Below are 144,179 nucleotides of genomic sequence, written 5' to 3' on the forward strand. Positions count from 1 at the left end.
CCGGATCTTTCTGGATAATCCAATTCTTCCTGAGGCACTTCAACAGATGCACAGGATCGACAACGTAGAAGAGGGCGAGTGTTTTCCGCTGGATGGAGATAAACAATGCTCACTTCAGATGTAGCAGCAACGAAGGACATCATCTTGCGGTTCAGAGCATTGTTGTCAGTTATTACAGCGATAAGTTTGTCATATATTTTCTCAACACTTAGGATTAGGGGTTTGCAATGCTCGTGTACGTTCTTTCGGCGTGGCATTGTTTTCAATGATGTCCAGGAAAAGTGAAGTGACAAACTGCAATACTTTGGTCTTCCTCGAGTCTTAATTCCGTCACTCCAGGTATATCACACAAGCGTTTCTCGTTCTCCTCTAGTAGCGAGGGCAAACTGGAGGCATCGCGTACTTGACCTGTCAGGCCACTGCCCAAAGGAAGCAATAAAAGCTTCACTCCATTCCCTAAACCGGAAAGCGACCGATCTGAGAGAGCTATGAAGCCGCATTTCACCCTAGTTGAAGGGTGGTCCTCAATGAAAAAAACCTAACACATTGCTCATTTACAGATATCTTCCAAAATTTTGTGTTGCAAATCACGGACAGCCCAGCGTTCAACTCCTCATACGACGAAACAACTAAGAAAATTCCTGGCTCCTATGCGACAAAATTGCAGTGCCTTCCCTCGAATGTGCTCTAGCTGTGAAATTCTCCGGTGTAATTGCCCGTAACCATCCTTTCTGCTGCACTTCGTCCCTCGGGAAGCAATAAACACGCTTTTTGGGGTCATTGTCAACGTTTTCGCGGTAGCCGGGAAGACAGCACTGGCTCATGTGTTACGAAGTTGGCCTCGTTGCGACACAGCCGGTGTTTGGCGTTGCATTCGAAGCACCTTTTCCATTTCAAGGCTTCTACACGTACGCACGCCACAAAGCGAACAGGACAGACTGACTCGGGCGAGTAATGAAATACTGCGCGAACAGTATATTGAAAGACAACGGCAGCGGCTGGCCGCTCATGGAAAGATTGAGTTCCCGCCAGAAGTCGACCACACGAGCAACCAGCGGAAATAAACAGCGACAACAAAGGGAGCCGTGTGTCGGTGCCAGCTCGAGCCAGTCGAGCGTCGGAACCATAGCGTGACGTAGCGCGTGTGGAAAGGATATGCTAGAGAGGCCTGAAGAAAATTGAGAGGATGTTGGCTGACCTTTCGTTGTCAGGAAAATTTGGCTGGGCGGTACAAGGTGTCGGGGTCGTGCACTGCAGCCCTAGCTATAAATAAATTTTTCTTGCTTTCCTGGTGTCTCCTTTATTCGCGGTTTTTTGGCGTTGGCGATTTTTTCTTGCGCCTTAAGCTGGAACTAGTTCCTGAACTACTTATAATAATATAATTTTTATATAATTATATCTTAGATGTAATTTTTATTTATTGTACTAAATTTTGTTACTAATGTAAGTACTCCTGAAAATAATATGACACATGAAAATATTACGTGAAAATGCGGTTTTTCTGCGCCTGGTGCCGTTGTTAAGGTATTCTTACAACCTGCAGATCATGCGAATAGAAGCCCAGCTCACACATACGGGCGGGGTTTTTTTTCAGTGTGAAATACTCTGAGCTTTCTATTTTTACTTGTCGAAGCATCATTAGGAAGGTTAAATAGGGAAAATTTAATTACACTTGCCCATTTTTTCTGAAAACGTTTTGTTGGGCAGGAAGAGGTTAAGAGGACATGCGAAAAAATTTGCCTCAATAGGGATATTCTTTGCGTGAGAGATCTGGACAGTGGAACAAAAAATCACGTTCAGCCGACAAACCCGCTAGTACAGTATTGAAGGTCACTTGGTGGCAGCCGCCCTTGGACAGTTAGCATCTAGAACTTTTGGGTTGCAGCTAAGCCGCTATTGGCCACTCGGATAATGCTCACTGCCCTCCGGCTTGATGGACAAGTGAGCGACAGTAAGGAGGCAAGGCCTCGTCGGCGCTATGTGCTCCGCAGCACCATAGAGTTCCACAGAGATCATCAGTAATCAGTTCATGTGTACATAAAATATCAGTGAACAGACAATTGCACGAAAGTGCTATTCCTGTAGTTTAAGGGCAGGGCGACTACCAGATGAGAGAACTGAAATGCATACATAGTTCGAACATAAGGATAATTTACAGTGTCGGTCAATTGATTACAGACATTTCAAAGACGATAGTCTTTCTTGGGCTACTTCAACCCAGAAATTTTGTTCTGTCTGTATGTCTGTCTCTCTGTCTGTCCGTTTCTCTGTCTGTAACTCGATTCAGCCACCCGGCCAAAGTAAAATTGGTATTGCGCAATAGTCTTATATACTCACTGCCAAATGTAAACATCTAAGCCCGGTTTAAATGTTCATACTCGTCAACTTTGTTGATCAAGAACAAGACATTACGCAAATATAAGACAGGAAATTAGTACACAAGGGATATTTACAGTGTTCCTTTATTAAAAATTCATGGATGCTTGGTTTTTCGATAGCAAATGATATTCTACATCTACTGCAGAAAACCGCCGCCTACTGGCGGCATATGAAAAATCACGCGGCAAAAGCAACGAAAGGTTCCACCAGCTAGATACCACGTTCTGCTTGGAACGCACGTGGAGCACGGCCACGCGGTTCTATAAACCTTGTAGTCAGCCGCCTCGATTCACACGCGTCTCCGCCGTACTGCAGCGCTGGAATTGAGGAACCCGGCCTGTAGCAAAGGAACGCGGTAAATTCAAATCGCCTTGCGCAAACCTTTAGTGTGTTTACTTTGGGATGAGCGCGACGGTACAGGAACAGCATGAGAGGTGAGCGGGAAAGCAAAGGGGGGTATTTCCTTGCCATAAGTCTACAAAGACTATCGACTTTTGACGACATTTTCAACGAAAGGAGCAGATACGCGGCCAATTGTTGTATCACTCCGTTACCCCGCTGTTTTTCAGCCAAAATATTACGCCATTCATTTAAAGCCCCGAACTTTAAAAAGTCAGGCATCGAGTGGCGTGGCTAAGACCGCACCAGTCGATAATTATACACACGACTAACCATAGGCTGGGAAGCCGGAGCTTCGACTTGGGATTTAGGTGCAATGAACTTTGTACACGTCCAATTGCAACAAAGCATGCTCACCGCAATGTTTATTTAATCATTTCCTGTCGGTAACGGCAATTTCTCACTCTGAATTGCGGTCATAAGCTTTTCAGAAACCACGTGGATATGTCACTGCAATAACGAATCCATATTTGGCGCTTTGCAGCTGCAAAGCAAGAACAATTGTGCAACATGATTTTGATGTAGGTGACTTGGCTTGGCTTTTGATGTAGCAACCTTAGCTTCAATTTGCGGAAGTTCGCAAAAAATTGAAGATGGCCTTTTTTAATTGTCTTTCAAAATATACCAATATGCGTTACCTTGCGGCAGTACACAGCTTTTTCATATTGAAGTGTCTTGAACACATAAAATTGGCACTAAGGTTGAACCAGGACGGAAGGATAACGCTAAAAAATTAAACTACCTAGCTATTTATTTTAGATTGCGACAAATAAAGCCCCACATCTGGTCAATTTTCAGAACGTTTTCTAATTTTAGTGTTTTTATTCAAAACGATTCATTCTACAAGCCAAACAGGAATGTGCTAAATGGTTTGAGAGTATTGAAAACATTTGTATAAAAAGAACTAAGACGATAGCTGCACTTGTTTTTGTTTTACAGCGGTAAAAGTTGCCATTTTTCCGCGAGCCGCTCAATGCGCCAGTGTCCTGAGCCGGCTTTGGGAATTTTCTTCACAAAGGAAAATTTTTTTTTCACAAAATGACTTCACATATGTTTTCCCTTGTGCACATGTAAATTTTTCGTCAAAATTGAAGACGTCGACCAGACATGCCTGTCCGATTTCTCGTGAAAGCACCCTAAGTACTGTCCTGTGCGTAGGGAGAAAACGGATATCTGCTACAGCCTGTATTCAATAGACAGGCATGCATGCAGGCAACCATGTGAGTGCGCCGTCACTGGTTACGTCGGGCGCCGTGGGATGGCGCTACTTTTCCGTGCTAAGCGCATAATATTGGTTGGACATTCCAAGCTCTAGCCTGCCGAACGCAAAGTAATGCCTCGACTCCAATGTGACTGCGATAATAACAACTCTGTTGACACCACCGTCGAGAATCGGGTTGAAACGGAGCAGGTGACGCACGCTGCAGTGTTAGATTTTTTTCGGCTTGCGGCCGCAGTGTTAGAATTCGCGCCATGTCCGTGGCGCTTCGGCCATGTCCGTGGCCATTTCAGTGTTGCCAAACGAAGAAATCGACAGCTAAACTTTTCAACGAATACCGGCTATACTTTTCATAAATCAAGTACAGAAGCTCTGGCTGGTTCCGAAGTATTATTGACATGATTTCACTCGCATGGAAGATTGCTGCCGGAGAAACAAGCGTTAACTTCCTAATTTCTCAAATTCGGCAGAAATAGGCACAGCTCATAATATTTCTTTACGCCGCACGCCTGAATCTCCCTAATCATTACCCGCTACTTTTGTTTTTCGAAATCGCGAGTTAGAATATTGACTTTTTTTTAATTAGGTTGAGCGTTTACCAGGATGTGCACCTGTTTAAGGCTTTGAATCCACAAGTGAACTTTGACTCAATTCTTAGTAGCAAGCCAGTGCTACGGCAGCCAGCGCGTACCATGGCTTCCCGGACTAAAGGAGGCCCCCTACCGGACAGGCGTTTATTAATATAAAGTTTATTATAAAGTTTTATAGTAAAGTCTATTCACCCACTCACTACAAGTAACAGGCATCTAAGCAACGCCAATCCCTTGATTTTGCCGGTCTCGCCTGGGTAATACACCACCCTCTCCTGCGTGTCACCGCAACGGCGCCGAATGACGGTTTTGCTGTACTGCTCCGGGAAGTCCAGAAAGGTGACCTCGAAAAAAAAATAAGAGTTGGATCCGTTTTTACAGGCGCATGTGCTTTTGCCGTTGCCGTTTGCTTTGGCCTAGTCTTTTGGCTGATGCCCATCGACCACCTCCCAGCCATAACTAGGATATGAAAAACTAAGAAAAATCATTAAATCATATGCTCTCTAAAAACCCACATCCCTCTTACTGCCCCCTCCTGGCAGGTGTTTGCGCAGGGCTGGTGTGAAAGTTCTGGACAGCCGAGACGACCAGGGATGCGCTCGATTCCTCGACACCGAGTTGACGGTCGACAAGCTCCCGTTTCGGCACGCCCTGTCTCCCAATGTGGTGAGGACGTTTTCGCTGCAAGGAAAGGGCGACGCCCATGCCTTGACCTGGATGGCGGGCCTTAAAATAAAGCGTCTTAACATATGAAAAATATTTTCGGCCCATTCTTGTCATGGTCTCCAGACCTATATGTTGGTTGTGTTAGTTTTGAAAAAGAGAGAGAGAGAGAATAAACTTTATTTCGAGGAATATCAGTGATTATGCATCACGATGCCGGTGGTTAGATCGCGTTGGTGGCTGTCGGCGTGAACTGATCAGCGACCTCGGCAGCCGTCGCGACCAAGGGGGCCTATACGTCCGGGTCCTAGCTGCGCAGCGCGGCCTCCCACTGTTCCGCGGAGGGTATTTCTGGAAAGGGTATTTTTCTGGCAAGACCGGATGATGTGGGATAGTGTGGCATGACCGCCACATCAGCAGCAGGCCGAAGTAGGGCACAGAGTTGGGTGGATGTGTGTCAGGACGGCGGGATTTGGAAAGGTGCCTGTCTGAAGAAGTCGCCACGTGTGAGCCTTGGAATAGTCTGAAGTTTTGTCCGCCGGGGGATAGGTCAAGCGGGAGAGCCGGTAGTGCATAGTCATGTCGTGAAAATAGATCAGGCGATGCCGCGCAGATCGAGCCCCGTGGTAGGGATAGAGGCTGTGCCCACCCCGGTCGTGAGTCCTCGGGCGTGTTCGTGGGCCACTTCGTTCCCTTCTAGGCCCGAATTCGCGGGCGTTCAGGTCGGAATAACTGGTTGTTTTAGGGGTCGGGCAGAGTTTCCTGTCAAATTTTTGATTGCCGGCTCTGAGATGCGTCCGGTGGAAAAATTTTTAATTCCGGCTTCAGAATCGTAAATGATCGTGCTGGGAGTGGGGTCGAGTATTAGAGCTAGGGCTATGACCACCTCTTCCGCCGTCTCTGGGCGGGTAGACCAAACGGTGGCCGAATTGAGTAGTTCCTTGCCGTTGTTCATGGCTACAGCCGTGTATGCGTCGTGGAATCTGTATTCTGCCACGTCAACATACACAGCTCGGGGATTGTTGCCGTACATCTTGTGCAGTGCTTCCGCTCGCTTTCGTCTCCTTGTGACGTGGTGCTCAGCGTGCATATTGCGGGGCATATACCGGCCTACATCAGTCAATTCGACAGCGTTTCTATCCCCAACGACTTCATTACTGTCCTCCCAAGCAAAAGCGGAGCGGAAAGACTTTATATTCTAAACGTCTATAGCGCCCCTAAATCTAAGACAGACCGATTCAACCATTCCCGCTCACGAGGAAGGAGGTGGGCCCACACGCACTGCTCATGGTTAGAGATCTTAATGCTCCTCACATGGCCTGAGCATACCCAACCTGTGAGCCAAAGGTACGAGACCTCTGGGAACGAATACAGGCACAATATTTTACGCTAGAGAATGACATTCACACCCCTACAGGAATATAAAATAGCGCACAACGCGACACCACCCCGGATCTCACTCTCTCACTGCACAAAAACAGGGTAACATGGGGAGTCACCAAAGAAACAGTAGGAAGCAACTACCTCATATTCCAAATAGTGACTATACCCAAACACAAAATCAGTCAAACCCTCAGAAAAAAACTATAACTGAGTGGGATGAGTTCAGAGCGATCCGAGAATGCAACGGAGACCATGCGGATGAGTGCGCAAGCCCGGAATACATTGGGTACATAAACGAATGGCCAAAACAGCTACTTGCAGTCATTTAAGTAGTCACCAAGGACCTAGGTCCCCACATCCCTTCTATATCGTACACTCCTGTCTCAATCACCTTTGGGGGGCGTACAAGAAATCCACAAACGATAGCGCAGAAATAAGAGCAATCGCAAATTGCGGCCAACACTGTCCCGACTGCAGACGGAGATTGATGCGTACGCGGTCACTCTCTCGCACACCCAATGGGACCAGATCTGCGACCAGATGCAAGGAAACTTTGAAACGCAGAAGACGTGGCAGATAATTAGACACCTCTTCGGTCCTGATCAGAACAAGACCGAACAGAGGAACCGCATAACCATAATCATCCACAAACTCAGGCTCTCAAGACGAACTCATAGCAGAAATCAGAGACCTGTACCTCCCGATAGGACCCAAGATCGAACTACCCCGGTACATGGTCACCCTAACAGCGAGATGGACAGGGACATAACTGAAACCGAGGTCCGATTGGTGATTCGCAAACTTGGATCCAATTCGGCCCGAGGTCCTTTCGAACCGGGCGCTTCGAAACTTGGAGCATTTCTCAGTCATCACAATCGCTGCTTTTTTCAACACATGGTGGAGAACGGGGCGAACTCCGGAATCGTGGAAGCATGCCAAGGTTATTATAATCCCCAAGCCATACAAACCACTCCCAATCGAACACCTCCACCCCATTTCCCTCACGTCGTGCTTAGCAAAACTCATGGAACACGTAATTCTAGCCTGGCTCACACCCCACATGAACGACATGGAACAATTCCCCCACACAATGATTGGCTTCAGACCTGGTCTCTCAACTCAAAATGTACTCATACAGCTATCAGAACAAATTATCAGACCATCCATCGGCCTAGACACATCGGTGGTACTGGCCCTGGACCTGACAAAAGTATCTGACAACGTATCGCACGAGACCATAATTTAGGGTCTGGGATCGGTCAGTCCAGGTGCGAGAACCTACAATTACAATAGGGACTTTTTTGTCAAACCGGACAGTCGCCATACATCTAGACAGCCTTGTCTCAGATACATTCCCGCTAGGCCCTCGGGGCACTCGGCAAGGCGCCGTACTGTCACCATTACTCTTTAACGTTGCAATCATTGACATCCCAAAGAAATTAGCACGGATCCCGCACCTCTACCACAGCCTCTACGCAGACGATATCACCCTCTGGAGGAACCGGAGGAGTGACGGGCACATTGAAGAAACACGACAGAGTCATCGAAGTGGTGGTGGAGGAGGCCAGGAGAACGGGTTTGGCCTGCTCTCCGGCCAAGTCTGAGCTACTTGTTATTCCCCCGAACGAGAATAAACGGCTTCACTCCAGATCAAACTCCATATTGAAGGTAGAGAGATCCCGGAGGTCCCGGCCGTCAAAGTCCTAGGGCTGCACATACAATCCACTAGACTAAATCACAAATTTCTCCAAACAATAGAACGGCACATATACCAAACCATTGGTCTGCTCAAGAGGGTCACCTATAGAAACTCAGGCTTGACCGAGCAGAACAGGGTTCGCCTAATCCAAGCCTTCGTCGTGAGCAGAATACTTTACTCTATTCCATACCTTAAACTAACAGCTGCTAAAACCAATAAAATTGATGTACTCATCAGACGCGCCAACAAGGCAGCACTACGTCTTCTCCGCGGCACGTCCACTGCCAAAGTGGGAGGGTTAGGCCTTCACAGCACGGCCAGCGAACTACTTGAAGCCCACCTAGTGAGCCTATACTAACGCCTCGCTCACACACCCACAGGGAGACACATACTCAGCAAACTAGGAATACAATATCATACACTATATCAGGACGCGGAAACAGTTCCCCCCAGTGTTCACTCTCATATTGTAGCCAAACCGCTTCCCCGCAACATGCACCCCACGTACTACTCCGAGCGCAGGAAACAACGAGCCCGCGCCCTGCACAAGAAGTATAAAAATGATCCGCAAGTCATGTACATCGATGCAGCAGAGTACAGACACAAGGAGCCTTTCGCGCAATCGCCGTTCAAAATCACCACAACACCAGCATTCTCGATTCTATAACAGTCTGGACGCCCATTCCAGAACCAGCGGAAGAGGCAGCAATAGCGCTCGCCTTTCGCTCACCCCCACACCCGCAACAATCATTAAAGATTCTAAAACTTCTCTCCAAAATTTTGCCACTGGACACATATCCTCAACGGCGCTGAAAATTTTACTCAGGAACCAACCGCAATCCCCAGTACAACTGATCTGGACCCCTGCGCATTCTGGGCTCGAGGGAAACAAGGTGGCCCATGACCTAGCCCGAGGATTTACTATCCGGGCTCGGCCGAAATCGTATCCTCACCACGGAGCCCGGTCTCCGCGAGACAGTCTGATCGGTTTTCATGATATTACAACCTACTACCTCCCCTCCCGCCAGATCCATCTTCGGGTAGACAAATCCCTGAAATAAGAGCAAAGCCACGTCTGGCGCCAACTCCAGACGGAAATCTTTCCCGATCCGGCCACCATGACCCATCTCCACCCCAGCCTCTATGGCGCCTATGCCAACACGGCCCACATCATGTGGGCATGCTCTCAGGACAATTTTCCCGAAATCCCCTCCGAGGAGATGTGGGAAGCCTCGCTTCGCAGCCCCGACCAGGACCTACAGGTCCACCTGGTAAAGGGGGCGGAAGGGGTCGCCAGAAGGCACCAGCCATGGAGGAAAAAAAAGCTTAGGAGAGGCCCCCAGCTATCCCCGCGCATTGGCAAAAGTGTGGAGGAAGTCACGTGTTTTCGGCGGCCATTGGAAGTCGCGTTAGCAACGGCGTCCTAGCAACGGCCCGCGCGCCGTCCGCCAGTCATGGAGGAAAGGCAGCGCCTGCCTTGTCGTCCGATTGCGAAGATTGCTGCTTCGCTTTGCTGCGCTGTGGTCTTGCGGAACTCAAAAAGGATGCTTCGAGTTGCGACAGCTGCGCCGATGTGAATATGTCATTCAATTTCTACTTGCTAGTGCACCTTGTACCGCGTCAAGCTTTTTCTCCCGTCGCGATCACGACGCGCCTATTGAAGTGCAGATATCGTGAACGCGCCGTCCCGTCGTACGCGCGGACACCCTTCAGGTAGATTTTGGGGAAGTGATACACGGTGTGCAGTACGTAGGCGACTCGCAACCGAACGGTTCGCAACTCAATTTTTTGGTTATCGCCGCTGCATGTAGTTTGCTAGGCCGGCAATGCGCGGCAGTGCCTTTGCAATTGTTACAAGGTAGATTCCCAGTTGATATAATTCCACCGTCCTATTACCTTAGTAGGTGCCCGTCTGTTGACTGGAAGAGTGCTGGATCTGGAATCTGGATCTTTTTGTGGCCTCGCTCTGGATTTAGCTTTTCAACGCTTCAGACTGCGAGGTTAGTGTATGAACGTTTTCAACTGATATCAACTTGAATTTATTGACACTGAGGCAAATTGAAACTTGGCGAAAAAAAGTTTATTGACGCCACCCACCCTCTCCTTTTTTTCTCAATAAAACGTTTTGCCTCCTCCTCCTCCTCCTCCTCCTCTTCCTTCGCAAAACATTCTATCGAAGGCACGCGAACAACGGTAAAAACATTCCACAATTTTTTAGCTTGAAATCTGCATGAAGTGCTGCTTACCTATATATATAGAATGGCCGTTTAATTGACTAGTCATCTCTGGGATTGCCAGTGAAACTGCAACGCAAACTTGGGCACTTTCCAGTCCGGTAGACGCACGGCGTTCGCCCACTGTTTGCGGCGTTCTCCATCGCTTGGGAACCTATAAACGGCGGCGATTGCACACAAAGGATGAATGCACACCAATGTACAGCAATACTAGTCAGCGGAATGATGCACTAACCGATGGAAAGTGACGCCCAATTCCTTGGGTACCGATCGCGACTTGCAGCCTGGCACCGAGCATTGCGGCATTGTTAGAGCGAGCCGCTTCGCAAAACTGCTGCGGCCACACTGAAGGCCGTGTAACGGTGTAACCGCGCGTTTCGGTTCACGGTCACGCGCTGCAAAACAGCCTTCTACCTGCCTATCAGCTGATTTCCGCCGGCTCGCCGCTGGCAGATGCAGACGACAAGAGAGGCGATACATGACGGAGGAGGCGGAGAAGGTGCACCGAGAGAGAGGGAAAAAGAGTCCGCCATTCGAATTACAAAAATGGCGTTTCCGACTGCGCTGGGTGTGGCGTCAGGGCCTCTCCTAAGCTTTTTTTTCCTCCATGGCCCCAGCGAACGACCATTACGGAACCACCCACCTAAGTCGAAGGCACCAGCCTACGGCCACCACGCCACCACCGACCTGCCACCACCATTCAGACTTCAATTCTACTCGAGACACTTTCTCAAATTAAAGTCTATCTCTCTCTCTCATAACGCGGAGCCATCAGGTTCGATTGTTACCACGGAAAGGGTTTTTCTACTTGAACTACTTCACGTTTCATCACTACCATCATCACCATGTGCCCTGTGGTAAAACCATGGAGGAAAGAAAAGGTTTTCTTTCCTCCATGGGTAAAACCCATTGTGTAAAGTTTACTTTCCTGCACTGCGTTTTGTTGTTACGATCTACGGTGAAAGGGTGGCATCAAAAGCTTCGGTTTAAAAACAATCATTCGGAAACATTGCACACATCGGTATCTTCCTTTGCCAGGGTGTATGCTTAACCACGCAGGTAACCTTTTCTCAGCCCTCGCCAATTCAAAACCGCCGTAGTGCAAAATAAAACATTTTGGGCGACGTCTATGGGGTCATTGTCGGTGACAGGCCTTCCATTCATTTGTACTCTAAAGGTCCGTTCACACATGCGACGAAAGCGACGCGATTTCTGCCTCGGCGACAAAAATTGGCCGAAACCAAACGACGAAAGAGACCGCAGGGTACTAAGGCGAACGAAATCGCGTCCCTTCTATTGCTCCAGTCGCAAGTGTGAACGCGCCTTGAAGCGATCCTATAGGCAAGGAGCGCGATCATTTTTTTTTTCTTGGGGCACCTGACGGGCTGTGCCTTGTTATTAGGGTTCCCGTGGGTTAAAGTAGCTGAGAAGTCCTGATCCAGTCCCTCGCAGGTTTAGACGAATGGCAGGGGTGACATGAAATCGTGTGACAAGCAGCCCACCTATGTTTGCTGCATTAAAATATCAACTATGGCATCTTTTGTTTTTAAAGGCTGGCAGGGCATCACGTTCTCATATACCGATACGTACCAACACCTGCATATTTCATTGATTGATTTATGGGGAGTTTAACGCGCCGACGCTATACGGGCGATGAGACGCGCCGTAGTGGATGGCCCCAGATTAATTCTGACCACATAGGGATATTTCAGTTGCGCGTAAAATATCGAACATACGGGCGTTTTCGCTCTTCGCCTCCGTAAGAAAAGCGTCCGCCGGGACCGGGAATCGAACGCGCGTCCTTGGGCTCAGCAGCACAACGTCATAGTGACTGAGCCACCATTGTGGGTATACGTGCACATTTGGGTTCGTGCGATTTCCCTTTATTTATCAAGCGGATGATTTTCTCTTTCCCCGCTTTCCCAATGCATTTTCTATTTCATAACTGCCATTTGTATTTGCAGGCTTATGCCTTCATGGAAGATTGCGGAGGCTGAAATATGATGAATGCTGGGTGCGAAAACCAATACGGCGAACATTACGGTTTACGTCACGATTTCCAGACTGTCTAAACTATTCATTTGCAGCCTACAACGCCGCACCTCACACCTATGCTTCTGCGTTTGTACAAGAGCGGGGAACCCACCTGAAACCGACGCTGCTTTCGTTTTTGCGTTCGACCTTGGGAACATAATTTGAAAGTGTGTTTTGGAGCGATGTGACGGAAGTGTAAGGACGCCCTCCAAAGAGGGCGAGGACGAAGCAAAGATAACCAAGACGAAAGCCAATTCTACCACACAGATAAGGAATGAATCCGCAAGGCCCAATATTAAAATGTTTTCTGATTTTTTTCTTCATATTTTGTTTTCGTCATAGTGAGTCCCAACGCAGGCGAGAATGGCACCAATGTTGATGATGCCACCGCCAACTTTAATTTAATTCGCACGGAAGCACTGCGCGTTAAGTTGACTCATTTAGCCTGAATTGGCCGAGGGAACAGGATGGATTTCTTGCTAGTTGGCACTTGAAGATCACACCGAAAATATTTCCTAAGTTGTAGCTTCCTTCCCGTTCTACAATGCTTTGCTGCGTTGAAGTGTTCTTCCAGCGTGAGCGGACCTGGCATGGAGCGGTTAACCCCGCCACACTCCGCACGACAAATGCAGACTACCAAGCGATTATAAAGCGCCTGGTGTCAACTTTTCTCCGACTTGAATGCAGCTTTCATAGCAGTACTGTAATGTAAGATGCTTGTGCTCCGGTTTCTACCATGACGTTAACTAATTTCAAAACCGCAAAGTTGCGAAGAACGTTGTTATGTGACTGGACGGTTTGACGCGGTCACACAAACCAACGCCAACATCAATTTCTGGCAGCCTGCCTGCAGTCTGAGCAAGCCTAACGTATGCGTAACAAAATTTGTACCAACAAAAAATAAAAATTTTCGGGTTTTAACGCGCCGGAGCTACTCAGGACGTGCGTCGTGCTAAGGGGACACGGATTCATTTTCACCACCCGGAGATTTTTAACCCGCGCCAAAATCTGGACACACGGGCGTTTTTAATGAATTTTTCTCCACAACTGATCTGCCCACCAAGATTACTCGGGACACCTAATACTCTTTCTGGTGCTATGACATTTGTCAAGAGATATCGCACGCTAGGACAGTGCGTTCTCCCCTGTAGCTGCGATTGGTATCCGTAATGTAAGATGCTTGCGCTGCCGTTTCTAGGATGATGTTAACTAATTTCAAAACCGCAAAGTTGCGAAGAACGTTGTTATGTAACTGGGCGGTTTGACTCGGTTGCACAAACGAACGCCAACATCGATTTCTCGCAGCTTATTTGCCGTGGCTCTCTTGGCAGCACACATTGCTGATTGTTCTGGCGTTTTGCTCTACAATGCAGTCCGAGAAGTGCGTGAGCACCACGTTCGTATCAGTGCAAACGCGCGGCTGGCTGAACGGGACACTCTACGAGTACCTGACGCACGTGCTCACTCCTTACGGTCTACGAGGAAGGCTGAACGTGACTGACGCCCACGTGCCGTGGAACGCGTCCGCAATGCCGGTTTGGTACCCTTCTGATGAAACAAAGCCTTCCACAACGACGACGACGACAACGGCAACGATGAGCAGCAGGGCTTCTGGAAATTCTTCGGGGCCATTCACGAACACTTGAAAGCCAACTACACAAACAACGGTTAGCAGAACGATGGGGCGTCCCACGGCAGCATTGAGCGAGACAATGACGTGAGGCCTCTGCAGCGCAAAGAGGACGTTGAGGGATTCCAGGGGATTTATACCGGGCAATTCAACGCTTAATTCTATCTGCATGCACCACACCATTCCTCAGAGTGTTTTAAAATAGGATGTACTCTTGGTACAGAACTGTAAGCAATGGCGTGCCTTTTTCTCGCTCGTTTCTTGGTTACTTTCGTTAAAGTTTCCAGCCTAATTTTGTAAGCGCTTGTCCCTTCTGATGGCATCATTTGTTACTATGAAGATGTTTTCATGCGTAAAGTGTGCTGAGCTTTCAAATTTAATCGGTAAGGAAGGACTAAACCTCCCAAACATAGAAACAGCGCCACTCACTATGCATGGCGTTCATCGAAAGGTGGTGCTGCCGTGCAAGAAAGTGCGCAGACGGTACCTGAAGGGTTGGCAGCATAAACGCATCTAATCTATGTAAGTGGCACTCAAAATTTGGCTCTAAAAATCGTTCGATAAATTTTGGAGAACTCGCATATTTATATCACAGATATTTGCCAGCATGGCTAATACTCAGTGCGTATTCCAGCAATTTTGAAGGCCAACTAACGGTTTTCACGTTGGAAATAAAATATTGAAACCGGAGTACGACAGGGGCCCCTTTTTCTACAGGATGGACGGGAAATGCGAGCGGGGCGCCTGTTTGCAATGTCAATGACAGTTCGCTTTGTGAGTGTTCTCCGAACTTATGTAATGAAAGCAGTAAAGATGTATGTTCAATATTATTGCTGTTCGTGGTAATCACGCTCATTTTTTAAATATCAATGTTAATTCATGTTACAGCATTACCAGCAGTTGCTTATGGACTTGATAAATTCGGGCAGGTGAGTACACCAAACAAGAAAATAATGGAGTTACACAAAGCAAGCTTATTGTTACCATGATCGGCAAACATTGTATAAATCCAACGTAAAATTTTGTATTGCTAAATTTTCTGCAGGATTCTCATTCAGGGGTCACTTCAAATTCACTTAGATGTTTTAAAAGCACAACTCTTTTGAAGAACTTACTACAAGTGTGAGTGACTATTTTCAGCACTAGCTACACAATGGTGTATATGAGTGAGCCCAGGTGGACGCAAGCTTTTTTGAAGGGCTATGAGTGGGGTATGCCGTGGGCGATGCCTGGTGAAGATACGTTCTTAAGCTATATATAGGCAGTTTTAACGTTTTTTAGTCCCACTACCGTTGCACTACGCTAGACTTACACATGAAATTTTTTTTCAATGAGGCTGTATATGGCTAGGGTTTGTGCTGTTTTGTTCACCGTCTGTGAAACGGCGCAGGCATAGGAGCCCCACTTATGCTTGCTGCTGCCTCCTTAGAGAGTACCTGGAGGGACATTTTGCCCGGTGTTTTTGCGACGCACTATGAATGGCTTCCTGAGCGACATTTTGTCCCGTGACTCCCACATTTTAGTACGTGCTTACCACGGGTCGCCATGAAACATGCACGCGCAACCAGGTTTTATGCACTCATGAAGATTTCATCATGATATGATGTTTTCATGCGACCTGACTGCTGTACTCCGTGGTCGAGAGGTATGATATGGTGTGTTAGACAGTAAGATGCCTACCGCGCTGTAGGGAAGCAAACAGGCCCAAGTTTGTCCGCTGGAATGAGCACTTTCGCGCGGGGAACGCTGGGTAAATTCGCCGCGCCATCTACAGTGTGCTCCGCGAGTGAAACCATCTGCCCCGCCTTCCCCCCCACCGCTGCCTCCGCCGCGTCGGTAGTTTGTCAGGCGGATAAAGCTGGCCCTGAAAAGTGTCTAAACACAAATGCCGCAATGATGCCACGCTGTTGTTGCCAGATGAGTATTTGAAGATACCGTTAACAATTTTTCTGCAGATAGGCAAAAATTCAGGCCCCTAAACTAAACGTAGGACTACATGTACTACCCAAGCAGCATTGGCCGATAGCCAATCATTGGACGCCCCTTGGCTTCCCTTTGGCTTCCGATAGCTTGGCCAGACGCCGGCCTGTACGCAAAAGCCATTCGTGGACAACGAGCGCTATACGACCGGCCTTGAGGACACGCATTGGCCGGTGCGCAAAAAAATCACACTGGACAGCCGATAGCTTGGCCAGACGCCGGCCTGTACGCAAAAGCCATTCGTGGACAACGAGCGCTGTACGACCGGCCTTGAGGACACGCATTGGCCGGTGCGCAAAAAATCACACTGGACAGCGCGCTCATTCAGACGTAATTTTTGATCTTAAAATTTTATGAAGAGTAGTAGCCTATATGTGACGCAGGTATTTATGAGTGCCTTTACGCACGTCTTGGCATGTTCTTGTTAGTTGAATGACCACTCAAGTTCACTCAAAATATTACTGAAGTTTGCGTGTTTTTGAATTTGTTTCCACGCGCAGCGCACAACAAAAAAAGTAGTTCCAAATCATTTTCAAGCTTGTGTCAAGTAGCACATTTAAATAAAAAAGTATTGGCAGGTGTAAATGCCGACAGCCTTGCCTGTTGTTGCATATTGTTGCATGAAGTCTTACTGTAACGCACTCGTGTGCGTTATTTTGCGTGTGTACATGCGCACCCGGCGCGCAAGCAGCACCACTCGAGGGCAGCACTGCGGTCGTTGCCCGCGGCGGTTAGAGCGCGGTGAACAGGCCAAAACGCAGAAAAAAGTAGTTACCTAAAGAGCCACAGCAGCGTGCCACGAAACAAAGCGTACTTAAACTAAAGTGCAGCTTATTCAAAACAGCGTGAGAGAGAGTGTTAAACGTTCAGTAGGAATTGGTCATTTGTGTGTCCTAACGCAACGGTGAACGTCGAACTACTTCAGCGTTGTGCCTTTGGGCGTTCTTTGAACCCGCGGCGGGGCGGTGGACGGGCGCGTTGGCGTTGCGCCGACGGCTCCGTCTCTTTTGTGGCATTGTAACTGCGGTAGTACTCCTGTACGTGTCTGTGAGGTGCGTTTTGGTGTCGGTGGCTGTGTGAAGTATACCTGACTGGTGTAATAACATCGTTTGCCTGCTACGGCCGCCGCTGAAAACGTAAGTCACCATTTCATTTTTTCGCGGTGCGGTAGTGCTCGCGCTCGTTCCCGCCAAAACTTCAGCTGTCGTTTATAACTGGCGCTCACGAGTGCTGCTTAGTGTTGTTGGTTCTTGCGAAGAAAGAAGTGGTCACATACATGTGCTTCCAATTGTGTGACGCCAGTTCTAGCTATCCTTTTTCGGCTTTGTGTTTTCCGAACAAGCAGCCGTGAAGGGTATTGTCGAGCGACAAAGTAATTACACTACCGCTGGGCTTCTCCGTCGGTTCCGTTCGCGTCTGAATTCCGCGTCTGACGGGGCAGAAGTGAGCGAAGGCACAACAAAATTTCACGGAACCGCTGGCGTGTCGCTTTGTCTATTGGACTTTTTATATTACTTTGCGCTACTGCAATAAGAGTGAAGCCCATTTTCGGTGAAATTCCGGACTGTTTTCTCAAGAACGAGCGAAGTAACTGCTACCGTAAAACGCAGTATATTGAGAAATGAATAGTGCAGTACGTTTTATGTTTCATAGCGAGTGTTAACAAGCTAGAACTTTAGGCTGAATATTTTCACACGGATATGTGGTAAGGCTTGTATAGGTGCTGTATTTAGTAAGCAGCGTGAATTTAGCATTATAGTGAACTATTTTTTTTACTTATTACAGGCGCTACGACGCACAGGTGTTTCCCGTGGACAAGTGGCGGATGCAGCAGTGACAAGCTTTCCAAGCTGGGCTATTCTACAATAGTGCTGTTCAAAAACATATTGTGGTCTTGGCAGGTCGGCGAATTACCGGGAATGAGGGTCCTGTTTTCATTTACCTGAATGCTTGTTTTGTAGGCATCTCAAGCAGTTAAACGAATGATAATCGGTTCGCGCTTCATGAGCAGCGCTTTTTAAAAATGTTTCTCGACTTGTTTGTGTTTGCTTTCATGTTTGTGTTCGTATTCTTGCCACTGTTAAGCGAGGTTTCTCGTATATTTGATGTGCATAATAAAAAAGCTACACAGAGAGACCCGGTGTGTTGTGTTGCTCCATTTTTTTTTGGCAAGTCAAGTATGTATAATTGCTTCGCAAAGTTCATGCAGTTTGCTTATTGTGCCTCGCGGTCCCATTTCTGTTTTGTACATGCCATTGTACAGGAAATTATTTAACGAGTGCGCATTAAATAAATAATGCGCACCCGTTTACTGGCATGTATAAAGCAGAAATCGGGCCGCGAGGCAACTCGTAAAATAGGCATTGGTCATAAGGACTGGCCACAAAGCCAAAAATGTGCATGAAAATAGCGTGGGGTCCACCCACTGGCATTATCATGGCAAGGTACTTTGCCAAGCGTTGTCCAATATTGGCCTTCCAGGGCTTGGCCAATTGTTGGCTTGTCACCTTTCCCAAACACCAGCCAATATTGGCGGCTGAGGTATTGCCAAGCTCGGACACATTGGCCACTGATGTTTTGCCATGCTTGGGCTTGGCAATTTCTGCTGCTTGGGTACGTATTGTATGGTTTTAAAAGTTTTTTCAATGTACACACGCTTGATGAACAAAAATAAATGAATATTAAGCGAAAACAAATGGGGGCTGAGACGCGAAATTCAGTTCTGGTATTTTGTGAGGAGCGTCAGTCCCGTGCAAGTAATTTATAAAGCTTCACACTAGCTCACCACGGTGTCGTCTAATGTGTCAATGGACCTTTTTCCAGTACCGGTCCCTCTAGCGGCCGCCATGGCGAACTAAAAATGGCAGTAAGGCACACCCCCAAGAAAGTTTGGCTTTCGGAGAACTCGTGCACAAAATATCCTGGTCCGGCTGCCCCTCCCGCACTGACCCGTCACCCGTACCTTTCACATGAATGTCAGGGTAGCAGGCGAACGTTCTCGTGAATAATCTGCTGTGTTCAAAGCGCCCCCCCCTTTTTTTTCATTTTTGTAACCCCCTCACTGGCAGCCATGTGCTGGCAGCGTGGTCAGTCTCAAGCGCCTATGCCCCTTTTCTTAGAAAGCCATTATTGTATGCACGTACGAACCCACCACGAGAGTCTAAAGAGAAAAAAAAAGAAAACGTGCAGATTACAGCCGCTCCCTAGGCAGAAAACCGAGGGGCGCGCTTTTGTTTATTTTGCCCGAGGCGCCTGCCAAGAATGGCGGACCGGCAGCCCGCGCATGCGCAGATAGCTACTGGAAAAAGGTCCATTCGACACGGGGAAACTATCTCATATACCCCCGTGCTGTAGCCCGCACACTGCCGACGATAAGAATGAAGCCAATACCACCTATCTTAAAGGATACCATTCCCTACATGCCTGGGAGTAGCTGCTGCCGATTGGAAGTCGCCGTCAGCAGGTCATGTCATGTTACGTGAGACATTGCTGGGCAGATCGGCTCCCTTTGAGTGTACATGATTCGTAAATTAAAAACAAACAAGCGTCCGAAAGATTTTACGATGTCTAGCCTAAAACTAGGTTCTTGTTTACCTGTGCTGTTATAAACCCACTAAACGCTGTTTTATTTGAGTGAGAAATGAAACAAGCGCCAAAGCATGGTAATAATGATATTAATTTTATTTGCACAATAAGATTGTTTTTTTAGAGGAGGACAAGGCGAAGCAGAAAGGTACTAGTTTTTAATTCCTGCATGCTCCTTCGATCACTGAACACGCAACCCAAATTTTTTAAAGATTAGATACAGTGCATCCGTATGTACTCCTAATGAGGATTTATTGCATGACACAATACCGATGCTTGATAGATCAGCGAAGTTACAGCGTAGAAGTAATATGGAGAAACTCTATGCCTAAGCCGACGTCAAAGCCAGGGGGCGCCACTCAAACATCTCACCGCCAATAGCAACGTTTCTAGATCTAGTAACGTTGGCCAATAGGGCAGCAGTACAGTGTAGCAGCGCAACAGAGAAATAAACGGGGAAAGAGATCGGGCAAGACTGCATGTAATTTGAACTCGTAAACAAAAAAAAAAAAAAAAAGGGAGGGGGGGGCAAAGGGGGTGGCTTGCCCTTACGATCTGTTTTCAATAAAATTGAGTCCACATTTAGCGACTGCACTGACATTAAAAACTCAGGTAAACCTCATTTTTCGCCCTTGCGGGAAGAAGCTCCTGGGAACACGCTACTGTATCATAGCAGAATAACCCCGAAGAGATGCGGGTTCTGTTCTGAAACTTCAACAAAAAACCCAAGAGAACAATCGTTCCGGCCAAAAGAGAACCCTAAACGCCTCTTGGAAATTCTGCAGTGGCGTTATGACTCCTCATAGACACCAAACTCGACCCTTTGGGGACTTTTGCATGCGCGCAGCAGACAAACGCCTTTCAGGGGACGTAAGCTTGAAGAAGGACGAAGCATCGACATTGCCATCAAAACAACCTAAGAACTTAGCGCCCTCACTGTGAACGGTGGCTTGTTTTGGTGTGATAGGGCTGGCACAACTGTATACAGTAGGCTATATGGCCTGGGCTTCCCACAATCCTCTTCGATTTGTTGCCCTGCGCACGCCGACTCAACGTGCAGCTTTGCATTCCTGCATCACTGTGCTACTCTGCAGTCGCGTTACCGTGGTTCGGAATGACAGATAAAATATTTTGCCTGCGGCATATTTATGATAAAGAAGGATATGCCTGGGGCCTTTGCCGTCGCTTGTCAGCGGCGCCTGGTCGACGTGTTGGACTGAGAGGTGCGTACTTCCAGTATCTACGAAAATGGCGGAAATTGTCGTGCTGTGTCTCGCGAGAAGGAAAAGTCTCCTCACAGGCGCATTGAAAGAAAACGAAAGCAAGGCCCCAAGGATATTTTTCGGGTGATGCTGGACAGACTCACCGGTTATCTTGGGCGTAAACGGGGCGCAGGGCTGTCTTTATCGCACGGAAAAATACATGCAGAATTTCGTTGCTACAAAGGAGGGAGGGTGGGAGGCGATAGAGACATTTAAATTTCTAAAGGCCGCCGCTGCTTACGTGTGATAACTAGATAAAGTTCAAAAACATGTTGGAATGAGCAATTTCAATAACAGCACAGAAAGGTAGCTGACACACGTGTCTTTTTTTTTTTTTTTTTTTGAAATCTCGTAGGGTTCAGCGGTCTCCCGTGTGAGTTGGTTTTTACTTTTGTGAATTACGGAACATCGGCGAATGTCGGGGCAGCAACCAAAATCTCAACAATGCATGCCGAGGTGCCCGATATCTGCCTTTTCTGTCATGTTCTGTTGTTTTTCGAAGAATCCAGAGCCGACGGTGGTGGCTACGCATGTCTACCACACACTGCGGGGTTCAATATTCGTTTAATGTTCCGCACGCATCCCAACAGGCAGTAAAGGATGAATAGACTGCTGTTCAGTAATTTCTGGCTTCACAGCACTGGTTGTCTCGGTCGTGTCACGCAGCGTTTCTTTCGGCATGTGGCTTTTGAACGCTTTGCTCTGGGAAGGACAAAGAAAAAAAAAAGTTATGAGCCATTCTACTCTATGAAGGTGGATGACCTGCGAAGCTCACCAGAGAAGTAAGCACACCAAAAAAAGGGGCAGAATTTAAATGGAAGATATGAGCAAATTTTATTCTCGTGGGCGTTGTCGGTGGTCGTTCCGAAGAAACACACACACGCCTTAACTTCAACCCTACTGACTTGTAATGGTGGAGTGAATAATTAGCAAGGATGTTTGTTGACCTAGTGAATAGATGTGTTACACAGGGGTGCTTCCTTGTTCATTCTGCTTTGTGTTAAAACGTTTCATTGCTACAGAGAACAGGGAAAAAGTGTGTGTGATTTCTCTGTCGTGGTGATGTCAGTGGGTGAATGCTTGTACGCATCACCTTAAGCCTTGTCACTAAGCTGAATGCAATGTCGTTTTTAAATTTTAGGCCTCAAAACACAATATTTAGCACTGCAAGAAGATGGGGCAATTGTTTCCGGTATTTTTGTTTTTTTCTTTCCACCCAGTTTCCACTTTTTATTGCATGAGCGATGGGGTGTGTTGGCCAACTTTTCGCCGCACTGCTTTAATTTCTGTCCCTATTTAGCAAGAGGGAGCGGTAGAGGAGCAGAGAACGACAGAGTACAGTTGGTGGGGGGTGAGCTTCGGAATGCCGGCCACAGAGACGAATAGAAGCGTAAAGTGGGGGCTGCTGCTGCCTCAAGGGGTCTGGAGACTCGTGCGACTGTTTGTGTGCTTTTAAAATCAAGTATGCAGCCAACACTGCCGCTAAAGCTAGCAAACGTGACCATTGGAGCAGTCGAAGGGCTAAGCACAATGGGCACAAAGTGCAAGGGAAGGGAGAAAGGCATCGTGTATAGAGTACAAGGGAAGGGAGACAGACATCGTGTACAGACTACGAGGGAAATAAAATAGACATCGTGTATAGAGTACGAGGGAAGGGAGAAAGACCATGTACAGAGTACAAGGGAAGCTAGGAAGACATTGTGTATAGAGTACGAGGGAAGCGAGAAAGACATCGTGCACATACTACGAGGGAAGGGAGAACGACATTGTTTGCAGAGTACGAGGGAAGGGAGGAAGACATCGTGTGCAGAGTACGAGGGAAGGAAGGACGACATCGTGTTGCAGACTTTTGAAGCTGGAGCAAGGGGCTTACATTGTGTGAGCCTCAAGTTTACGAGTGAGAGACTGGATGCCCTGGCATTGTTAAAGATCGACCAATTAATAATTTTTGTTTCTTCTGTTCTTTCAATTGTAATTTCGTTCGTCGTATTGTGAATAAAACAGTTAAGGGCGGCTTTGTTCATTGTGCATTGATAAGATTGTGCCAAACTGTCATTAAATGCTAATTATGGTGCCGTGAAGCTGCAACGGGTCAATGCCTCATTGATACTCGCCAATAGCAGAAGCACTTGATGGAACCCTGGACTGAGCTCCTCGAACTCCTATTCGCGGCCGCGTCAGGCTTTTAATCCATTATTTGATTTTTTAGTGGAAGCAGAATAAACTATGAGGTTGTCTAGTGGCATGAGAAGCCCAAGTGTTGAAGTCACCCGTCAAAGTGCAATCATGGGCAAACTGTGTAGAACATTTAATTGAAAGACTCTGAATGGGCCAACCGCGGGCAACTATGCTCAAGAAATTTGATACAAGCTGCGGGATTCACGCAGCTGTAGCTTTTCTGAAAAGTTGAGAGCTTTTTGGGATTGTAGGGTGTCAGCCGTTTGTGTCCAGCCCATCATTTTTATCCTTTTTTGAGGTAGGAAGTACCAGCTTGGAACATACTGAAGCTATACTATGACCTTGTTTGTGTCACGTCGTCGGTGCTCCTTTGCCGACTGCCGATGTAATGAGGTGTCTTGAAGCTGGTCCCATTGAACTTCGTTTGAGCTCACTATTAAATCGAAAAATGCCACTAGGTAGTATTAGCTGAAGTGGAGTAGTTCCAGCCTTTCCCTGAGAGTAAATGGACACTGCACGCTCAAAATATTCACTACGTGTTTTCATGGCATCTGAATAAGAGGTGCATCCTGTGAACCAGGTGTCCTTTTCAAATTTCGTCTGAAGACGTCGCAGAGATAGCCTGCCCTTGGACAAGGGTGAGAGGGCTCTGGGATCAACAGAAGAGCCCGCCAGGACTTGGGACAGCACCGACGTACCATGGCTGTTTTCTGCCCTTCCTCAAGTTTGAGTATGGTGAACACGATGCGGAAGCACGGCAATTGTGCCTATTGCGCTCTAATTTTACAAGTGTGCACCAACTTTTCCAGCAATGTGTGTTTTCCTGTAGACCCTGTTGTCACAAAATGCGGTTGCTTATTTATCCAGTAACCAAAATTGCTACAACTGGGGTAGATTAAGGATGATTTAAGGCGGCGCAAAAAGGTTGAAAGGAACTGAGAAAAGCACAGGCTGCTCGGAAGTATTCAGTTCCAAAGGCAGGACGTAGAAATCCTTCGTCTAATTCTTCCACAGTCTCTCTCTCTTTTCGCCGTCTGCATACATAGGTCAGGCACAGGGTGCAACTGCTGCTACTCCAGGACAACGTCCAAGTAATACCCATGTCAAACGTGCCTATTTAGGTGCACTTACGGCGAGTGCACCCAGGCTCCACGAATTACACTCCAGCTGTGTGCTGCTAAACGACAAAACAAAGTGCCGTTGGCCTAGATTTCAGTGGCGACATCCGGTGTAAAAATTGCGCAAAATTACTTAAAATGTCCCCTCTTGATCTCGCGAGAAACAACGGAAACAAATCGTTGTTTTCATTGTTTAAAATCTAAATTGGCGCCTTGCACAAGTGCACAGAAAGCAGAGTTGGGACGGCAACTGAACAGTGGCGCTGATATCTCCACTGTCATTCACTGCGCAGTGAATAGAAGCAGCATTATCGTTGGGGGGAAATTGTCGGAAAGTGTGCTATATGACTGAAAAGGCTGAAGCAGGAACACAATCACAGGGCCACGAGAAACCACCTATGGGAACGCCGCAGAGAACGGCCGCCATGGAACAAAACACCACCAGGTGGTGCTGGCACGTCGTTGAGAGGAGTTGTTTTTCGTCGCGGCTCGTTTTTTTTTTTTTTTTTGTATATCAACAATATGTCTGTATGAATAGCTCTTAACATTACTAATCGGCATCTAAACGCTCATGATTTTAAAATATTATTCCCGATTTTCAGACTTCTGCTCACACGATTACTCGCTTGGCGAGCTGGCTTCGGTACAGTGTGTTTGGGGAACACACTCAGCTTAAAGTGCGTTCCTTGTAAAGAGTCATTCGCGTTTGCCAATTAGCTGCTCCCGAATGACATTTTAGCTGAAGTCCACTTAAATAGCCATGTTTCACAAGGGTATAAGAGTTGGTAACGGCAGTCGAGCCACGCCGCCATTCTTTGCCTCTACAGTGTCCTCATGTTCTCCCCCTCCTCCCCCCCCCCCCCCCCCCTTCGTGGCAGGGGGGGGGGGGTGTACTCAATCAAGCAGCATGTCTTCCCCTTTCTGTCTGTGCCAGTGGAAACGTGTGCATCTCTGGGATTCTCTCCTGTCCCACTTCGAAAAAAGACCAGGAGAAAAAATGTGGCTCTGTCGCCAACTCCGTGCACTGCACAGCAGCTGTACGTCCCTTCTCACATTTATAGCTTGGCCCCATGAAAGCTGCCCCCGGGCTTTCTTGCTGCAGACTGAACGTTATGATCACTAACAAGGCAGGGAAAGCTGAGTTGGAAGGCAGGAGCCTGTGAATGCTCATCGTGAATGGTCATCATCAGCCTATCTACGCCCACTGCAGGCGAAGGCCTCTCCCATGGATCTCCAATTATGCCAGTCCCATGCTAACTGCGACCAATTTGTTCCCCCAAACTTCTTGATCTCATCTGCCCATATAATTTTCTGTTGCCCCCTGTCACGCTTGCCCTTCTCTAGGGATCCACTCTGTTATCCTTAGTGACCAACTGCACTCAAAATTTTGACCTCTTGAGAACCCTATTTTCGTACAGTCTGCTTAAAAAGAAAGCAACATGCAAAATACAATGTCTGAAATACGTGCGTGGACGCCGCAAGCGGCCAGCAAAAATCGGCGATTTTGAAACTGAAACCGAGGAGAGTGCGGCCATCGTAGTGGCGTTGCAGTCCAGTGAGCAGCCGGACGGTCACCAGCTCGGGAGAAAGTTTGCGTGCGAGCTCTACGCACGCACGGGGCAGCAAATGGTTGAAGCGTGCGCAGCAGAGCTCAAGCGGTTCTCCAGCTGCGTGGCTGGCCAGAGGAAGAAGCCCCCGTCGGCTGGAACATCACAGGCGTGCGTGATGGCTGTTTACGGGATCCGCCAGCAGGTGCAGCGTGGTCTCCAGCGGGGATTTTTTAAACGATTCTGACGGACAAGTGAGGCCTTTCGCAGGGCCACCACTCGTGTCCCAGCTGATTTGGGGGTATTTACTACGCATTAACTCTTTCGTTACGGCGGAAATACGGCCGATTTTGAGTGCTTCCACAAAACTATTTTTTTCTCTTGAGCTAGTGGACACATTTAGCATTTCTATGCATACAATTGTAGCTTATAGATTGCTTTTACAAGCACATACCAACATTTTTGTGAAAGGTACAATTACTTAGAGTTTATTAGTCAAATAATCAGAAAAAATGCACAAAAAAGTATACTCGTAACGTATATAGGCGATTGTAATGAGCCTAAAAATTATTTTAGGTATTTTAAGACATACAAATTGTTGCTACATTTCTTGGCTATGATTCAACATATATATCAACGCTGTACACCAAGTTTTGTATTTTTGTGGGCCCCTCCAACTACCGGAACTGACGGCTGTGCCACTCCTCGAAGCCACTCGAGTGTAAGTCGGTCATGCATCCAAGCACACTTTTTTGTGTTCTGACACAAAATCCTCACTTGAGTGGTAAAAAAACTAGAAAAAAAAAAATCCAGGGAAGTGTCGCGCATCGCTCCGTAGTGGTAATCTGACACGAGTGCCAGGCTATCATGAAGGTAATAACGCGATATGACGCGGCGCATTTGGCAAAATATCCCTACCGTACGTTGTCCAGAACCTACACATCAATATAAAGCCGCAGTCAGATAGGAAGCCCGTTTTGTTTATAAATACAGTGGGACGCTGTTTTCACACAACTCGCCACTACTGCGGGTTCAAATTTCACTCTTGGCGTGGCCTCTGAACGCGAAATATCAACAAAACATGGTGAAAATGAAAAATGAGTTGTCAATAAATACGCCAGGTGGCGTTAGTTGTCCACCAGGCGCCGATTTTAGCTTTCGCGGGACGTTTGAAATCATCGGACACCGGCGTCCGATGGCCTACTGAAAGAGTTAAAAATAAATTTGGTCAAGGTGAAATTTGAGTAAAGTTGGCCTTTAATGACCAACGGTTATTTTGCCTTCGCATTACATGCCGTGCCCACGTCCATTTCTTCTTAACATCTGCTAACATTTTGTCTGATAATATTTCTTGTGCTAATAATTAACTTCTGCTAATACCCACTCCGCTCTCTTGTCCCTTAATGTTACACCTGTCAGTTTCCGTTCCGTTGCTCGCTGGGTCTCCTCAGTTTAAGTTGAACCCTCTTAGTGAGGCTCCCAGTTTCTGCCCCGTAGGTGAGCACCGGTAAGATGCAGCTGTCATACACTTTCTTCTTCAGGGACAATGGTAGGCTGCCATTCATTATCTGAGCAAGCCTGCCGAATGCACTCCACCCCATTGCTATCCTTCTAATTATCTCTGCCTCTGGGGAATGCTAGTGGTAGCTGAAAGCGCAGTGCCTAAGAAATACTTTGGGGGGCGGGAAGGAGGGTGTTCAACTCCCCCCTCTCCTGGGTATTCCGGTACACAGCTTAAAGGAACCAGGAAGACAAAATGCAACTTTGTCTCCTTTGAAATAACTAGCTTTCGGTGCACCACGCAGCTCCATTCCGGCCAGAAAATACATTTTTAACCGGAAAAACGCTGATGTATTACGGGCAGGAGTGACGTAATATGGGCCGACACTAAAAACAATTATCAGCATGTTAAGTGCACCTTACAATTCAAGTGATATGATGAGACAGAACTAGACACCCCACTGCAATTTGCCGGTGATGTTTCTTGGCGGTGGGTGCTAATTGCATGCTCAAGATGCTGTGACATTATAAAGGAATCTCCAAGAAGTGGCTGAGGAATCGCCACAGCTTCACGTTTTCTTTAGTATCTTTATTATTTGTGAAAAGCTGTGTTATCGAGACAACTCAGTCTTTTCAGTGAACCAAACATACTTTCTCTTCATGGCCCCCTTAAGGGGGCCATGCAGACAGAGCATGAGTTTCGTTCATTTGAAAGGTTGCCTCATTAGAATCATACTGAACCACTTCCAATGCACACTTTGCTCAAATAAGCCATATAATTAGGAAAAAGGGAATGGCCACGCGACCCACTAGCTCGTTTCCCGCACTAAAGCGTATGACGTCATGTGCCCAGCCGTGCGATTGGCGGGCACCGGCAAAAGAAAACAGAAATTAGGCAGGGCTTATAAGCTTGCCGAATGAGCTATTTGTGCTTACATGTAATGCATATTTATTTTCTAGCAGCAAGAGAAGTGATGTAAACAGCGCAAGTTATGAAAGTATACTAAACATAGAAAAACCAGTGGGTACTGCTGTTGGTACCGCACGTGCTGTTTGTTGTAACTGCGTAGCTGTACTGCGCTTTGAGGTTTGTCTCACACAGCACTGGCCAATTGGCTTAAGCGGTATTTCCTTACGTGACCCTGTTAGTCGAGCATACCCCATGTTTCACGACGCGATTACTTATTATCGTAACAAAAACAAGCCAGGTGCAAATACGGTCAAAAACAAAGCAAAGGCAAACAGAGGTCAGGCGCAGTATGGTAGCGCCATCTGGGAGAACTGACGCTACGGTAGGCTCCGCAGGCCGTTGCAGAGCATAATGCAGCACTATTGTTCGCTTGAAGATGTGTTGTTACGTCATCGCAGACTACTACATCACCAAACACGATTTGGTGCGGTAATCACAATTTTAGCTTGAATTGAACAATTTTTCAGTGAATAAAGCATTGTTTGCTGCCAGGTAAGCCCTCTGGGCACTATAAATATTCGAAATTAGACTAACTGGTATTTCGTCATCATGGCCCCCTTAAACAAGCTAGCAGTCACTAAAAGTTAGCGCTGCAGACTAGCGAATGGATGTCGGCAAATAGCCAGGGAGAAGGATCGGGAAGTAGCAATTTTTTTGCAAGCTTTTCTTGTTAGACACAATGTAATTAGCAAAAAAAAAAAGCTCTGAACAGAGTCTGCACATGCTAGATTTATATCTGGTGAGTTAATTCGTCAGTGTTTACAAACTCTTCTGTGTGCCTTTTATCGGTCAGATTATGCCTTGTAAGTGCATTGTCCATTACTTCACCCAAAGAGTACATTTTATTTTGGTGTACACACTGCTTTTACTGTCATAGGTATTGTAATGATAGAGTGTTGATGATACGTGAAAGTGTTTAAGATATTTTAAACTTTTATGGAAAACATGGCTTGTTTGGTCTTGATTTTATATTGCTGCACCCATTGTCACGACATCAGCTGCTAAGCATTTGTTTTGTGCAGGCCAAGGACGGGTGTCAAAGGATGTTCTCGGGAAAGAATATCGTGGCTGTACCCTTTTGGATGTTCGTGTTGGAAAATCAGCACCAGGGCAGGGGAACTGCTCCTTTCTCCAGGCCTGAATACACTCTGCTGTGTGGTGTGCTTGGGGCACTGTGCAAACTTCCGTACAAGGTATGGCAGAATGTGTCATCGTCAAGCTAAAGGAACATTCGAGCTGTCATTAGTGTGTACGCTTTGAGCTTCGCTATCGCTGCGCCACCAGCCACCGCTTCTCTGCGGCGCTTGCAGGAGAAGTGTTGCATGGCTGATAGGGGTTCATGCAGTGTTTTGGTTCTCTTTCACTTCTTTTTGCCTTTCCTCGGCATCAACAACTTGCTGTGGTGATGTCTGTAAGCAAATAGTACGTTCAGGGCACTTCAAGAAACTGCTGTGTCTTGGTAGAGTGCTCGAACGCCAACAAGATCTATCCGGGGACACGGTTCGGTGCGCTTCTTGGCTGCTCTTATTGGTGTCGGTGACGGCAGCAGCATATCACCACTGCCCCTCCAAGTACGTCAGCACAAGTGAATTCTATTGTCGGTCCGTTTGGACCTGATACTGGGGCAGTGAGAAGTGTTTCTTTTCGCCGTGTGGACAAGGAATGTGGCTTTGTCTTGAAACTATACATCGCAGAAAAATATGATTCAGGAAATTTAATTACCCAATACCTGGCAATAACATGACTTTTATGGGAATGTAAGCCACGCAAAAATTTTAAGTATTTTCCAAGGCCGCCTGTCGTTAAATGCGTGTCCCCTCACACCTTACAGCAAGAACCAAGGAAAAATAAACCATGGAAAAATAAATGTCCAGAAGAAACAGAATAGCTCATACGGGAATGAAAAAACCAGTGCAGCTTCGGAAATGCTAGAGACATTTGTCTGGATGGGCTCACGTGACCAACTAAATGTAATATGCACTTCTATTTCGCAAAACATGGGGTGAGGGGGACACTTCAATTATCGCTGTGTACAAATGCGGAGGGAAATAAAGAAACGAACGTTCTAGTATTTCCACACAAGCTAAGCGTTCATGAAATTTACTTTTGTTTTCTGACTTAGCAAACAGCTGATCATTCGGCAGATGCATTTTTTTTTTAAGAATACAAGCGTTAAAAGGTGTCGTTGGAAGAGCAACGTATCTGATAATGCCCTCTGATTTATATTTGCGCTAGATTCTGCAGGCTCCCTGTGTCATATGATGATGTTTCAAAAAAGCGTTTAGTGGCGGACACAGATTACTCTATGAGCCCATCTCCGCGCTGCTCGCGGAGTATATATGAGTGTTTTTGAGCGCTCCCCTCGTGACAAGACGACCCAGCATTACATTTCTTGAATAGGCTTGTCCAGAGTAGCGATATATATCTGCGGTATCATATTGGCAAAGATACCGTATTTACTTGCATGATAGGCCCACTTTTTTTTTCTCCGAAAATCTGGCTCAAAAGTTCGGGGTGCGCCTGTTACGCAGGGTAAAATTGCTGAAAAATTTTCTACTCGCGTTCTCGTGCTTCAATATATCCAGTGTGGAGGTAAAACTAAAAGCTGCCTACTTACCTTTTAATGATCATGCGACAGATGTCGACTGCACACACACGCGAAATTTATTTACACGTCATGGACGCTCCTCTCCTTGCCCTATTCGGAGTCCGAGTCGGAGTCGGTGAGAACGCACTCATCACCGCCGAGTGCTGACTCGTCTTCTTTGTCCGAACTCCACAACATGTCGTCTTCACTCGCATCCAGTGTGTTAATCACCATCGTCGTGAAAGTTTTCCCGACGACGTCATCGTTGATCTCTCGCCAGGCTTCCACGATCCATTCGCACAACATCTCCACGGGTGGCCCTTAATTTTGCCACCTGGAGTTAGCTGATGCTGTCCTCCAGCCACCCAGTTAGTGTATAGCCTGCGAACGTTGTCTTTAAAAGGCTTATTTATGGACACGTCCAAAGGTTGGAGTACCGAAGTGAGGCCTCCCGGAATGACGGCAATATCCGTGCGCAGCTCCTTCAACTTCTCTTGTACAGCTTCAACAAGGTGCCGCTCGCGAAAACTGTTTAAAACGAGCCTGGCCGGATACAACAGGCTGCCTGGTCGCCAGCCCCAGACTTTTGATCCAATGCACCATCAACTCTGTGGACATCCAGCCTTTCTCTTGGACCCTGACGTAGATGTCTCAAGGGAAATTTCCCTTTGGAAGCGTCTTCCTCTTAAAGATGACATAAGGCGGCAGTTTGCACCCATCCGCAGTCACTGCCAACATGACAGTACAAGGTTCGCACAGGTCCTTGAAAACCTTGAAAAGCCTTGAATTTAGAAGTGTAAATTTCAAGGCCTTGAAAGTCCTGGAATTTTTAAAGGGTCCTTGAAAACCCTTGATTTTTCTGGAGAAAACCAGTGGCCCTATCTTTTCACAAAAATTTAAACTGTTTGTCATGATTTTTAGGTGTTAAATATGTAAAGAAACACTGTAACAATCAAGTATCAGTGTAGTGTGTGAAATTACGAGTTGTGGATTCTCATTATTACGAGGCAACATTGGGAGCAGCACTCCTCAATAGAATTCATGTCACGATACCGTCCCGTGAAAGCCGGCTCCTGTTCTCTATCTTGCATGTTCCATCTAGTCTGTGGACGGCCTTTCATTGCATGTTTGCTGTGCCTCATATGCTCCATCTGCGTTTGCTTTTACGTGCAAATGGTGGACGTGTACATAGTTCATCCTGCCTTGCAGCAACACTTGCTGAGTTAATTTCAGCTGATACTCTTGCTGACAAAGCAGGAGATGCAGGCAACATTAACTAAGTTTTGAAATCAAACAGCCTCAGCGAAACACCAAGAAAAAAAACCCCTCTAAATATAAACTATGAAATAAAAAATAAAGCTGGGGGAGCATTCATCCCATAGTGCCTATCTAAATGTACATTAATGTTCTTCGTTATTAGGCAATATCAAAATTTTGCGTTGTGTTGAAAAAGTTATAAATAATCCCAGATAAAACATAAGATGGACATAAAACATAAGATGGGAACCTTGAAAATGTGTTTTCTGGTCCTTGAAAGTCCTTGAATATTTGCTTTTGATGCCTGTATGAACCCTGCAGTACAACTTTGCTTTTCCGGGCAAGATGTCCTAAGCACGCTTTTTGCTCCTCTCTTCTCCTTAACAGTCGTGTTTCTCGGCATGTCGAGACACAAGGAGGTCTGATCTGCATTCCCAATCTGCGACAAAATGAAGTTCTTTTCTTGCCGGAGCCGTATAACAAAACGTGAAACTCCAGCACCTTGTCCTCGTAGGCCAAGGGCAAGCGCTGGCACAACGTGGTGCGCCTCCTCAGGGTGAGTCCATGGCGTCGCATGAAGCGCGCTGTCCATCCAGAGCTTGCCTTAAGGGGAGATGCTACTCGAAGACACTTTTTTTTTAATATTCACGGTAGAAGAATGAAATTCAGGCTGCTGACATAGTTTTTTGTGCAGATTTCAAATATGTAATTACTTTTGTTGTGAGTTGCATAGTTCTTATGTTGCATCATGACAATGCGTAAAATATAAGCATTTTTGCCCCCACTTTTTCTCCAACTAAACTTCCGTGCATTTAGTTCACTGATGGCTCATAGTATTCCTCATACCCAGTAGAATGCCGAAAACTAACTTCAATGTACATATAAAGCACGATAAAATAGGTAAAAAATTTAAATCTAGGAAGTCTAAATTGTAAGAAGGTCAGTATGAGTTAATTATTTTTTTGTAATAAAAAAGTAAGTGGTATCAAAGTTTCATATAGATAACGGCACTCCTCATGCTTTAGAGAATATGTGGGCAAAATTTCATTCAGATACGAGCATTAGAAGTGCCAAAAACAAGGGGGGCAAACTCAAAAAGTTCCTAAAAATTACGTTCTGAGAAAAACGCATTTGAAAGTAAAATTGAAAGTTTATTTACAAAGCAGTGCCCAAGCTGTGATAAAACTTGCACATAAATGCAACCAAATGTCCACCCAGCAGCCAGTGCAACTAGAAGCAGCCTGCTCCATAGGTTTGTCCCTCGCAGCTCTTCCGAGCAGACTCCGCGTCTCGAGACTTCTTCTTCATCGTACGCCGATGTGCCCTCGCTTCCGCAGTCTGTTTGGTAGACATTTTTTTCTGCCGTGTGTTGTCTTGCGAAGCGCCAAGCACAACCAGATCTTCAGTTGGAAGCACGCCCAGCTCCTCCAGGACACGTTCAAAGCTGGAGTGCCCTTGATTGAACCACAAAACTGCCAAGGCAGCGGCCATCTCCACAACAAACCGGGAGGCAAATCGTGTCTTCGGGCAGAGGAGCCATATCTTACTGTTCAATGACTCAGCTGCGTTTTGTGTTTTGCCCTGAACACAGCGTGTGAGCAGCTCCTTGTCAGTCAACCTCTTGTAGATAGGCAGGACTGCCTTCCCCTGTGCCTTGGTGAGCAGTGGTGTGTGGGCAGGTGCCGGTTCACCCAAGGCTTCAGCACGCCTGTGCTTGCACCAGGATGTTGCGCCTGCTGGGCAGTACTTGTGACTGCTCGCACCATCGGTAGAACAAGAATGAAAATAGGAAGCCCAAATGGCCTGGTGCATGCCTTGAACGCTGCCCCTGTTGCTTGTGATGGCAACTTGGTAATAGGTTTGTAACTTGTGGATCACAGGATCCTTCAGTTTTTCACCTCTAGGCAGCGGCTCCTTCACCTTGCGTATGTTGGTGCCAAGGCGCTTTGCCACATGATTGGTACAATCTTCCTTCATTATCTGAACAGCACCATCGTACACATCGGCATCTACAACTGCATTATAGGCTTTCGAGTCGCCATCACTGAGGAACACCCCAAAAAGCAATGGCGTAGCATATTCCTGGCTCCTCTGCCATATCTGCAATGCTGCTTCTGCTTCCATTGCATGCGCCGAGCAGTCAACATTTCTCTCACACACAGGAGCATGGAAAGCTTGCCAAACTTCCTCTTCCTCATCTGGAAGGACCTTGTGCCGACTGCAGGCTAGACAGAAGTTTGACAGGACTTCAAAGTCCAAGCAAAGCCCAGTGTCAAGCGACACAACCGTGCCAATACCATTGTGGCTCTTGTGGCCCCGTTTCTGCCACGTACCATCGTACATCACGGCAACGTTGTCCTCCCCGACTTCACTTCTCGTGAGCTGCCTAGATGTCTCAAGATTTTTTGAGACGGCACTCATTGCTGCGCCGTGCACCTTCCTACTGATCGCAGCAAATGACTTATGATGCATGGGCTTCGGCAGCCCAGCTATCGCAGAAAAGCGGACCAGCTGGTCATAGCCCATCCCCACAGAGCGTGCTGCCACAACAGCTTTCACGTTTATGGCGAAAGACTCACGCGAGCTCCCGCCGTCATACGCTCTGCTTGCGCTCGGTCTGTTCTCCGCACTTGTGCTTGCATTTCCGTCCGACGCAACTCGCCGTGACGTGTACGACGCGGAAAGAACACTTTCTGAGCACGCAGTGTTTTCACATCGGAGCTCTAGATACGACGCGAGTCCTTTGCGCTTCTCAGCCGGTTCGCGAACTCGAACTTCCGATCGCCGACACGTCGGGCAAACCGCGCCGCTCACCAGCAAGTTCAGTGCTGTAATGTCAGCAATAACGTACGAATCCCCTTCGCGTGCTCTTTCTTCATTCTGAAAGAGTCCAATCTTCTTTTCGGAGGCACTCACGTACTCCAACGCAGCGTCGAAGTCGCACAAGTTGTCGGCGTCGCCGTTGCTAGGCCTCGCGGCCGCGGGTGCACTTGCCGTTCGGCGAGTCTTCGGCGTCGATTTGCGCCGGCGTCCCTTAAATTTGTGCACAGAGCGGTACTTCGAGGGACGATGAATGGCTCTGTTAGCCACTTTCCCAGTCATAATGCAGGTTATAACGCACAACGACTGTTTCTTAGCTGGGCAGTTCGAAGTGACATGGAGCCAGCAAGTAGGCTTCACCACACGCCAACGCGGAGCAGCCAATGGCGATCCCCGATTCGTACCACGTGACTAAAAGCCCGCCGCACGGCACGAAAAAAGCAGCAGAAACATCCTTTTCTTTATTATTTTCTGCTCTGCAGCAGCCCGGGCAACCAAGGTCATTGGGAGAACACGGCTTGGCCTATCTCCTCGCGCTGCCCGCGATGGCGTGCGGATGCGCTGTCTCGGGCGCGCGGCGCTTGAATAGAGCGTACTTTCGGTCTTTTAACTGCCACCATGGGCTCTTTAAATGCTGTTTGAACTAATTTCCAGTTTGAATTAGGCTTTGATTTTTATTTTATAGATGGTAGAGGAACTAATCATGATAAAACAAGTGAAAACAGAAAAATGAAAATTTCCGAAAAAAATCGATTTTTCGACCCGCATCTCCCCTTAAAATGCTTCGCTTCGATGCCTTGCGCTCGGGCAATTCTGCGTGCCTCAGTCTGCGCTATGTCAAGGGACACTGTGCATCCGTCATGACAAAGGCCCGTATGACCTGAACTAGTTGCTCCTCCACTTGCGGATACATTCCGGACTTTGCACCGCGGAAAGGCCGTCATGAGTTGTTGGTGGCCCGAAGTTTCTCCTGCTGACCTCGCCAGTAGTGAATGCTTGTTTCTCCGACCCCGAAATGTCTGCTGGCAGCACGGTTTCTGTGCTTGACGGCATACTGCACAGCTTTCAGTTTGAATCCAGCCGTGTAGCTCACATACTTCCCCATTGTAGAACACGCCACAACACGGCCACACCAACTGCATGCCGCTTGCGAAATGGCGAGATTTGGTGTTTATTGATGGCAATGGCACTGTTGCTTGTGTCGATAGTTGATTGAACTATTTTTTGCTCTTTGAATCGTTTTTTTTATTTTCTACGGGCACGTTAAGTGTGAACCGCATGTAGCAAAAGCCTAAGTATCTGGGTCCCGACCATTTTCAAACTGCCGCCATGGAGACTGCGCCTCCCCATTGGCACAAATCATCAGACTTGTGCCACTGCCGTGCGTTGTCGCAAGTCATTTTCCAGTCATTTCCTGAGCACCTCGTGCGCGCATTCAAGCGGCCATGTTCTGAGCGAGGCAGAAGCTGCCACGTGCAAAAATGCTCTGCGGTTCATGCTTTAGGTCACTTTATCTGTGTGCCACTTGTATAGTTGTTCCTTGTGCTTCACGAAAATTGTGTTTCATTTCTGCCTCGGCTTGCAATGGTGTAAATATGGTGCTGACCATAGTGCGAAGTTCGATGTGCGCCTATTATGTGCGGAGATAAAAAACTCAGATTTTTCGCGACCAAACTGGGGTTGCGCCTATTATGTGTGTGAGCCTGTTATACGAGTAAATACGCTAGCTAGTGTGCTGTCAGGTAGTATGAGTGCTCCGCTAGATTATGTAGGCGCGCAAAACCGATTTACACCGGAGCATATTAGCCATAGCACCACCATCCGAGGAAACGCGGCTTACGGAGACACTCCTAGTAAATTTCAGAGCAGTGGAATGGCAATCAGCTCCACGCATATGCCAGCTTCACGACGCCGGCCTGCGACACACACCTGGCATTTATACAGACCGAATGTACCACACCAAGTCCGCGTCAGAAACGTGTACACTCTCCTAAATACACCGCATTTGCCAGCAGAATGACTGCACGACATAAATATGCATTTCCAACGCATGCAAATAGTAAATGTCACTCGTGAGCGTGACCCAAAAGCAGCGGTGACAGTGGGGAGCAGGCCGGAACCTCCTGTGGCTACTGTCGAAATAGTCCGCTAGGGCGATTTCAGTGGCGCCCCTACAGGCAGCGCTCGAGGTGTATAGTGGTGCCCTAGGTAAGCAGACCTTGTCCCCAGATGGGCTCTTCGTATAGTCGAGCCCTGCTCCTTCTGATGTTTTTGTGAGCATGTGGGGAGAGGAAGTGAGCTAGGGTGCTTGCCATTTCGGACCTGTCTAAGACGGATATGTGCTCAAGAACATTGAAAAATTATTTCTGCACAACACAGTCATGTTTTATGAACTCATTCATTTCAGGGCTTTCTGTAAGTTGGAAGTATTATGCAATGCGTGTTCTGAACAAGCAATTGCTTGTAAATTCTAATGTACCATTTTTCCACATCTCTTCAGCCCAGCATGCCTTAAAATGATGTGTAGTAGAGAGTCGAGGATTCGTTGTTTACATCTGCAGTATCCTTCTTGAGGTGACGCTCAAGGTCAAGTATCTTCCTCAAACAATTATCACTTGAGGTTGAGTGAATTTCCATGTTATGCTTGTGGTGATGCACCTCATTGCATCCATGCTGTTAATGTCCATATGTTCACAGGCATGCGCTTTGAGTTCAGCCGGTGACCATCTTAAATGGTGATGTCCTCGTTAGGTGTCGGCTTTGCCTAATGTCTGTATCTTCACAGAGACATGCACAGTCATGGACAGCCTAAGCTGAAATAATCACAGGTGACAACAGATACTGGTGGCGCGGTCCAGGCACGGGAACGCACAGCTGCGACGAGATAAAGCATGCTTGAAAGGGCCCTTCGAGAGAGAGAGAGACAGTAGGGGTCCTGGGTGACGCATGTCTGGGGAAACAGCCTCGACTTGTGCAAACCACACCTCAGGTGAGTCTGCCCAAAACGGAGGAAGCTGAGGCAAAACGGAGGAAGCTGAGGTTTTGAGGCAGATTAAAAATTCTCGCTCAATCAAAAAAAAAAAAAAAGTGGAAAAGCTTTATTAAGCTTGAATCTCGCTTCGCATAGCGTGGTCTGCGAGTAGGCATTTTTGCACGGCACGCGAGCTGTGCGGAGAGTCAGGCGCCCAAGAATAACACTTATCCGAAAAAACTGCCGTAGATCAAAACTTCCTTTTTTTTTTTTTTTTTTTTCAATTTATGCTGTACGTAACATGAACCCTTGGTTACCACATCAATCATGCAAGCTCAGAAAGGGCTCCTCACACATTCATGATGGGACATCACTGATGCACATGTACAGTCATGATGAATTTGAAGGTGCCCACGGGAGCATCGATCAACGGGCCTTTCAAGCTGCATAGCGGCCGATTTCCCAACTGTGGAGATGAGTATAGCACTGCCTTCTTCCCCTCAAAGTATCTTGTATGATACAAGCATGATGGAACCCGTAACATAGCGCTGCTGCTTGTTTCTTTGCCACCTGCGCGATCACCTTCAAATTGTTCGCGACATTCTAGACGTTTTTGGTGGTTCACTGGCCGCCTGTTAAGCTTTCCCGAGCGTAAACATTTCGAATTGATCGTGCAGGCTCTGCAGTACTGCACGGTGTTGACTGGGAAGAAAGAAATTGTCACTTGCAGTCAGGGTCGGGGCCGATCTCTTGTTCCACTTCGGCCCGCACAAGCAGTTTTCGGCGGAAGTCGTTGTAGGAGGCGTCATTGCAGTCCCATAGCATGGGACGACAATGTACAGCTGCAATTAACTTGTCATTGTATTCAAGTCGCAACTGTCTCCTCTCCATGTTTACTGTTCAAGAGATACAACTGTACCCAGAAAAGGCACGAAAGGGGCGCCTGCTCTTTGGCTGCCGCGTGCGCAGGCGCTCTGCGCAGACAAGAAGTACAAGGCTGTGATTGGCTGCGGCTTCGAAATGCTGTTTGCCGGTTCTGGTCGCATTCGCCGCCGCACGTTCGACATTTAGCTCACGTAGATCGCCGGCGAGCAGCCGTATTTTCGACGCCGGCGGCGGAGCAGTCGCCGCCGGGCGACGTTCGCCGCCTTTTCATCTACATTTCCCTGCATGGAGGTCGGCTTTAAGAATGTAAAGTGGATCTGGGAAAAGGAACAAGAGGATTCCTTCATTTCTTTGGCTTGCGCAATAACGGAAACTGCTAGTTTGTGCCTTCCAGACCTGAACAAACCGTTTGTTTTGCAGACAGACGCTAGTGACTATGGTGTGGGAGCTGTTTTGTTGCAGGAACACGAGAACGAGCTACGGCCTATTGCTTTCGCGGGCCGCACGCTCACACTGGCGGAGCAGAATTACTCTGTAACCCAAAAAGAGTGCTTGGCTATCATGTTCGCATTGTCGATGTTCGACATGTACCTAGAGGGAGCGGTTTTCACTGTGCAGACAGATAACCGGTCACTGACATGGCTGAAGGGGCTTAAAAACCCCGCAGGCAGGCTTGCGAGGTGGGTGCTGACATTGCAACGTTACGCGTACACAATCGAGTACCGCTGAGGTTGCACCAACAAGGTAGCCGATGCTTTGTCGCACGCGTTGCTGGAGATGGGGGCACGCACGGTGAACAGCCTCAAAGGAGGCGGCAGAAGCGCGCCTCCTTCGGGGCCGGCCACAAAGAGAAAGAGAAGCGGCATCTCGCAGCGGCAATTTCTCGCCACTCGAGAACGGAGGAAGGAAGGAATCTGTACATGTGGGAGGAGGTAGTAAGGAAGAGCTCATTGATGTTTAGAAAGCAGATGGTCAATGCCAGCGGGTGCTGAAAAGGCTAGCGAGCGGCATAGCTGGCACCGGTAACGCGAGGGGTTTGACGCGTATCTGCTGGGCGATGATGGCTTATTACTTCGCTACATTCCCCAACTGGACGACAAAGAAGCGGTTTCATCCCTCTTTCGAGTGGTGGTTCCAAGGAAGTTGCGGAAACGGTTCATGCTGTACTTTCATGACTCAGCGCTGGCAGGACATGGGAGCAGCAGTAAGACTTACGACAAGTTATGCCGTGTTGCGACCTGGCCAGGCATGAGGAGAGACGTAATGAGCTATTCCCGCGCTTGCCCTCTTTCTCAGGTAGCGAAGCCGCGCGCTGGGAAGCGTGGGGGTTTCATGAAGCCGGTGGAAAGCAGCTACCCTTGGTAGATTGTAGTGTGTGACTTAATGGAACCCCTCAAGATTCGCGCGAGGAAACCAGTTCATTCTGGTTATAACGGACCACTTTTTAAAGTGGGTGGAGTTGTTTCCCCTTAGAAGGCTAGCGTCAGAGCGGATCATAGATAAGGTGTTGGAGACATCGATTGTAGATAAGGTGTTGGAGACATTGACTCGTTTCGGCTTCCTGTCCAACCTAATCGCTGCGATGCTTCGTATTTCACAAGCAAAGTCTTTTCGGACTGTTGTCAAGAATTGCAAATTCGGCACTGGAAAACGAGTCCCCATCATGCTCAGAGCAACACCACTGAAAGGGTGAACCAGAACCTGAAGGGCATGCTGGTTGTGACAACGAAGGAGCATAAGGACTGGGACGCGCGTTTGCCTGAGCTGGCTTTCGCGACTAGGTCTACCGTAAATAGGTCAACGGGCTTGACACCAGGTTACCTAAACTTCGGTAAAGAGATCGCTTTCCCACTGGAAAATGCAGTGCTGTACGCGGCTGTACGTGCTGCACGTGGCACCACGTCGTGCCAAGGACATGTGGTGCCACGTCCTCAACCACCTTTGGCACCCACCCCTTCAGAAAGCTCCACGCTTTTTACCAGTACCCGCGCTGCTGAGCACAAGGTCGCCGGTTCGATTCCCGGCCGCGGCGGCCGCTTTTCTGATGGAGGCGAAAAGCAAGAACGCCCGTGTGTACGAGATTTCGGCGCACGATAAAGATCCCCAGGTGGTCAAAATTAATCCGGAGCCCTCCACTATGGTGCGCCTCATCGCCTGTGTTGCGTCGCCGCGTTAAACCCTACAATCAATCATTTTGCCAGTACCCAACTGAAGGGTCTGTTCTTGTCAGTTCCAGCATTAGAGAGTTTTAGCATAGCGGCTCCCATACGCTACGCTAAGGTTAGCAGGTAGCGGGACCGGACTGCGGATGCGCGCGCGGGGAGTGGGAGGAGGTTGCCCCTCAGCGGAGGGAAAGAGCGGGCATGGCGAAGGCAGGCCGCGCGGAACTAATCCACCTCACCGTGACGAATTTGCTCTCCCCAGTCGCACCCCACTACCCGCCGCCGCCGTAGCGTTAGTGGACGGAGCACGCTATGCTAAAACTCTCTATTGGCTCTCCACCTTGCCTGCCTGCAGGTGCTGTGTTGGTGATGTATGCGAAGAAGTTTCTCCTGAGGAAACCTTCCGCGTAAAACTTGCCGGAAACAGCGTTTGTTGCCAACCTGATGCGCGGTGACAACTCTGCCTTGCACTCATTCGCGTCGTAGCATGCCATGTCATCGCACCACGCGTATGGCCACATGCCCACTTCGACCTGCCGCTCTTCCTTCCCGGTTGGTGTGTTGGTGAACACCTGAAATTTCATGCCGACTAGGTCGATGGTGTCGCACATCCACGGGGCGAATGCCCAGTTGCGCACCGGAGCTGCAAGGACTCCAACCGACACCGAGTCCTCATCTTCGTCAAGGTCGAAGAATGAGTTCTCGACTGGTGGTCTGCTTATCACCGTCCCCAGCTTGCCCATCACTGCCTTGATCACAAACATTGGCAGTGGAAAGCCGTCGACATCCTTCAGATGCCTCGCCGCGTCATCTGTTGCCACCGCCTTCGTCATATCGCTGTACCCAGTCCATTTCAACCCCTCATGGTACAGCTTCCTCTTGTTGTCAATCGAGTTCGTGGCCCTTCCGTTCGTGTATAGTGGCACGAGTTTTTGCAACGAGGTTGTCATCTCTGATGACGTCACTAGACCGTTGAGAGTGGCCCAGTCGAGCCCGAAGGACACGTGACCCCGGCCTGGAGTAGGGCATTCCCACTCAACCAGTATGTCAGGCTCATCTCATGTCGCGGGTGCACCGATGGTCTTCCTGGCATCACAAGCTCGAGGGCTCTGGCCATCTTGACCTCATAGTCAGCCTCACTGACAACCACCAAGTGTGCTGTGCATGCGTGCGAATTCAGTTGGGGCCAGTCTGTGGCCGCGTATGAATCCATCTCTCTGTACCCCTCGCAGAGCACTCCCGATGGCGCCAAGTGGTAGAATCTTGCCCACTCGAGTTGGCCCCCGACTTTGCCGGTGTCATCCTACGGACCGAGTTTCTTTGCCTCTGGTCCCCCACGGCCGAAGTTCTTCCCTTTCGCTGGCTCCTCTCCGATGCAAGTCAGTCCACAGCTTGCCTTCGTCTCAGTGTTCACTGTCGCCCCGCAATGAAAACCTCTGGTCAGCTTGATTGCCAATGTCAGGGCCGTATCGAACACCCCTGACGTGCCCACCAGAGTCTAGCATTGTGAGCGCATTGTATGCGTCTCTCTGGCGCCCCACCGGCGTCCCGACCGACCCGGCCGTACCCATCCAGTAGTCGACGATCGACCTGACCGTCGGCGCGACAACACGTTGCGAAGGCGTGCCCTTCCCGACAATTTGGTTCTGTGTCCCGGCCACCTCGAAGTACACCCTGTCATTTGGGCTGACCTCAATGTCGATGACGACAAAGAGTATGTTCATTGGGCCACTGATGTGCGCTTGAGCCGCACGTGGCACACAGTAAGCCCGGAGCGTTGCCGCTGGGTCGGCTCCAACCTGGTCGGCTCCAACCTGGAATCAGCCTGTTCCACACGCTGATTCCAGTATGATGTCGACACGAAACTCAGCGCGTACGGCACCACCCCGCGTGTCCCGCTGTACTCCATTTTCACCGGCACCACGGCAGTCTTGGACCCCCATGTGTCTATTCCGAAATTTGTGTTGAGCGTGGAGCGCAACATCGTCTTTCTTGTCATCACCTGTGAAAACATCAACAGGTCGATTGCCGCTGTGACCCCTGATGGTGCGGCCCTGCCGTACTTTCCTATGCCACGCTCAACTCCCTTTATACAGGTATCAAACGCTACTCGGGTCCCGATGTGGGTGATTGTCCACACCTTGTCCGCCGGCAGCATTGTTTCACTGAGGAGCATGCAGCGCAGGTACGCCGCCTTGTCCTTGTGTGACCCCGTCGATGTTTTGACCGCCTCGTGGAGCAGGGAAATGGCCTTGGTGTCCATCATGGCTGGAAAAGCAAAGAACCTGTTGGCCTGGAAGTCTCCAATTGGCCTGCTGAGCACCTCGGCAATTGCCGTGAACCTTTCTGTCGTCTCAAGTCCCTCTACACGGGTGGAACTGCTGCGCCAATTGCGCCATTGTGCGCCAATTTGCCCTGCTGCGCCAAGCTGCGCAGAAACGGCAATTGGCACGATTATTGTCCATTGAGAGCATAAAGCGGCAAATTTAGCCGAGTCTTGTCGTCGTCCGGGCAACACTGAGCACTGGCGACACAATAGACGCAGCCGCATCCACGCCGCATCCATAGCCACGGCAGTTCGGTGCACTCGTGGTTTCCTCGTGGAGTTCATCGCAACGTTGTTATCGCCGCGGCTTTCCCGGCAGGCTTTCACCAGCATGACTAAAAGTACTTCGAACAGTTATCTAGTGATATAACTTGAGGCGTGGCCTCTGGAATTTGCAGCTGCTCGAAGTAAGACGAACGACCCCTTCGCACATACTTCGCATCAGTAGTTTTTTTATTATTACGATTTTTGCGCAAGTACGCAGTTACTGTGGTGATTGAAGTCTAATTTTTCGGTACCTGCACGAACCGAGAACCGCGACGACGCGAGCTTCCGCGCAAAGGGCTTTTCTGCGATACTGAGCGCATGCGCACGCGTGTTGCGGCGGCCGCTATCACTTTCCTTTAAAACAGTTGCGTGCAGCGCGCCACACAGCCGCCGTACTCGCTCGCGCGCCGACGAGGCCCGACTCGACCGCGAAAGCGGGCGTCTTGATGGGATGCCGTGCCCGCATTCGCCTCCGCGTCTATTACGGAATGAGCCGTCGTGAAATCGCCATCTTCGTTCGCTGCCTACCTTTGCCTGCCTATGATGCCTGCCTTCTCGGTCGACGCGGCGGCGGCAGCTTGCTGCGAATATGGCATCATATTGTACGGCGCCTGTCTTTGTGTTGGGGAATATCTATGCGAGACGATGCGCACTCGGCGAGCGCTGCTCGGGTAGGGCACATTCACGACGCAAAGGCCAAAAAGTCGCTACATTTAAAGGAATTGGCAAAAAGCAGGTTTCAGTCCCGAGAAAAGGGTAATATCAAGGTGCCAGCTCCTATTTAATTTATTGCGCTCCTTCTAAATAATTCTGGCCAATTCTATTTTTCATGCAGTTTTTGGATTAGTTGCTCTTAAAAGTGCGCTCAGCCGCATTATTTAAGGCGTTCAGTGTGCTCCAAAAGTGCTCCAAAGTAGCCCCTAAATTGCTCCAAACCTGCTCCAAAATGGGATTTTTGCTGCTCCAAAGCTGCTCCAAAATAAGACTTTTGCTGCTCCCATGCCTGCTCCAAAAAGCTAGACCCTGCTTCCACCCCTGTCTACACCAGTCCTCATCTGCGGATCTATGCAAACGAATCGCATTGGCACCCATGCCAAATACGCCGTCTTCTCTTCTGTTCTGGCGCTGACCTCGACGCTCCACTTCAGCATGCTGAAGATCAGGGGTTCGGGCCAATTCCAAATTGTCATGTCGCTCGGGTCTTGGCCACCGACTGGTGCACCATTTGGTCTAAACATGGCGGTTGACCCGCATTCATGTCGATCACTTCCGGCAGGGACTGAGCCCAATACACCTGGCATAGCTGTAGAGGCAGGGATTGGTTTTCATCTAGCTGAACCATTGTTTGTGACATTTTCCATCATGATGGTCTATGGTTTTTATGAAGGTTCGACCATGCCTCCAACCAGTTGGGTATGGGCCCTGCCACCCATGCTAACGCTTCCCATCTAACCCCGGTGTGATTTGATCTAACATTCTCGTTGTTAAAAAAAAATGAAATTTTGATGCCCGATTCTAAGAGGAGGTACCCATCCTACCTCTCCCACGTTCTCCAAAGCCACATTCCTGCACGTATAAATTCCTCGTAGGTTATAGGCACTACGAACCAGAAACAGGCTAAAGGGGCTGTAAATGAAGAAAAATGAAAGCCCCTTTTTTAAGAGAAAGACGATACTTAAAGCAAGTTATATGATTCAAAGTCAGTCTAAAATATACACTGCTTTGACCGTTCCGGAGTAGTGCAAGCGCATAGACATCGACTTCATAACGCGAGGGACCGTGGTTCGATTCAGACCACAGGAACCGCTTTTCCTCAAGGAACTTGGTTTGCCTTCATTCATTATCATCATTGTTCTGTGAAGCCCATTGTGTAAACTTGGCTTTCCTGCATCTCGTTTTCCTTGGACGTCGGTGCCCTCAGTGGTAAACAAAAAGAGTTGCTTCAAAACCTCTGTTATAAAAAGCACCAGCTGTTATTGTACACCACGTATGGCAGTATGCACTAAAACTGCAGGATTTCCCGCTCAATATAATCCAAACACCAGTCAATATAATCCCAGCGCCAGTGAATATTGCCGTGAACCATGTATGTGTTTGTTCATTTATTTTTTGTTTTTACTGCCGGGCCACGCCCGGCTGCGTTCCAAACGAAGCGCGTCTTACATTCTTTACTTTTATGCCGCACGGGCTATCACATTCAGATAAGCAGACTGTTTCGCCCTAACGTCACTAGCCCAGAATAATCTTCTGTGATCTACAATGTTCTGGGTGTGAATTGACGGTTCCACAAACACTTGCGCCTGCAGAGCAGATGTCGTGGCATTCTATTTGACAACACTCGCTTGTGCAAGTCACTTTGTTGACCGCTGCTTCACTGCCCCTGTATTCTTTTGAGTTTGGCGCATCCCAAAGTCCCACCTGCAGGTTACACTCTGCTAACTCATCAGTCGCACGGGCTTGAACAAGAAGGCCTGCAAGAGCAGGCTTGGCGGGTGATCGGTCTGTGGGGTGACTGGGTCCCACGGGGTGATTGGTCCGCAGAGCCTCAGACCGACTTGCAAGGTTCACCCGTGGATCGCAGGGGGGGCGCCGAAGCAAGCCCACCAACCCACTCGCAGAGATCTAACCAGTCTCCTCTCAAGGTGTGATGGAAAGACGGAAAGCAAAACTGCCCGCCTCTCCCGGCAGGGGGGTGTGCAGACCCGCAGTAATTACCCGGGCTGCTCAAGGATCGACACCTTTTTTTCCACCCTGCGACTGCCGTCCAATGCCGTGCAGCCATTGGGTGAACCCTATTAGCCTAGCTTCACCCCCTTTCGGAAGTTCCGCCGTTTCCCAGCGGGTACCTCGTGGAGGTTGGGGCCACCCAGGAGGGCCAGCTCTACCACCCTCTGTAACTCGGCACTCGCGCTCCCCAGAAGCAGGGTTACAGAGGTATGCCAGCTCCCCCAGCGATATGGACCAACACCCTTTGGGCCCCCGCATGGGTTACAGAGGTGTGCAATTGCCTCCGGCCCGTGTCTCTATCATATTTGAAAACCGATGAGACACCAGGTGTGTACCGTCGAGTGATGTAGTTAAAGGCAACGTTGACACCCCGGCCTCCTCCCACGCGTTACTGCTCCCGGCCATTGGGTAAATCTGTTATCCCTGCTTCCGCGCAGATTAACAAGAGAGTCATAGTTACTCCCGGCTTTGGAGAACGAGCCCTATCACCGATCGTTCTGACAGTTGGAGGGGGACTCCCCCGTTCCAGTTCTGCTATCCCCTGTTCGTCATCGCCAGTGCGAACGTGATAGGCCTTGAGATTGCTAACGTGCAAGGACCCACCAGCATTGTCTGCGCCGTAATTCAGTATGGCCCTTGCCATTTGTGTGCGAGCGCTGTGGTGAAGCCGCGTACAGCATTGCTGAGTGGGTGCGTTCTCCTTAGCACTAGGTCACCGATGTTGTACACAAGGGGACGACGGCCTTTGTTATACTGCTCGGCTTGCTCCATGCGCGCCACGATGATTCTCCTGAGCCGAGCGTTGCGCTGCCAAAAGGCGTTCTCGGAGCCTAGCCGCGTACTGTGACAGAGAAGGGGCGTTACCTGCCACCGTGTACAGCAGTGTATTTCCCAGTGGGAAAGCGATCTCTTTACCGAAGTTTAGGTGACCTAGTGTCAATCCCGTTGACCTATTTACGGTAGTCCTAGTCGCGAAAGCCAGCTCAGGCAAACGCGTGTCCAAGTCCTTATGCTCCTTGGTTGTTGCAACCAGCATGCTCTTCAGGTTCCAGTTCACCCTTTCAGTGATGTTGCTCTGAGCATGATAGGGACTCGTTTTCTTGTGCCGAATGTGCAATGCTCGACAACAGTCCGAAAAGACTTTGCTTGTGTAATATGAAGCATTGTCAGTGATCAGGTCGGAGGGGAAGCCGTTTGAAACGAGCGAATGTGGGAGGGAAGGGAGCTCGCGGCGAGGGGCTCCGAGCAACACCCTCTAGTCCAGAAGGTATTGTGGCAAGGCGCTTCCCACAGTGCACAAACAAATGCATGACCCCAACACCCCCAGCCTTCAAAGGAAGAAACAAGAAGAAACAAGAAACAAGGAGCTTTCTAGCAAGAAAGACCTCGCACACTTTTTTACGTGCAAACACAGAAAGGTCTCGCCCATTCCATGCCTGCAGTGCACGCTTAGCTTGCATGAGTGCTGATTACCAATGAGGCCCTGTGTTCTGTATTTGATGCAAAAGCACGCCTAGGTACTGACAGTGGGGCGCTATCCCAAATAATGCTAGCGAATCTGGATGGTTTCATTTCCCATGGTCCGATCCCAAATGCCCTAGTTTCTTCCATGTGAACATCCGCGCCAGACACATCACAGGCCTTCTTAGTGTAGTTCGTCTAGTAGGTCAACTCCACCCATAAATGTGTTATACGTCTTCACAATGGCGGGCTGCTGAACTTCACGTCTTTCATTTTTCATGCAGTCGTACTGCTGGCAGTTTCTTAGGGGCTTGTCGCTCGTGAATGTGCTGGTTATGTTTACTCGGCTGTGGTACCGGTTCACTGCTCAAAATTTAACCCTTTCAATCGTAGCCGGCCTTTTCATTTCAGCATCACTGGGCAATTGGCAACCAGAAATCCTATTAGCACGCACAGTTCCTACGGCGGGAATCCTGCACTGGTTAAATTTACAAGCAGTTTTATGAAAGTGAACCAATTGTCAAAAAAAAGTAAGTAGCTCTTATTCTCCGGAATAGAGCACGAAAGCGCAAGTGCAGTCTACACCCGTTACAAAGGACCCTCTTAATCCTGAGAAAAACGTCCGCTGTAGCCGAAGTATGCAGTATCCGACACAGGTGGGGGTATATGAGGGCAAAAGTGAGCGCTTTGACCAATATTGCATGTACACAGTACAGACACTTTGTTGTTTTTACACGCCTGCAGCACCTCTGCACAGTGTTCGCGCGAGGCCAAAGAATCGCCTAAACATCGTTTCCAAAGCTTAGCACTGGCACTTGGAAAAGGCCTAGCGCATGTGGTCAAGTGTGTAAAGACGCATGATAAGCTGAACAAATAAAGCAAGAATATAACTAGGAGCAATTATTAACCAGCTACAAAAATCAGTCGGGGCCATCAGAATTAGCTAGGCTCTTTTGAATCCCTTCGTGACAAGGCAGATTTCCAGAAACCATTCATCAAACAAATCGAATCGCTGCCTGACGTTTCCCCCAAAGCAGCTTCCACAGTTTCTATGATTTTAATGTCTGGTCATTGAAACAGCTTATACGAAATAATCAGATTGACAGCTGTGAAATCAAAAGTTAGACTAGTTGGACTGCGCATGGCCACCGGCAGATTGCACACAATGAACGGGAACCAACCCCACCCTCCCTACTTGAGGAATTTCTTACCTTTGTCACCAAACGAAACGGGAACGACGCATGCATGGGAATAATAAAGACTGACCTTCACTGAACCCGGGTTCTTTATTACATAAAAAAAAATGTGACTAAGGGCAGCCTTGACTCCGGGTGCACCACTTTGTGTACTCTATAGCACTGTTGTTCAATCTCACCGAAGTCGCGTTTATCGGCAGCGGCCTCGTTCTTAATGGTCGAGCAAACCGTCTGCTTAGACAGGCCTGTACTTCTGGTGATGTCGGCCTGTTTTTCCTCATGTTCGACAGTGCTAATTGTGCTTAATTTATCCGGCAGTGAAATCAGCTACCGTACCGCTCATGCCGCTGGTCACACTTACAAAAAAAAGACAAGGCTACTGGCAGTGGCTTGGCTTGGCTGCGCCAATGACCCGGCTGTCAACAATGTTGCCAGACATAGGTTTTCTCGCCAAACTAAACCTCCCGGCCAAACTAAACCTCGCCAAACTAAACCTCGCGCTTTTGCGCATCAGGTGCTTGCCCGGGAGAGTCCGCTATAAACATTCAGTCGAAACAATTTTCGCCTAAAATTTAGTCTGTTGTAGCCGATAGTTTGCTCTAGCCAGGTCCATTATGAACGGAGTGGACTCCATTTGAAGTGCATGGGGACCAGACAAACCAACAGAGATGGTCTGTTCTAACCGAAAGTCTGTTGTTGCCGGATCCGCTGTAGCGAGCGTAGACTGTATAACATTACAGCTTGCTCCAAGGTCAGGTAATCCTGGAACAGGGCGAACCTCCCCTGTGTAAATAGGAAAGTTAGAAACAAGCCCATGGTCGTTGCATAGAACAAAACTTCTATAGCCCCACTTGTGAGGCTTGCTGAAGACACATTGCTTGAGCGATGAACGGCCTTTGAGTGGGACCAATGCTCCTCAACCATGGGCATTGGGGACTTTGGAAGAATTTAATTTTTAACAGCAAATTATCAGCCAGTGGTCGTATTTTGAACAGCCTATCTTAGCCATCGTTCGCTTCCAGGATATTATTGTCATTGAAATGAAAGTTGTTCTTTATGGTTTGCCACCTGTTGCGTGACATAACTTCTGCTACTTCTTCCACTTTCGTCTTGCGGCTCCAGTACATGCGCGATCGCAGAAGCCTGTACAGTTGAGTCCCGCTACAGTGAAATTGACGGTGCGCGAGAAAAAATTCGTTGATGTGAAATTCAGAAAAAAACAGCTCACCTGAACTTTTAGGCCACAAAACATTTATTTCCAAAGCTCAGGCAGTGTAGCCTGCTTTGTTTTCCTTCCGAGGAACGCCATTACGCGGTTCTCACACTCCATGAGCAGTTGCATGGTGACTTCGTCGTCATTCGCAGCCACGCAGTTCCTCACGACATCAAATGCATCGAGTACGCGCGCTGTGGCCGGTGGAGGTGGCAGGTCCGGCACTTCGTCTTCATCTGAGTCCTCCTTGTCGCGGACACTCTTTATGATGTCCTCATCACTTAGTTCTTCGTGCGCGGTTACATCAGTGTCAGCGTCAATGAAGTCGTCGAGCTCAACACCGCACGGCACATTTCCTGCATCCTGAAGGGCCGCCCAGAACGCAAGCGCCTCTGCCGGTGGACGCCCTGCTTAACTGCAGTCTGCAGGATCCTCAGGAAAGTCGGCGTCGGCGTTTGCACCTCCGAGCTTAAGTCCAGCGTGCGCGAAACGGTAGGCGACTATTTCTCGCCCGGTTGCAGCCCATGCGGCGGCCATCATCTCCAGCGCTATGTACAAGTTCAACCTGGCATTGCGGCCGTTGTCCAGGTAGACTAGGAGGCGCTGCATCACCCGCTGGCGGTAGGCGCACTTCAAGCTTATGACCCCTTGGTCTAGGGGCTGTATCGCAGAAGTGCAGTTAGGCAGAAGAACTTCAGCTTCATATTTGTTAGCTGCGCATCTGGGATGTGATGAGCAGAGCAGTTGTCCAGCAACAGGCAAACATGGCAACCCTGCCTCCTCATGTCACTGTCGAATGACGCCACCCTGTCTGAAAAAATGGCTCGCGTCTACGGCTGTTGGCCACATATTTCACGGAAAGGCCCCAAGTGCCTTTAAAGGAGCCATGAAGAGAAAACACAACTTTGGTTCATTAAAAAGATTGCATTGTTAGAATCACAATGGCACCACTTTTAATGTAAACATCGCTCAAATAAGCTACATACTTAGGAAAAAACAGTATGGCCATGCGACCCACTAGCTCATTTCCCGCAACAGAACCTCTGATGTCACATGAGACAGCTCTGTGATTGGCGGAGGGCAGAAAAAGCAAACACAAATTAGGCAGAGTTTATAAGCTTGCTAACCGAGCAATTTGTGCTTAAATTTAGGACACATTTTTTTTAAAGCCGTAAGAATGGTGGGACAAACAGTGTAAGTTACGAAAGCACATGTAAACGTAGAAGTACCAATGCGTACTGCGCGCACTAGGCTTGTTTAGCTGCACAGAACTGCGCAGCTTTGGGGTCGTCTCAGACGGTGCTGGCCGATTGATTCACGCTACTCTGTCTTACGTGACCATATTTGTCGAGCGAGCGCAACGTTTCAGGCAACGATTTTCTCCCAGAACAAAAACAAGTCAGGTTAAAGAAGGTCAAAAACAAACTAAAGGCACAAAACGGCATGCCACGGTATGGTGGCGCCATCTAGATTTACCCTAAACAAACGCGTGAACACCTCAAACCAGCGCTGCTGTACAGGGTGGAGACACCCTTTAAACGGTCCCGTGCCGCTGCAATTGATCAACGTGTTAATCGAGTCGTTCTTTTCGTTTCCCACGCGACCCAGCAATGCGAAACAGATAACATGATTCAAACTTCGCCAGTTAACCGCGTTGCGGCGATAATTGTAGCGCGGTTTTGATACAATGACTTGCTTCGGCGGCAAGCGAGCGACCCAAAATGGCGGCGCCAGCATATATGTGTCTCCACCCTGTACGGCGGACGCGTGAATCAAGGAACCCTATGCTGCAGGGCGGTCTGTGATGTCATTGCGGACCACAAAAACACACGATTTAGCGGGAAAATCAAACTTTTAACTTAAATAGATTAATTTCTCAGTGAACGAAGCGTCTTTTGCATTCGGGCAAGCTCTGGGGCACTATGAAACACAATCTTTCGAATAAAAAAACTTGTATTTTATCTTCATGGCTCCTTTAAAGCAATAGGGCCTTGCACTTTTTCCGACAACTAGTGGCAGGCGCTTGTCGGACCCGTCCGCGTTGGCGCACAGCAGCACAGTCACGCGCTTTTTGCTGTTTGCTGCCGTGGCAACGCTGACCCTTCATGTCAAGGGTTTTACATGGCAGCATCTCATAAAAGAGACCCGTTTCGTCGGCGTTGTACATGTCGCGCATGGCGTACTCTTCCAACAACGCCGGAACATTCTCCGACACCCAGGCGGATGCGTTGCTCGTGTCTGCGGATGCCGACTCTTCGCTGAGCGTCTTGCCTACAATATCGTGGCGGGTCTTGAACCGGCTCAGCCAGCCGGTGCTTGCTTTAAAGTCTTCAATGCCCAAAGGGCAAGCAAAATTCAGTGCCTTCTGCTGCACTGCGTGCCCACTGATAGGGATTTTTTTCGCCCTCTGTTTTACAAACCACTTGTACACCGCCTTTTCGAGCTCTTCATGTGCCGACGGTGTCAACTTCGTCCGCTTGGCTGATGTTCCTGGGGCAAGCGTTTTCTCGATCGCGTCTTTCGACTTCAGAATGATTGAGAGCGAACTCGGAGAAATTCTAAACTTCGCCGCAACGTTACTTTTCTTCTGTCCGCTTGCAACTTCCGTCAAAATACGGGCTTTATCTTCTAATGATAAAAACTTTCGCATCTTGCATGACGCAGCCATGTCGAAAAGCCCGCAACAACAGAAATGCGTCGCCGAAATCAAACACTGCCCCACGTGCACAGCATGAACTGCGCACTTGCACACCGTTAACACTACAGCGCCGTACAAACTTTCCTCCATGCGGCCAGACAACGCAGAGATGCCGCATGGATTGACGGGATAACAGAGCCACAGCCAGACTGAGCCTCCGTTTCGGATCGCCCGCCGCTGAAAACCTTCAAGGCGGGTTTCAAGCCAACGGTAGTCAGTCTCATCGCCGTCGCCATCGAGCAACGGCGGCCGCCATGCTCGCTCATCAGCGGCAGTTTCTGCTGGTGCTGGCATGCGATTTTAACTTTGCTGACATAATTCAATGTGCGAAAATGTTCGAACCATTGTTTCTTGTTCTAAAAATTAATTTTTTAAGCCTGGAATGCGTCGTCAAATTTCGTTGAAGCGGAACGGCATTCGGAAAAGTGTTCATTGTGGTGAGAATATTAATGCATTGAACTCTGGGCCACTGACAGGGAATCGTAAATCCTTCGCTGAAGCGGAAATTTCGTTGAAGCGGCGTTCGTTGTGGCGGGGTTTGACTGTATATAGATAGACGTGTACATTGTGGTGCTGAGAAACTGCCCCAGTCACTGCAGGTTGGGCAGAATGCCTAGTTGGCATTCTTGTGTTTTGTGAGGAGGTTTGACTGGTCACTAATCAGCAAGATCGTCTTCGAAAAAGTACCGGGAGTACCCAAGGAGAAAGTGCAAAAAATCGGGATGCTACAGCCTAATGATGCGAAAACATGACAAAGTGATACGCACTCGATAAAAGTCACCTTCAGAAACAAATTATTTAGGCCAACTTCATGTGTTATTCAGATAAGTACCTATTGTACAACATTTCTTTTATATTCAAAATACTTTATTTACTCGAATCTAGGCCGCCCTCGATTCTAGGACGACCCCCAAAATTAGGAAGGTAAGAAAAAAAAAAGCTTACCTCAAATGCAAGCCGAATGAATAAAGGCACAGGACTGAGACTAGACCATGCACGTAAGCTTGTGGTGTTTGTCATAATATTTACCGGTGCGGCGAACTGGGCAAGTTGGTGAATGTTTATGGTGAAAACAGCACATCCAAGACGAAGACAGTGAAGAGAAAACACAAACATGGCGCTGACTCGCAACTGAAGATTTTAATAAAGAAAAACAGCCATAATTATAGTGTACATTGCCGAAAACACAAACAAAAGAGAGATAAAACCAGTCAGAACTGACTACTACGTTAAGCGATAGACACAACAGTCATGCACGATCAAGATATGCACCTTCTCTTTTAGAAAGGGCGACAGATGGACAACTGATACTTTTCATGCTGCTTGGCCATTGCTTTCGCCTCAATAATCTCCCGCGTAAGTCTATCTCGGTGCTTGGCTAGAATTGTTGTGCCACCAAAACACGGAACACAACACGTGCGTGTATGCGTGGCCAACTTCACCGAGGTGTCGTTTCCTACGGATCTTTCATGCTCTTTGAATCGAACGTTCACACACCTCCCTGTCTGGCCAACATACGTCTTATCACAGGGAAGAGGCAAATTATATACCACATTTTTGGCGCACGGTACAAACTTCGACCCATGGTTGACACTCCAGCCATTTTGCGGTCTCTTCTTTGTAGATGTCTCAGCTGCCTTCTGTACTGCCGGGCAAATGCTCCTAAGTCGTGCAGGGGCACTGAACACACCCCTGACACCATACCAAGAGGCTGTGTTTCTTATCCCGTGCGACAGTTTGCGGATATAAGGCACAACCACAGGCCTGTCTTGTTTTGAGACTTCACAATCGCCGCGATGATAACCTTCTTTGACACCCCGCAGCACTTTTTCGCAGCTTCGTGATAGTACATGCTCCGGGAAAAAAAGTTCCTGTGTTTTTGCAGCCGGCCTTTTCCATAGGGGCGATTTCCCGTGCAAGCCGGGTGAACTTCCCAAACGTTGTAGTCCCACACAAGGGCCGAGCACCAGGCCGGGGAGTCGCTTGTACCTATTTTACTGGTAGGTGCCCAGAGCCATCAAAGCACACGAATGCACTGGTGCCTTTCACAGCCACGGCGGACGCTCAACTCGCAACCGCCTGTGGCAGGACGTGCCGCTATACTTTCACCCCTGGCAATGGCGCAACGCGGCAAGGTGGCCGGGGGCCCCGCCAGATGGACAAGGGTCAGGGGCCCCTCGCAAGTGTAAAGGCAGCTTTCCAGACGTGAAATTCCCTTTCAAGGGCCCGCAATTGACCGCGGACGCCTGTACCTAATAAAGAACTGGTGGGTGTCAGGTGGTACCAGGATTCGAACCCAGTACCTCCCGCATACGATAAGAGTGTTTTACCACTCGACCATCGCTGTCGGTAAAAGTTACGACCCCTTCCACTGGGGCATTTCCCGACAAAGTCTGGTAACTTCCAAAGCACTGGATCCCCTGTTCAGGGGGTGCTTGTACCAATTTTTATACTGGTTAGTGCCCAGCGGTACCGAAGTACCTACCTCTTGTAACCAATGATACGGTCCGGCGTGGTATTACGGTTTCCAGGAACCCCGCATGGTAGGCTCCTGTTCCCTTCAAACTGGTGGGTGCCCAGCAGTCCCTGACCCCACCTGAAGGGACTCGAGGGACCTCCCACATAGCCTTCCATGGTTGCTTGTGGTCAAGCTCCAAGCATATATTCCCACGTCCAAGGCGTCCAGAGGCTCCGGGGACGCTTGTACCCTTTAAAAAAACCAGTGGGTATCCGGCGGTACAGGATTCGCACCTGGTTCCTCCCGCTAACGATACGAGTTTTGCCACTCGACCATCGCCGTAAAACAGCTGGAAGCCAACCCGACTGAGGGCCAGCCCTCTCACTGGCCTGGATTCCAGTTTATTGCCTCCTGGTGAGTTTGACTGCCCTCTGCTTGTGCCTAACCAAGAAGGAATAGGCTGCAAGTGTGGGACCCGCCTGGGACCCATCAGCATCAGCGGTGACATTAAACGAGGTGAAAAAGTCATCCGGGTGGTCTCGCGTAATGGGCACTTTGCGAGTCTTCTTTTCCACTTACGCTTCATATTCGGCCCGCTTTACAGAAGCCAACGGGACAAGCTTTAGAAGGACAAGAGTGTAGCCACGGGTTAAATCCAACATCGTAGAGCATGGCCTGTAGTGATGCAACAAAGCGGCTCACATTGGAAGCTGCCTGGCCATGGATGAGCTTCACCAGGACTCTGACTGGCTCACGGAAGGTCCTGATCTCATCTCCCATTCTGACATGTCAGCGTCGCTGAAACTCAAGCGACTCTCCCTGGTTGGACTTGCCAAAGATAGGGGGTAGTGGAGGTAACTGTGACGGTACCAAAGACGTCATCAATGGTCTTGTCGAACGGCTTGGCCGTCTCACGGCGCAAGACCAGTCCTCGAAAGTCGTTGCCGAGAACGTCGAACTGCCGCAGGTACTCCTCTTCCGTTTTGCTCCCCTGGAGTGCAGGCAGTCGATCACATTGTCAGCCATAAACGAATGGCGCCAGGTGTTGCCGTGGGCCGTGACGTACGAGCCAGACCCAGTGCGGTACGGTGCATGGAAAACCTGGTCCCCATGCACCTGCACAGCCGGGCAGGCATAGTCGGCCAATGTGCGACAGAGTAGACGGATGGCCTCCTCCGACAGTGCAGACAGATCAACCTGAACCAACAACATGATGGCATAGGCGCAAAAGTCAGTCGGACCCGGTGTGGCCTCCCAGGACTTCTTGTCAGACTCATGTCCGTAAACGGTCTCGAGCCAGTCAATAAACTGGGTCCAATCACCACTGGTGTTTCAGTGAAAGACATGAAACCACCTTTCAAAGATGGTGCGGGAGGCACCCTCGTGGGATGACATGCCTATGGCCTGGCCCGATGCCGGGTCACGCTCCACCGAAACAAGATCACCGAAGACATGCTTGAGAATCATGTAGTTGGCCTGGGACTCGTTGTATGTGACCCGGACTTTTTTTTTCTCTTCTTGATGACTTCCGGTTTGGCCGTCCGCTTCAAAGGCAGGCTGTCAGGAGTCGTGTCAAAGTCCAAGACCTTCACATTGACCATGACGGCGCTGGCCTGCATCTCCTTCTTAGAACCTGATGGTGAGCTGAAGAGCGTTACAAGTGGTAGGCGGCCAGCGGACGAGGAAGTCTGTTGCTGGGCCATCAGGGACGTTGACGTGATGTCGGGAACAGCCACCTGCGCGATGTCCTCCCCATCTTCAGTCGGGGAGGGGGAGAGAGAGATCGGCGGACATACGCAGAAAGATGTCCCAAAAGACGTCAAAATCAAAATCCGTCAGAGGCCTCACAACCAGCTCTGTAAACCCCTGGGCCTGCAGTGCAAGATCAGTGACATCACCTGAGAAGACATAACCATCGATGCCCTCATTGATATGGTCAGGGAGGTCACGGCACCCTGGGTCAATCTTTTCTTGCTCCGGCGGTGCTGTCAGACCATGCGGGCGGGGGGGAAGGGGTGGAGAGTGCCGGAACCCTCCCACTGAAACCAACGGCACCTGCCTCTCCTGCAGCTCAGCCACATTCGCCGAACAGAGAGGGGTCTTCATGTTGAAATAAACCACCTTTGAGGACTGGAAAGACGAGTCCGAGGGGGCTATGACCTGCTCCCACATCGCACGGGCCCCCTGAAACGCGCAGACGTGTTCCCGCTGAAACTTCTGAAACAGGGCGATGAACACCCGTCTCCCAGTGTGCCAGAAGACGTGGAAACCTGCCGTTATCACTTCAGCCCAATAATCCGCTTGGATAACTCCATGCCTAAAGAATAGGCTTGTGTGAATATTCGGGCGCTTCGAATATTCTAACGAATATTACAGTATTTGAATTTGCTTCGACTCCAATTTACAATTTCTGATATTTTGAAGTATTCGGGATGAACGAATATCAAAACTTCGTTCAAGTTTTGGTTTCGTTAGGCAAGCCGCAGTGCCATTGACATCAGTCCCACATCTTGACTACATGTGGAGCCAAGACAAGCTAAGCCACATTCAGAGCGTTGTCGCATCGTCGCAGCCTTCGCGCATGTTCGGCAGGGTAGTCGAGGCTCCTGTTTCATTGTTTCAAACAATGAAATTGTTCCACTGCCACGTTCCACTGCCACGTGACACGAGTCCCAGCCGGCTGCCATAAGAGCGCCCTTGCCTGCGTGTGTGCTGCTTGCAGCCGCCCGATCCAGTTTGGATGTCCTTTCCTTAATCGATTTCACCAGCCTTGCCAGCTGGAAAAAGACGGGCACTTTAGCTAGCAGTCTGTTCTTAAAGGGGCCCTGAACCAGCCTTTGGTAATGCAATCAGATGTGTTCCACCCACATTAGGTGTTCTGATCCAAAAAAAAGGAACAAGTACAAAAAAACTGTCAAATTTCGAACTACAGCAATGTAATATGGGCAGGAGTGACATAATATAGATGAGCAATATAAACCACTGCTTCCGCCACCGGCGCACATTCTTCTCGTCGACTCCAAAGTCGCACTGTGCTTGAAGGTTTGAAGTTCTCTTGGCCTCCATACTAAAAAGCCGCAGTGTAGTGGCACCGCTTGGTGGGTGCCATTGTGCTGCGAGCACAAGCGCTTCTTGAGGTCACATGGCGACTTAAGCTAGCAAGCAAGCACAGAATGCTGACAGCTGAGTTCACAATGTTGAAACAAGCAAAATGGAGCCTGCAAACAAACCGGCAATCTGCAAGCCTGTGGCCGCGAGGTGGCTTGAGTGTCTAGTGGTGACAGGAAAGCCGCATCCTTGAATCTAAGTTGACCCTGGACTTTTGTAAAAGGCTTTTTTTTTTTAACAAGTATAGGCTTAGATTTGAGCAAATATGGTACTTACATTCCTCGAGTGAATACGGATGTCAATGGATGGCCGAAGAGGAATGCTGGTTGTCGGAATCAACAGGAGGAATAGCAGCAGCCATTACTTACTGAATGGAAGTTAGATGCCACTGCTTGTTCCACATGTTGCCATTTATGGGGGGGATTCCGTCTGAGTGCAGGCATAGCAGCTGCTGATTCCTTGTTCTGGTTTCATGGCTTATAATTTGAGTTTTTACGGATCGACTGTGTCTGCGTGTTGACGTGGTGTGCAAGCTTTCATAGTGCACCGTACAACGGCGCGCCGAGATGCTTTCCCACTTAGCACTGGTGCCTTGAGAGAAAGACACCGTGTGCCTGCTGATTCGGAAATACAACTCAACTGCCCTACCAGCACCTCGAGAGCTTACTGTTCCCGACGGGCCCCGCCGGAACCCGCCGTGACGTCTTCCGCCACCTGCTCATCTACCTGGAGGCCGCGGGTCTCAACAAGCGCCTCTAGACAGCAGTCTGCCGTCCGCGCCATTGCTGCTGCTGCTTCGCTTAGCTTTAAGTAGAGGCTCCACGTTATCTTTTCCTAGCTTACCCATCTCTTTCATCACCTCTTTTCTCCTCTAATCTTTCATCCCCCTCCTCCTCCTCCCCCCCCAGCACTGGGTTGTATGCAGGTGAGCCCCCAGCTGGGCTCAATAATATCCCCAGTGCATTTCCTTTCCTTTTCTCCTGAACCACTTAGTAGTAGTAGTAGTAGTAGTAGTAGTCAACCGGAACCTTTGGATGACCATTGTCGGTGGCAGCGAAGGCTGACTCATTGCCACCTGTGCTGCAACAGACTCCTCCTTTCCCTCCCTCTTTCCAATAGGTGATGTGTTTTGTGTGTCTTTTCATGCAGAGTGTGACACGCCTCAGGAGGGTTGACAGTTTGGCCTTTGGGTTTTAACTACCGTTCGCCCGAAGCTCCCTCTAGGACGTCGGCAGCATCGGATCTTGGCGTTACTTTGCTCAAGTTACGTACGCACACCGTATTCCTCCTCCTGTGATTGTCACTGTTCATCTCGCCGTGCATTAGAGCGGTTAATTTTTGCTGTAGCCTCTTTCTCGTCATCACGGAGGCCGCTCTTCGGCTCGTTGCTCACCACAACGGTACCACTGCACGGTGGAGGTCGTGGAGCTTGTTACTGGGATGCCTTTGCCAATTTAACACTGTAATGCGAACAACTGGTCATAAGGGGCTAAAGCTCTCCTGACAATCCTTGCCAAGGGAAGGCCAATCCTTGACCTCTGGCAAGAATTACCATATTTCCTTGCATATAACCCGCACCCTTAACCTTGAACACCACGAAAAAAAAAGTATCCTCATCTATAACTGGCATGCTTACCTGAAAAAATGGGTGCTAGGAAGTTATCCTCATATTCTGAATTACAAAAGGTGTTTATTTCAAAGCAACCGCTGCAACATTGTCAGCACGGTAGTCTGATTTGGTCAGTCGTCTCAGACTCGCCACTGTCACTGCTGCCATCTGAGGCTTCATCGCTGCTCTCAAAGGCAACCATTGTCGGTGCCATCTAAGCTGTTGCTTATGTCGCGCTTCTTGAACCTTTTTGCGCGCCATGTCAGCCCAAATCTCCCCCCTTGCATGTACGATCCACTGAGCAGCGCAATGTCTAGCCTTCGCATGCATCCTGTCTGTGTGAGAGCGTAAAAGCCATTGGCCATCCACTCTGCATACAGCATCTTCATGCAGGCCTTGAATGGTTTATTAAGGCACACGTCCAGTACGGAAGTCATGCCAATGGGTATTATCACTAGGTCTCTCCTGTTCTCAGCGAGGCGAGCTTTCACCACGTCAGTGCAGTTATCTCTGAACAAGCCCAGCATCACCATCGATTGGTGTGCCAACAAGGGACCGGGTCTTTATTTCCCATGTTGCGCGAAGGCAGTCACCGACGAGGTCACTGTTCGTCCAGGAATTGTCTTTCGCCCGCACAACAATCCCTGGCTGCAGTGTTGCACTTGGTATCGTCTTGCGCTTCAGATCAGCATATGGTTATAGTTTGGTGCCTTCAGCCAAAGCGCACAACATTACTGTGCAGCGCAGCTTGGTGTGTCTGCCAGTGAGCACTTTAAAAGATTCCAAGCCCTTTTTTTCCAGAGTGGTGTCCCTAGGCATCTCAAAATACACTGGTGTTTGGTCGGCATTTCTTCTGAAGCTTCTTGAAAATTCTATGCAGCGAATGAAATGACGAGCTAGGTAAGCTGCCGTCGACAAAGATGCCATGTTTTTTTTTCTTTTAAGAGAACCTATGCAACGCCAGTGGCACACAGAAATCTAAAAATTAATGCTTTCTGTTTCACATATTCTCGCTAATCGTTGTGGCATTATCAAGGGAAGGCCACAAAATAATAAATATATATTTTTCATAGCTTAGATTACACTGTGCAAATTATTTTTGTTGAACTAGCTGCGCATAAAAACAATGTGGTTCAGCTCTGTAGCCTTGACTGCACTGCCACAGAAAGCTGTCCCCAAGTATAGTTGAGACTTTTTTCCAATGTGGAACCCTGGTCCTGAGTCGTCCAACTCCTTTGAACTGTTTGGCTGATGCAGGCAATCAGAAAACCAAACTTCAGCCATTTGACGTGTCGCACCCAGAAGTACGCAGTGCATGTAATCTGGACACCACGACCAGTCAGCAGAAAATCCACACAAGTTTATTAAGGGGTAGGGGAGCACTCAGGCGGAGCACTCTGTCGACCTTCTCTGACTCGGGCACGTTTTCACTGATTCTCGCTGTAGGCAGAGACGACATAGATGAACTCCCACGGGTTTTCCTGGCGATCATGACTTGATGGGAAGCAATGAAATGAAACTCTTTGGCAGGAGTTGTCGTTACGGGATGCCAATGCTCTTCACGGCGCAGACACAATCACCCGCGACAGAGTTTGGGCTTGAACCGATCTATTCAGCCAGCAAGAGCGCATGTGAGCGTGCGCCTCTTTATCACGAGCAGTGCCCAGTGTCGCCCAAGCGCTGCTTGAGGAGCTCCTGCCTTCGTCGTCGGTGCGGAGCTCTCATGGCGCGCCGTCTGTTACAACACCATAACTGAAACAATGTCGAGGCTTTCCTCGATACACAGAAGAGGGTTCAAAGAATCGTTTCGGATACAGCAGCCAAGAAAACAAATTAAACTGATAAAACTCATACCAGAAACATAGCGCCGAGCCCTCGCACCGCGCACGTCGTTGCTTCTGCGCTCACTGCATCCTTCCGCCAAGAACAGGTGAGCTTCGAGCCGGGTGTGTAATCACTTTACACTTCGGTAGAACACAAATATCTGGCACAGCATAAATGGAAGCATACACGAAAGATTTTTTTGTGGCTTTCTGGGGTTTTACACTAGTAAAAAAAAAATGCTTAAAATCAACGTCAGACTGGCGCGTCGCAGGTTAGTTCAAGAAATAGCCGTTGCGCTCCGATACCATCGACCCCCACAAAAACCTCATCTCAGGGGCCCTTGAAGGTGTATTTTTTCTTCTTGGTGACACTTCTACCCTGCTGTCGTGTGGTCAGCCTAAAACCTCGATTGTCAATTGCATTTTTTCGAGACTGCTGTGATAGACTTGCCAACCTGTGGTTGAAATACAATGCATGAAATGCATACAAATTGTTGCTTGTCTCTTTCCAAGTCTAATGCCTCACGAAACCTGGAGCTGTGCTACCGGGAGCTGCCGTCGAAAGAAAGCGTCTGGAATGCTTAAGAGTTACGTGATGATTTATTCATACGGAACTGAACATAAAGTGCCATGTGAGCACAGCTGCCACTGTTCAGTTTCCATGGCCGTCAGGGAATTCAACTGCCATTTGCGTTAATGGCTGTTGCAAGTGCCCGCGTATTGATATTTTGCCACCGTGTCTCCTAATTGGGTGAACACACTTGCCTTTATGTGACTGGTAGTTCTGCCTCTCAGCCTAGCATTTTCCGGTGTGGTTGCACCGCGCAGTGTTCGTGCCTTTGTTATTTATCCAAACGGCTCTGTTTGATCCAACCTCCTTCAGACTTTTTTCTCAGTTTTGTTAACTTCGTTTGTCAAACTTTTTTTTTATCTTAATCAGGTATTCTTTTTTTTTTCAGAAACATGGTACTAGGTAATACAGGTCTCCTGCTCCATTCTGCTACGGTACTGCGCCTGGGGTTTTATTCTTTCAATACTTGCCTTCACCGGTTAGGCTAGACCTAAGCTTAAGATACATATAAAGAAAGCATACGTGAAAACAGTACAGCAGCATGGGAAACAGTAAAATACTTATTGATGGCTAGACCTATAGCTTAAGATACATATAAAGAAAGCATACGTGAAAACAATACAGCAGCGTGGGAAACAGTAAAATACTGATTGATGGCAAAATATTAAGTGCTGGAAGTTCAGCCCTACACAACTGCAGAACTAGCCAAATTGCATTGAAATTGGTTTTTAAATTGTGTGTTCATGTCGCCTTATATGCAAGCAGCATTTCTGTAAGCATTTCTGAAACCGTCTGTATGTATGTCTTGCTGCTTGCTATATTTTTATATATGGTACAGCATTTCTGAACTAGAAGAGAGAAAAATGCGCAAGTTAGCAATACACCTGTTTCCGTATGTGCCCTACTGTAATTTACTTCTCCTAATTATGACACAATTATACGATGGCTGCAGGAAGCACTGCTTGTCTCCATGGTAAACGTGGCATTATTTACTGCTCGCCAAACTTTATCCTTAAGGTTTCTAGGTCTATTATGGATGGAAGCACAATTTTCTTTAACATCAAACAAAGAAACAAGTAGCTGCGTCATGCCGCCTTCAGGGATATGGACCATTGAGTTGGCATACAATCCCATTTGAGCACATCACCGGCTGGTATTTCACCATGTGCATTCGTTTGTGGCCCGAGAAATAGTCACGCTGGTTTCTTTTCGGTTGGCTGATGGGGCCAGCTGGGCCGTCTATAAACCCCCAGCAGTTGGGAAGAGCTGCACCACGGTTTCGGGCGGCCTGCAAGATGACAAAACGAAACACGTTTGCTCTCGCTGCTATTCAAAATTTGCGTTTTGAATATCGGCAAACAGGTGCATCACGTCCGTTCCCTTCCATGCGGTCTTGAGTTCTACATGACACAATGCCAACACATTTACACAGCTGTAAAACAAAGCGGAATATTTTACCTTAAAACACATTAGCTTGGCACGATGACACGTAGTGTAATTGACTAGGCTCTACGTGAAACTCTCAGGTAACATGAACACTTCATAGCAGTGCAAGATTTCAATGTCAAAACCAGATTTTGAGGGGTTGATGTTCAGTATACAGTTAAACCTGGTACAATAGCCTCGTCCTTCAAGTTGTTGCACTTATATACAGTATTTTTGAGAGGCTGGGGTGCGATCAAACCTTTTACGTCGCTCTCGAGACTGCATGCATAAAATCACTGTTTATATGGCGAGAAAAATAACGAAGTCGTGAGTATATGAGCACAGGTTTTACTGGCAGTCATGACTTGATGGGAAGCAATGAAATGAAACTCTTTGGCAGGGGTTGTCGTTACGGGATGCGGATGCTCTTCACCTTGTCACAATTGGCGCAGACAATTCTTTATATGTACAATTTTCTTTAACATCAAACAGAAAAACAAGTAGCTGCATCATGCCGCCTTCTGGGATATGGACCATTAAGTTGGCATACAATCCCATTTGAGCACATCATCACTGACTGGTATTTCACCATGTGCATTCGCTTGTGGCCCGAGAAATAGTCACGCTGGTTTCTTTTCGGTTGGCTGACGGGGCCAGCTGGCCGTCTATAAACCCCCAGCAGTTGGGAAGAGCTGCACCACGGTTTCGGACGGCCTGCAAGATGACAAAAAGAAACACGCTTTCGTTTGCTGCCGTTCAAAACTTCCGTTTTGAACTTGCGCTTTGCGTACGTGATGCGAAACAGGGGCATCACGTCCGCTCTCTCCTATGCGACCTTGAGTTCTAGATGACGCAATTCCAACACATTTACGCAGGTCTAATATAAAGTGAAATGTTGAACGTTACAACATCAGCATGGCACAATGACAAGTGCTGTAGTTGTTAGGCTTTTTATGTGAAACTTGCTAAGGTAACGAGTTCATAGCAATGCAAGATCAATGTCAAAAGCAAATTTTGAGGGGTCGATGTTCAGTATACAGTTAATTAAACCTGGTACGTTAGCCTCATCCATCGTGTTGTTGCACTTATGTGCAGCATTTTTGACAGGCTGGGGTGGGATCATACCGGTAGGTCTCTCTCGAGACTGCGTGCATAAAAACACTGTTTATATGGCGAGAAATAATGAAGTTGTGAGTATAGCCACTCGGGAAGAACTGCATGGCATCAGTCATGGCGAACTGTGAAAGAGCGCTCGCAAAGAATGAACTTGCCTTGTGTATATATAAGAGCGTGGTTCCCAGTGGGGGAATTTGTAATGGATTCCAAAGCGTTGCTGAGATATTTCACTAAGGTATGGTAACACATCACTTCGCAAGCTTGTTTACTGTGCGATCACAGTGCGCGCACACAACACGACGGCACAAAGGTCGTTCACGGGTGGTATAGGAGCGCATATGATGGCTTCTCCTTCAGCATCTTCAGCGACAATGCCAATCCTTTCTCCTGTGCACGAAGTGATCCTGTAGGACGTGTTCACCAATAAGCTATACTGCGCTAAGAGCACACATCATCAGTCCAGTTAGCCCGACATTGTCACTTGGATTGCTTACCCACTGGCATGGCTGCTGCTGGCACGTGTTGGAGGGTAGCCTCGAGAAAGGGAGGACTGCTGCCTGACTGCGAGACCAGGCCACCGGTGAACTGGACCAGGGTGGGGCGAGGATAAAATCCACAGGTTCCGGTGAAACTGCACCGAGGTGGGGCGCAGACAGGATCCACAGCTTAGACCACAGCCCTTGCGAATGTTTTCGTATGCATTTTTGCGCATTATGCATTATAACCGATCAACACTGCTACCGCTAAAAATTGTGCAAACTGCGCAATTACAAACCTGCCTTGCTGGGAGCCAGTTAGGATGGATGCCGTAGCCTAACCATCCCGCAAAGAGAATAAAAAATGTTAGCTTGCTGTGCATGCATGCAATGATTAAGGAGTGCAGTTAGGAGCACTTTACGTATTTTTGCGCAATGAAATCCGTCAAATATAAACAAGGGTCGCCATAGTGTCAGTTTACAGTTGTACCTGCCTACTGTCAGTGTCGGTGGGCTGATCTAGAACGGAAGACCCCACGCCAACCACACTGCTCGGTCCAATCAGATCGAGAATGTGGCCGTCCAGGTCTGGCAATCTGCCACCTCTAGTACCACTGTAGAATCGTAACACTTGCTAAGCATGCGCACAGGCAATAAAAAAAAGTTGCTGTACAAAGTGTAATACAAACCTAATACATGCGTGAGTGCAGGTCCGTGTGTACACACATGTACACAGGATGCAGAGTGCACACACCAACGAAAAAAAGACGCTCATTGATGGCACCGGTGTAATGCTCACCCCATATTCTGGTCATATTCAGATGCCCGCTTCCGAGTTTTCCCCCAGCGCTTCCTCCACACCGATTTCCATTACATGACTGTTTTCGTCACAGGACCTTCTCAGTTCAAGAGTTCTGCGAACTCGCACCAAGCTTCTTTCTTTTTCTTTCTGCTGAAGCATGCGTGCAGGGCTCCCGAACCAAGATGTCATTCTGCTCGACAAAACTGACGAGCATGTTGAGTTGCCCTTGCGACACTTAACGCTACGGTGGGATGACATTTTCGCAGGATTTCAAAGTATCCCCCACATAGGTCACAGCAGCGCGGCTCCCTGCTACACAGCGGTTCAAAGGTAAACACACTTAACAAGTAAACGTGTTTAACTGCCATTAACAGCAACTAAAGTAAACGAGAAAATGTATCAAACGTAAACTTCAGCTTACATTGTGAAAGCCTACCTTTCATTTTTTGCTTTTGTTTAGAAGCAGCGTGAATCTAAGAATTATGGCCAAAGCGGTTGGCAGCACAACATTCTCTAGCAGACTTCATAGGAACAGTGCTAGGGATCATAGCCTGCTCTTTGACAGGGCTGGGCAGAGATACTTCAAAATGTATTCTGGAATACAGATATGGCGATACATGCGCTGGGCGCCTAAAATACAGATACTAAGATACATGTAAATTAGACGTAACGGGATATTTCCGAAATACTTGTGCAATTTGCACAAAAAAGTATTCTGGAATACAAGATACAGATACAGATACTGAAATACTTTTTTTATTTTGGCGACTTCAGGTTCTAAAAGACATTTACAATACTAACACAGATACAAACTATGTTACATACATGACAGGGTATAACTGACGTGCAGGTACTTGCAAGCAGTTGTGAACAAATCAAAGAAAAGAACAGCAAGTAAAAGTAAATGCAAAGACAAAAGAAAATGAAATAACGAAAAGACTAATAATACACAATCATCATAAGTTTACACATTCATGCGGCGGAGGTCTTTAAAATAAATTGATAATACATCTTCATTTTCATGTTTAACTAGGTCATTTACCATAATAAGTTGAAATTTCAGCAGTTGGTTCGTTAGTTAGTTACACTTAAGCAAAAGCAGCTTCTCAAACAAGCTGTCTTCTAGACAACGTCGATTGGGTCTGAGCACGAGGCTCGCAAACGAGAAAAGTCTCAACCGGTGCAGAAGAACACAAGTTTGTGTTGTAATGAACGAACACAGACTTAGTGGCTGGAAAGTCCGCCATCTTGTTCACCGCCGCCTTCGCAGACGGTGAGCCGGCTGCACGCGCTAGCTCGCCCGCGTCCTTGGCCGCAGCCTCCATCGCCAGCGCTGCCTTCACGGCGTCGTCCAGCGAGGGGTCGGGAAGCTCCAGGAGTCGCGTCTGCATGGCGGGGTCGTTGATGCCGCAGACGAAACGGTCCCGGAGCAGCGAGTCGAGCTGCTCCCCGAAGGCGCAGCCGCTTGCCAACCCTCGCAGTGCTGCGACGAACTGCTCGAGCGTCTCTCCGTCTCGGCGGCTCCGGTTATTGAAGCGAAAACGCTCCATTAACGTCGACGGAGCCGGGCTGTAGTGCGAGCGTAGCGTAGCGAGCAGCTCACCCAGCGACTTGTCGTGCGGCGTGGCCGGCTTGAGCAGGTCGAGCAGGAGAGCGAAGACGCGGGTCCCGCAGCTGGCCAGGAAGATGTCGCGCTGTTTCGCCTCGGGTGTGTCGTTCGCCCGGAAAAACACGCCGACTTGTTCCTCGTAGACCGGCCAGGCGGACCCTTCACCCTCGAACGGCTCGAGCCTCCCGTACAGCGGCATGGCGTAATGGCGGCTGGCTTGAGGGGGCGGTGTCTCGGCATTCTCGGTGGTGGCGTTCACGGTGGCTTGGGCTGCTCCGCGGGCTTCTTCCCTTGTCGCCAGTGTCACGATTTAGACCCGCGTTCGTGAACCTGGGAGGGTAGGGATACCCTCCAGCCGAGAGACGACATGCAGCGTGCTGGTGGTGACGGTGACTGACCCCCGAGCAGCCGTGCTCGGCAGTGTTTATTGCCCGGCCACCCACAATGTTGCCCACCGAGCCTGGTGTGACGGTAGTGGCGACACCGCGGACCCCGAGCCCATGTGGGTTGGACCCACCCACGCCCTCGGCTGTGCGTGGCTTTGCCGTGTCCGGGGAAAAGGGCATCCTGGTGGTTGAGCCAAAGCCAGGGTTGTTTTGGACCTTCATGGCCCCCTGGCAGAGGCAACACACCACTTCGGCCCCCGCTTCCCGTAGACGGTGCCCCCAGTCTGACCCGACCTGGGGGGAATCAGCCAGTCGCCTTTTCCTGTCCTCCTCTTCATTCTTTTGCTTTCCTATCGTCTTTCCTAACCCTGTCCTGTCGTCTTCTCTCTTCCTTATTTCTCCGTTTTTTCTCCAGGCGGCGAGGGTTAACCCTGTGCAAAGATGTCACTCCTGATTTCAAGCATAGGGTTATAGTGGCAAGGTACGGTTAGCGTGTGCTGAAAAAGCCACGTTCCCTTGTTGGGCTCGGTGGTGGGCGACCGACCTTGCCACCGAACACATACTTGTTGTATGGCATCTTCTAATCCCTTTTCCATGAATCGCTCTCTTAAAAGGGGGCGCACCGAGGCAACCACCTTTGAATTTTTTCTTTCAAAGAGGCAAGAATGTTTTCCACGCTTCCACGTGATGCACTCGGAAAATGAGAACACAACAATGAGAAAGATGTCACCATTTCTTGTGTCCAAATGTCTATCGAACCTCATTGGGGCTGGCTACAAGGCACAAAAAATGTCCAATGGCGACCTGCTGATTGAAGTTAAAGATAAGACTCAATGTGACAAGCTCCTCAAAGTTGACAAAATTGGTGACAACGCTGTTACTGTCAGTCCTCACCGCTCCATGAACACCGTGCGTGGTGTCATAAGTGAAGCAGACCTCCTAGACCTTACTGAAAATGAACTTCTTGAAGGCTTCCATGAGCAAAATGTCATCAAAGTTCAGCGGATAGTCATCCGCCGCGAAAACAAAGAAATCCCCACCAAGCACATTGTTCTCACCTTTGGCACAACGGTTCTCCCGGAGACCGTAGAAGCTGGCTACGTGAAAATCCGAGTCAGACCTTACATCCCCAACCCGCGCCGGTGCTATACTTGTCAGAAATTTGGCCACGGATCACAGAGTTGCAGGGGTAAGCAGACATGTGCAAAATGCAGCAAAACCGACCATGTGTCGGAAAGCTGCACTGCCCCACCACACTGTGTCAACTGCAGCGGTGACCATGCTGCATACTCACGCTCATGCCAGCAATGGAAAAAAGAAAAAGAAATTGCGTTGAAAGTAAAAGAAAACATCTCTTACCCCGAAGCACGCAGGCGTCTCGCTATCACGCATAAGATAGCATACGCCGACGTGGCGCGTCAGGGGGCGGCGTCACGTGCGGCAACTGTCCAATCAGGGACCTCGTTGAGAGGGCCTGAGGAGACATCTTCAGCCCCCCAGGTGCAAACAGTGACACCTGCTGCACCTCAAGGAAATGGTGGCCCGAAAACGGTCAATGTGTCAGCTGCAGCCTCGCGGTCTGCACAGCTGACTAACACCACTGAGACGGTCGTAACTTCACAGGAGAACCGGAGGCCAGCCAAGGCCCCAGGTCTCAAACCGTCAACAAAGAAGCCTTCTTTGGAGGCTATGGACACAAGTGAGCCATCCTCTGCGTCAATCACGCCGAAGGATCGCCACAAACCTCTGGAACGTACGAACTCCCAGGAACTGACCAAAAAAGCAGAGCTCCCTAAGGTGTCTCCTACTGGAAAAGGCTCTGGCACCTAACAAGCTGAGCCTGTCTTTAGTAACAAACGTCTCAATACTAGCAATGGCTTTTTGTAGTGTACTGCAGTGGAACTGCAGGGGGCTTCTGAAAAACTTGGATGATGTTAAAGAGCTGCTCTGGGAGCATGCACCTTTGGCAGTGTGTCTCCAAGAAACCCACTTAAGCAGCAAACACACAGACTTTTTACCCCAGTACATCACATACAGAAAGGACAGGCAAAACACCAACCAACCATCGGGTGGTGTGGCTATTATCCTTCATAGGTCAACCACAGCTAAGGAAGTTAAACTCAGGACTGAACTAGAGGCTGTAGCTGTGAGAGTTATATGGTTGCAGCGACTAATAACAATTTGCTCCATTTACATTCCCCCAGACAAGCGACTACAGAAATCTGAATTTGAAAATCTAATGGACCAGCTCCCAGAGCCGTACATAATAGCAGGAGACTACAATGCCCATCATCCTCTCTGGGGCTGTGAAAACTACGACTCAAGAGGGCGAATGATAGAAAAATTACTAGTCTCCACTGGAGCTTGCATATTGAACAAAAAGAAGCCCACATACTTCAGTCCCACGCACAAAACATCCTCATCAGTTGACTCAGCTCTCTGCACTGCTACTCTCTTCCCACTACTGGACTGGCATGTCCTGGATGACCCTTATGGAAGCGACCACTTTCCAATCGTGCTGAAAGAAAAGGTAATGTCGACACATGATCAGAACAGTGTACCACGATGGAGGATGGGGTCTGCTGACTGGAAAAAGTTTCGACAGCTCACCTGTCTTCCACGTGACTATCTAGATTCACTGGACATTGATAGCGCACTTTCCTTTATCGAAAAGCACATAATTGAAGCCGCTAGTGAATGTATCCCACAAAGTTCTGGTAACCCAAAAAGAAAGCCGATTCCTTGGTGGAATGAGGACTGCCAAAGTGCTAGGAAAAAACAAAATGCAGCATGGCGCCTCTTCCGTAACTCTCCCACGACTGAAAACTACATAAACTTCAAACGCATCAAATCCCAATCGAGAAGAGTGAGACGGATAGCAAAAAGTGAGAGTTGGGAGAAGTACATAGAGGGCATTAACTCTTACACCGACCAAAATAAAGTATGGAATAGGATACGCAAGTTGCAAGGGCAGCAGACTTGCCCCCGCCCTCTAGTTGATAATGCTGGTGGCACTCTGGAAGATCAGGCGGATGCACTGGGAGCATACTTTGAGTCGGTTTCAAGTGCAGCGCACTACTCAGCCAAGTTTCTTAAATTGAAACGAAGGGAAGAAAAACTGCAACTTCATCGTAAATCACCTCCAAGTGAGGCATATAATGCTGAGTTTTCTATTGCTGAGTTTGAAGCTTGCCTAAACACACTTGGTAAAGCAGCACCTGGACCTGACAATATTCACTATGAAATGATCAAGAACTTGCACCCAGAAACTCAACTTGCATTACTATCACTTTTTAATAGGATCTGGAACAATGGATATATCCCTCCAAGGCTGAAAGAGGCCATTGTTGTTCCAGTATTGAAGGAAGGGAAGGACCCAGCAGTTGCATCTAGCTACAGACCTATAGCTCTGACTAGCTGTTTGTGCAAAGTATTTGAAAAAATGATCAACCGAAGATTAATGCATTTTCTAGAAGCAAACAGGCTCCTGGATCCATTCCAGTGTGGCTTTCGAGAACAAAAATCCACGCTTGACCAACTTGTGCGCTTGGAGTCCCAAATAAGATATGCGTTCGCGCATAAACAGTACTTTCTGTCTGTATTCTTTGACCTTGAAAAGGCCTATGATACTACTTGGCGGTTTGGTATATTGAGAGATCTTTGTGCCCTTGGGATACAAGGAAATATGCTAAAAACAATTGAAAGCTACCTCTCTGATAGGACATTTCGTGTAAGGATCGGCAGTACTCTGTCTAAACCATTTACACAAGAGACAGGGGTGCCGCAGGGAGGTGTGCTGAGCTGCACACTTTTCATTGTAAAAATGAATTCCCTACGCACTGTACTTCCGCCAACCATGTTTTACTCAGTGTATGTTGACGATGTGCAGATCGGCTTCAAGTCCTGCAATCTCTCCTTTTGTGAACGCCAAATTCAGCTGTCGGTGAATAAGCTGTCCAAATGGGCAGATGAGAATGGCTTCAAATTTAACCCCTCAAAAAGTGCCTGTGTACTGTTCTCGAAAAAAAGGGGCATTGCCCCTGCACCAGAAATCTACTTAAATGGACAGCTGCTTCCTGTTAAAACAGAACATAAGTTTCTCGGATTGATCTTCGACTCGAGACTCTCGTTCACCCCCCACCTGAAGTATCTGAAACTGAAGTGTTTGAAGGCAATGAATGTGCTTAAGATACTAGCACACATGAAATGGGGCACTGACAAGAAGTGTCTACTACACCTGTACAAAAGTCTTGTTTTGTCCCGCCTAGATTATGGATGTGTAGTTTATGGGTCAGCCTCTAGCACTGCACTGAAAATGCTTGATCCTATCCACAATCTGGGCATCAGGTTGGCCACAGGGGCCTTCCGCACTAGTCCAGTTCTGAGCCTCTATGCTGAATCAGGCTGTTGGTCTCTGGAGTACCAGCGAACTTTTATTGGTATTATTTATGCCCTGAAGGTTACGTCACAGCCCGAGCACCCGTGTGACTCCCTGATTAGAGATAACTCAAGAATGCAGCTCTTTTCAAATCGACCTTCCTTAGCTCAACCGTTTCCACTGCTGATCAATTCCATCTCTACAAAACTATCGATCTCGTTTGATGACACTCTCAAAATGACCCCAGATGAATGCGTGGCACCCTGGGATACAAGCATCATATCATGCGACACCTCATTTAGACAAGTAGAGAGGAAAGGCTCACTATTGGAAGTCAAACAGCACTTCGCATACCTCCAAGACAAGTACAAGGCTGCTCAGTTTTTCACTGATGCATCGAAAACCAAATCGGCTGTGGCCTGTGCAGTTGTTGGACAGCATCTTTCAATAGCAAAAACAATGCATAAAAACACAACCATATTTACAGCAGAAGCAAACGGAGTATATCTGGCTGTGGACCACATTATCACAAGCAAAACACAAAAGTCTGTTATCTTCACAGACTCCCTCAGCGTTGTCACGGCCCTGTCCACAGGAAAGGGCACCAAGAATCCCACATTTACTGCCCTTCTTAAAGCTCTGTACAAAGCACACCAGCTAAATTTAGAAATTATAGTGTGCTGGGTTCCTGGCCATTGTGGCATAGCTGGCAACGAGGAAGCCGACCAGGCTGCTGCCAGAGCAGCTGAAAAAACCAGTATTGACATCACGCAAGTACCTTACCTGGATATGAAACCAGCAGTAAAACACATACTCCTTCAGCTCTGGCAGAAAGAATGGGACGGAGAAGTCAACAACAAGCTTCACTTGGTACAACCTATAATCGGCCGATCAGCTGCCAGGGAAAAAAACAGGGCCTTTGAGGTCTGGCGATGCAGACTACGAATAGGACACACACATGGCACGCATTCCTACCTCCTGACTGGTGACCAGCCGCCAAACTGTGCCAGATGTGGCGAGGGTCTTTCAGTCCTCCATGTTTTGGTTGAGTGCTCGGCCATGGAACCAGAAAGGAGACGCTATTTCCCGGAAATGTACCGTAAGAATATGCCACGGCACATCGCAATGTTTTTATCAGACTGTCCTGTTTTCGAGTTCAGCAGAGTTTTAGAATACCTTGATGATATCGGTTTTTTAAAGCAGGTTTGTTTTAGAAAGTAGCATTCTCGTCCACCTCATTACCTTGTTCATCCGTAGGGTTCTATTTACCATGGCCCTATACACCGTTAGCTCATTCCATGCCTCATCACACTCCTCACTCATCTTTTGGATCCGGCCCTTTACACCGAAGTAATTTTATGCATTATTTGCACTCATTTCATTAGCACATTTTTACCTCATCGTAGCAATGGCGCTCTTGGCCTTAGATGCCCTTGCGCCAAAAAACCCCACCAAAGAAGACCGAGCCTGGTGGGGCCACTGAACTTAGCGGCCAACGAATATCAGGGATGGGGGGCGCCACACACTTGTCATAGGAGTAGCCACCCGTGTTCTGATAAACCATGCATAAGACGTGGTTCTCAGTGATTAACTCTGAAGCTGGTCAATATAGTGCTGCGGAATGGGAAACGTTACTGAGTTACTGAGCGCCAGTGCGTTCAGCGCTCAATGCAAGCACCACAATGTTCTTTTGCACATCGCCTTTCTAGAGACGAGCCCTCTAGGTTCAACCTAGCCAGTTCATTTAAACAATTCACACACGCGGGCTCCTGTTAACGAATCCTTAAAGCGGCGATGACAGCTACAAACGACATCCAGTGACAAGAAAGGCGGCAAAGGTGACGAGACAGCTTACCTGACAGACGCAGAAGAGCGAGCGACGTTCAGGGGCAAGCGCCAAACGAAATTAGTCGTCTTCAGGTGGCAAAGTTGTTCTCAAATACTTCTTCGCGAAGTCGAACACGACAGCCATAACCGAAAACGACGAGGGACCCAATTAACCCTCATAAGTTAATAACTGCAGTTGTTTAACGGCACGACGGCACACCACAGATCACAATCGATGCCAGACGGGTCACGGGACGATCGAGGTAACTGTTACGGCCGCGCCGCTGCACGCCGTACTCAGCAACGTTTATAGATACTTTTTCAGTTTTGGAACTGTGCCCTCCAAAGCGGGCGCGACTTTACCCTAGGCGCTTCGGTCGCGAGTTGCGCTGTGCCGGCGGCAGCGTTGACGGTGTGGGCGGCCGGTCCGCTGGGCTCAAAGTTGCGGCCGCGGTGTAGTTGCGTGTCTGCCCTACAAGTTTCTTCTTTCCGCTCGCGTTTGTTTTTGCCCTTGTGCGAGAAACTTGCCTTTTCAGTGTATTCGGTTTGGGATGCTATTAAACAGTGCGGCCGCGGGTGAAAGCATTTCGTGACTCCGTCAACATGCTGTGTTTTCTTTCATGTGCTGGGCTTGGTGCAGTGCCGACTTGCCTAACTCGCAGTCGGCTGTACGGGATTTTCCAGCTCACTTTAGCAGTGATGCTCGTGAGGAGGCTGGGCACATGCATCGTGCATGAGGCACATGCTTACGCCCTTTACAAAATGTACAACTATGTGGAGACCCGCCGCGGTGGCTCAGTGGCTAAGGCTCAGCGCTGCTGAGCGTGAGGTCACGGGTTCAATTCCCGGCCGCGGCGGCCGCTTTTCTGATGGAGGCGAAAAGCAAAAACGCCCGTGTGTACGAGATTTCGGCGCACGTTAAAGATCCCCAAGTGGTCAAAATGAATCCGGAGCCCTCCACTACGGCGCGCCTCATCGCCTGCGTCGGCGGGTTAAACCCCACAATCTATCAACAACTGTGAGGAGGAGGACGGAATGTTGCCTCATGCTAAAAAAACTATTACTAAAACAAAACTGACTAATGAACAAAAACAAAAATTTTTAATGCTAATTCAATATAACTATAAAACATACATTTTAAATCTCAGTACAAAACTTCCTAATTTATCCAGGATTTTGGGTTAGCTTTACCCATGGAACAATTTGATTTCTTTGAAATTACGAAGGATACGCGGATGTCTTTCATAAAGAAAGCATGCAGTTGCTGCGCATGGTTATCGGGAAATATCATTCGTGCTGCAACGAACTTGCGCGATCGGCATGCCAAGCGAAATCGTGTGCGCACTTGACAGCTACTGCTACGCGAAAATTCATTAAAAATGCTGTCGTTCTTGGTTTTTAGCCCCCCCTAAAAATCACAGGGCGTACGTACATCTCCTTGCATAATTGACCCGTTTCAAATAAATCGCGAATTGGAATAGCACGGCAACAAAATGTTGAACAACTTCCCAGAACAGTTATTTCTCTTCGAGTACGCAGCCAGTTCACAACCCGAGATGCCGGGGCGGAACGCTACGGGAGGGCCGGCATTTGCATGAGGGCGAAGTAGTCCAAGAGCAAAAAAAAATAATGTGACCACCAACCCTACGTAACATGTTACCCCAGGTATTTTTTTTCTGGTGATGTTATATTTTTCTGCCATTCTTTTTTTTTCTCTCTCTCTCGCGCGCGCGCTGCGTTTGCACCGCGTTGCACGCGGTCTCCGGCAAGTCGACGTTCTCATGTGGGGCCCATTATTGTTCTCTGTGCCTGTTCTAGGTTCAAGCGCACAGAGCTTTTCTTGCGCGCTGACATCCCAGCACTCACATGCGGTTTACGTAATGCTTTCCTTCCGTCTGGAGCAGGAAGGCGAAAACCACTAGTTAAGCGCTCCGCATGTTTGCTGTGCGTGCGTGGGTGGGCACACACATTTGGTAATGGTGTACATTCTTGAAAGCAAACAGCTACGATAAACAGAAGACAACGAAATTTTTTGCCAATTGTGTGGTTCTTCCACACTTGCAGAAGAGCATGCATGTACGCGTGCTCCAGTCGGCCGAGTTTAAAGTTTCGGCACAGGGGTCAAAAACAAACGCAAACGAACTTCCGTTCGTTTGCGTTTGTTTTTGACCCCTGTGTGCGAACCTTACCCTTTCAGTGCGTTCAGTTTGTGACGCTATTGAACAACACCGATTTCATCGATGATTTCGTGACTCCGTCAAGACGCTGTGTTTTCTTTGATGAGTCTGGCTTACCGCAATACCAACGTGCTCCGCACCTGGCTGTACGAGCAGATACAGAAGCAACACTCACAAGTGTCACTTTTTAGCGCCGTCATCGGGTCACTAGCTTCTCACCCAATAAAAAAGAGCGATTCCCCGCGCGGACATAGAGATAAGCAAAACACGCAAGGTATGTGGACTTCATTTTCTCGAAGAGGATATTGCGATCATTAACGTAAAGTCATCGAGAACAGCCGGGCTTACTGGGCACTGAAGGAAGGTGCAGTTTCCATTAATTTTCCCAACTTGCCCAAGAACTTGTTGAGGAAGCAGACTCGGCGGCGGTCTCCGAAAAAGAGAAAGGTAGCATGTGTGCATGAGTTAGGTGATCATAAAAGGAGAGCACTTTCCCAATGGGCGACAAGAGGGGCTCTCCAAGGCCCCTGTTCCCCAGCAATGCACCGTTTTTGCTCAGATAGTCGAGAATAGCGCGGCAATACGGCTCCCAGCCAACTGGAGAACGGCAGCACTCGAAGAAGAACCGGGGCAGCGTCGGCAAATTGTTTACTAGGTCGGAAAGAAAGCGGGGGCCTACACAATCCTGAAGAGCGTTGTTGTGAGGGGCGATATCACCTATGTTGTCTACGGAACGGGAAGCTGCTTCAACAATCGTGCGAGGAAATATCATTCGTGATGCAATAAATTTGCGCAATTGGTATGGCAAGAGAATTTGTGTGCACGCTTGACAGCCACTGCTACGCGAACGTTCTTTTAAAACGCTGTCATTCCTTATATTTTAGCCACCGCTTCAAATCCCTGGGCGTACGTACACGACTGCTTGCATAATACCGTCCGTTTTGAATAGATCTCTAACTGCAACGGCCGCAACAAAATAATGAGCAACGTCCGAGAACAGTCATTCTTTTGCAGTAGGCTGCCAGAAGCGGCGAGGACCGGAGATGCCGAGCGGAACGCTCCCCGCTAGCAGACGATGCTCGCTCTCCTAGCGCAACTCGCAACCGCAGCGCCGCGGTGGCCATGGCCACGGCGGGGAGATACGGAACTGAAAAAGTATCTTTAAACGTTGGTACTCAAGGTGTCGGCCATTGGCGGGGGTTGCGTAAACAAATTAAAACGACAACAATAAATAATTGCCTCTTTTACTGAATATAACAGTAACTTTTATTTTTTGTGTGAAATATAATAAAGACGCTTAGTTTTTTAAAGTTCACAAAGACAAAACGCGAACTGAGTTTTTTGGCGCTCCATTTGAACGTTAAAAAAAGCAGCAGATAGTAAGATAACACTGCGCAATGAAATTTGGCAGTGTTCTAGTGTAAGTAATCGTATTATTATTTGGCGTCTGTTTATTTAGCGCCCGATTTCATGCCCCCTCCCTCCCTCCCCAACTTTTGTTTTCTTTTGATATCTGCCTTGTTCTCCAACGTTGTTTGTGCAGGAGAAACTAGGTGGTCTGTTTATCGCATTTGTACACAATATTTACGGTCGCTAACAATAAGAATGGAATAAAATTGTAATTGCTAGTACGTTATAACTCCACTGAGCGACGAGAATGACTGTTGTCAGATGGGGCTATGATTGTGCTGGTGGGGCAGGAGAGAAACAGGGAACGACGGAATGATGATACAGATGACACAGTTCAAGGTTGTGCTGTGCTCCGTGCAAGGCTGTAGAAAACAAAAAGGGGGAGGGGGAGTGTTATTCTGTCGATGTCGGAATAAGCAAGGGCTGATATTTTTTCCTGTTTCAACGTCGGTGCTGCCGCTGCTTTTTATTGAATTTGGCAGCTTTTTTTTGCTTTTGAACATTTTTGACGAGGTTGGGTTGATGGTGCAATGGGATGTCTTTTTGAAATTATATTGCATGCATGGCCTCAATCAATGATGAGCTGAACACCTTTTCCACACCCTTTCAACACCCTTCCAAAAACAAGGGTGTTGAGGTTGGTCAACACCCTTTTTTTCACGCAAAAAGGGTGTAAAGCTACGAAAAAGGGTGTTGAGATTCAGGAACAAGGGTGTAAGGGCCTCCCAACACCCTTTTTTCAATTATCTTACACCCTTTTTGGCCGAAAGGGTGTAAAAAAGTTTAGTGTGCAACGTTGCCGTGCACTGCTTCTGAATTGAATAGAGCTGGCACCTTCTGAGGCTTGCTCAGCTTTCATCAAAACTAATGCCACTGGCAGCTTTATAGTTGATGAGTTGCATCACCAATCCCATTGTGGCACGACACAATAGCCAACTGTTCATGGCAGCTACATTCAGTTGGCTGAAAACGATTTTCTTGTACCACTTCTTGGTTTGAGGTCTTCAAATGTGCCGAAGGTAATAATTTCATCTTTTATTGAAGTCAAGTCTTTAATTTCTTCATCTGCAGTCAGTCATGTACAAATTGCAGGGGGGCTCAGTCTTTTTCGTAGTAACACGTTTGGCGATACTGCAAGGTGCACAAAGGCTAAGACGAACTTTTTTCAGCAACTTGGTGCTCTTGTTTTTATGCAGCCGCTTTTGTAGCTAAAAAATCAGCCTTCTGTGTTTGCGTAAGCAAGCATGGAATCGCTGTGCCGATGAGAGTTAAGTGGCCAATCTGGCTGAATGCAATCATTCAGTTCTCATTAGCAAGCGATTCCATTTCAGGAGTTGCACTAACAAGCATTTTACGAGCCGTTATTCAAGCAAGTGAATGCGTCCCACATTCTTTGTCAAGCATGCTCTGTCTGTTATGACTGCAAGAGTATTGCTTTCCCCGATGAGAGGAATTCATAAACAAAAGCCATCTGATGACTGCAATTTTAAGTGATGGGTTTTCTCATGAACAGCCTGATGGCATTTGAAAAATGATTTGAGCACTTTGTTTCGTCGAGATCTTAACTGCTTGTCATGAAGAACAGTTTGTTACAAAGTTATGGGCTCTGCTGTACAAAATCCACTTCTTTTCAATCAGTGCCAGTGAATATATGTAATCGCGCATGTATACACTCTTATATGTATGTACATAACCAAGGTGCCTCTCTTATTTTTTGAACGTTATATTTTTGTACTTTTTTTGCCACGTGCCTCATTAAATCGCATTACATCTTTGAGCCTGTTTGTGGAACCAAATCATTTGTCCCTACAATTGTTTGCCGTAGCGGACTATGGTGACACTGCTCCAAATGGACTGGTTTTCCAGACAGCGTGCACGAAGGACTGTCCAGGTGGGACATAGATGACCACCTTCCATTTGTCGTAGGGTAGAAGTGTACACTGACTTTGCGGAAAGTGAAGTAGATGGTCCTAAGGACATCATTTCGGAAGGGAAGATTTCTGTTCCATTTTGGCTGAAGTGTGGGTGTTGTCAGGGGGTCGGGTTGTGTATAGTTCAGAGGATGTTGTGGCTTTCAAATGGCAGGATGATTGATGTTGCGTTTAAAACAAAATCTTGCACTACTTGTAGCAATAGGGCGGCAGGTTATTTGCCACATAGTGTGTGTTTTCTTGTTCAAGTGCATATATCGGTGGCCATTGATGTGGTGGAAAGCCTGCCATTGTGGGTCGTTACGGGTGGAAATGGTTCTACCCAGACAAAACTTTGAAGTGGGACCACTTTACAGTGGGTTACCGAACCGGGACCACTTTGGAAGTGCGGCACATTAGAAGTGGGACCACTTCGCAAGTGGAACCACTTTAGAAGTGGGACCTTTTCACAGCAGGAACACAATGAACATTTTTGCTCACAGGTTTACCGGTTGTGCAGTTTATTGAAGTGGAAGTCGCATCGTGCAAGTTGTAAGTGCAAGGCGCGTGAAGACATCATGCCTACATTTTTCTTGAAGCCACAGCTTCTTTTTCAAGCTTTTCTCCAGATTATGTATGTTTTGTGACAGGACTGTGGAGATGTTGACTGTCTCCTTCACAGGCACCCCAGTCTGTGTGCCCCAGTGCTTTGCTGTGTCTTTGAGAAAATGAAAAGCATCGTCAGGCACCCATTTGCATGCCCACACAAGAGCTGCTGCTTATCAATGACTGCAGCTACCTTTTCGGGGCTCAGCTGTTTTCAAGCGCTCGTCCTGTGTAGTTCTTCTCTTTATCCCACGTTTTTCTGCGCTTTTATTTAGCATGTCAAGCAACCCAGTCTTTCTTTAGCTCCTTTGGGGCCAGCTTTCCACCATATCTTTGTTCAGCGAGGCCCTCATGGCCCCAAATCGTCTGGGCCATGTCTTTCGCGGCCAAGGCTCGCTTGTTGCAGAAAATCTCAGCCTGCTTAGTGCCTATAACAAGGTCCACCTTCACATAGTGCTGTACAGGTGCCGTCAGAAGTAATTGGAGCACGGGAGCTGTGGCCGAACCGCATCGGAGCGCCTTGTAGCTGCACCGGCAGCAAATGAAAGGAGCAGAACGCGCATGTGCACCTGCCGACAGTGATAGCCCATTTATACGTCCCAACCGGCTTCTTTTAACGCGGCTTCGAGAATTATTCGCAGCATACTGGTCTTAGCGATGGCGCTGATAGCAGAGGCGGTATCTGGCAGTGTCACACACACTTTCAGCGCACGCGAGCTGCTGGAGAAGCGTCGCAATCGCAGGGATCTGAAGAGACAATTTTTCTTTTCTAATATTTTTAGGTTGCCTGCTGCTCTGCTATCAGCGCCATCGCTGAGACCTGTATGCTGCGAATAATGCTCGAAGCCGCGCTAAAAGAGGTGGGTTGTGTTCACGTTTTGGTAGGTGATAACCTTTAATAATTAAGACATGAGAGTAGGGTACAGGATACATGTGACAGCCGGCTCCATGGCGGGCGGGCCCCCGACCCCCTGGGGCTGTCCCTGAACGTCCACTTAACACAAGGTAGGGGGCGCTGGCAGACGGCCACAACATCTCCCCCTTTAAGTATAGCCATAACGGCGCGGTGGACGGATCAGTCTCCCAGATCGCGACCTTGTCCCAGGTCCAGCTGCTTGCGGAGATGGTGGTGCCAAGGGAGCCGCGTTGCTGGGTGTGTCGGTGAGTGTGTCACGCGGGGGAGGCAAGCTGTCAACGGAGACTTGATCTTCCTCGGCACTCTCACGACGATCGACAACCAAGAACTTAGCGTTTCGGCGAACGGTGCCCTGGTCCGTGCCAATGATGTAGGAGCGGGGCGCATCCGCCTTCGCAAGCACTGTTCCAGTGCGTTTCAGGTCCTTGATCCAAACCTTCTGGGCAGGTTGAAACTCCGGTCGCTCTCTGGCAGCATGCCTTCTGTTGTAGTTTAACTCTTGACGACTTCTGGCTTTGTGCTCTGAAGCCTTGAGGGCTGCTGCGTCTGCAACTGAAGGCTTCAGCAGTTCTGGTGCCAAAGGGATGTGCGTTCGCAGCCGACGGCTGAACAACAGCTCGGCCGGGCTGTACCCGTTGTCCAGTGGTGTTGCTCGATACGCCAAGAGAGCCCTGTACGGATCCGATGCCTTCGTTATTTTCTTTTTGGCGATCTTGACCGCAGCTTCAGCACAGCCATTGCTTTGTGCATACTTAGGGCTTGAAGTGATGTGTCGAAAGCCCCAGTCTTTGGCAAAAGCCAGAAACTCCGAACGGAACTGCGGCCCGTTGTCCGTGACCACTTCCTCAGGAATGCCATGCCTTGCAAAGATAGACTTTGTCTTCTGGATGACAGTTTCGGGTCTCTGGTTTTCCAGTAGTGCTATCTCAATGTAGCGCGAGTAATAGTCCGTCACACACAGGTACCACTTCCCGTTGGCATAGAACAAGTCCATGGCTAACCTTTGCCACGGTCTGTCTGGGAAGGGGGTGGTCATGAGCGGCTGGACTGGAGTTAGTCTTTGCTCCATGCAGCTGACACACTTCTCCACGGTGTCAGCAATGTCTCTCGCTATACCTGGCCACCAGCAGGACAGTTTGGCTCGCCTTTTGCACTTCGTGATGCCTTCATGCCCGTCGTGGAGAGAACCGAGCACAGAAGCTCTTAGGGCTGCAGGTATGAAGTAGCGCTGGCCTCTCATGATGATTCCGTCATGTAGTGTAAGTTCATCCTTGAACTGCCAGTATGGCAAACACTCCTGCCGCACTTGGGACTTCACCTTCGGCCAGGCTGTTTGAAGGTAGTCCACGATGGCTTTGGAAACGAGGTCTCCACCTTGTGCCTTCGCAAGAGTCTGTAAGCTCACGTCGGGGACGTGCACATGACAGATGAGGGCTTGCTCGAACTCTCTAACCTCGTCAGCAAGGTCTGTGCTTCCATGTGCTGCAAGTGGCTGCCGGGATAATGCATCAGCAACAACCAGGTCCTTGCCTGGTACGTGCTGCATCGTATAGTCGTATCGCATCATCCTAAGACGCAGGCGTTGCAGTCTTGGTGTGAGGTCATCCACTGGCTTCCGAGTGAACAGAGGGATGAGAGGCTTGTGATCAGTTTCAATATGAAACTTCAAACGAAGAAGATAGTCCTTGAACTTGTCCGATGCCCATGTGATGGCGAGGGCCTCCTTTTCGATCTGGGAGTAGCCCTTCTCTGCCTCTGTCAACGATTTTGAAGCGTAGGCAACGGCTCGCAGGCTCTTGTCTTCCTGACGCTGCAGAAGAACAGCACCCAGCCCGTAGCTGGACGCGTCTGCAGACAAGACCGTCTCCTTTGTAGGGTGGTAGAGAGCAAGCAGTGGTTGCGATGTGAGAGAAGCTTTAAGATCTTCGAATGCACGTTGCTGAGCGCTGTCCCAGCTGAATGGGACGTCCTTGTGCAGTAGGTCTCTCAGAGGAGCTGCCTTGACAGCTAGATTTGGTATGAACCGTGCGACAAAGTTCACCATGCCCAAGAATCTCTTTAGTTCGGTCACGTCTGTTGGAGGAGGCATGTTAACGATGGTCGCAATCTTGTCTGGGTCTGGAGTCACGCCATCTTTGTTGATCACATGGCCCAAGAACTGGACGGTTTCCTGAGCGAACACACACTTGTCACGGTTCAGTGTAAGTCCCTTCTGTTTTAGTCTGTCCAGGACTTCAAGGAGACGACTGTCATGCTCGGTTTTCGTCCTGCCCCACACGAGAATGTCGTCGATGAGGCACGCCACTCCCTCCTGGCCTTCTAAAAGCTGATGAACCATTCTCTGAAAATGTTCAGGAGCCGAAGAAATGCCAAAGGGAAGGCGGTTGAACTTGAACCGACCAAATGGAGTGATGAATGTTGTGAGCAGCGTTGATTCGGGATGCAGTTCCACTTGGTAGAACCCCGAGTATGCATCGAGACGAGAGAAGTACTTGGCTTGTCCCAAGGTAGCCAAAATCGGCTCTACGCTAGGGATTGGGGGATACTCTCGTTGTATGCTCTTGTTCAGCGCTGTGTAGTCTACACATATGCGCACTTCACCGTTCTTCTTTGGCACGACCACAATTGGCGAGCACCAGTCTGTTGGCTCACTCACTCTGGTGATGACTCCTTCCTTTTCCATCTTCTGGAGTTGGCACTCAACTGGCTTTAGCAGGGGAACTGGTACGCGTCTTGGGGATGCAACTGCCACGGGCTCTGCCTCTGGCTTCAGCTTGATTTTGTACGCGCAAGGCGCTTTCCCCAAGCCCTGAAATAGTTCTGGGTACTCGCTGACTGGGTCTAGACACTGCGTAGAACAGGCTCCGTTTACTCGTTGCAAGATGCCAAAGCTCTCTATCAGGTCTAGCCCAAGGAGTGGTTCGTCCAGGCCCCTTGTGACGTGCAGGTCTGCTGTGACACTCGTTCCCTTGTATGAGACTGTCGCATTCAGGACTCCAACGATGTCTAGACGCTGCTTTGCTGGTCCAAGAATGAGCTTGTCGGGTTTGAGAAGAGTGATCTGCTTTTCCAGCCTTGATAGCAGACCTGTTGGCACAACCGTGACGTCTGCCCCTGTATCCAGACGAAAGTCAACACTGTGACCGTTGACGGCAACTGAAACTTTCCACGGTTTCTTTTTCATCGTAGCGTTGACTGTTCCGGCAAAGAACTGTTCATCATTTGTTTGCGTGCTCTCACGTTGCTGGATGATCTGTCGTAGTCGCTTGGCTTTGCAGACCGATGCAAAATGACCCTGCTTGCCGCACTTGTGACACTGGGCTTTCGAAGCAGGGCACTGTTGCCTGGGATGCTGTACTGCGTTGCCACACCAGTAGCAGGGTTGTTTCAGCGCTGGCTCAGTCCCCTGTTTTGCGGACCTCCCTGCTTGGGTTTTCTTCCCTTGTGTGACTTCACTTTCAGGCTATCCACGTAGGCCGCTTCGGCAGATGAAGGGTCGACCGGCTGCTTCAGGTTCTCTTGCTGCCGACCGACGGTTTCTGTTTGCTTAGTCAACAATACTGCCCTCTCGAGCGTGAGATCACCTTCCATCTGGAGTTTCGTAGACAGCTTCTTGTCTCGGACCCCGACTACGATCCGATCCCTGAGCAGCTCTTCTTTGAGGTTCCCATAGTCACAGGTTTCAACTAGCGCGTACAGCGCAGTTATGAATTCCGCCGCCGATTCTCCCTCACGCTGTGAGCGTCTGTTGAATACAGCGCGCTCGTAAACGACGTTTCTTTTTACGATGAAAAACGCCTCGAACGCAGCCAACACGTCGGCGTAGGACTCTTGCTTGTCGGCCGGGATGAGGAGAGTGGGGAAAATTTCCTCAGCCTTTGGACCCATTAAGTAGACGAGAGAGTTTACTTGCGCATCTTCCGGCTTGCCGTTCAGTCCCGATGCGGTGCGGAACCGTTCCCAACGCCTCTTCCATGTCGTCCAATGCTCCGGTAGGAACGTGAAAGGCTCCGGCGGTGAAATCTGGTACGGCGACGGCGTTGGCGGCACTGGGCGAGTAGCTGTGGAAGCCCCGTCCATTGTTTCGATGCGCGGGCGGCGGAGGCCTAGCGACGACGCTTGACGAAGACGCCGAACTTCTGATGAGTCCGGGTTTCCAGCGGCTGGCCTGGCGAAGTTTGCGTGCGGGTACTAGTCCTCAACTTCTGACACCATGTTCACGTTTTGGTAGGTGATAACCTTTAATAATTAAGACATGAGAGTAGGGTACAGGATACATGTGACAGCCGGCTCCATGGCGGGCGGGCCCCCGACCCCCTGGGGCTGTCCCTGAACGTCCACTTAACACAAGGTAGGGGGCGCTGGCAGACGGCCACAACAGGTTGAGAAGTATAAAGATTGATTATCGGCATCGGCAGGCACGCATGCGTGTTCTGCTTGTTTAGTTTACCGCCAGTGCAGCTACACGGCGCTCCTACGCGGTTCGGCCACAGCTCCCACGCTCCAATTACTTCTGACGGCACCTGTACAAGAAATGCTTAGAAGCAAAATGTAATTACCATTGAGTAGATGAATTGTGATTAGAAAATAATGAAAATATTGCAATCTTGCCCTGACATCTCTGATATCACTATAAAAGGGGCATGCGCAGCCGCCTGAGGATCCGCTGAAAAAATGCTTTGGTCATGAGAATGCATAATAAAATCTCCAAAATGCAGTGAATTTTAGGGTGTAGGCCCATTCCACTAGCAAAAATTTACGTATAGCCCGCGGCTCGTTCTGAGGTGCTGTTGTGTTTGATCATTTGGTTTATGTACTATAAGGTGTTTGCAGAATGCTTCTTGTGCTTTAGATGTTTCATAGGACTCGTGGGTTATTGGTGTCTGTGCCTTGCAACAAATTGAATGATTTTATTTTCTGCCTGCACTGCTGCAACCAGCGCTTGCATTCTGCAAAAATCTCCCTCAGCCACATGTATCATTTTTAGCACTAAAATTGAGGAACATACAGAGGTTTTCATTTCAGATTCCATCTTAGTGTGAAAAAGCAGTTTGCACACATCACAGCATGCATACGTTTCAAAGGGGACACTGAAAAAAGGCATTGCACTAAGGATTTCAAGGACATTAGGAAAGGTGTTGCATTAAACATTTTAGGACACTGCACAGATATCTGGTAGGGAAAAAAAACATCCAGTCTGGTGCACCACTTTCAAAGCCAGCAACGATTTGGAGCTTTTGTTTCTCATCCATTTCAACAGGGACAGCAGATCATTACAGTTGATTGCATAAAAGACCAATAATTTGTAAACCCAACAAGAATATTTGGATGAGCCAACGTTGCAGGTAGATGTTGATCAATGAAATGCTAACAGAACATTCATGTTTTGCTAAAACGGCAGAACCCTTTTTTTTTGCTTTTGGTTCCCCCTTGAGGCCTACACACTGAAAGTGAAACCATGTTAGGGGCAGCAAGGGCCATTGCAGGCAATCATTTTCCCTTCTTCAGGTCCCTTGCACAAACAGTACTGGTCACTTTTGTCAACTTGAGTGGGTCCTGCACCCAGATTGGACTGTGCACCATCAGTTGGTGCGCACCCATTTATGGCAGGCGGCCGGCTATCATTTGGTCGTGTGAATACTCGGTCAACAAGTTCGGGCAGAAGCGCCTTGCGAAAAAACCGCTGTGCGACAGGTAAAAGTAGCAGCGACAAGTGATTTGATTCAGGCTCTAAAATGCTCCCGTTTTCGGCAACACAACTATTCATTTCGTTTACTAAGTCGGCAAGGTTTCGGCCTCTAGCACTCCATGGGCACTTAACCTCTGCGTTGCCCTCGCCACAGCGAGAACACTTTACAAGCATGTCAGGTGTTGCACCTAGGAAGATGTATTTCTGGGATATTAAAAACCCTGCGTCTCTAAACTCCATGCTGCCGTGCCATTCCAGGGCCAAGCTTTTGTAGCTTGCAAGGGCGTTTCCCTCGTTCTCCCTGCCATAATTAACCGCATCTGAATGCACCTTGTTAGTATGTGGGTAGCAAATGCGCTTCACCAAACTCGGGGATGGTCGCTCCACTTTTGTATTGCAAACATCATACAGAGTGGATTCGACCAGCCCTGTAGTCACACCACTGCGTGCTCATAGATTGCTTCCGCATTGCGGCTTCAATGCTTATCATTGAGGTCGCAGATGTCATACACATGGTCGCAGTGCTGCTCAACTTCTGCACAACTTAAATCTTGAGCACTGGGTTCGTAGATGCGGTGCAGGTCTGCACCCATGCAGCTCCCCACTGCCGGCAGGTGGACATCCTTGAAGGCCAAGTCTATGCTGGCAGCAGCCGGCCGATGGCCTGCTTGGGTTGCGTTGGCAAAGAATGTGCGCCACCCCGCCTCCGTCGCCGCCGAAGCAGTTGGCCGTGAGGAAACTGTCGGTGCGTCGCTTCTTCATTGTGGCTGACGGTAAGTTCATTTCAGCGATCGGACGCACAGGAAGTTTGTGAAGGTGTGGGGGAAGCCACAGATTCTCGCCATTTGCGCAGGAATGATCTTATTGCACTTGTGCGGCGCATTTTATATGAAACAAGCGCACCTACGCGCGGGCATGCCTCTGATCCTGGCCATGCACGAGCAGTGCACCACGATCACCTCTCCATCTTTTTTCTCTAGTGTCCAAACTTGCATAGGGGGCACGCTGAGGTTCTGGGAGTGGTTCCACCTGCACATGAAAATGTAATGACAATCGGAATGCGCCCAAGCAGCTGACCTGCCGATTAAACACATGATACGAGAGTTTGCCGTTGTGACAATGATCACGGTGTCGGCCAAGACTTGCTTCGGCCATGGTTGACGAACCCACCCACTCGTTCGAAAGTTGTGGCCTTCTAGAGCCTTCCGATGTTTCAGCTGCTTCAACGTCACAAACCTAGTTCTTAACACAAGGAAGTCGACTATGTCCACATAATCGACGCGCGGCCACAGTGGCCACAGTTCCACGCTCGTAGCGCAGTCAGCCCCACCAAGCACGATCGGGTTGACACCACAACACAATTTTCCACTCATATTTTGTTTTGTCGATTTTGTCTAAAGCTTCCACGTATCCTCCTGGTTCAAACGCCATCGAAGCAATCCTGCCGCTGCTGTAAAAATGAAATGTCTGGCAACACTCCACTTGCGCTTACCGTCAACTCGCTTTGATGAACGGCAAGGTGGCGACCTAACCACAATGCATCGTGCCACCGTCGCTTTTGCATACACCCTATACAGTAGAACCCCACAGATACGTTTTTCACGGGACCGCGGGGAAAAAAACTTAACAACCAGGAAACGCAAGAGCCGAGAAACGGGAAAATGAAAGAAATAAGCGTGTGCAGAATTTTATTTCATTACCTGCGCTCGAAAAAATCGTGCAGCGTTGCTTGGTGCATTTTGTCACGTCTGAGCAGCACAAGGCGCTTCTCAAGCATCTGCAGCGCCATGTGGGTCTCGGCATCGTCACTCCGCGCGTACCTTCTTAATAAATCCAGTGCCGCTACGGCCGATGACGAGGTTGGCTCCAGCTCTGGTGGCTGCTCCTCCTCCACTTCGTCATCACTGGAGCACGTACCGGCACACTCTGCCACGATGTCGTCGATGGACAACACTGCGGTGGTAACAACTGCATCATCCACACTAGTGTAATCATTGTACGTGATTCTGTTAGTGCCAAGTCTCCATGGCGGAGTTCAGTTCGTCGCAGTCCGTGAAGTCACACACTTCACCAGCTTCTGCTGCATCACCACCGCACACTCCGAAACACTTCGTGAAACAGTTTTTAACAGTGACGGCGGTAACAGCGCTCCATGCCGATGCTAAATAATGCATAGCATCCAAAATTGTGACACCAGTCGGCTGCTGCCCATGCTTCATGCTCGCCAAAGATCGCTTCACAATACACTTCCGGTAGAAGTGTTGAACGTTCTTAATTATTCCGGCGTCTAAGGGCTGAAGATGACTTGTGGTATTCGCCGGAAGAAACACAACCTTGACGTTGCGCAGCGACGTTGTCTCTTTGGGATGCGCCGAGCAGTTATGAAGGAAGAGAATGACTTTCCTGCTTCGACAGCCCATCTTTGAGCCCATGTAGCTCAAGAACTCTTGAAAAAGCGAGCATATCATCCATGCCTTGCTATTATTTCTATAATGGCAGGGCAGGTGGCGGATGTTCTTCAAACAGCGCGGGTTTTTTAACTTTCCAATGACCCACAGTTTCATTATCTCGGAACCATCCGAGTTGCAGCTCAGCAAAACTGTGTCTTTCTTTACTGCACTTTCCGCCGCGGCAAGCCTCGCCCTTAAGGCTCAGTGTTTTGGCCGGCTGTATCCTGAAAAAAAGCCCTGCTTCGTTGGCGTTGAACACGTCTCTTGGTTCATAGCCGTCAATCAGAGACTCCACGTGATTTTTCCAGGTGTCGACGGTTGCTATGTCGACGCTTGCAGCCTCGCCTTTCACAATACGGTAAGTTATGCCGTGCCTGTTTTTGAAACGGTCGATCCAGCCGTTAGATGCAGTAAAACCATCGATGCCGAGCTTGTCGGCGATCTCCAAAGCCTTTTCCCGCAGGATGGTGCCGTCGAAGTTTACTCCTCCTGCCCTGGTTTGCTTAAACCAAGTGAATACGGCCTCATCAAGATGAGTGTACTCTGAACTCCAGGCTTGCTTGCACTTTACGTCGAACACGCGGGCGTTCTCTTCAATTTCGCCTCTCGTTGCTACAATGGAATTCAATGTGGAGAGTGTCAGTCCTAGCTCCTTCGCTATGTCTACCCTTTTCCGCGTAGGGTTTTCTTTCACGACGTGGATAATGTCCAACTTCTCTTGAAGTGAAAGCGCTTTCCGCTTTCTTGCTGCCATCCTGTGTTAAACGCGTAAAAGGAAGCACTTGGCAGACGCACGCTTCCACGGCCGGCGCGACAGGTACACAAAGAAAAACACATGCGAGAAAAGCACACGAGTTGCACTGGTTGGCGATGGCGATGACAACAATGACGATGACAATGAGTCTAAGCCAAGAAAACAGGCAGGCGACAACCGAAAACAAGTTCCTGGCGACATTTGCGGCTAAGCCTATAGCCAAGCCAGGCCAAGCAGCGGAAAAAGCCAACATGGCCGCTCTCCATGGCCGGCTCCAACCGCCAATTCGCAACATAACACGCGGGAACGGTCCTACACTTGCGACGTAAGGGCGGGGTTCTCAATACATTGGATTCAATGGGAGGTATGCCGGGACTGGCCAAAAACATTGTAACAGCCAGGAAAACCCAGCACCCGGGAACGTAACAGCGGGGTTCTACTGTACATGCTTTACATTTAAGCGAAAATATCTCGTGAAGGAAGAATGTAAGCCCTGCATAACGTGCATTTATTTGCTTTCGCTGGCTTCTGCCAATCGCAGAGCTGTCTGGTGTGACATCATAGGTTTTGTTGCGGGAAATGAGCTAGTGAGTTGCATGGCCATTGCCATTTTTGCTAACTGTAAAGCTTATTTGAGTAAATTTTACGTTAAAAGTGGTGCGAGTATGATTCTAACTAGGCAGTCTTTCAAATAAACCAGTCGTGTTTTGTGTTCATGCTCCCTAAGGATGTAGAATTGTATATTTTAGAATTCCTGAAATAATTTTTAGGCTCAGTACGATTGCCCATATACATTGTCCGTATATGTTTTGTGTGCATTTTCTGATTATTTGACCGATAAACTAAATAATTGTACCTTTCACAAAACTGCTGCTATGTGTTTAAGAAAGCAACCTATAAGTTGCAATTTCGTGCATAGCAATGCAAAATGTGTCCAGTAGGTCAAGAGAAAAAAAAGTTGGGGAAGCACTCAAAATCGGCTGTTTTTGCACCGTAACAAAAAGTGAAAGAAAAGTGTATAAAAACGGTCAGCATTCTTAAAGTTTTGTTCCAAACATTTCTGAATGCAGGAGCTCTGCACAGACATTGCTTTCATCCCAGGTGGCCTGACCTCTGTGCTGCAGCCGCACGACATCTCGATCAACATTTCTTTCAAGGGCAACGTGCAACGGCGTTACATGGAGTGAAAGGCCGAGGGGAATCACGACCTTAGTCCAGCTGGGAAAACTGAGTCATCCACCAACATGCTGTGCCGAAGGATACTGGAGGCATCTTATGCCGAGCTTATCGTCTGCTGCTTCAAAAAGACTGGAAATTTCAACAGCCTTGACAATGTGGGCCACGCGCTTTGGGCCGATGACGACCAGGAGGCTGCAAGTAACTTCAGTGAGGAAGGCAGCTCCGACAGCTAGCAGCAGGATGAACCTACTAGAGAGTAGCCCCCGGGAGGCACCAGCATATTTGTGAATTAAAAAAATTGTTACTATTTTCGTACATTTTTTTACTCAAACATTAAGTTTTGATAGCACTTCTCTTACCATCTTTATGTACGAAATTTCAACTTTTAAAGATCTGTTCGAACTTTTTCCTGCAGAGTAAGCCTTTCTCCTAATTCATGCCAAAAGTCCTGAAAAAAAAATTCGGTTCATTGTGCGAGTAAATACAGGTCTCTAGCTGTTGTGTGCAACCTCACCCCGAATGTGCTATGGGCAACGATCAGTCTGTATTCATTTTGATTTTCAGGTTGCAATAAATGCTACCCATGATGCTTTGCCCTGTTGTCACCTTTCTTTGTATCTGTAAACAGTTAGCCGAGCCGCATCTAGCGCTGGCACTGCATATTTGCTGAGCATGGAAGGCTGAGGTGTGGGAAATAAGTGGTGTTAATACATAGCCCATAGTCGCAGGTATTGCTGGTTATCTGCAACTGGTGTGGGGAAGTTCATTAGAGCTTTTATTCTGTAACAATTGAATACTGCAATTGGAACAAAAAAGTCCCATTGCTTCCAATTGAGGGACACTTAACCACTGGTGGACCGCAAAATACCAATTACTTGTAAACTAGTGCTCAATTGGCTGCCAAAACTCAAATGAGAAATTCGTTTTTTTATAATACTTTATTAATGGCGTGAGTACAATACAATGCAAGAGACAGCCCTGCCAAAGCCGCAGTGGGTTTGAATGGCAGTGCCTGGCAGACAGTGACAGAGCCATCAGTAGCCAGTAATTCGCTTGTAAGCAGCAGTGAAATAAAAGTTAGAAAACATGACACGATTCCGATCACGCTATAACTTGTCTAAGACCCTTTCCGAGACCACATTTTGTCTTAACGTCGTGCATCGATTGGGGAACTGAATTAACATGGCACACTGCTCTGAGAAACTTCTATTGTTGTCCAACCAATGTTCATGCAACTTTATGGGCTTGTTCTGTTTTTTTAGCTGATTTCAAATATCCAATTAGTTTTCATATAACGCATTTAGATTTCGAGATAATTAGAAATCTTTCTTGATTGTTCTTGAGAACAACGGAAAAACTAATCAATAAAAAATTACAAGCAAGGCATGAATAGATACCAGAAGTTGTGTAGAATATTGTGTGAGAAGCAGTTTTTTTGTTTTTTAATGACATACAAGTTTCCATCAATTCTTACTTTTAGGTTCGAAGTACTGCTGCTAACTAATTAAAAATAGCGCTAATTAAACAATTGCTGAAACGCAAAATATGCTTCCAATGTCACATGGTTTGAACAGTCAGCTTCCTGCTGAAAGAAAAACTATCATTCTAGCTGCACTATGTGCTGAGGTATGCCTCTTGAGAAGTTCCTAAAAGTCAAAAATATGTATTTTGAGAGAATGGAAAAAACAGCGGTGCTATGTTTTATGCAAGCAGTAAAAGGTGGAGTACTTTTTTTTGCACGAAACAACAAGTATGCCCCACCACCGTAGTCATTTCAACTGCTGGCACCACCCAGGTGCCTCTTGAGGGTCCGCTGCACATTTTCTGCAGATGTCCGCCTGCGGGAAGAGTCCTTGGTTCGCCGGCAGTCCTTTTCGGCCATGCGTGTGCGCTCAGTGTGTCAACGGTCATGTTGAGCTCCTGCAGGATCTTTGATGATGCCAACTGGCTTCCGGCATTGAACCGCATCACAGCCTCCGCGACCGCAGCTTCCACACTGTGAAGCGATGCGTCTTGCTGCTTGGGAGCCAGCGTCCATATCACTGAGTGAAGACTCTCCTTGCTGTTTTGCGTCTTGCCGCGCTGGCACCGCTCAAGCAGCTTGTGGTCCGCCAGCCGTTCATACACAGGAAGTATGGCCTCGCATACGTTAGGGGGGGGGGGCAGGTTGTAGCGGTGCTTGGGTACTGGCTCCTCCTTGGCCTTGGCAGCGTTCTGGCGGCACCACAAGTCAGGACCAGTGGGGCAGGGGCTGTGGTTTGACACGGAATCATTGGATGTCACGTGGTAATACGTGGCCATCACAGCCTTGTGCATGGCTGCCTTGATAGCCCTGCTATAGTAGGAGGTCAGCTTCTTGATCAGGTCGCCAGTCAGCCGCCCCCCACCACAGGCTCTCGGAGCTAGCTGGCCTCTGCTTTAGGAGTTTGCGCAGTTGAGTGCCCATTCTCTTCACGTGGTTGAAGCACTCCTCTTTGAGGATCTTAATGAAGCCATAGACATCTGCATCCCTCAAAGCAAGGTAGGTGCAGCAGTCATCATCCGAAACCACTTTGCTGTACCTGAGCCTATGAAGCTCCCACGACCTCTGAAAGACAATGAGGGCAGCCTCCACTTCAATTTCCCCAGCTTTTTTGGTGGTGTTTCTCTGGCAGAGGTGCTTCGCCTTCCACTCTTCATAGGCAGGGTCACTCACTTTGGGTGCCCGCTCGCAGCCGGCGCAAAAATTGGAGAGCACGACATAATCGAGCATGAGCCCTGTGAATAACTGTGATCAGTGTGCCGACTCCGATGTGCAACGAGTGTCCCCTCGTCATCCAGGAGCCGTCGTACGACACGGCGATGTTGCCCGGGTTCGCAACATCGAGCTCTGCGTACAGTTGCCGAACTGATCGTGTGCAATACCTTCTGCGATCCGTAAACAGCTGCGGGCGTCAGTTTAGTGTTCCCCGCATGGGCCACCTTGAGTATTCATGGCAATGGTGAGCAGCGACACCGCAGATCCCGAGCTCCCATACATAAGCCGTGTCCAACCGTGGCGAGGTGTTTAAAGCTGAAGGGTAGAAGCCGTAAGCGGTGGCCGTCAGAGCCTTGGTCAAGCGCCGGCCGATGGCCTCCCTGCCTCTCTACCAGGCAGGGAGCTCCGGGACCTCTTTGACTACTAGGGTAAGGTCAAAGGAGAAAGTACCCCCGTCTTCCTGCTTTTATACTATGCCTTATGGTATTTTCAAAACCTCCGTCAACCGTGATCGGCCCCCTAAAAGGGGCCGCACCGAAGTATTGTTTCCCCCATTGCCATCTTTGACATTTCCTAAACCAGATCATTACTCTCGGTTTCTCGTCATGGAGTCCCTCAATCCAACCCACCCTCTTGCATCTCAGTCAGTCTTGATCGCCAAGTATCTTGACGCCATAATAGGAAAATCGTATAAGTGCAAAAAACAAATGTCTGGTGAACTCCTAATCGAAATAAATGACAAGCAGCAGTCTGCAAAGCTTCTAGCTCAGACTAGACTGGCTGATCTCGACATCGGGGTCACACCCCATCGCAGCCTCAACACCTCGCAGGGTGTAATATCCGAGACAGATCTCCTGAACGAAACATGCGGATCTCCTTGCCGGCTTGAAGGATCAGGGCGTCACTGTCGTGAGACGCGTCACTATCCGCAGAGACGACAAGGAGATTCCCACCAAGCACATTATCTTGACTTTTGACCGCGCAGTTCTTCCACAACACATAAATGCAGGTTTTATCCGTTGCTCCATCCGTCCGTACATCCCGAACCCGCAGCGCTGTTTTAAGTGCCAGTGGTTCGGGAATGGTACAAACACTTGCCGTGGCCGAACGACGTGTGCGAAATGCGCGGCGTATGATCATCGGAGCGACAATTGTCCATCCGATACCCTCACTTGTGTGAACTGCGGCGGGCCGCATGGAGCGTACTCCCGCAAGTGTGAAAAATTCCAACTGGGAAAAAAGATAATCAACATCAAGGTAACGGAGAACATGACCTTCCCGGAGGCGCGAAAGAGGTTCACCTCTTTTCCCCTCCGGAGGTACGCTGACGCAGCTCGCCGGGGGGCGGAGCGGCATCTGGCGTCCACAGGGACCCAGTTCAGCGAGTCTGCCGTGGTCCCGCACCCGCCCCCCGCTGGGTTGCCTCACGCAGCCCAACCCGGCACCATGCCGCTTGCTGAGACAGCAGCGGTTGTGGTGCAAACCACTTTTGGGACCGGTGCCACTCCCGCCTCTGCCTCCCCGTCCTCCAGTGCGTTTGAGGGTGCTGAGGGGATGGACACCACCAGCCCCGCATCGGCTCCCACTGCCAGCGTACCGCTCGTGCCACCTCTGGCGCCCCCGACGGTGGCTGCTCCAACGAAGGGCTCCCGAATTGGGGCAAATTCCGGGGGACCCAGTTCGACGGGCACCCCCCTCGCATCTCAGAACGAGATGGACGTCACGCCGTTCTTGTCTCCCACGCAACGCACAGCGGCCTCCGACGGCCAAGCGAGCAGAAAGGCCTAAAAATTTAGCCCAATCCAAGAGTAACACCCCGAAAGACGACACATGAACACACACGAACACACACTCCAGTCATTCTTAAATTTAAATAATGGGAACAGAAAATATCATCCAATGGAACTGCAGAGGCCTCCTTAGAAATCTTGACGATGTATATGATATTCTGCATGCCAATCATCCAAGTATCATGCGTCTCCAGGAAACCCACCTCAATGCTAAACAAATTTCTTAAATAGGTACATGGTATTCAGACAGGGTTGGCTGCACCCACTCTTCATGAGGTGTGGCCATTATCGCCCGGAAATCATTAGCGTGCCACGCTCTCTTTAAACACTGTCCTCGAGGCTGTGGCGATCTGTACAATAATATTTAATAGGTTGATAACGGTATGCTCCATTTACATCTCCTGATTTTGCACTTCTGAGCTCTGATTTCGAGGCACTGGTTGATCAGCTGCCCAACTATACATACTAACAGGCGACCTTAATGTGCACATTTCACATTGGGGCTCCTCCAGAACGAATGCCCGATGTCGCCTAATAGAGAAGTTTCTTACATCGTCCGGAGCAGGCCTTTTAAAAAAAAACAGACTACATACCATAACTTAGGGCACAATACATACTGGCATCTTGACTTGGCTATTGGTTCCTCAGTTCTCTTTCCATGTCTTCCCCGCACGGGGCACCTTGAGCAATCTTGGTGACGGTACTGGGGATACTGCGGACCCCGAGCCCCCAAACATAAGCTGGATCTAACCGTGGCGATGTGTTTATAGGTGGAGGGTTAGAAACCACGAACGGTGGCCGTCGGAGCCCAGGTCAAGCTCCGGCGGATGGGCTCCCTTTCTGTTCACCAGGCAGGGAGCTCCGGGACCTCTTTGACCATCAGGGTAAAGTCAAAGAAGAAAGTACCCCCGTCTCCCTGCTTTTATACATACTGCATGGTATTTTCTCAAACCCCCCCCTCCAATGATCGGCCTCCCAAAAGAGGCCGCACCAAAGTACTTGCTAAAGAGAAGGCAGAACATTTCTATAAACACCTTGTAGTTCATTCCAAAGGCGACAGCCCTGTTTGCAAGAAGTCAGTCATTCCTTTGGCCAAATGCATTGCGTCTGTTGGCTCAGACTATGATGCTAAAAAGCTTTCATCCAGTGACCTACTTGTCCAAGTAAAAAGAAAAAATCAAAGCGAAAACCTCCTCAAACAGACCACGTTGGCTGACCTGGCTGTTACGCTGACTCCACATAGAACTCTCAACTCCTCTCAAGGTGTAATCTCAGAAAAGGAATTACAGTCTGAGACAGAGGTGGAACTTCTCCAGGCGCTTCAACCTCAAGGAGTAACCTCTGTGAAACGAATTGTACTTCGTAGAGCAAATGAACAAATTCCAACAAAGCATCTTGTCCTAACATTTGATTTCACAACCCCACCCGAAAAGGTTAAAGTGGGCTTTCTAAGCTGCAATGTACGTCGATGTGTCCCTAATCCCAGGCGATGCTTTAAATGCCAACGATACGGCCATGGAACTCTATCATGTCGAGGAAAGCTGACTTGTCCTAAATTTTCAGTCTTACCATTCGTCGGATGACTGTCCAAACAGCTCAGTGAAGTGCCTGAATTGCAGTGCCCCACACACTGCTTATTCGCGAACCTGCCCAAAATTCAAAGCAGAAAGGGAAATTCTAGAAATGAAAGTAACAGAAAACATCACCTTTGCTGAGGCACGCCAAAAGCACAAGCTGCTTTCGGCCACATCTTATGCAGACGCTGCCCGCCGGGGGGCTGGGGTTGCGTTTGGTCAGCACAGCGACACAGTGCATACTTGCTGCTGATGTGTTGCTGTCACAGCCCCCAGCTGAGCAGCCACCTGCTGCCTCTACAACACGTGTAGAGGCTGCGGGGGACCCCTTCTCTTGCCGAACTGCCTTCGGTAGTCCAGCGGTGTCAGGACTCGCCCAGTGTGGCGACTCCATCAAATTTCGCGATTGTAATCGCCGCTGGGAGCTCTGCCGCTCTCACTGTTTCCTCTTCACCGGCCCTAGGGACACTTGAGGGCACGGAGATGGAGACGGGAGGGCCCACAGCAGCGCCCATCCAAGCTCCACCGCCTGCGGCGCAGGCAAAGAACACCCGAAAGGGTACCAAGTCAAGGGGGCCCAGTCTGCTGGGCACCCCCTTGCCTTCAGATGACAACATGGACGTCGAGCCCTTCCGGCTTTCATCGCAGCGGAAGGAACGGGCGGCGACGTCCAGGTCAGTAGAGAAGGCCAGAAAACCCCTTCCAAGAGTCCAAGCCCCGAAAGACCCTGCATAAATAGTCACACTCCAGTAGCTCCGAACACATTATAATGGGAAGAGAAAACAATACAATGGAACTGCAGAGGCCTTCTGAATAATCTTGACGATGTATACGAAATACTGCATGCTTATCAGCCAAGTGTAATGTGTGTTCAGGAAACACATTTGAATTCTAAATACACAAATTGAACAGTTACCGGGTATACAGAAAGGACAGGGATGGCTGCACGCACTCTTCTGGGGGTGTGGCCATAATAGCCCGGAAATCCTTAGCATGCCACCCTGTCACTCTGAACACTGTCCTTGAGGCTGTGGCAATTCGAACAATAATATTTAATAGGTTGATAACGGTATGCTCCATATACATTCCTCCTGAGGTTGCACTTTCAAGCTCTGACTTCAAGGCGCTGGTTGACCAGCTGCCCGAACCATACATCCTTACAGGCGACCTTAATGCTCACAACTCTCTTTGGGGCTCTTCTCGCACGGATGCCCGAGGTCGCCTGATAGAGAAATTTCTTACATCTTCAGGAGCATGCCTTTTCAACAATAAACAGCCTACATACCATAACATAGGACACTACACATACTCATTGGCTCCACAGTTCTCTTTCCTCTCCTCGAGTGGGGTGTGGGCACTGACCCATATGGTAGTGACCACTTCCCCACCTCAGTAACATATATAGGTAAAGGCCCATGCAGTCCATCTTCCCAAAACAGGTTCAATGAAGCAAGAGCTAACTGGCATACATTTACAGAGACATCCAAACTACACTACACATCCATTGGACACCTACACATTGAAGAATCTACCCAACTGCTCACGGCGCACATCCTCGACGCCGCCGAAAAGTCCATTCCCCACGCCTCTGGTGCCCCGCGCAACCAGCGGAGGCCGTGGTGGAATGAGGACTGTAGGCGGGCGCGAGAGGCCCAGAACAAGGCATGGGGTATCCTCCGTCGGTACCCCACGTCGGGAAACCTCCTCTTGTTCAAACGGGCCAAGGCGTTAGGAAAACGTGTGCGCCGTGAGGCAAAACGAGAGAGTTGGCACACCTTTTTGACATCCATAAACTCTTACACAGACACACGGAAAGTATGGACACATATACGCAAACTCAAAGGACAACAGACACACAGCCTGCCCCTGGTCAGTACAACAGGGGACACACTGGAAGACCAGGCTAACACACTCGCGCAACACTTCCAACACGTGTCCAGTTCAGCACACTACACGAACACTTTCTTGAAACATAAAGCCTCTTGTGAAAAGAAGTCCCTACACGACAAAAACAAATCACAGACTTCTTGCAACTCCCTGTTTTCACTACATGAGCTGAGGACTGCTCTGAGCACGTGTAAACCCTCAGCTCCAGGCCCAGACAGCATTACATACACAATGATACAACACCTACACGCAGACACACTTGAAGCACTTCTACATCTATATAATAAAATATGGCTTTCGGGGCACATTCCACACTCTTGGAGGGAGGCCATTGTAGTGGCTTTCTTGAAGGAGGGAAAGGACCCGTCGTCCCCCTCGAGTTACTAATAGCCCTGACGAGCTGCCTGTGCAAGCTCTTCGAGATGATCAATCGCAGGCTCGTGTACTTCCTCGAGTACAATGGTCTTCTCGAGAGCAGCCAGGCAGGCTTTAGGGTGGGGCGATCGACAAACGATCAACTGGTTGCACTTGACTCATACATCAAGGATGCCTTCGTGCATAAGCAGTACTGCTTAACTGTCTTTTTCGACCTCGAGAAGGCCTACGACACCGCTTGGCGTTATGGGATCCTTAGTTACCTCAGGTCATTCGGTGTTTCGGGCAATATGTTGAACACCCTTGTTAGTTATTTGTCAGAGAGAACGTTCAGAGTAAGAGTTGGTTGTGCACTTTCAAAGGTTCACGTCCAAGAAAATGGCGTGCCGCAAGGTGGCGTGTTGAGTTGCACTCTCTTTATCGTAAAGATGAACTCTCTTGGAAAGGCACTGCCACAAACAATCTCTTATTCTATGTATGTAGACGACGTGCAAATATCTTTTAAATCATGTAATATGTCAATATGCGAACGTCAAGTCCAGCTTGGTGTCAAGAAGCTTGCCGGCTGGGCAGACAAGAATGGGTTTAAATTGAATCCTGCAAAAAGCTCCTGCGTTGTGTTCTCCAGGAAGCGCGGGGTCCATCCGGACCCAGACATTACTCTGAATGGCGTGTCGCTTCCTGTAAACAAGGAGCACAAGTTCTTAGGTGTTGTGTTTGACCAGAAACTCACATTCATTCCACACATCAAGAAACTTAAACATCAATGTCTGAAAATAATGAATATACTTAAGGTTCTCTCCCATCAATCGTATGGTTCCGACAAAGAACTCCTACTACGGCTCTATACTGCTCTGGTTGGGTCTCGTTTAGACTATGGCAGTGTGGTATATGGGTCGGCGACTAAAACAGCGTTGCGAATGCTTGACCCAGTGCTACACTTGGGGCTGCGGCTTGCGTCGGGTGCTTTTCGCACTAGCCCTGTCCAGAGTCTGTATGTCGAGTGTGATAAGTGGAGCCTTGAGAACCAACGAATGTACATGGACTTGCTATATGCTTTTAAAATTTCATCGCTGAATAATCATCCTTTTTATCCTGTCTTTAACGATACATCAACATCTCTGCTCTTTGCAAATCGCCCATCCGTTCCTCTGCCCTTTTCACTTAGCGTGAGAGAGCGAGCCTCGGATCTCAGTGCTTCGTTTTTAGATGTGTACAGGTCATCCTTTTCTAACAGTTTACCGCCTTGGCAAGTTCGCCCGGTGTCGTGCGATCTTTCTTTTATGAGACTTGACAAAAATCGTGTACCACGAGCTGCAATACTGCAGCACTTTCTGTCTTTGCAGTTTAAATACACGTGCAGAATTTTATAGTGACGCTTCTAAAACCTCCACTATGGTGTCGTGCGCTGCTCATGGTCCAAATTTCAATGCAGCCAGAACCATGAGCGTGCACACATCAATTTTTTCAGCAGAAGCGTATGGAATTTTACTGATTGTACGACACATTCTTGAAACTCAAATTCCCAATTCCATCATCCATACAGATTCTTTGAGTGTTGTTCGCGCACTGTCATCGCACAAGCCCCCCAAAAACCACATAGTTAATCTTGTATTCAGCACTATCATGTCCGTGTATGCACAAAAGCACGAGCTTGTCCTCTGCTGGGTCCCAGGGCACGCAGGGATCGCTGGGAACGAGTTGGCAGACGAGAGGGCCGGTGCTGCTACACTCAGGAACACTGTGGACATTACAACGGTACCCTACACAGACCTCAAGCCACACATAAGACAACACCTGCGCAGAACATGGCAAACACACTGGGACGAACAGACAGACAACAAACTACATGTAATAAAGCCACACTTGGGACGGTACACATCTGACTCGCACAACAGGCACATGGAAGTCGCCTTGGGTAGGCTGCGGATAGGGCACACCCATGCGACGCACTCGTATCTGCTGACGGGATCTTCTAGACCCCAGTGCAGCAGGTGCGGAGAGGCCCTATCCGTAGTGCACATACTAATCACATGCAAGGCACTTCACACAACACAACACAAACACTTCAGAGAACTCTACAGACAACATATTCCCCTACATCCATCGTTTTTTCTAGGTGACGAAGCCATTGTTTCCGTGAAACGTGTGTTTGAGTATTTGTCAGAAGTCAAGTTTTTAAACCTCATTTCCTATCACGCACCAGCCATGCTCATTGTCGTTTTGTGATTGTACTTTTGTTTTTGCTGATTTTACTTAGTGTTTAAGGTATCACCTCTCATATACGACTATTGTTTTGGCGCTCTTTGCCCCAGTTGTCCTTGCGCCATAAACATCAATCCATCATCATCATCAGGATTCATTGACAATTGCGCGCAGCATTTTCTTCTGTAAGGTTACGAACTTCGAAACATTGGTCACAGTGGTGTTGCCCCAGACGAGAAAACAATAGCTTAAATGGGAGAAAAGTAAAGCGTGATACAATGCAACTTTAGTTTTTGTAGGTAGAATGTGCCGGTTACGGGAAGTAATTCCGACAATCCTAGCAAGCGTTGAAGAAATGTTGCTAACATGGGCATCCCATGACACAGTATTACTGAACGTGACACCCAGTGATTTGAAGGACTCTACGTAGTCGATAACACTGCCGCTTAGGTATAGAGAGGGAGGGTTAAATATACACGGTTTCTTTTGGGCAGAAAAAGTACTGCTGTAGTTTTTTTCCGTGTTGATTTTTAATGAGTTTGATAACGACCATCTGGCAAGTAAAGAAAGCACGTGGTTTGCTGTGTCAGTCAAGTGTTGTATGTCATTGGAAGAAAAAAATAGGCTGGTGTCACCCGCGTAGATTATGTATTTCGCAAGGGAACTGATTTTTGGAATATCATTAATGTATATATTAAAAAGGAGTGGTCCTAAAATACTACCTTGAGGGACGCTATTCAAAATGCTGAGAGTTTGTGAAGGACATTGGTTAATCACCACATATTGGGATCGTGCTGCCAGGTACGATTTCATTAGGTCAAGGGAGTGTCCGCGAATACCATAGTGTTCTAATTTCGCGAAAAGAACGTTGTGACCGAGGCTATCGAAGGCTTTGCTCAAATCAACAAAAATCCCAAGGGTTAGAAGCTGAGTTTTGAAGTTTTTTAACATGTATTCTTTTTGGGTAAGCAATGCTTGTTCCGTAGACCTGTTTTGAGTGAAGCCATACTGACAGTCAGTTATTATGGGATGTTTAATAAGGAAGTTTTGAAGGCGAATGCGAATAATTTGCTCTAAGCGTTTAGAAAAGTACGGAAGTACAGATATTGGTCTGTAATTTCCTAAACTTTTATTATCTCCCTTTTTATATATCACAGCTACTCTGGCTAGCTGCATATCGGATGGAAATTGCACTGTCATAAGTGCGGTGTTGTATATATACGTTAGGCATGGCGTAATTATCTCAAGGACATACTTCACTGGCCGACTTTTAACATTTTGTGCATCGAGACTACATGTACCTCTTAAATTCCTGCATATCGCGAAAACTTCCTTTTCGTTTGTTGGCCCAAAAAAGACTAATTCAGCTAATTTATCATCCAGAAAGTCAGGCGTGTCAGCATTTATTTGGCTTTGACCCACTTCGGTGAAGAATTTATTGAAATTGTTCGCCAGACGGGAACCTGATATTTCTTCACCATCAATGAGCAAACTTGTTATATCTCTGCTCTGAGTTTTTCTATTTAAAAGCAAGTTTAGGCCATGATTGCCTAGAAATCCTTAGCATCCCAATTCCTGTTAAAAAATAACACAAGTTTTTGGGTGTGGTGATGGACGAAAAACTCACATTCATCTCCCATATCAAACAGCTCAGGCAAAAATGTCTAAAAACAATGAATATTCTGAAAGTCCTATCTCACCAATCATACGGTGCAGACAAATAACTCCTGCTGCGCCTCTATACCGCTTTGGTGGGGTCTCGCTTGGATTACGGAAGTATTGTCTATGAGTTCCCAGCCAAAAAAAACCATTGGCCAACCAATTGGTCAGCCAATTGGTCTTCCAAATGGCCGGCCAATGATGTTTTAGGCACCCATTGGCCGACCAATTGGCCAACCCATTGGCCGACCCATTGGCCGACCAAATGGCTGACCCATTGGCCGACCTATTGGATCCCAATAGGTCACCCAATGGGTCCCCTAATGGGTCACCCAATGGGCCCCCAATGGGTCCTTCCTTTTCATGGCTTCAAATAGCCCTTCGTTACCTCCACTTGGCTGCCAACCAAATGTAGCATTCCAACCCTTTGGCTAGGTCTGTGCGTGTGCAGTGCCTTTTTCGTTGAACCCTGAAAAATGACAGCAAACTTACTGCACAATGAACATTTTATTTTCTAGACTAGTACTCCTCCGATGAATAAGCCAATTGCCCGGCCTAATCATCCTCGCAATGAGTCGGCAGTCCTGTCCCGTCACCATCTTCATGGTCACGTGGCAGTGCTCCCCTGCTGCCAGCTTCCCTGTGCGATGTAAGAATAGTAAAAAAAAAGTAAAAAAAACCGTTTCCTGCTGCTTTAGAGATTATTGCTAGGTATGCTAAGCAAGGGGTAAACAGGCTACCCAAAGTGCATTTAAATGCTCACTGTGCCAAACCATTTCTCATTTCTTGACTGTTGGCACTTGCCATACATAAAAATTGTATTGCAGTTAATCGCGATGTTTTCTACAGATGTGGCGCGACTTTCCTACTTCGACAAAAATTTTCCACAGGGCCTCCCTAAAGAGACAGTAAAGGATGAATAAATCTTTGTTTTTACTGAAATCTCAGACGTTTCGCAGCTCTCTTGGCTTTTGTTCGACGAGCAACAATGCATTAGTCACTGAGAAATAAGCAAACAAATCTGGCATTTCCCTCCCCCGCTTCCCTTTCATTTTTTTGTGATGTAGTTGTTGCGTAACAAAGAGCAGCATATAAAAGCTGTAATATGCATTTTTTAGATACGTTGAGCTCATTTAAGGTTTTGAGTGGTGCTTATTTCACGAGCTCAACAACTTCAGAACAGTTTATTCGAAGAAAAGCACATTTACAGATGCTTCTCCAATGAGCTCTTGCCGTTCTCAACTTATGTGACATCACAAGCCATAGTACCCGAAAATGTTGGGGCATTGTCGCCTGTTTTCCTGTTTCTGGCATCTTCTGCCTTATTCAACACCTGCCGGATGCGAGAATGGCGTGTTTAGATTCTCAGCACTGTAATCTATTGATGCAAGTCAACTTGTTTTTACCCTTTAGTGTCTCTTTAAAAATACAGCTCAAGAGAAATGGCAGTCCACAAAGCTTGTGAAGGTTCCATGAAAACTAGCAATGTCCCACTTTTCATTGTGGTCTCTATTTTTTTGTGCTCATCATGAATTTTTCCACGAAATTAATCTCAATAGCCCATTCAGCATACCTTTTTGCCATCTTCTCGTTGTCGGCAAGCTTCTGAATGATGTATCCGTTGACGTTTTTCACCGCCAGGTCGAACAACTCACTCCCCGGGAGAGTTCCCTTTCTCTTGAGGTGCTCCATATAGCAGTCTGCATTTTACAGAGATAAAGTAAGTCACAATTAGATAGCAAACAAGGATGTTTCCTTTTAAACATATTCTTCGCAAAATGTGACTGCAGTAATGCAGCATTTCACAGTGCACACTGCTAGTATGGTTGTAAAATTTGAGTATAGCATATACCTTTTGTTGCAACTTGCAATGCATATTCATTTGCGCACAAAAGTTCACCCAAACAGACACAAGTCTCTTGTTTGGCTGTAAATTAGAATTGACAGTCAACTGCAGAAAAACTTTGACCTCTGAAACCATTTTCATCTATACTGTGCCTAAAAAAACTCAAAGATACAAAATATGAAAGCTGAATTATGTGCACGCATACCACAAGCCGCCCACAAATATCATCAATTTTGAAGCTGAAACTGAGAACAGTGGCCATAATGGCAAGACTGAAGCGACTTAGAAGCAGTCTTGGGCACTTCATCCTTTGTGGGGTTGAACGCGCTGCAGCAATGCAGGCGATGAGGCGCGCCGTAGTGGAGGGCTCCTGATTAATTTCGACCGCCTGGGGATCTTTAACGCGCACCTAAAACTCGAACACACAGGCGTTTTTGCTTTCTGCCTCCATCAGAAAAGCGGCCGCCGCGGCCAGGAATCGAACCAGCCACCTTGTGCTCAGTACTGCAATGCCATAGCCACTGAGCCACTGCGGTGGCAACCAGTTAATAGTAATGCGTTATCGGTCACTAGTTACTCTTTTCTGCAACTTGCAACTGTAACACTGTCACGTTTTTACACGATCACTGTAACACGAAATACCGTTAAGTGACTTTCTTTTTTTATAAAAACCGATCCAACAGCAACGCTCGTTAAAGGCTGACAGCAGTTTACGCTTTCCTTTCTTTAGGACTTTCTTTTTTCCCATATCCTCTCTGCCTTTCACATTTTTGGCACACTTTAGTTTAAGAGAAGTCACTAAGAGGGTTATCTTTCCTGCAGAATACCGAGGTTGGTCCGGTCTTTGAGGTTATTTAATTTTCGTACTTTTATTTTTAAAAACTTTGGAGCTATTTTAAACTATTTTAATTCGCACCAATTAAGTCATCTCACAGGCCTACCACTCATATGCCAGTTGACGTAGTGGTATCTACTGCACCTTAAAAAAAGCAAAATGTTCGTTTAGCTGACCTTTAACAAAAGCTTTATGAAGTGTAATAGCTGCAAGCATTGAAAATTATAGCAAAGTTAAGTTCAATGGTCCTACAAAGTTAAACCTCAAACATTTGGTAACCTGTGCAAGAAAGAGCAAACCGGCTTTTTCTGAGAAACTTAGGCCCTGTGAAAACCACCATAATCTGCCTATTTAGGTTTACTGCTGGATGAAGGCCTGGCTACAAATGAAGCTTGTACCATGCGGGATGACTATACTATCGGGAGCAAGCAGTGTAGCATTTCACAAGCTGTCAGAGAAGTTATAATTCTTGTCAGTGCACTTACCGCGCAACACTTCCACCTTTTTTGGAGTGAGTGCGTCTTTCCTGGGGCGACCTGGGAAGCGAGGGCTGTGTTTGCCTAAAAGAGTGAAGTGAAAATGTTCAGATCAAGGTGACAAAATGAACACCACAAACAGCCCCTTACCAAAAAGAGACCGGTTTAACAAAGTTGATGGCTCCCAGATCGCCACCAGAAGCTCCTTCACGTAGAGGGAGTCTTTTGGCTGCCTTTCGATTCGGGTCCACACTTCCCGCCGAATTTTGACACCCTGCCCTATGTCAACCTAAAAGGAGTATAACAAACCACAAGAACATGTCAGTCTGCACGAAAATCAAGACAAGTTAAATTCACAAACAAATGCAAAAAACTCCCCGCACGGGGCACCTTGAGTATTCATGGTGACGGTGTTGGCGACACCGCGGACCCCGAGCCCCCAACATAAACTGTAACCTACCGTGGTGATGTGTTTAAAGGTGAAGGGTAGAAGCCTCAAACGGTGGCCGTCGGAGCCCAGGTCAAGCTCCGGCGGATGGGCTCCCTGTCTGTTTACCAGGCAGGGAGCTCCGGGACCTCTCAGGCTATCAGGGTAAGGTTTGAGAAGAAAGTACCCCCGTCCCCTGCTTTTTTCTATGCTGTATGGAAAATTCAAAACCCCCCCCCAAACGTGATCGGTCCCTGAAAAGGGGCCGCACCGAAGTATCTTTCCCTCCACTTCCAAGCATGAGCTTCCCAAAGCCAGACAAATATTCTCGTTTCCTTGTTATCGAATCCCTTGACACAGCCCGCCCTCTTGCTTCACAATCAGTATTTTTGATTACAAAATACCTTGATGGAATAATTGGGAAAACCTACAATGCCAAAAAACAACGCACAGGTGAAGTCCTTGTTGAAGTAAAAAACCAACAGCAGGCAACCACACTTCTTGGTCAGACGAAAATGGTCGATCTGGACATCAGGGTCACACCCCACCGCAGCCTGAATAGCTCGCAGGGTGTGATCTCTGAGGCAGATCTTCTTAACGAGACAGATGCCGACATTCTTGAAGGTCTAAAGGATCAGGGTGTCACAGCCGTGCGCCGCATCACGATGCGTAGAGATGATAAGGTAATCCCCACGAAACATATCATCTTGACCTTCAACTGCTCCTCACTTCCTGACCATATCAACGCAGGGTTCATCCGATGCTCCATTCGTCCTTACATTCCGAACCCGCGCCGCTGCTTTAAGTGCCAGCGGTTCGGGCACGGAACCAACTCCTGCCGTGGTCGTCTGACCTGCGCAAAGTGCGCTCAGCATGATCATCCATCTGATAATTGTCCATCATCAACCCTCACCTGCGCCAACTGCCAGGGACCCCATGCCGCCTACTCTCGAACGTGCGAGAAGTTTAAGCAGGAGAAGGCGATCATTAATGTGAAGGTAACTGAGAACATCACCTTCCCAGAGGCGCGAAAGAGGTTCGCCTCTTTCCCCCTGGGGAGGTACGCCGACGCGGCTCGCCGGGGGGCGGAGCGGCGTCTGGTGTCCACAGGGACCCAGTTCAGCGAGTCTGACCTGGTCCCTCCCCCGCCCCCCCTTGGGTTGCCTCTGGCAGCCCAATCCGTTGCCACGCCGCTTGCTGAGGCAGCAGCGGTTGTGGTGACAACCTCTTCTGTAGGGACCGGTGCCGCTCCCGCCTCTGCCTCCCCGTCCTCCAGTGCGTTGGAGGGTGCCGACCGGATGGACACCGGGGGCCCCGCATCGGCTCCCACCGCCACCGCCCCTTCCGTGCCACCTCTGGTGCCCCGGACGCCCTCGGCGGTGGCGGCTCAAACGAAGGGCTCCCGAAAGGGGGCCAAGTCCGAGGGGCCTGGTCCGCCGGGCACCCTTCTGGCATCCGATGAGGAGATGGATGTCGCCCCGTTTCTGCCTGCAACGCAGCGCAAGGAACGGCCTCCGATGTCCAAGCCGACAGAAAGGCCTAGAAATCCTAGAATAACTGCCCCGAAAGACGACACATAAACAAACACACACACACACTCCAGTTATTCTTAAATTTAAATAATGGGAACTGAAAACATCATCCAATGGAACTGCAGAGGCCTTCTTAAAAATCTTGACGATGTGTATGAGATTCTGCATGCCAGTCAGCCAAGTATCATGTGTCTCCAGGAAACCCACCTCAATTCTAAACAAACAAATTTCTTGAATAGGTACATGGTATTCAGAAAGGACAGGGTTGGCTGCACACACTCTTCAGGAGGTGTGGCAATTGTCGCCCGAAAATCCTTAGCCTGCCACCCTGTCACTTTGAACACTGTCCTTGAGGCTGTAGCAATCCGTACGATAATATTTAATAGGTTGATAACGGTGTGCTCCATTTACATTCCTCCTGATTTTGCACTTCTGAGCTCTGATTTCGAGGCACTGGTTGACCAGCTGCCCGAACCATACATACTAACAGGCGACCTTAATGCGCACAACTCTCTTTGGGGCTCCTCCAGAACGGATGCCCGAGGTCGCCTGATAGAGAAGTTTCTTACATCCTCCGGAGCATGCCTTTTCAACAAAAAACAGCCTACATACCATAACTTAGGACACAATACATACTCGCATCTTGACTTGGCTATTGGCTCTGCAGTTCTCTTTCCACTTCTCGAGTGGGGTGTGGGCACTGACCCATATGGCAGTGACCACTTCCCCACCTCACTAACATACATAGGTAAAGGCCCATGCAGTCCATCTTCCCATAAAAAGTTTAATGAATCAAAAGCAAACTGGAGCACATTCACACAAACATCTCAACTACACCACACATCCATAAAGCACCTACACGTTGAGGAAGCCGCCCAACTCGTCGCGGCGCACATCCTCGACGCCGCCGAAAAGTCCATTCCCCAGGCCTCTAGTGGGTCCCGCAGCCCAAGGAGGCCCTGGTGGAACGAGGACTGCAGGCGGGCGCGAGAGGCCCAGAACAAGGCGTGGGGGGTCCTTCGCCGGTACCCCACGTCAGATAACCTCATTTCTTTTAAACGGGCAAAGGCTTTTGGGAAGCGAGTGCGTCGTGAGGCGAAAAGGGAGAGTTGGCGCGCCTTCCTCACTTCCATAAACTCATACACCGACACTCACAAAGTCTGGACACGAATACGAAAACTAAAAGGACAACAGACACACAGCCTGCCCCTGGTTAGTACAACAGGGGACACACTGGAAGATCAGGCTAACACACTCGCACAACACTTCCAACACGTGTCCAGCTCAGCACACTACACTAATACTTTCATGCAACAGAAAACTAATGCAGAAAAGAAGCCCTTACGAGACAAGAACAAGTCGAATTCTGCTTACAACTCTGAATTCACACTTCATGAGCTGAAGGTTGCTCTTTCTACCTGTAAGCCCTCAGCTCCAGGGGCAGACAGCATTACATACACCATGATACAACACCTACACACAGACACTCTTGAGACACTCCTACACCTCTACAACAGAATATGGCTTTCGGGGCAGCTTCCAAGGTCTTGGAAGGAGGCTATAGTTGTGGCCTTTCTGAAGGAGGGGAAGGACCCTTCCTCTCCCGCAAGTTATCGTCCCATCGCCCTGACAAGCTGCCTGTGTAAGCTCCTCGAGAAGATGATAAACCGTAGGCTAGTGTACTTTCTGGAGTACAACGGTCTCCTCGAGGGCTGCCAGGCAGGCTTCAGGGTGGGGCGATCTACCAATGATCAACTTCTTGCACTGGAATCCTACATAAAAGATGCATTTGTCCATAACCAGTTCTGCCTTACTGTATTTTTCGATATTGAAAAAGCTTATGATACAGCCTGGCGCTACGGCATCCTCAGGGACCTTAAGTCATTTGGTGTCTCTGGCAACATGATGAACACTCTTTGTAGTTATTTGGCCGAACGAACCTTTCGAGTGAGGGTTGGCGGTGCACTCTCCACTGTATATTTGCAGGAAAATGGTGTGCCGCAAGGTGGAGTTCTAAGCTGCACCTTGTTTATAGTTAAGATGAACTCCCTCCGAAAGTCATTGCCGCCGACCATTTCCTGTTCCATCTATGTAGACGATGTGCAAATATCTTTTAAATCCTGTAATCTGTCAATATGCGAACGTCAAGTACAACTCGGTGTTAAGAAACTAGCTGGCTGGGCGGACCTTAACGGGTTTAAACTGAACCCGGCCAAGAGTACTTGTGTTGTATTTTCCCGCAAGCGCGGGATTAACGCCGACCCTGAGATTACGCTTAACCGTGCACCTATTCCTGTTAAACGGGAGCACAAGTTTTTAGGTGTCATATTTGATAACAAGCTCACGTTCATACCTCACGTCAATACACTTAAACATAAATGCCTCAAAACACTAAACATTCTCAAGGTGCTCTCCCACCAATCCTATGGTGCAGACAAAGAGCTGCTTCTCCGGGTCTTCACCGCGTTAGTCGGGTCTCGATTAGACTACGGCAGTGTCGTGTATAGGTCGGCATCGAAAACAACGCTAAAAAGTCTTGATCCAGTACTGCACTTGGGTCTGCGCCTTGCGTCGGGTGCGTTCCGCACTAGCCCGGCCCAGAGTCTATATGTTGAGTGTAATAAGTGGTGCCTTGAGTACCAACGAACGTATGTGGACTTTCTCTACGCTTTTAAAATTTCATCTTTGAAGGACCATCCTTTTAAACGTGTTTTTAATGATACATCCACATCGCCACTGTTTGTAAATCGCCCGTCTGTTCCTTTGCCGTTCTCACTTAGAGTGAGACAGGAAGCTTCAAATTTCGACATCTCCTTTTTAGACATTCACACATCTTCTTTTACTGACGTCTTACCACCCTGGAAGCTTCAACCTGTGTGTTGTGACTTGTCCTTCGTGAAAATTGATAAAACCAGGGTACCACAAACTGCTATTTTGCAGCACTTCTTGTCCCTGCAGTTCAAGTATGAATGTGCAGAGTTTTACAGTGACGCATCAAAAACTGCCCTTACTGTGTCCTGTGCGGCGCACGGACCCGATTTTAGAGTCTCTAAGACCTTGAACTCGAAGACCAGCATTTTTACGGCAGAAGCCCATGGCGTTTTGCTTGTTTTAAATCACATAGTGCAACATGAAATACCCAAGTCTATCATTTTCACAGATTCACTGAGTGTTCTACATGCATTGTCATCCAACAAGTCTTCTAAAAACCATGTTCTTAATGTAGTGTATAAAACCATTATGTCCGCGTATGCATTAAATCTCGAGGTGATCATGTGTTGGGTTCCAGGCCACTCTGGGATTGCGGGAAATGAGACCGCTGATCAGATGGCCGCTGCTGCTGCACACACAAATACACCGGACATAGCAACAGTACCCTACACAGACCTCAAGCCACACATAAGACAACACCTGCGAAGAACATGGCAAACACACTGGGACGAACAGACAGACAACAAACTGCATGTAATAAAGCCACACTTGGGACGGTACATATCTGACTCACACAACAGACACTCGGAAGTCGCCTTGGGTAGGCTACGGATAGGGCACACGCATGCAACTCACTCGTATCTGCTGACGGGATCTCCTAGACCCCAGTGCAGCAGGTGCGGAGAGGCCCTATCCGTAGTGCACATACTAATAACATGCAAGGCACTTCACACAACACGACACAAACACTTCAGAGAACTCTACAGACAACATATTCCCCTACATCCATTGTTTTTTCTAGGTGACGATGCCATTGTTTCAGTGAAACGTGTGTTTGAGTATTTGTCAGAAGTCAAGTTTTTAAACCTCATTTCCTATCATGCATAATGAAATCTGGCCCTATACACCAGCCATGCCCATTGCTGTTTTCTGATTTTACTTTTGTTTTTGCTGACTTTACGTAGTGGTTAAGGTTTCACCCTCATATGACTATTGTTTTGGCGCTCTTTGCCCTAGTTGGCCTTGCGCCATAAACATCCAACCATCATCATCATCATCAAATGCAAAAAACTTGCCGCTGAACACACACAACACGTGCACAGCATGCGTTCAAATGAAGGCCTCGCAAGCTACACTGATCATGAAAAAATTTATGGTGGTTGACACTACACAAGACAACCGCAATTCACAAAGGTGACTGTGCTTCCCAAATTTTTACTAATATAAGCTCATCTTTATTTCACCTGTTCTATACCTACAGCATTACATAAAATCCTCTTAAGATGCTTTTGCCAGCTCCAACCCTTTGCAAGTTGAGCCCCATACATTTCGTTCCCCATCCCTCCACCTTGTTTCCAGGAACTCAACTTGTTAGTTGTGTGGCTTACATGGCGCCCCAGAAATTTTCGAAGCGTGGACATTTTTAGAACAAGGGGAAGGGGGGTCGGGAGATGTGAAATTTAATAATTTTTTTTCACACCAATTGAAAAACTTTGGTAGAATGCTGCATATTGCGGTGCTGCAAAAAAAAATTTAAAAATTAAAAAAAGCACTTATGTGGAGTGGGGAGGTCATTTAAACACCAGGCCTTCGGACATATGTACAGCCTCAGTTTAAACCCGGCAAAGCATTGATGGCCCTAAAACAGAAGGATGATATTAGGGTGACCTGAATGCCAGTGCACATAGGAGCCTAGGGAAACACCACTGCACCTCCCTGTATAAGCTATGCAAATTTTGACACTCCAGTTTGCAAAGCCAACATGCAGTATCCCTTTCTGCACTGCCAAACTTTTGATCTGCTAAGCTACAAAATAGTGTTTTTCCACATTCTGATATTGAAGCTGTGCGTAGGGGCACACTTGTGCACCTTCAGCACCCAGTCACACTAGCCCAGTTCAGTGTTGCCATCAGTCTGGCATGTGTGATTTAGTAACCGGTTGCCCATCCCCTCCCCTATCCGCGCCTCTTCCCACACCAGCAACCAGCACAAACCAAATTCATCAATCAATCAAACCAATCAAATTGTGATGACAACACGCAATTAAAAAGTTTAGCAATAACCAATACCAACTCTGAAATTCTAATCCCTCAATCTCCAACTCACCAGGTCTTCCATGGGCACACCAGGGTCATGTTGCACATTCCCACTGCTCCTTGATAGAACAGCAGGCTGTGGAGGAGCTTGTGACGGAAGGGCAGAGGGAGGCAAAGGCCGAGGGAGGGAAGGGCAGCTGGAGGTGGAAGGAGGGTTCAATGGAGGGTGGGCAGGGGGAGGGGAAGGCATGTGGAGGGAAGTGCAAGCCGAGGTAGAGGGACGGGCAGGCAGAGGAGAGGGCAGGTTGAGGACAGGGCAGGTGGAGGTAGAGGGACGGACAAGGGCAGGTGGAAATGGCCCTGTAGCTGCGCTGGCAGGCTGGCAGGGCTCAGTGGGGGACCGAGGGGGGCGCTCTTTCTCTTCTAGCCTTCCATCTGCAAAAAAAATGATACCCCTGTCACACGGGCACTTTGAATCGCAATTGAGTCGATCCGACCGGGCTCAATCCGGATCGGGTGCTGCTACACGGCAGTTTCAATGGCAATAGATTTCGATCCGGCTCGAACTCAATCCCTGTTCCCAAAGCACGATTGAGATTCTCGAGCGCGATCAGAGGAAACTGGTGATACTCTCGTCCCCACTGAGCAATGGCACAGAAGGTGACAACTTTAACGCCACAAATTGTATCAAATAACTTTACCCAAGTAAATGCGCGATCAGATTTATATAGTTACGCAAACCTACGACTGCGTAAAGTTACCAGGCGGCAGCCACAAAATACATTTTTGGCGGCCTTTGGCGTACGCGAGAGCAACTGAAGCAACTTCTCACTCAGGATTGAGACGTGCCAAGTAGCAGCGCCGATGCGTCAAGCGCGCTGGAAAATTAGATCGCAATTCACTTCAATCGCGATTGAAAGTGCCCGTGTAACAGGGGTATAAAATAGAAATAAAAAGCAAATGAAGCCCTCAAGAACCAAAAATTATTTTTTCTGTATGCAGGAGTTGCTACAAATAAATTTTCCTGTTAGCCAATGCAGAAAAATGAATTTCCATGTCAGCCACAACATAATGTTACGAATCGGCCAGCGCCGCAGTACTTCCCCGCATCACTCCTCGGCTGTGCGGCGAAGCCACTCGTGCTCCTTCGAAAACAGGCGCAATCATGTCGGCAACAAGTTGCGACAAAGCCTCGTCAGACGCTTCGCTCTCTGCGCATTCGGCGGCTGCCTGCACGGCTCGTCTCCACGCTCTTCAAGGACACAGAGGCAGGCCCCGGTGATCGCAACGGAGTCCTCCTCTCTCCCCTCTCTCGGACTCAACGTGCCCGAGGCTATGAACAGCTTACGAACTCTGGAAAGAGTGTAGTGCGTGTTCCCACGTGTTGCGTTTGACCGTTACCGCTTTCGGGTATAAATAGAGCTCCCAATCGTTGTAAACCATTCCTGTTAGAGCAGAGAATCGATGTTGTCGCTCTACTCGAGTCCTGTATTGTAACCTCGCCCGTCGGGGCATTGTTCTTTGGCTTCGGCTCACCTCTCGCTATGAAGTAAACAGTTACGTTCGCCTGTCGGCTCTGGACATCTTCCCGGCTGCAGTCGGCCTTCACGGTCGCAACAACTGGTTGGCAGCGGTCGGATGGCAACTTCGTAACACCTGAAGCCAGCGGTGCGAGACCCAACACCACGGACGTCAAGGCGGCTTCGGACTTCGCAGAATTCACGGCGGTCAAGGGTGAGTGCGGGACTTTTCTTCACTGAGTTTTACCAGGCTTCTGAGGATAGCTGGTAGGGCGTGTGTTTTTGTCGCGTGGGTTATTCGCGCAAAACATTTTTGAGCAGTGGGAAAGCAGTACTCTAGACCGGCCATGAATTTGAAAGCGTTGAAAAAACCGCAGTTGTTGGAGCTTGCAAAAGAGTTGCGCTTGGATGTTACGGACGCGCTGAGAAAGCCAGAGCTTATACAGGCTATACTCGCTGTTGGCGCTGACGATGACGAGCTGTCTGAGTGCATTGAGACGATCAATGGCAGGGAGACCGCGAAACGTCAGGCCGCAGAGGCAGAGGCTGAGCGCCAGCGTAAGGAACGCGAGGAGGAGAAACAGGAACGAGAACGGGAGCGACAGCATGAGCTGGATATGAAACGTCTTGACATCGAGGCATCTCGATCTAGGCGTGAGAGTGACAGCAGCGCGCCAAGCGTGCAGTCTGCGGCGACTGAGCGACCTACGTTGCGAATGTGTGACCTAATGCGACCCTACAAGGTAGGAGAAGACATCGGTCTTTTTTTGGTCAACTTCGAGCGTACGTGTGAGAGGGCCCAGTTTAGCCGAGACTCATGGCCGCAAAAGCTGCTTACGCTTTTGCCAGGTGAGGCATCCGACGTGATGGCCCGCTTGCCAAAGGAGGAGGCGGAGGACTATGAGAAAGTCAAGTCTAGCCTCCTGCGTAAGTACAGGCTGTCAGCAGAGGCGTTTCGCCAGAAGTTCCGTGAAGCCGAGAAAGCCAGGGGCGAGTCATACTCTGAGTTTGCCTACAAGCTGAGGGCAAACATGGAAGAGTGGCTCAAAGAGGCAAAGGCTTTCGGAGAGCACGACAAGGTAGTTGAGTGCTTCGGTCTTGAGCAGTTTTACCGCCGTCTACCTGAAAACCTGAGACTCTGGGTGCAAGATAGGCCAGGGGTAAATACTGTAGATAAGGCAGCTCAACTAGCCGACGAGTTCATCGCACGTCGAGGTGCGCAAGGGCTGAAAGACGGCCAAAAAGAGTTCAGGCCGAAGCCTGATAAGTTAGGGCCGAAAGGCAGAGCTCCCTACGAAAAGAGCGGAGCAAAAGTGACCGAATCCGCGAATAATGAAACGGGCTCGGAAAACGAAAAGAGCGCAAACGCAGAGGCACAGCGCCGAAAAAAGGCTTTCGAAGCGCGCAAGCAGTCCGCGTGCTACAATTGTGGCGAGATAGGGCATTTCGCAGTTAGTTGCAAAAAGGGCAAGCTTGTCTTTCACATAGTACACCAGGATGAGGAGAGCAGACAACTTTTAGAGCCCTACGTACGCGAGCTTGCAGTTAACGGCAAACCGTGCCGAGTGCTTCGCGATTCCGCAGCAACAATGGACGTGGTCCACCCGTCCTACGTCGAACCGCACCAATTCACGGGCGATCGCGCGTGGATAAAGCAGGCCGTAGAAGCGCAAAGCGTGTGTCTTCCGATCGCCAGGATAACCATCGATGGTCCCTTCGGAAAGCTCGAAACCGAGGCCGCTGTCTCTCCCAGCCTTCCGGCGCAGTATCCGTATCTTTTCTCGAACAGGTCCGATCAGCTACTGCGCGAAAGGGGACTCGTTTTCGGGGAAGGGATAGTGTTCGCGCTGACGCGCTCGAAGGCTCGCGAACTCGGAGTGAAGGCGGCGGTTGAAAGCAGGAACGATTCGCGAAGAAAGGAGCTCGAGGGAGAGAGACTCCAACGGGAGAACAAGAACCTGGAGCACGAAATTCAACTCTTGCGCGAAAAAGCGAAGTTGAGAAACCCAGAGTTAGAATTGTTGCTCGAGAAAGACCTCGTTGTCGAGGAAAGCACCCTGCCAGCGCTGCCAGTAGCAGACGCTCGGGAGCGCGAGTCGGAAGCGACCGTTGCTGCCCCGCAGTGCGTCAAGGTTGCTGAGAGAGATAACGACGGCGCATTAGCTCAGACTGTCGGCAGAGGCGGCAGAGGGCAGTGCGTGTCCACTGAGTGCGATAATGCGTCGGAGTTTGTTTTGGAGATCTCGGCGGAGTGTTCGGACGGTTCAAATTCGCGGGAGGCCATGGAAATGGCTACCGGTCTGAACATGAACATTTCGCGAGATAGCGAGGTTTCGCTGGAGTGCGTAAACCATGGGGCTACCGAAAGACAACACGAGTCCGCTGAAACGGAGGTTGTTCCTTCGGACGGTAGCACAGAAACGAGCGACGTGGTGGCAAAGCCTGCTGCCGAGGCAGCGAGCGGTTTGCACAGCTCAGTTGGGAGTCATGACGATCTCGCCACTGAGCAAGCCGATTCCGTTCTGCCACCAGCTCAGGTAGCTGACCTCGAGCAACGGCCAGCCGAGCTCGTAGAGATTCAGGTGTCGCGGGCGGCTGAGCCGTCTGAGACAGGGCAGCCGGGATCTAGTGTAGCCTTGACAGCCGCAAAACAGAACGAAAACACCCTTCGGTGTTCGCTTGCTGAGGCTGTCGCTGAAAGCGCGAGGGACGCCGAGATAGGGTCTGTTGGAAGCTACGAGGTGTCTAAAGAGCTCGTCGTGCCCGTGTCACTCCCAGCTGATGCTCCCGACGATAGGCCAGCATCGGCGGAGCTAGTTGAGGTTGCGGTGTCGACTGCGGCTGAGCCGAAGTCGGGAACCGACCAGCCTAGAGAAGAGAACGTAAACGTGTTCCGGCGTTTGCTTGCCGAACGCGTTCGTAAGAAGGCGAGCAACGAGGATGAGGAGATAGCGAAAACTTCCGCGGGTACTTGCGGCGCGTGTTTCAGTGCAGGCACGCGAAGGGGCAAAGCCGTGAGCTCGCATCGCGCCAGGGGGACGCCGCCTCCAAAAAGGAGTGCGCGCCTCTCGTTTGAACGATGGAAAATCCTTCTCGCTCCTCCGCGCGCTCGACCTTTGTCGAACAAGACGACCGGTGTCCTTTCACGCGGTCGCAGCAGTCTCTTTCAGAGAACGGGCGCACCTAAAGTGCGATACAAGATGGGGAAAACTCGGAGCAATGATGAGAGCTCGAATCGCAGCTCTCAGCGCGAGAAGTGGCTTGTAGACGCCTGACTTTCTCAATTTCATTGTTTTTCCTGGAACAGGTTTCGCCCTTTATGATTGCAATTTTTTTGTGTGGGGCATTTCCAATCAAGCGAAATGTCACCTTTCAGGTTTGTCACTTGTCTAAAGTACTGCTGGGCAAAAATATAACTAGAGTAGTTAATTTTTCGCGTACTTTTCGCAACTAAAAGCCTGGTAGAGCTTCAGTGTGGATTTGTCTTCGCACTTGCCGGCGATGCGGTTGTGTCTTCCTGTGTTGTTCTGTTGCTTGCCTGACCAAGCCAGAGACGTTCTTGGGGAGCCACTACTCGTCCAGTGACCCGCCCGGTGAAGCTCCAGCACAGTGTCGTACAGCCCAGGCCTGGAGTCGAGCGTCTGCCGAACACTTCACTTCGACAGTATCCCTCCGGACAACGGTTGTAGACCCTTATCCATCGGGATCTCGGACCCCCGGCGGAGAAGCTGTTACGAATCGGCCAGCGCCGCAGTACTTCCCCGCATCACTCCTCGGCTGTGCGGCGAAGCCACTCGTGCTCCTTCGAAAACAGGCGCAATCATGTCGGCAACAAGTTGCGACAAAGCCTCGTCAGACGCTTCGCTCTCTGCGCATTCGGCGGCTGCCTGCACGGCTCGTCTCCACGCTCTTCAAGGACACAGAGGCAGGCCCCGGTGATCGCAACGGAGTCCTCCTCTCTCCCCTCTCTCGGACTCAACGTGCCCGAGGCTATGAACAGCTTACGAACTCTGGAAAGAGTGTAGTGCGTGTTCCCACGTGTTGCGTTTGACCGTTACCGCTTTCGGGTATAAATAGAGCTCCCAAGCGTTGTAAACCATTCCTGTTAGAGCAGAGAATCGATGTTGTCGCTCTACTCGAGTCCTGTATTGTAACCTCGCCCGTCGGGGCATTGTTCTTTGGCTTCGGCTCACCTCTCGCTATGAAGTAAACAGTTACGTTAGCCTACGGCTTCTGGACTTCTTCACGGCTGCAACAGCGGCTGGCCGCTCGCATCATACACGCTACCACTCGTATGTCGGAGGCCACGGAGCTCGGATCGGGTGCTCCCGCCCGGTCGCAACAATAATTTCAGGGGAAATTTCTCATGTAAACGGGAGAGTCGGAAGTGGACCTGGAGGAGCCCGAATGGGGAGCACAAAAATGAAATAGACTTCATATTATGCGATAACCCTGGCGTCGTGCAGGATGTGGAAGTGCTCGGAAGGGTAAGGTGTAGTGACCACCGCATGGTAAGATCTCGAATTAGGCTAGAGTTGAGGAGGGACCGCAACAAGCTAGTACGAAAGAAGCCGATAAATGAGCAAACAGTAAGACGTAAAGTAGAAGAATTCAGGATCGCGCTGCAGAACCGATATTCCGCCCTTAACGAGGAAGCCGAGCTTACGACACAGGAAGCCAGCGACAACCTTACACGCATTCTCACGGAGTGTGCAGTAGAAGTCGGGGGCACTATGGCTAGACAGGATACTGGTAAACTTTCACAGGAGACGAAAGATCTAATCAGGAAACGGCAAACCATGAGAATCTCTACCGCAACAGACAGAATAGAACTAGCAGAGCTCTCGAAGTTAATCAATAAGCGAAAGACAGCTGACATACGGAAGTATAATACGGAGAGGATCGAATACGCTGTAAAGAACGGAGGTAGCCTGAAAGCAGTAAAGAGACGTCTTGGCGTGGGGAAAAATCAGATGTATGCACTTAAGGATAAGCAAGGCAATGTCATCACAAATAGGGATAAAATAGTCACAGTGGCCGAGGAGTTCTATAGGGATCTGTACAGTAGCCGGGACATACAGGATAATGCCGAACGAGACAGTAGTTCAGAGGAGATAGACATCCCACCAGTAACGACCGAAGAAATAAGGAAGGCTTTGAAAGAAATGAAAGGGGGCAAAGCACCTGGTGAGGATCAGATAACAGCAGACCTCTTGAAAGATGGCGGAGAAATTGTACTTGAAAAACTGGCAAACCTGTATACGCAATGCCTAATGACCGCAATGGTACCGGAATCTTGGAAGAACGCGAACATCATCCTAATCCATAAGAAAGGCGACATGAAGGACTTGAAAAACTACAGGCCGATCAGCTTACTGTCAGTCGTCTACAAGGTATTTACCAAGGTAATCGCTAACCGAATCTCTGCAACCTTAGATTTCAGTCAACCTAAAGAACAAGCTGGGTTCCGTAAAGGTTATTCAACAATGGACCATATTCACACGATCAATCAGGTGATAGAGAAGTGCGCTGAGTATACTCAACCCCTATATATAGCCTTCATAGATTATGAGAAAGCATTTGACTCGGTCGAAACCCTAGCAGTCATTCAGGCATTACGGAACCAGGGGGTAGATGAGCATTATGTAAGAATACTAGAGGATATCTATAATGGGTCTACAGCTACTATCATCCTCCACAAGGAGAGCAGTAAAATACCTATAAGGAAGGGTGTCAGACAAGGAGACACAATCTCTCCAATGTTATTCACAGCATGCTTACAAGAAGTATTCAGAACGTTGGATTGGGAACAGGTGGGAGTAAGGGTTAATGGAGAATACCTCAGTAACCTCAGATTTGCTGATGACGTTGCCTTGCTAAGTAACTCGGGGGACGAATTGCAAAGCATGCTTTCCGCACTGGGCGAACAGAGTAGAACCGTGGGTCTGAAAATTAATATGCAGAAAACTAAAGTAATGATCAATAACCTCGGGACAGCACAGCAGTTTGAGATAGATGGCGAGGCAGTGGAAGTGGTAAGCGAATATATATACTTAGGCCAAGTTGTGACCCCAGATCCCAACCATGAGGCAGGGATAATTAGAAGGATCAGAATGGGGTGGGGTGCATATGGCAGACATTATCAAATAATGAATAGCAGCCTACCATTATCGTTGAAGAGGAAAGTGTATGACAGCTGCATCTTACCGGTACTCACCTACGGGGCAGAAACTTGGAGGCTCACTAAGAGGGTTCAACTTAAATTGAGAACGACTCAGCGGGCAATGGAGCGGAAAATGATAGGTGTAACATTAAGGGACAAGAAGAGAGCGGAGTGGGTCAGGGAGCAAACTGGTGTTAAAGACATATTAGTAGAAATTAAGAAGAAGAAATGGACTTGGGCAGGGCATGTAATGCGAAGGCAAGATAACCGCTGGTCATTAAGGGTAACAGAGTGGATCCCTAGAGAAGGCAAGCGCTGCAGGGGGCGGCAGAAAGTTAGATGGGCAGATGAGATCAAGAAGTTTGCGGGGATAAATTGGTCACAGTTGGCACAGGACCGAGGTAATTGGAGAATAATGGGAGAGGCCTTTGCCCTGCAGTGGGCGTAGACAGGCTGGTGATGATGATGATGATGATGATAGAGGCTTTCCATATGACCAATCATACTAGCACATATTCCAACTTCCACATGTACACTTGGCCAGCGTTTTCCTCTGAAGTAAAAAAAAGGTGATACCTGCACTCCTGCGGCTCCCAAACCTGGCAATCACAGCCCGTTGCAGGCCCTTGTTCAGAGCTGCAAGTTCGGCAATCTCTTCTTTTTTTTTCCAGCTTTCTTTCCAGCTCTGCAATAGTGTCTTCTGCGGCCCGTAGTTTCTTCCGTACAGGCTCGTCCGCAAGTTGGCCAGGGCGCTTTTTTTCCTTTTAATGATATTCAGGATTTCCGCCTTCCGGGTCTCCCTCTTGCCTTTTGGCGGCTACAAAGCAAATGCACAGGTGTTAGTCAAACAGTTATGATATTGCTATTTTAAAGCTACTTACCTCCTCCACAACGTCCTCGTCATCTGTGTCCTCATCATATGCAGAACCTCTTTTTACGCGGAGGCGCTTCTCTCCTTGCAGTTTTTTTTAGGTGTTCCTCAGACTCTAAAAGTGGCAGGTGCAGGTGCATGTATTAGTGAATGCATGCACATAAGGTCAATCTACAGCAAAGAAAATTGTGCATACACACAAACCATTATAGTTTTCAGCAAGTGTTCTGATAGATGTTGGAACGGGGCAGGTGCCGAAATGTTTCAGTATACATTGACAAGCATTAACACAAATCATGAACCATTCTACTCGATGCAGATGGACAACAAGCGAAATAGCCACACCCATAAATTTGTTTTACAAGTGAGGGCACCAGTAAATTTTGCACGTTAGCGTTCGCGGCGGTCATCTGGGAAAAACACAAACACATCGCAGAAAATTTTTTTATTCTTATGCATAATTCCTAGAGACTTAATTTCTATTAAACAAGCGCGCGATCGACTGCACAGCGTTCGCGCGACAGCCTAGTGTTGATCCGTGATGCGGTGCAATTTTTTTTTTCATTAGCATGGGCAGGGGCCAAGATATGCTGTACAGCTGGCGGGGCAGAATTTTTCGCGTGATAAATAATGTAAAACACACACAGCGACGTGCACGTGCTGCTAGTCGGCTACTTGCGCGCGTAACTGGGTGCCAGCCGAGCATGCATGCAGGCATGGAATGAACTTATACTTCACCAGCTTGTTCCATAGAAATAATGTCATTATACTTCAGCAGGCAGGTCTATGTGCAAGACTTACCTGCTAAAAGCAGCACTCTTGCACGGTAGAAGTCTGTCGCGCCGTTTTCATCTGTCCAGCTCACCAGGAGCGGAGTCACTGGAAAATCTTCTGTATCTTTGGGGGCAAAATCTTTTATATCAGTAATACTGACTACCGCACACGTCCACATATCGGACGTACGCGTGGGTTATCATTTCTGCACGTGAAGCTGCACACAACGACAAAGACGGCCTCACGGCCTCACATTCAAGCATCCGACCATGAGTTAAGGCCGACAAGGCATCAACGGCGTGACGGTAGTACAACACATATTTGTTTTAAACGTGTGTAAAGCAAAACAAAAATGCTTTATATATTTATATATAGAAGTATTTAATAAGTAGCTTTTATTAAATATGCGTCCTTTTTTCGTGGGTTGAAGTGAATACACGTCTACTGCGTCTACTTACTAGCAGCACCCCGCACGGGGCACCTTGAGCAATCTTGGTGACGGTACTGGCGATACCGCGGACCCCGAACCCCCAAACATACGCTGGATCCAACCGTGGCAATGTGTTTATAGGTGGAGGGTTAGAAACAACGAACGGTGGCCGTCGGAGCCCAGGTCAAGCTCCGGCGGGTGGGCAGGGAGCTCCTGGACCTCTTTGGCTACCAGGGTAAGGTCAAAGAAGAAAGTACCCCTGTCTCCCTGCTTTCCAATGTATCATATGGCATTTTCCAAACCCCCCCCCAAACGTGATCGGCCCCCGAAAAGGGGCCGCACCGAAGTTTCGTACCCACCTCTTTCAACAACTGTCTTGTCAACAACCGCGAATAACTATGCTCGTTTTCTTGTGATTGAGTCAGCTGACTCAGCACGACCTGTCGCTTCCATGTCCGTATTCTTGATCTCTAAATTTCTGCAAAGCACCATAGGTGGCAAATATCAAGCTAAAAAGCTCAGGACCGGAGAAATCCTGGTAGAACTCAAAGCTGAACAACAAGCCCGCACTCTTCTTGCTCAAACCCGCATCCATGATCTGAACATCAGGGTCACGCCCCACAGGAGCCTAAACAGCTCGCAGGGTGTGATTTCTGAGACAGATCTCCTGACGGAAACAGATGCCGACCTTCTCGAAGGTTTAAAGGACCAGGGCGTCGCAGCTGTGCGCCGCATCACGATGCGCAGGGACGATAAGATAATCCCCACCAGACACATCATCCTGACCTTCGACCGTTCGACACTTCCGCAATATATAAATGCAGGCTACATCCGATGCTCTATTCGTCCTTACATACCGAACCCGCGCCGTTGCTTTAAGTGCCACCTGTTCGGGCACAGCACAACCTCTTGCCGCGGCAAAACAACCTGTGCGAAATGTGCAGCGCAGGACCACCCCACTGACAACTGCAATTCTGACAACCTCACATGTGCAAACTGCAGGGGCCCTCATGCGGGCTACTCCAGGAAGTGTGAGAAATTCCAAGTGGAAAAGAAAATAATCCATCTAAAAGTGACAGAAAACATCACCTTCCCAGAGGCGCGGAAGAGGTTCGCCTCTTTCCCCCTGGGGAGGTACGCCGACGCGGCTCGCCGGGGGGCGGAGCGGCGTCTGGTTTCGGCGGGGACCCAGTACCGCGAGTCAGACTTGGTCCCGCCCCCGCCCCCCCCAGGGTTGCCTCAGGCAGCCCAGCCCGCCTCCACACCGCTCGCTGAGCCAGCAGCGGTTGTGGTGGCAACCTCTTCCGTCGGGACCGGTGCCGCTCCCGTCCGTGCCTCCCCATCGTCCAGTGCGTTGGAGGGTGCCATGGACACCACGGGCCCCGGACCGGCTCCCACCACCACCGCACCGCCCGTGCCACTTCTGGTGCCCCCGACACCAGCGGCGGTGGCGGGTCAACCGAAGGGCCCCCGAAGGGGGGCCAAGTCCGGGGGGCCCGGTTCGACGGGCACACCCAGGACATCGGACGACGAGATGGACGTCGTCCCGTTCTTGCCTGCAACGCAGCGCAAGGAGCGGCCTCCGTCGTCCAAGCCTACAGATACGCCGCCCAAAAAGCCCAATCCAAGAGTCACAGCCCCGAAAGACGACACATAAACAAACACACACACTCCAGTAGCTCTAACACTAAATAATGGGAAGAGAAAACATAATTCAATGGAACTGTGGAGGCCTTCTTAAAAATCTTGACGATGTATACGAAATACTGCATGCTAATCAGCCAAGTGTAGTGTGTGTTCAGGAAACACATTTGAATTCTAAACACACAAATTTCTTGAATAGTTACCTGGTATACAGGAAAGACAGGGATGGCTGCACACACTCTTCTGGCGGTGTGGCCATAATCGTCCGGAAATCCTTAGCATGCCACCCTGTCACCTTGAACACTATCCTTGAGGCTGTGGCAATACGCTTAATAATATTTAATAGGTTGATAACGGTATGCTCCATATACATTCCTCCTGATGTTTCACTTACGAGCTCCGACTTCGAGGCGCTGGTTGACCAGCTGCCCGAACCATACATCCTTACAGGCGACCTTAATGCTCACAACTCTCTTTGGGGCTCTTCCAGAATGGATGCCCGAGGTCGCCTGATAGAAAAATTCCTTACATCTTCTGGAGCATGCCTTTTCAACAATAAACAGCCTACATACCATAACATAGGTCACAACACATACTCATGTATTGACTTGGCTATTCGCTCCGCAGTTCCCTTTCCTCTTCTCGAGTGGGGTGTGGGAACTGACCCATATGGCAGTGACCACTTCCCCACCTCACTTACATATATAGGTAAAGGCCCAAGCAGTTCATCTTCCCATAATAGATTCAATGAAGCACGAGCTAACTGGAATACATTTACAGAGACATCCAAACTACACCACACATCCATAGGACACCTACACGTTGAAGAAGCTACCCAACTCCTCATGGCGCACATCCTCGACGCCGCCGAAAAGTCCATTCCCTACGCCTCTGGAGCCCCGCGCAACCAGCGGAGGCCGTGGTGGAATGAGGACTGTAGGCGGGCGCGAGAGGCCCAGAACAAGGCGTGGGGTATCCTTCGTCGGTACCCCACGTCAGCTAACCTCATTTTGTTCAAACGGGCCAAGGCGTTCGGAAAACGTGTGCGCCGTGAGGCAAAACGAGATAGTTGGCGCACCTTCCTTACATCGATTAACTCATACACAGATGCACACAAGGTATGGACAAGAATACGCAAACTTAAAGGACAACATACACATAGCCTGCCCCTGGTCAGTACAACAGGGGACACACTCGAAGACCAGGCTAACACTCTTGCACAAAACTTCCAACACGTTTCCAGCTCTGCACACTACACAAACACTTTCCTAAAACATAAAAATACTTGTGAAAAGAAGTCCCTACATGACAATAACAGGTCAAAATCTGGTTACAATTCTGAATTTACACTCTATGAGTTGAGGGCTGCACTGAGCACGTGTAAACCTTCAGCTCCTGGCGCAGATAAGATTACATACACCATAATACAACACCTACACCCGGACACTCTTGAAACACTCCTACACCTATACAACAATATATGGCTTTCGGGGCACATCCCAAAATCTTGGAGGGAGGCTATTGTAGTGGCGTTCCTGAAGGAGGGTAAGGACCCTTCTTCTCCCGCCAGTTATCGACCCATCGCCCTCACAAGCTGCCTGGGCAAGCTTCTCGAGAAGATGATCAACAGGAGACTTGTGTACTTCTTTGAGTTCAATGGTCTTCTCGAGAGCTGCCAGGCCGGCTTCAGGGTGGGGCGATTCACAAACGACCAACTCGTCGCCCTTGAGTCGTATATCAAGGATGCGTTTGTCGATAAACAGTTTTGTGCTACGGTGTTTTTTGATCTTGAGAAAGCCTACGATACCGCTTGGCGATACGGGATACTTTGCGACCTAAAAGCCTTCGGCGTCTCGGGAAATATGTTTAATACACTTCGTAGCTACCTGGCGGAGCGAACCTTTCGTGTGAGAGTTGGCACTGCCCTTTCAAATGTTTTCCTGCAGGAAAACGGCGTGCCTCAAGGCGGCGTTTTGAGCTGCACATTGTTCATTGTCAAGATGAACTCACTTCGAAAGGCGTTGCCACAAACAATTTCCTGTACAATATATGTAGATGATGTGCAAATATCTTTTAAATCATGCAATATGTCAATCTGCGAACGCCAAGTCCAGCTTGGTGTCAACAAACTAGTAGGCTGGGCAGATCAGAACGGTTTTAAGCTGAACCCAGTCAAGAGCACTTGTGTTGTGTTTTCCAAAAGGCGTGGGATCAGGCCAGATCCAGACATCAAACTGAACGGTGTCTCGATTCCGGTCAAAAAAGAACACAAGTTCCTCGGTATAATTCTTGATGAAAAACTTTCCTTTATCCCACATATGAAACAACTAAAACAAAAATGTCTTAAAACAATGAATATCGTTAAGGTTCTCTCCCACCATTCGTATGGTTCCGACAAACAACTCCTACTACGGCTCTATACTGCTTTGGTTGGGTCTCGTTTGGACTATGGCAGTGTGGTATATGGGTCGGCAAGGAAAACAGCATTGCGAATGCTTGACCCAGTACTACACTTGGGGCTACGGCTTGCGTCGGGTGCTTTTCGCACTAGCCCTGTCGAGAGTGTATATGTTGAATGTAATAAGTGGAGCCTTCAGAACCAGCGAACGTACATGGACTTACTTTATGCTTTTAAAATTTCATCTCAGAATAACCACCCTTTTTATCCTGTCCTTAACGATACATCCACATCTGTGCTGTTTGTAAATCGCCCGTCCGTTACTCCGCCTTTTTCACTTCGAGCGAGAGAGCGAGCCTCGGATCTGAGTGCTTCGTTTTTAGACGTGTACAGGTCATCCTCTTTAAACATTTTACCGCCTTGGCAAGTTCGCCCTGTGTCCTGTGACCTTTCTTTTATAAAGCTTGACAAAAATCGGGTACCGCGAGCTGCAATACTTCAGCACTTTCGTTCTTTGCAGTTCAAATACCCACGTGCTGAATTCTACAGTGACGCTTCTAAAACCTCCACTATGGTGTCGTGCGCTGCTCATGGTCCAAATTTCAATGCAGCCAGAACCATGAGCGTGCACACAACAATTTTTTCAGCAGAAGCGTACGGAATTTTACTGATTGTACGACATATCCTTGAAAATCAAATTCCCAATTCTATCATCTACACAGATTCTTTGAGTGTTGTTCGCGCATTATCATCGCATAAACCCCCCAAAAACCACATAATTAATCTTGTATTCAACACTATCATGTCGGTGTATGCGGAGAAGCATCGGCTGCTCCTCTGCTGGGTCCCAGGACACGCTGGATTGCTGGGAACGAGTTGGCAGACGAGAGGGCTGGTGCTGCTGCACTCAGGAACACTGTCGACATAACAAGCGTACCATATACAGACCTCAAGCCTCACATAAAACAACACCTGCGCAGAACATGGCAAACACACTGGGACGAACAGACAGACAACAAACTACATGTAATAAAGCCACACTTGGGACGGTACACAACTGACTCACACAACAGACACACAGAAGTCGCCTTGGCCAGATTACGGATAGGGCACACACATGCGACGCACTCGCACCTGCTCACTGGATCTCCAAGACCTCTGTGCGGCAGGTGCAGAGAGGCCCTATCCGTAGTGCACATACTAGTCACATGCAAGGCACTTCACACAACACGACACAAACACTTCAGAGAACTCTACAGACAACATATCCCACTACATCCATCTCTGTTTCTAGGTGACGATGCCATTGTTTCTGTAAAACGTGTGTTTGAATATTTGTCAGACGTTAAGTTTTTAAACCTCATTTCCTATCACGCATAATCAAATCTGGCCCTATACACCAGCCATCACCATTATCTTTAACTGATTTTACTCTGTTCGGTTGGCATGTTTTATGTTTGTTTTTTTTTGTTTTTTTTGGTGGTAACCACCTCACTTCATTAAATAAACTTTTCTCTGGCGCTCTTTGCCCTTAGTCGGCCTTGCGCCATAAAAACACAACCATCATCATCATCATCTCTTCTGGCGGTGTGGCCATAATCGTCCGGAAATCCTTAGCATGCCACCCTGTCACCTTGAACACTATCCTTGAGGCTGTAGCAATACGCTTAATAATATTTAATAGGTTGATAACGGTATGCTCCATATACATTCCTCCTGATGTTTCACTTACGAGCTCCGACTTCGAGGCGCTGGTTGACCAGCTGCCCGAACCATACATCCTTACAGGCGACCTTAATGCTCACAACTCTCTTTGGGGCTCTTCCAGAACGGATGCCCGAGGTCGCCTGATAGAAAAATTCTTTACATCTTCTGGAGCATGCCTTTTCAACAACAAACAGCCTACATACCATAACATAGGTCACAACACGTACTCATGTCTTGACTTGGCTATTGGCTCCGCAGTTCTCTTCCCTCTTGTCGAGTGGGGAGTGGGAACTGACCCATATGGCAGTGACCACTTCCCCACCTCACTCACATACATAGGTAAAGGCCCAAGCAGTCCATCTTCCCATAATAGGTTCAATGAAGCACGAGCTAACTGGAATACATTTACAGAGACATCCAAACTACACCACACATCCATAGGACACTTACACGTTGAAGAAGCTACCCAACTCCTCACGGCGCACATCCTCGACGCCGCCGAAAAGTCCATTCCCCACGCCTCTGGAGCCCCGCGCAACCAGCGGAGGCCGTGGTGGAATGAGGACTGTAGGCGGGCGCGAGAGGCCCAGAACAAGGCGTGGGGTATCCTTCGTCGGTACCCCACGTCAGCTAACCTCATTTTGTTCAAACGGGCCAAGGCGTTCGGAAAACGTGTGCGCCGTGAGGCAAAACGAGATAGTTGGCGCACCTTCCTTACATCGATTAACTCATACACAGATGCACACAAGGTATGGACAAGAATACGCAAACTTAAAGGACAACATACACATAGCCTGCCCCTGGTCAGTACAACAGGGGACACACTAGAAGACCAGGCTAACACACTTGCACAACACTTCCAACTTGTTTCCAGCTCTGCACACTACACAAACACTTTCCTGAAACATAAAACAGCATGTGAAAAAAATCCCTACATGACACTAACAGGTCAAAATCTGGTTACAATTCTGAATTTAGACTCTATGAGTTGAGGGTTGCCCTGAGCACGTGTACACCTTCAGCTCCAGGGGCAGATAAGATACATACACCTTGATACAACACCTACACCCGGACACTCTTGAAACACTCCTACACCTATACAACAACATATGGCTTTCGGGGCACATCCCAAAATTTTGGAGGGAGGCTATTGTAGTGGCGTTCCTGAAGGAGGGTAAGGACCCTTCTTCTCCCGCCAGTTATCGTCCCATCGCCCTGACAAGCTGCCTGTGCAAGCTGCTCGAGAAGATGATAAATCGCAGGCTCGTGTACTTCCTTGAGTACAACGGTCTTCTCGAGAGCTGCCAGGCAGGCTTTAGGGTGGGGCGATCCACCAACGATCAACTTGTTGCATTGGAATCCTTCATAAAAGATGCATTTGCTCATAAGCAGTTCTGCCTTACGGTATTCTTTGATTTTGAAAAGGCTTACGACACAGCCTGGCGATACGGCATCCTTAGCGACCTGAAGTCCTTTGGTGTGTCAGGTAAGAAGTTAAATACCATTTCTACCCCGCACGGGGCACCTTGAGCAATCTTGGTGACGGTACTGGCGATACCGCGGACCCCGAGCCCCCAAACATAAGCTGGATCCAACCGTGGCGAGGTGTTTAAAGGTGAAGGGTAGAAGCCGTACACGGTGGCCGTCGGAGCCCAGGTCAAGCTCCGGCGGATGGGCTCCCTGTCTGTTTACCAGGCAGGGAGCTCCGGGACCTCTCAGGCTATCAGGGTAAGGTTTGAGAAGAAAGAACCCCCGTCCCCTGCTTCTATACTATGATGTATGGCATTCTCTAAACCACCCCCCAAACGTGATCGGTCCCTGAAAAGGGGCCGCACCGAAGTATCTTTTCCTTCTTTGCCTTCTATCTCGCTCCCAAAGCAAGATAACTACCCTCGTTTTTTGATCATGGAATCTGTGGACAAATCGAAGCCGGTTTCTTCTCAATCGGTATTTCTTGTTTCTAAATACCTTGAAGGTATCATCGGCAAATCATATGACGCCAAAAAACTCAGAACTGGTGAAGTGCTAGTTGAGGTTAAAACCAATCAGCAATCCACAATCCTCCTGAAACAAACCCGCATGGCAGATCTGGAGATCAGGGTCACACCCCACCGCAGCCTCAACAGCTGTCAAGGTGTGATCTCTGAGGCAGATCTCATGTCCGAGACCGAGGCCGACCTTTTGGAAGGCTTAAGGGATCAGGGCGTCACGGCTGTAAAGCGCATATCAATACGCCGAGATGATAAACAGGTAGCAACTAGACACATTATCTTGACCTTCGATCGATGCACCCTTCCAGAATTCATAAATGCCGGTTACATACATTGTTCTGTCCGCCCATACATCCCGAACCCACGGCGCTGCTTCAAGTGCCAACGGTTCGGGCATGGCACAAACTCCTGCCGCGGCCGCCTTACCTGTGCTAAATGCGGCCAACATGACCACCCATTCGAAAACTGTAACACCCAGAGTTTCACCTGTGCCAACTGCCAGGGGCCCCACGCAGCGTGGTCCCGCACTTGCGAGAAATTCCAACAAGAAAAGAAAATAATCAATGTCAAAGTAACAGAGAACATCACCTTCCCAGAGGCGCGAAAGAGGTTCGCCTCTTTCCCCCTGGGGAGGTACGCCGACGCAGCTCGCCGGGGGGCGGAGCGGCGTCTTGTTTCGGCGGGGACCCAGTACCGCGAGTCGGACTTGGTCCCGCCCCCGCCCCCCCCTGGGTTGCCTCTGGCAGCCCGACCCGCCTCCGCACCGCTCGCTGAGCCAGCAGCGGTTGTGGTGGCAACCTCTTCCGTCGGGACCGGTGCCGCTCCCGTCCGTGCCTCCGCATCGTCCAGTGCGTTGGAGTGTGCCATGGACACCACGAGCCCCGCACCGGCTCCCACCGCCACCGCACCGCCCGTTCCACTTCTGGTGCCTCCGACACCACCGGCGGTGGCGGGTCAAACGAAGGGCCCCCGAAGGGGGTCCAAGTCCGGGGGGCCCGGTTCGACGGGCACACCCAGGACATCGGACGATGAGATGGACGTCGGGCCGTTCTTGCCTGCGGTGCACCGCAAGGAACGCGTCCCGACGCCAAAGCCTCCCGACAAGCCAAGAAAGGCGAGAGTCACAGCCCCGAAAGACGACACATAACCAAACACACACGCTCCAGTAGCTCTAACACTAAATAATGGGAAGAGAAAACATAATTCAATGGAACTGTAGAGGCCTTCTTAAAAATCTTGATGACGTGTATGAGATTCTGCATGCCAATCAGCCAAGTGTAATGTGTGTTCAGGAAACACACCTGAATTCCAAGAACACAAATTTCTTGAACAGTTACTTGATATCCAGAAAGGACAGGGATGGCTGCACGCACTCTTCTGGGGGTGTGGCCATAATTGCTCGGAAATCCTTAGCATGCCACCCTGTCGCTCTGAACACTGTCCTTGAGGCTGTGGCAATTCGAACAATAATATTTAATAGGTTGATAACGGTATGCTCCATATACATTCCTCCTGATGTTGCACTTTCAAGCTCTGACTTCGAGGCACTGGTTGACCAGCTGCCCGAACCATACATCCTTACAGGCGACCTTAATGCTCACAACTCTCTTTGGGGCTCCTCCAGAACGGATGCCCGAGGTCGCCTGATAGAGAAATTTCTTACATCTTCAGGAGCATGCCTTTTCAACAATAAACAGCCTACATACCATAACATAGGACACAACACATACTCATGTCTTGACTTGGCGATTGGCTCCGCAGTTCTCTTTCCTCTCCTCGAGTGGGGTGTGGGCACTGACCCATACGGTAGTGACCACTTCCCCACCTCACTCACATACATAGGTAAAGGCCCAAGCAGTCCATCTTCCCATAATAGGTTCAATGAAGCACGAGCTAACTGGAATACATTTACACAGACATCCAAACTACACCACTCATCCATAGGACACCTACACGTTGAAGAAGCTACCCAACTCCTCACGGCGCACATCCTCGACGCTGCCCAAAGGTCCATTCCCCACGCCTCTGGAGCCCCGCGCAACCAGCGGAGGCCGTGGTGGAATGAGGACTGTAGGCGGGCGCGAGAGGCCCAGAACAAGGCGTGGGGTATCCTTCGTCGGTACCCCACGTCGGGTAACCTCATTTTGTTAAAACGGGCCAAGGCGTTCGGAAAACGTGTGCGCCGTGAGGCAAAACGAGAGAGTTGGCGCACCTTCCTTACATCCATTAACTCCTACACAGACACACGGAAAGTATGGACCCGAATACGCAAACTGAAGGGACATCAAACACACAGCCTGCCTCTGGTCAGTACAACAGGGGACACACTCGAAGACCAGGCTGACACACTCGCACAACACTTCCAACACGTTTCGAGTTCAGCACACTACACAAACACTTTCATGAAACACAAACTCGTGGCCGAAAAGAAGCCTTTACGTGACAATGACACGTCAGCCACTTCTTATAACTCGGAGTTCACAATTCATGAGCTGAGGGGTGCTCTGAGCACGTGTAAACCCTCAGCTCCAGGCCCAGACAACATTACATATACAATGATACAGAACTTACACACAGACACTCTTGTAACACTTCTTCACCTTTTCAACAAGATATGGCTTTCGGGGCACATTCCAAAGTCTTGGAGGGATGCCATAGTTGTAGCATTCTTGAAAGAAGGGAAGGACCCTTCTTCTCCTGCTAGCTATCGACCCATTGCCCTGACCAGCTGCCTGTGCAAGCTTCTCGAGAAGATGATAAACCGGAGGCTCGTGTACTTTTTGGAGTATAACGGCCTTCTCGAGAGCTGCCAGGCAGGCTTCAGGGCGGGGCGATCCACGAATGATCAACTTGTGGCACTAGAGTCGTATATTAAGGATGCCTTCGTGCATAAACAGTTCTGTTTAACTGTGTTTTTCGACCTAGAAAAGGCCTATGACACCGCTTGGCGTTATGGGATCCTTACTGACCTGAAGTCATTCGGTGTTTCTGGTAGTATGTTTAACACCCTTGCTAGCTATTTGTCGGAGAGAACCTTTCGCGTCAGAGTTGGTTCTGCACTGTCAAAGGTACACGTGCAAGAAAATGGCGTGCCGCAAGGCGGAGTTCTAAGCTGCACTCTCTTCATAGTAAAAATGAACTCCCTTGGGAAGGCACTGCCGCCTACAATTTCTTACTCCATGTATGTAGATGACGTGCAGATATCTTTTAAATCATGTAATATGTCCATCTGCGAACGTCAAGTCCAGCTCGGCGTCAAGAAGCTTGCCGGCTGGGCAGACAAGAATGGTTTTAAATTGAATCCTGTAAAAAGCTCCTGCGTTGTGTTCTCTAGGAAGCGCGGGGTCCATATAGACCCAGACATTACTCTTAACAGCGTGTCGATTCCTGTGCACAAGGAACACAAGTTTTTAGGCATTTTATTCGACGGAAAGCTTACATTCATCCCGCATATCAAACAGCTCAAATGCAAATGCTTAAAAACAATGAATATTCTTAAGGTCCTCTCACATCAATCTTATGGGGCCGACAAACAACTCCTGCTGCGCCTTTACACGGCCTTGGTGGGGTCTCGGCTCGACTATGGCAGTGTCGTGTATGGGTCTGCTACAAAAACAGCACTGAAAATGCTCGACCCAGTGCTGCATCTTGGCATTCGCCTCTCATGTGGCGCATTCCGCACTAGCCCTGTTGAAAGTCTTTATGTCGAGTGCGACAAATGGTGCCTAGGGCATCAGCGGGAGTATGTTGACCTGTTGTATGCATCCAAGATCGTGTCTCTGACTAACCATCCTTTTAATCCCACCATGAACGATATCTCAAATTTACAACTCTTTTTAAACAGGCCATCGATTCCCTTACCGTTCTCTCTCAGAGTTAGGGAGGAGGCTTCTGCACTCAATGTCCCCCTTTCTGACACGCACAAGACACCCATTCATAATTTCATCGCACCATGGCATCTTCGTTCTGTATCATGCGACTTGTCATTCACTCTTGTAGAAAAAAATAGGGTACCCAGGAATGCAATTCTGCAGCACTTCCTGTTCCTGCAGGACAAGTACAGGTGTGCAGAATTCTATAGCGACGCGTCGAAAACTGGTTCTACAGTATCTTGTGCAGCGCACGGACCAAATTTTAGAGTCAGCAAAACAATGAATTTTCATAACAGTATTTACACGACAGAAGCATATGGCATTTTACTCGTTTCAAACCACATCATCAGACACAAAATTCCCAAGTCCATTGTGTACACAGACTCTCAAAGCGTTGTACGGGCACTGTCATTAGGAAGGTCATCTAAAAACTATGTTATAAATGCTCTTTTCAAGGTACTAATGTCTGCATATGCCTCAAATCTTGAAATAACTATATGCTGGGTACCAGGGCATTGTGGAATCCCTGGTAATGAGGCCGCCGACCAAATGGCTGGTGATGCTGCTCTCATGACTACGGTTGACGTTACAACAGTACCTTACACCGACCTAAAGACACACATCAGACGACAGCTTCATAACACATGGCAATCACACTGGAGTCAACAAACAGACAACAAACTACACGTAATAAAACCACAACTGGGACGCTACATAACTGACTCACACAACAGATACAGATACACTGAAGTCGCCCTGGCTAGGCTGCGGATAGGCCACACACATGCGACGCACTCCCACCTGCTCACTGGAACTTCGGGACCCACGTGTAGCAGGTGTGGAAAGGGCCTATCCGTAGTCCACATACTAATCACATGCAAGGCACTTGACACAACACGACACAAACATTTCCCTGAATTATACAGACGACACATCCCTTTGCACCCATCACATTTTTTAGCCGACGAACCCATGTTTTCTAGTCAGCGTGTTTTTAAGTTTTTAGCTGAGGTGAACTTTCTGCAGCTCTTGTCATATCACGTATAATCACCCTGGCCCTATACACCAGCCATCTCCATTGTCTTTTGTTTAGCATCACTTTTACTTTTAGTCAAATGTTTTAGTATCAACGGTCTCATCAGAATTCAGTAACTTCTTCTTTGGCGCTCTTTGCCCGTAGTCGGCCTTGCGCCAATAAAACCCAACCATCATCATCATCTCCTAACCGAGACAGAGACTGATCTGCTCGAAGGCCTAAAAGAACAAGGCGTGACAGCAGTAAGGCGCATCGTCATCAGGAGAGAGAACAAAGAAATACCCACCAAACATCTGATTCTGACTTTCGACCGCTGCACACTGCCCGAGCATATCAACGCAGGTTTCATCCGTTGTTCTGTCCGGCCATACATCCCGAACCCGCGGCGCTGTTTCAAGTGCCAGAGGTTCGGGCATGGTACCAACTCCTGTCGTGGCAGAACAACATGTGCCAAATGTGGCCAGCATGATCATCCATCTGACAACTGCACTGCAACCAACCTTACCTGCCCGAATTGCCAGGGTCCACATGCAGCATACTCTCGCGCCTGTGAAAAGTTTCAACAAGAGAAAAAAATCATTAACATAAAGGTAACAGAAAACATCACTTTCCCCGAAGCGCGAAAGAGGTTCGCCTCTTTTCCCCTGGGGAGGTACGCCGACGCAGCTCGCCGGGGGGCGGAGCGGCGTCTGGTTTCGGCGGGGACCCAGTACCGCGAGTCGGACTTGGTCCCGCCCCCGCCCCCCCCTGGGTTGCCTCTGGCGGCCCAAACCGCCACCGTACCGCCTGCTAAGTCAGCAGCGGCTGTGGTGGCATCCACGTCCGTTGGGGATGCCGTTGCACCCTCTGTTTCCTCCTCTCCACCGGCCCAAAGCACACGCAAGGGCACGGAGATGGAGACGGAGGCAGTCGCAGCGACCCCCTCCCCCACCTCACTGCCTGTGCCACCTGTGGTGCTCCCGACGCCTTCGGCACTGGCAGCGCAGGCAAAGAACACCCGAAAGGGTACCACGTCAAGGGGGCCCAGTCCGCTGGGCACCCCCTTGCCTTCAGATGACGACATGGACGTCGAGCCCTTCCGGCTTTCATCGCAGCGTAAGGAACGGGCTGCGACGTCCAGGTCAGTAGAGAAGGTCAGAAAACCCCTTCAAGAGTGCAAGCCCCGAAAGACCCTACATAAATAATCACACTCCAGTAGCTCTAACACATCATAATGGGAAGAGAAAACATTGTTCAATGGAACTGCAGAGGCCTTCTGAATAATCTTGACGACGTGCATGAGATTCTGCATGCCAATCAGCCAAGTTTAATGTGTGTCCAGGAAACACATCTTAATTCCAAACACACAAATTTCTTGAATAGTTACCTGGTATACAGGAAAGACAGGGATGGCTGCACACACTCTTCTGGCGGTGTGGCCATAATTGTCCGCAAATCCTTAGCATGCCACCCTGTCACCTTGAACACTGTCCTTGAGGCTGTAGCAATTCGAAAAATAATATTTAATAGGTTGATAACGGTATGCTCCATATACATTCCTCCTGATGTCTCACTCTCGAGCTCTGACTTCGAGGCGCTGGTTGACCAACTGCCCGAACCATACATCCTTACAGGCGACCTTAATGCTCACAACTCTCTTTGGGGCTCTTCCAGAACGGATGCCCGAGGTCGCCTGATAGAGAAATTCCTTACCTCTTCTGGAGCATGCCTTTTCAACAATAAACAGCCTACATACCATAACATAGGACATAACACATACTCATGTCTTGACTTGGCTATTGGTTCTGCAATTCTCTTTCCATGTCTTGAATGGGGCGTGGGCACAGACCCATATGGTAGTGACCATTTCCCCACTTCATTAACGCATATAGGTACAGGCCCGAGCAGTCCATCTTCCCATAAAAGGTTTAATGAAGCAAGAGCTAACTGGAATACATTTACAGAGACATCCAAACTACACCACACATCCATAGGACACCTACACGTTGAAGAAGCTACCCAACTGCTCACGGCGCACATCCTCGACGCCGCCGAAAGGTCCATTCCCCACACCTCTGGTGCCCCGCGCAACCAGCGGAGGCCGTGGTGGAATGAGAACTGTAGGCGGGCGCGAGAGGCCCAGAACAAGGCGTGGGGTATCCTTCGTCGGTACCCCACGTCGAGTAACCTCCTCTTGTTCAAGCGGGCCAAGGCGTTTGGAAAACGTGTGCGCCGTGAGGCAAAACGCGATAGTTGGCGTACATTCATAACATCAATTAACTCCTACACAGACACACGGAAAGTATGGACGAGAATACATAAACTCAAAGGACAACAAACACACAGCCTGCCTCTGGTCAGCACAACAGGGGACACACTCGTAGACCAGGCTGACACACTCGCACAACACTTCCAACACGTGTCCAGTTCAGCACACTACACTAGCACTTTCATTAAACACAAACAATTGGCTGAAAAGAAGTCTTTACTTGATAATGATAAGGCAACCTCCTCTTATAACTCGGAGTTTTCACTTCATGAGCTGAGGACCGCTTTGAGCACTTGTAATCCCTCAGCTCCAGGCCCAGACAACATGACATATACAATGATACAGAACCTACACTCAGACACTCTTCTAACACTCCTCCACCTATATAACAAGATATGGCTTTCGGGGCACATTCTTGCTCTTGGAGGGAGGCCATAGTAGTGGCTTTCCTAAAAGAAGGGAAGGACTCTTCCTCTCCTTCCAGTTACCGGCCCATTGCTTTGACAAGCTGCCTGTGCAAGCTCCTCGAGAAGATGATAAACCGTAGGCTCGTGTACTTTCTTGAGTACAATGGTCTTCTCGAGAGCTGCCAGGCAGGCTTCCGGGCAGGGCGATCCACAAACGATCAATTAGTTGCACTGGAATCTTACATTAAGGATGCCTTTATACACAGACAGTACTGCATGACCGTATTTTTTGATATCGAGAAAGCTTATGATACGGCATGGCGTTATGGCATTCTTGCAGACTTAAAATCCTATGGTGTGACAGGTAACATGCTTAATACTCTTTCAAGTTACCTGTCTGAACGAATATTTCGTGTCAGGGTCGGTTCGGCACTTTCAAATGTTCACGTGCAGGAGAATGGCGTGCCTCAAGGTGGCGTATTGAGCTGCACCTTGTTTATAGTTAAGATGAACTCTCTCCGAAAGGCACTGCCGCCAACCATATCCTGCTTGATGTATGTAGATGACGTTCAAATATCTTTCAAATCATGTAACATATCCATTTGTGAACGTCAGGTCCAGCTTGGGGTAAATAAACTTTCTCGCTGGGCAGATGAAAATGGATTTAAACTTAATCCTTCTAAAAGTACCTGCGTTGTATTCTCAAAAAGGCGGGGCATCCTGCCCGATCCCGACGTAAAACTCTTTGGTGACTCGATTCCAGTAAAAAGAGAACACAAGGTTTTGGGTGTGGTGTTTGACGAGAAACTCTCATTCATACCCCACATAAAACGACTTAAACAAAAATGCCTAAAAACAATGAACATTCTAAAAGTCCTGTCTCACCAATCGTACGGTGCAGACAAACAACTCCTGCTTCGACTTTATGCCGTGTTGGTAGGGTCACGGCTGGACTACGGAAGCGTTGTGTATGGGTCAGCCACAAAAACAGCACTTAAAATGCTCGACCCAGTGCTTCACTTAGGGCTTCGCCTGTCTTGTGGGGCGTTCCGTACCAGTCCTGTCCACAGTCTTTATGCAGAGTGCGACAAATGGTGCTTAGCGTACCAGCGAACTTATGTTGACCTCCTATATGCCTCTAAAATCTCATCAATGAATAACCATCTCTTTAAACCGGTTTTTAATGATACGTCCACAACTAAACTCTTTTTAAACCGCCCATCCATTGCTGTTCCTTTCTCGCAGAGAGTGAGGGACGAGATGACTATTTATGACGTCTCCCTCTTAGACACATTCAAATCATCTCACACTGATCTTGTAGCACCATGGCATCTTCGTCCTGTGGCATGTGACTTGTCTTTCATACAATACAATAAGAACAGGACACCAAAAAGTGGGATTTTGCAGCATTTCATGCATCTACAGAATAAATACAGGGCTGCAGAGTTTTTCAGCGATGCATCTAAAACGTCCACTGCGGTGTCTTGTGCTGCGCATGGGCCCAATTTTGATGCATGTAAAACAATGAATGTTAATACAAGTATTTTTACAGCAGAGGCATATGGCATATTTCTAGTTATAAGTCTCATAGTTGAACATCATATTCCTACATCCGTCATTTATACAGATTCGTTGAGCGTCGTCCGTGCATTATCATCCGGAAAGTCATCAAAAAACCATGTCATTAATCTTATCTTCAAAACGATTATGGTAGCTTATTCTGAGAACCTTGGGGTGACTGTGTGTTGGGTGCCAGGCCACTCTGGCATTGGCGGTAATGAAGTGGCGGATGAAATGGCCGCCAATGCTGCACTCCGAAACACAGTCGACATGGCAACACTACCTTACACAGACCTCAAGCCACACATTAGACAACAACTCCGTAAAACTTGGCAAGCAGACTGGAGCGAACAGACAGACAACAAACTACACGTAATAAAACCACACTTGGGACAATACACTACTGACTCACACAACAGGCACATTGAAGTTACCTTAGCTAGGTTACGGATAGGCCATACGCATGTAACGCACTCGCACCTGCTCACGGGATCTCCAAGACCCCTGTGTAGCAGGTGTGGGGAGGGCCTATCCGTAGTCCACATACTCATACAATGCAAGGCACTTGACACAACACGACACAAACACTTCAGAGAACTCTACAGACAACATATTCCCCTACACCCATCTCTGTTTCTAGGTGACGATGCCATGGTTTCTGTGAAATGCGTTTTTAAATATTTGTCAGATGTTAAGTTTTTCAACCTCATTTCCTATCATGCGTAATCACATCTGGCCCTATACACCAGCCATCACCATTATCTTTATTGATCTTACTATGTCCAGTTTACACATTTTATACCTAGCTTTTGTGGTAATCACTTGTTTTCATTAAATAACTTCTCTGGCGCTCTTTGCCCTCGTCGGCCTTGCGCCATTAAACACCAACCATCATCATCAATAAATACCATTTCTAGCTACATGTCCACGAGGACATTTCGTGTTAAGGTTGGGTCATCCCTGTCAGGGATACATGTGCAGGAAAATGGTGTGCCGCAAGGTGGAGTTTTAAGCTGCACATTGTTTATAGTTAAGATGAACTCCCTCCGAAAGGCATTGCCACCAACCATTTCCTGTTCCATTTATGTAGACGATGTTCAAATATCTTTTAAATCCTGTAACCTGTTGATTGATTGTAAGGTTTAACGCGCCGACGCAACGCAGGCGATGAGGCGCGCCGTAGTGGTGGGCTCCGGATTAATTTTGACCACCTGGGGATCTTTATCGTGCGCCGAAATCTCGTACACACGGGCGTTTTTGCTTTTCGCCTCCATCAGAAAAGCGGCCGCCGCGGCCGGGAATCGAACCCGCGACCTCGTGCTCAGCAGCGCAACGCCTTAGCCACTGAGCCACCGCGGCGGGTCAATCCTGTAACCTGTCAATTTGCGAACGTCAAGTACAGCTCGGTGTTAAGAAGCTTGCTGGATGGGCGGACCTTAACGGTTTTAAACTGAACCCGGGCAAAAGTACATGTGTGCTGTTCTCCCGCAAGCGCGGGCTTAGTGCGGACCCTGAGATTGCTCTTGGCCGTGCATCTATTCCTGTTAAAAGGGAGCACAAGTTTTTAGCTGTCATATTTGATAACAAGCTCACGTTCATACCTCACGTCAAAACACTTAAACATAAATGCCTAAAAACACTAAACATTCTCAAGGTGCTCTCCCACCAATCCTATGGTGCAGACAAGGAACTACTTCTCCGGGTCTTTACCGCCTTTGTCGGGTCCCGGTTAGACTACGGCAGCGTTGTGTATGGGTCGGCATCAAAAACCGCACTAAAAATGCTTGACCCAGTACTCCACTTGGGCCTCCGCCTTGCGTCGGGTGCGTTCCGCACTAGCCCGGCAAAGAGTCTATACGTTGAATGTAACAGATGGTGCCTTGAGGACCAACGAACGTACATGGACTTGCTCTATGCTTTCAAAATCTCATCGATGAATAACCATCCTTTTAAACCTGTTTTTAATGATGCATCCACATCACTAGTGTTTGTAAATCGCCCGTCCGTTCCTTTGCCATTCTCACTTAGAGTGAGACAGGAAGCTTCGGATTTCAACATCTCCTTTTCAGACATTTACACATCTTCCTTTACTGATGTTTTACCACCCTGGCAGCTTCAACCTGTGTGTTGTGACTTGTCTTTCATGAATATTGATAAAACCAAGGTACCACAAACTGCAATTTTGCAGCACTTCTTCTCCCTGCAGTACAAGTATCAATGTGCAGAGTTTTATAGTGACGCATCAAAAACTGCAACCATAGTGTCTTGAGCTGCTCATGGACCAAACTTTGATGCATGCAGAACCATGAGCACATACACCACAATTTACTCAGCTGAAGCATGTGGCATCTTACTAATTGCACAACACATTCTTGAACACAAAATCTCGAAGTCCATCATATATACAGATTCCTTGAGCGTTGTGCCCGCATTGGCATCATACAAGCCATGCAAAAACAGAATTGTCCATATGGTTTTCAACGCTATCATGTCTATATATGCCCAAAAACTTGTTCTGGTGTTGTGCTGGGTTCCAGGCCATGCTGGAATTGCTGGCAATGAGGTTGCGGATCAGAAGGCCGCAGTTGCTGCACTCAGGAACACAGTAGATATAACCATACTACTACAGAGTGACCTTAAGCCACAAATTCGACAATACCTTCGTAGGAAATGGCAAACACACGTAGGAAATGGCAAACACACTCAAATTCCCAATTCCATCATCTATACAGATTCTTTTAGTGTTGTTCGCGCACTGTCATCGCACAAGCCCCCCAAAAACCACATAGTTAATCTTGTATTCAGCACTATCATGTCCGTGTATGCACAAAAGCACGAGCTGGTCCTCTGCTGGGTCCCGGGGCACGCAGGGATCGCTGGGAACGAGTTGGCAGACGAGAGGGCCGGTGCTGCTACACTCAGGAACACTGTAGACATTACAACGGTACCCTACACAGACCTCAAGCCACACATAAGACAACACCTGCGCAGAACTTGGCAAACACACTGGGACGAACAGACAGACAACAAACTACATGTAATAAAGCCACACTTGGGACGGTACACATCTGACTCACACAACAGGCACACGGAAGTCGCCTTGGGTAGGCTGCGGATAGGGCACACCCATGCGACGCACTCGTATCTGCTGACGGGATCTTCTAGACCCCAGTGCAGCAGGTGCGGAGAGGCCCTATCCGTAGTGCACATACTAATCACATGCAAGCCACTTCACACAACACGACACAAACACTTCAGAGAACTCTACAGACAACATATTCCCCTGCATCCATCGTTTTTTCTAGGTGACGAAGCCATTGTTTCCGTGAAACGTGTGTTTGAGTATTTGTCAGAAGTCAAGTTTTTAAACCTCATTTCCTATCACGCATCATGAAATCTGGCCCTATACACCAGCCATGCTCATTGTCGTTTTGTGATTTTACTTTTGTTTTTGCTGATTTTACTTAGTGTTTAAGGTATCACCTCTCATATACGACTATTGTCTTTGCGCTGTTTGCCCCTGTTGGCCTTGCGCCATAAACATCAAACCATCATCATTACTTACTAGCAGCACCTCCAAGGAAAGGCAACGCAAGCAACGCCAGGATCACGCATGGGATCACGCCGCT

The 144,179-nt window shown here is 48.7% G+C and overlaps 1 protein-coding gene and 2 long non-coding RNA genes across 11 annotated transcripts; 1 reads left to right on the forward strand and 2 right to left on the reverse strand.

Annotated features, from left to right (window-relative positions):
* The first annotated feature begins 20,781 nt into the window (after nt 1–20,781).
* Nucleotides 20,782–92,209, forward strand: LOC144168922 (uncharacterized). Of its 9 annotated transcripts, XR_013322296.1 has the most exons (5): nt 20,787–21,018; nt 29,393–29,563; nt 32,602–32,770; nt 62,898–62,943; nt 91,511–92,209. It is a non-coding gene; the product is annotated as an uncharacterized LOC144168922 (long non-coding RNA). The 9 variants fall into 9 exon arrangements; XR_013322297.1 differs by lacking the exon at nt 62,898–62,943 and having other exon boundaries at nt 20,790–21,018; nt 91,542–92,209; XR_013322298.1 differs by lacking the exons at nt 62,898–62,943; nt 91,511–92,209 and adding an exon at nt 59,656–62,890 and having other exon boundaries at nt 20,790–21,018.
* Nucleotides 32,777–35,821, reverse strand: LOC144168921 (uncharacterized). Its single transcript, XM_077697918.1, has one exon. It carries the CDS (start codon nt 35,314–35,316, stop codon nt 33,445–33,447), a length of 1,872 nt encoding a protein of 623 aa, XP_077554044.1. The 5' UTR covers nt 35,317–35,821; the 3' UTR covers nt 32,777–33,444.
* Nucleotides 92,210–104,361: 12,152 nt separating the features above from the next.
* Nucleotides 104,362–107,339, reverse strand: LOC144167132 (uncharacterized). The gene is made up of 3 exons (XR_013321853.1): nt 107,154–107,339; nt 107,013–107,087; nt 104,362–105,546 (listed from the first exon to the last, which is right to left on the reverse strand). It is a non-coding gene; the product is annotated as an uncharacterized LOC144167132 (long non-coding RNA).
* Between the last annotated feature and the right edge of the window lie 36,840 nt (nt 107,340–144,179).

The sequence above is a fragment of the Haemaphysalis longicornis genome, unplaced genomic scaffold (genome assembly GCF_048455015.1).
Source record: "Haemaphysalis longicornis isolate Haplotype H1 unplaced genomic scaffold, Haemaphysalis longicornis Haplotype H1 scaffold_2, whole genome shotgun sequence".
NCBI lineage: Eukaryota > Metazoa > Arthropoda > Arachnida > Ixodida > Ixodidae > Haemaphysalis > Haemaphysalis longicornis.

What these genes read in the sequence shown, in the direction of transcription:
- LOC144168921 (XM_077697918.1), bottom strand. Translation starts at nt 35,316, where the DNA reads ATGACTGGGAAAGTGGCTAACAGAGCCATTCATCGTCCCTCGAAGTAC.